Genomic DNA, 144,179 nt, shown 5'->3' with positions numbered 1-144,179 from the left:
AGTAGATATGGGAGACACTATCTTGTCTGCAATTCATTGCCAGGGCTCCAGGAAACCCGACAACTATATGAAGATAAATCACCGTCTATATGGGCACTACTGCAAAAGTAGCAGCTGTTGTAGTGGGAGATGTTAATCCTATGATAGGAATAAAATTGAATTTTGAGAAATTGTCTATATATACCAAGTTTAGAAAGAATTCGATTTCAATTTCTAAACTATCAAAGAATAGATATTCTGTCTATTTTGATAACAAACTTGTTATCAAGAAAAATAGGAAAATTATCTGTTCCGGTACATTAGTTGACAATTTATAAATCCAATAACTCCCACGATGCAATAAATAACACATCTTCTAACTTTAAGAGAAAGCAACCTTCGGAAATGAACCAATTATATTTTTGGCATCTAAGGCTAGGTTATATTAACTTGAGTAGGTTTCATTGGTAATCAATGAATCTCTTGGGTTCATTGATAGTGGAAATCTTTCCAACCCGAGAGTCTTACTTGGAAGGAAAAATAATCGAGAAGCTTTTAAGTCTATGGGATATGGAGCCAAAGATATAATGGAATTTGTTCATTCTGATTTGTGTGGTCCTATGACTATCCAGATAAGAGGTAGTTTCGAATAGTTTGTCTATTTTATAGACAATTATTTGAGACACAGATAGATTTACTTGATACACCGCAAGTCTAAGTGCTTGATGAGTTCAAAGAGTACGAGGCTGATGTGGAGAAATGTCAAAGTAAAATATCGAGACACTACGGTGAGATCGTAGTAGCAAATACCTCTTGGGAGAATTTAGGAGTCACTTATCAAAAGTTGGGATTCAATCTCAACTAACTGCACTTGGTACATCTCAATAGAATGGTGTAGTAGAAAGAAGGTATAAGGCTCTTCTGGAATAATTAGAATAATGATGAGTTATTACCAAATTCATTTTAAGGATATACACTGAAAATGGAAGTGGACATAGTACCTTCTAAGTCAGAACTCTCTACTCCCACAGAATTGCAGAATGGGTATAAGCTTAGTCTGAAGCATATTCGGATTTGGGTAGTCTAGCACGTGAGAGACACTGAAAAGTTGGACATGAGTTCACTTGTTTGTGAGTTATCTTTGAAAAATGAAAAGACGTTTGTAGTCCTTAAAATCGGAAGGTCATTGTTGACACCAATGCCCGATTTTAGAAAAGGACTATACTATGAACCATAAGCCCATAAGTAAATTTGTTCTTAAGAAAATAATAAAGGATATGTCTAATCTAGTACCAACTGTACAAGATGAAATAACACAATAAACTGCAACACGCATTACAATTGATACACAAACAATGCCTCGTCGTAGTGGGAGGGTTGTGAGGCAACTTGAGAGATTCATGTTTTTGGGAGAATCTTCGGACTTGATCCCGAGTAAATATGAACCTGATCCCCAGACATATGACGAAGAACTCCAAGATAAAGATGCAGCATCTTTGCAAAAAGCAATGAATATAGAATTACAATATATGTATTCTAATAAAGTCTGGGAGCTTGTAGAATCACCAAATGGTGTAAAAGTCATTAAGTGAAAATAAGTCAACAATAGGAAAAGAGGGACAGACAGGAAGATAGAAACTTTCAAAGCAAAGCTTGTTGGAAAAAGGAAACTTTTTACCGGTAGCCATGCTTAAGTCTATCCGGATTCTTTTATCTATTATGAGATTTGGCAAGTGGATGACAAGACAGCTTTCCTTTATAGAAGTCTTGAAGAATGCATGCATATAAAGCAACCAGAGAGGTTCATTGCAAAGGGCAAAGAGCATCTAGTATGTAAGCTCAATCAGTTTATGGACTGAAGTAAAGCTTCAAGGTCTTGGAACATTCGATTTAATCCGGACCTATGGATTTATTTAATAATCGAATGAGTCTTGTGTATACAAGAAGTGTGATGGAAACGTGGTGGTATTTCTTGTACTATACGTAGATAACATTTTTGGTAGATGGAAACAATATCAAAGGGTTGTCAGAAGTAAGGGTATGGTTGTCCAAACAATTTGATATGAAGAACTTAGCAGAATGTGCACACATTCTTGGGATCAAAGACATAAGGGATCACAAGAAAAGAATGTTGTGCTTATCCCAAGCTTCATACAATCCTTACTTGTTTAGCATGCAGAACTCCAAGAAATGTTTCTTACCTTTTAGGCATGGAGTACCTTTATCTAAAGAGATGTCTTTGAAGACATCAAAGGAAATAAAGGACATGAAGGCAGTTCCTTATGCTTCGGCTGTAGAAAGTCTAATGTATGCAATGCTGTGTACGGGACTAGATATCTATTTTGGCGTGGGCATGGTTAGCAGATATCAAAATAACTCTGAACAAGGACATTGGTCTGTGGTAAAGCATATATTGAAGTACCTTAGAAGCACTAGAGATTATATGCTAGCTTACAAGGCAGATAATTTGGTCCCTGCAGGTTGCATGGATTTTGACCTCCAATCAGATAGGGATAATAGTAAGTCGACCTCGGGGTTTTGTGCTTACATTAGGAGGTAAATTCATAACTATGGAAGAATGATAAGCAAAAGTGTTTTTTCGGACTCAACCATAATAGTTGAGTAAGTGGTAGCCTCTAAGGCAGTCATAGAAGCTAAATGACTCAGTAACCTCAAGATGGACTTAGATATGATTTCTGGTTTTTCCAAAGATTATTACAATTTATTGTAATAATGGTGGTACAGTAGCAAACTCGAAGAAACCATGAGTCTATAAGGCAAGTAAACACAAAAGAGCATAAGTACCACCCAATACGAGAAATCGTATAAACGAGGAGAAGTTGTTGCCGCCTAGATTAAATCAAATGATGGCCTATAGATCTTTTCTCTAAGGCCCTTAAGGCAAGAGCTTTTGATGGGCATGTTGAATGGTTGGGAATCAGATGTATGGCAGCATTTATGGCAGCATAGTCTTTTAGTATAAGTGGGAGATTGTTGGAGTGTATACTAAAAGCCTAGCTTTTGTATAAACATTTATAAGAATCACATTGGTCAAGTGTCTATATTTATATATACCAAATGTAGATGTTCAATTAATTTATATTGTAGATAATATAGTGTGTGGTGTCACACACAGAAGATCGTGTTATTGATTTTTTATAAATTAAAAACAGTAGCTCACGACCAAGATGGAAAGGAACAAACCATTGGAAGGTCGTAGTGTAATTAGGTATTAGTTTATCTTACTATATAATTACACTAGTACACTTAGAGTGTATTGAGCAGGACCATTTAGGGGTCATTTCTTTTATTATAACTTTATAAAGGAACAAAGACTTCAATTATTATGGAAGTGTGTGCTCTTAATCCTAATATAATAACAAGCACATATATTTGATATTTATTTCTTTAATTTATCAATGGGTGAGATTTAGTTTGTTAAATCAATAAGCCCAATAAGTTGGGAAATGATATCACTTATAGTGTGTGTTGTTGATTATAGAAGGAAACTGTGTCCTAGTGAACTAAGTTGATAATGTCCCCAAGAGGAGCTCATAAGGATTGTCATGTTAAACCCTGCAGGTGGACTTAGTCCGACATGATGATAAGGTTGAGTGGTACTACTCTTGGACTAAGATATTAATTAAATGAGTTGTCAGTAACTCACTTAATTAGTGGACATTCGACATCTTAAACACAGGGAGACTAACACACTCATAATAAGGAGCCCAAAAATGTAATTTGAGATTGGTGCGGTAGTTCAATAATAGTTCTTTAGTGAAATGAATTATTATTGATGGAATTAAGTTGTGTGTTCGGGGCGAACACGGGAAGCTTAATTTCATCAGGAGACCAAAATCAATTCCTCCTCTCGGTCCCTATCATAGCCTCTTGTATATAGAGATTTATACCCATCACATACCCACCTTCTTACCCAACCTATAGGGCCTCGGCCAAGCTAACTTGGAACCCAAGCTAGGGCCGGCCAAGACCCAAAGGTTGAGCCAAGTTGGTGGCCGCCCAATGCTTGGAGTCCAAGCATGATATGGCCACATCATATTAAAAATGATTTTATTTATAAATTTTCTTATGTGGATTCCATAGTTTTAAAAGAGAGTTTAAAATTTAAATCTTTCCTTTTATAGCTTTCTACAAAAGATTAAGAAAAGATTTGAAATCTTTACTTATTTGTAGATTGAAAGGTAGATTTTAATTTTTGAGAAAACATTCCTTTTTTAACCATGTTCATGATTTAAAAGAGAGTTTAAAAATTAAATATTTTCTTTTATAAGTTTCTACAAAAGATTAAGAAAAGATTTGATATCTTTCCATATTTGTAGATTGAAAGGAGATTTTAATTTTTAGAGATAACTATCCTTTTTGGAAATCATCCACATGTTTAAAAGAAAGATTTTAATTTATAAAATTTCCTTTTTATAATCCACCATGAAGGGAAAATTTATTGGAAATTTTTTTAAAAAATTTCCGGAAACAAATTAGGAAGTTTTAATTTTTGTTTTAATTAAAACTCTCCTTGTTTTGGGGAAATAAGTGGCCGACCATTGAAATTGAAAAAAGGAATTTAATTTTAATTAATTAAAATTTTCTTTTTTATGGAAAAAGAATTAAGGAAGTTTTTATTTAAATTTTCTTATTTGCCAAGACCAAGGATTATAAAAGAAGGGGTAGAGGTGCCTTCGTGGTGAACAGTTATTCTTATTCTTCCTCTCTTTTTCTTCCTTGGGGTGGCCGGCCCTATTAGTTTTCTCTTCTTCCTTTTCTTTCTTCTTCATTGGCCGGATCTTGTAAACTCATGGATCTTGAAGATGGCCGGATTTAAGCATGGAAAAGAAGGAGAGAAAGGAAGCATCCCTTGGAGCTTGGTGGTGGTGACCGAACCACATCTATTTTGGAATATTTGTGATGGCCGAATCTAGCTTGGAGAAGAAGGAGCTTGGTGGTTCTCATCTTGGAAGATCGTTGCTCACACAACGTCCGAGATAAGAAGAGAAATACAGTAGAAGATCAAGAGGTTATTTTTGCTTACAAAGAAAGGTATAACTAGTAATTGTTTTCCGCATCATACTAGTTTTCTTTGTATAGTTATTTATGGAAATACCAAACACAAGAGGCATATGATTCTAGAGTTTCCGAAATAGTTTTTTTTTCGAGTTTGTGTTTTCTTCTTTTTCGAATTTGTGATTCGATTGTTCTTTTTGGTTAACCTAGAGTTATTTAAGGAAATAAATATTAGCTTTCCTTAAAAGGCTTTGCCTAGGCGGTGGTGGTTGCTCCCATATCCAAGAAGGTCATGCGCCTCGCCATGTAGTCTTGGAAGCCAATTTTAGAAATTAATATTTATGGAATTAATAACTTAGGTAGATTTGAATCAATAGTGTTAAGTTCTGCTTGCGATTCAAATCTAAACCATTAAGAACAGATAAGTTAAATTTGGAATCAATGATGTTAAGTTTCGTCTGCGATACCTAATTTAACTTCTAAAGAACACAATAGGTTATTTAAGGAAAGGTTCGACACTTGTACAAAAAAATTTTGTACAGTGGAACCGGTACGTTTTCCTAGGACTAACAAATAGTAAATAAATATCATATTCCAATTATAATTTAATTAGGCCTTTAATTAAACGATACTCCCATTGAATTATAGAACTTTTGTAGAATCAGGTCAGGGATGTGGTCAAACCACACTTACTTGATTCTAACCAACTAACTATAATTTTGTGGGACAAGATCCATATCATAGAACGCCTTGAGTTAGCTTTGGCTAAATCACCCAAGAGTTAGTATGATTGGTAGGTAACTAATTACTAATTACATCTCTATGCAACTCTTATTTATAGGATCAAGATCCGCATGTATATTAAAACTTGAGTTATCTTTAGCTAAATCGCCCAAGATTTAATATAAATGTGTTTTTGTCCTATCTTCCAACTATAGGATAATGCCTACAGTTAAATCCGATTGAACTAATTATTTTCAATCTAATTGAGTTTGTCGTCACCCATGCATTGATAGGCGGGACCAAGATTGTCCCTCCGCACCCTACCAAGATAATATGCGTTGCTCTGCTTTGGCAGATTCAACAACAACATGTGATCGAGGTAGTGATGGGTATCACGACATGGTAGGCATTTTGAGTTGACATGATCTAGATCTAATCTAATCGTTAATATGTATCATATACGCAATTTAGATCTAATCTAATCGTGGTGCATCATATATGCGATTTAGATCTAATCTAATCGTTAAGACACTAATTAATTACTCTACTCTAGCATACATCACATATACACACACAAGTAATTAATTAAATTGTGATTAGTCATGGCCCTACTACGGTCTTCTCAAGCCAATGAGAAGATCGGATGGTCAACCTAGGGTCAACAACTTCTCCAAGCTCCTCCCTTTGACCACCATGTGTTGCTCGCACCCTCCTCGTAACTCCTCCTCGAGTTGACCTTCCACCGCTTCAATTTTTGTACATTACAAATTTGAAACTCGAGTTACATTCGAGTCTAAACTATTTACAACAGGAATATAAAATAAAGGAAGGCACGACGCGCAGGTCGCGATCATATACAACACGCACAAACACACAAAATGGCACGCAGACCATATTATGAATTACAACACATTTTGTCCAATCTTATTGGGTATTTGGGCGGGCCATGACCATCACAAAAAATTATACATAATTCTAAATTATGTAATTTCCATAGTTTCTGTAATTTTACTACTAGTTTTTACGATTTTACGAGTCGCAAATTCCCGACGGTTCCGTATAGCGATTTTAATGCGCGATCGCTGGACAATGCCCCTTGCGAGGTTTGGGGCAGCGCCCCTTCTCGCGATATGAGCCTCACGAGTGTCCTATGATGATCTTACAGCACCTTGACCCGCTGTCCCAAAACATTTTGGGTGAGACCTTGCCGTTTCAGAAGGTGTTTCTCGAAAGGTGTTCAAACACTTCTTGCTTCGTTTCTACGAGAAAAATATCCATAAAATTCATAAAAATCATAAATTTATAGAAAATTATAGATCTGTAATTTTTCATAAGAATTAAAATAAAAATAAGTACATGTTCGCACATGGCTTTGATACTACTGTTGGGTCTTTCGGGGTGCAAAAATCGCATTTTACGTTGCGGAAACCCCGAAATCTCAAGCCACCGGATCCGTGCGAATATTAAAATTTTCATGTACGTGTTTTTTAATCCTAGATCTTTTTTAGATCTACATGTTTAGGAGTTTATACCTTTGATGTGAAGCCCTTCACTTATCCCGCTCGTCCAAGAAGATGCCGGATCTCAAGGGTGTCAAATGAACACCTCTCTATGTGTATCCACACGAACAATTAGGTGGAGAAGAAACCTTAGAGTGTGCTAGCACTCTTTGAGGGTTTCGGCCAAGGAGGAGGAGAGGGAGAGAAGAAGAAGCAAGGAGGAATAATGATGATTGATTATGAAAATAAGAGTAAAAAATAGCTTAAGTATTTTCATCTAATGAAAATATTTAATGCTCATTAACACCATTAATGAGCCTCATTAATGAGCCTTAATGAATATTCATTCTTCGTTAAATGGACATTTTGAAACTAATTCGAAATTTGAATCTAAAATTCAAATTGAATTCCATTTATCAATGAATTCAAAATTCAATGAATATCATCATTAAGCCTCACTTAAGTCTAACTCAAGTCTAGCCTCACTTGCGTCTAACTCAAGTCTAACTCAATCGAGTCTTACTCAATTAATCTAATTTGGATTACTCTTAATCCAATTCAGTTCATCACATGAACCTAATCCTCTTTGTTCATCATATGGACCGAATCTCCATCTAATTTTCCTTTGTGTGTGACCCTATAGGTTCTTGTAACGTTGACAATGCTCCTAAACTAATTTAGAAGTAATGAGCGGTCCTTGTGACTACTAATTGTTGAGATCCAACATAATCTTGTGACTACTAATTGTGACTCTTCACAATATATGATAATGTCCTTCTATCCTTGACATCTAGATTAATCAATGTGAGGCATAGACCATGTCATCCTCTAATCAATCTAAATCTTGAACTCCAAGTAGACTCATTCTAATCAAATGAGCTCAATATCTCATATTGACTCATTTGGGCATGACCATGCACTTAGTGGTCTCACTCTATCTAGAATAATGATGTCACTTCCATCTGTTGGTGCAATTTCCAGTAGGTCAAGGTTGACGTAGTTGACCAAGCGTAAACCTTGGTCATGGTTTCGATGTTTGACAATACAGAAAGACATGTAGACATGGACAATGCAGGTGCAGCTGTCCATGCGGAGAGATACTGATTAGGGTCTGATCAGGTTGGATGAAGAAGAATCAAGTAGGTCAAGGTTGACCGGATACATGACTGGGAAGTCCTAACTGGGATGTTAGGCAGTTCGTAAAGTCCTGGTGAGTGAAGCCAGGCAGTTCAGAAAGTCCTGGTGAGTGAAGCCACTCAGTCAGGAAATCCTGGTGAGTGAAGCCAGGTGAAAATCCTAGTGAGTGAAGCTAGGTGAAAGTGAAAGTCCTGGTGAGTGAAGCCAGCCAGTTGGAGAAAGTCCTGGTGAGTGAAGCTAGGCAGTTGGGAAGACCTGGTGAGTGAAGCCAGGCAGTGAGAAAGTCCTGGTGTGTGAAGCCAGGCAGTGGGAAAGTCCTGGTGAGTGAAGCCAGGCAGTAGGAAAGTCCTGGTGAGTGAAGCCAGGCAGTGGGAAAGTCCTGGTAAGTGAAGCCAGGCAGTTGGAAAGTCCTGGTGAGTGAAGCCGGGCAGATTGGAAATCCTAGTGAGTGAAGCTAGGTGAAAGTCCTGGTGAGTGAAGCCGGGCAAGGGAAAATCCAGATGGATCAAGGGTGATCGGACATCTGGTGTTGAGAAGGTCAAGTAGGTCAAGGGAGTGACCGGATACTTGGCACGAAGAGAAAAGTCCAAGTGGGTCAAAGGGATTGACCGGACACTTGGTGGGGAGTCTTAGCAGGTTAAGGGAGTGACCAGATGCTAGGCATGATGTACCAACAGGTCAAGGTTGACCGGATGTTGGTTCGAGAGACTCGGGACTTGGTGTTGAGGAAAACCAAGCTCTAGATCGATCGGTGGATCGATCCATTGATACCATGGATTCCTGATCGGTCAGCAGACCGATCCAGTGATACGGCTGATCGGTCTGCAGACCGATCAGTAACCACACAGTGAGCTTCTGTGTGTTATCTGATCGGACTGAAGACCGATCAGGAGGCCGATCAGAAGAAGGCAACAGAGCTGGGAAAGGACAGCTGATCGGTCTAGGGACCGATCAGCATAGAGCCTGATCGGTCCCCATGACCGATCAGCAGCACCCTGGACCGATCAGGGTGGAGCCTGATCGGTCCAGGCCTAGCCGTTGTGACTCAACGGCTAGGCTATTTCGGGCTTCTGTGTTCTGGCCTTTTTGCCTTGCAGGTTCGCAGGTTGACTCAGGATATCAGAGGTTATAAAAGGAGATCGAGGGTGACTCTCTCGATCTTCTTCTTCTTCCTCTCTGTTTCTTCTTGCTGCTGCAAGTTCTTCTGCGAGCTTTGCTGAGCTCTTCATTCCTGAAGCTTTTTGTGAGCTTCCACTCGGCTGGGACCAACTGATTAGTTGCTGTTGCTGTTGTGGTTGGATCCGAGAAGCTGCTGCTTCATCCAGTCGAAGAGAAGGCAAGTAAGCGAAGGTGTTTCATACATTTGTATTGTATTTTGCTTCTTGCTGCTTTCTACTCCTGTATTGCTTTTGCAAAACATTGTGGCGAGGTTTCTCCACCCAGAAGGAGTGTTACATTAGCCGATTCTCCGGGGTCTCATCCACCGACGGATTGATTGGATTCGTCCACCTTACTGACACGCCGAGGAGTAGGAGTTTTATCTCCGAACCTCGTTACATCGACGAGTTTGAGGTTTGCTATTCTCCGCTTTCGTTTCTATTCATTTTATTTCCGCTGCGCTAACCCTAATCGTAGAAAGAAACGGAAGATTTGGGGTCGGCAATTCACACCCCCCTCTAGCCGCGATCATCGATCATATCAAGTGGTATCAGAGCGAGGTCGCTCTTCGTTGGATCAACACCCGGGGGAGCACGAGCTAGAGAATGGAGTTATTTGGAGAAGACGTCACGATTCCACCCTTCTACGATCGCGACGACTTCGCATTTTGGAAGGTAAGGATGAAGTACTTTCTTATGACTAACCTAGTTCATTGGAGTTGTGTGCAAGTAGGGTTTACCCATCCGGTGGATAAAGACGGAAAAACCCTAGAGAAGAAAAAGTGGACGAAGGAGCAAATCCACCAATCCACAATCAACGATGAGGTAACGAAAACTCTTGAATTTTCATTACCTAATGACATTTTGTGTAAGGTAGGTGGATATAACAATGCCAAGGAGTTGTGGAACAACTTGGCCAAGCTCCATGAGGGAAGCTCCATTTCAAGTCATGAAGAGGAGTCAAGTGAGCCAAGTAGCTCACATCATGGAGGAGTGGATTTAGAAGTTGAGGGCCACTCAACATCTAAAGAAGAAGAAGAGGAGAGTTCTTCTTCAAGTTCGGAGCAAGAAGAAGAAGCTTCTACCTCAGGAAGGAATGAAGAAGAAAGTCTTCATCCATCCTCAACCCTAGGTAACTCAAGCATTTCAATTTCAAATAAATTACACATAATGTGCTTTGAGTGTAGGGAGTATGGACATTACAAGAGTAAGTGTCGAAGGAGGATTAGGAAGACTCCACCGGCACCAAAAGTCAAGGAAGCCAGAGTCCCGATATGCAAGGGCAAGGAGCACGTGGTGTGCTTCCAATGCAAGCGAAGGGGACACTATAGGAGCCAATGTCCGAGGGGGAGGCAACCTCACAAGGACAAGAAGACGAGGGCATCGATAGGGGGAGCTAAGGCAAACCCTAAGGTAATCTCTAAGGCACATTATTGCAATAATAATAAGACACATGCTAGTAGCCTTATTGCTATTGTTAATAATGGTAAGCATGATAACATTAGAAATATATACACATGCTTAGGTGCCAAACATGTGAGCCTAGATAAGGATAACACTAGGAAAGCCAACCCTAGAATTAACTCATCTATGGTTAGGGAGAACCTAGGTAGAAATCCCAAATCAACTAGACACTTGCCTAGGAATACCTCAAAGAAAAATGAAAAATGAAAAATTGAGGTATTAGAGAAGGAGAATCAAGTCTTGAGGTCAAGACTTGATACTTTGGAAAAGGCTCTTAAGAACTTGGAGAAGTCATCTCTAGGGTTTAAGGGTCAAAAACCAATGTCCAAGGACAAGAAAGGTTTGGGTCACAAACCTAAGTCCCAAGTGGTCAAGCCCACTTATCACAATGTTCCATTCGATTATGGAACAAAATCTAGGGCTAGGAAGACCATCACCAAGGTCACAAGGGGAGTCACCCCTAGAGTTGATCTTGATGAGTCCCAAATGACCAAGGCCTCAAAGCCTAGGAGGGTCATTAGAAGGGTTGCTAGGGAAGTCATCCCTAGTGAATATTTAGTGAACCAAATGAGCTCCAATAGGTATTGGGTTCCTAGGAGCGTGATTTCATCATGCTAGATTAGTTAGGGTGTGCCAACCTTACTTGAATAGGTAGTTAACCTAATCATGGCAAAAGGTGGCACTTTAGGATTTTTCAAGGTATAATCAAGCCTTGAAAATGAAATTAAGAATTATTCCTAAGGTGATTAGAATGTGCCAATCAAATTTGAGGAGTTTTCTAGAGTCAATCTAATTGGCACATAGTGATATAAAAATCTTTGGTATAAGATGCTAGGTCTATTACACTTAGGAATATAGAACCTATGGCAAAATTATCAAAATTATCAAAAATGAAAACTAAGGCTAGAATTAGGTATTTTCTATACCTCTATGTGCTATTTGCCATATATTGTTTGCCATATGCCATGTCATGACATCATATTTATTTTATGATCATTTAAAATGTCATGATAATGCTTAGGTTAGTTAAATGTCATGCTTTATTTAAGTTTCATACTTTATGCCATGACATCATGACATTGGCACATGTTTCCATTTATAATACAATTATATGCCATGTCATCATCTTGTGCATTAATGATCAATGAAATTAATTTAAGGACTAAAACACAATTTGATATGGAGATCAAATTGTTATTTAGAAAAATGCACGAGAACTTAGATCAAGCTAACCTAAACCCATATCTCACATCAAAATTGACTTGGATGTGTTTGATACACCTTAGATGTGTGTGAGATATTAGGATTTTGAGTTAAGATCAAGGTGCATAGTTCTTGTACCTAGATGAGCCTAATTCTAATTGGGGATCATAGGAAAAGCTTGTGTACAAGTCATGTACATTTAGCCCTAAGATTGTGGTCCCAAATTAAAGGGTTTAAAATCATTTTAAAATTGATTTGAAAAACCTTGATGAAGCTTTTCTAGTGATAGCATTCATCATTGAGCAAAGTGATACAAAGAGTGATTAACTTTGAGCTATTTCAAAGACTTTTGAACTTTGTATCAAGGTTTGAAAAAGGAAGGTATTTTCATAGAAAACTATTTTTCCATGATAGTATATGTTATGAGGAATGTATCCTCAAAAGTTTACAATTTATGAAATTTTCTGTGATTTTCTAGAGGTTTCTGAATTTCGGGAGAAGAAAAATTCAGAAATCAGAAATCAGAGGTTGTGGACCGATCAGGAGGTTCCCTGATCGGTCCAGGTCTGTGTGGATCGGTCACTAGGACCGATCCAGGAGAGTGTGGATCGGTCTGGTGACCGATCCAGTGAAGGTTGATCGGTCTGGTGACCGATCAGGGCGTGCCAAGTTGCTGAAATTCGACTGGTTGTCTGAAATTTCAGCTCGGGAATTGGTGTTTTTAGGATTTTGAAGGTTTGAAACTCTCCAAGACATTGTTGGTGCAATGGTCAAGGGGGAGTTGACCTTTAGGGGGAATTTTACCTATTAGTCAAGGGGAGTTGACTTTTAGGGGGAGTTTTTACTCCTAAAGACTTGAGTGATATGGGATTATCACTAAGTTAAATTGTTGGACCTTAGTATCAAGGGGGAAATTAAGAGTTTCAATGAAAGGTATGGGACTTTCATTAGGAAGAAACTCTTGACCTTGATTCACTCTTTTTGATGTGTGTCAAAAAGGGAGAGAATGGATAACATCTAGAGAATGTTCAAGGAAGAACATTGGAGTTAGTGGGATAGTTTGTTGATCACGACGAGTGAAGTTGTGAACAACAATAACTTACTCTACAGGGGGAGAGTTTGTTGATGTGTGCCAATAGGGGGAGAATGAAGGGGTTAAGTTAGGCCTTCATTATCTAAGAAGGAGGTTGCCTTCTTAGAAGGAAAATGTAAGGTTGTAACTTATGTTTCATTACCTAGTGGCATGAACAAAGTTGAGGCTATTGGATTAGCCTAACTTAAAGGTATTGTCAAACATCAAAAAGGGGGAGATTGTTGGTGCAATTTCCAGTAGGTCAAGGTTGACCTAGTTGACCAAGCGTAAACCTTGGTCATGGTTTCGATGTTTGACAATACAGAAAGACATGTAGACATGGACAATGCAGGTGCAGCTGTCCATGCAGAGAGATACTAATCAGGGTCTGATCAGGTTGGATGAAGAAGAATCAAGTAGGTCAAGGTTGACCGGATACTTAACTGGAAAGTCCTAACTGGGATGTTAGGCAGTTCGTAAAGTCCTGGTGAGTGAAGCCAGGCATTTCGAAAAGTTCTGGTGAGTGAAGTCAGGCAGTAAGGAAATCCTGGTGAGTGACGCCAGGTGAAAATCCTAGTGAGTGAAGCAAGGTGAAAGTGAAAGTCCTGGTGAGTGAAGCCAGGAAGTTGGAGAAAGTCCTGGTGAGTGAAGCTAGGCAGTTGGGAAGACTTGGTGAGTGAAGCCAGGCAGTGAGAAAGTCCTGGTATGTGAAGCCAGGCAGTGGGAAAGTCCTGGTGAGTGAAGTCAGGCAGTGGGAAAGTCCTGGTGAGTGAAGCCAGGCAGTGGGAAAGTCCTGGTAAGTGAAGCCAGGCAGTTGGAAAGTCCTGGTGAGTGAAGCCGGGCAGATTGGAAATCCTGGTGAGTGAAGCCAGGTGAAAATCCTAGTGAGTGAAGCTAGGTGAAAGTCCTGGTGAGTGAAGCCGGGCAAGGGAAAATCCAGATGGATCAAGGCTGATCGGACATCTGGTGTTGAGAAGGTCAAGTAGGTCAAGGGAGTGACCGGATACTTGGCACGAAGAGAAAAGCCCAAGTGGGTCAAAGGGATTGACCGGACACTTGGTGGGGAGTCTTAGCAGGTTAAGGGAGTGACCAGATGCTAGGCATGATGTGCCAACAGGTCAAGGTTGACCGGATGTTGGTTCGAGAGACTTGGGACTTGGTGTTGAGGAAAACCAAGCTCTGGATCGATCAGTAGATCGATCCATTGATACCATGGATTCCTGATCGGTCAGCAGACCGATCCAGTGATACAGCTGATCGGTTTGCAGACCGATCAGTAACCACACAGTGAGCTTCTGTGTGTTATCTGATCGGACTGAGAAAGAACAGCTGATCGGTCTAGGGACCGATCAGCATAGAGCCTGATCGGTCCCCATGACCGATCAACAGCACCCTGGACCAATCAGAGTGGAGCCTAATCGGTCCAGGCCTAGCCGTTGTGACTCAACGGCTAGGCTATTTCGGCCTTCTGTGTTCTGGCCTTTTTGCCTTGCAGGTTCGCAGGTTGACTCAGGATATCAGAGGTTATAAAAGGAGATCGAGGGCGACTCTCTCGATCTTCTTCTTCTTCCTCTCTGTTTCTTCTTGTTGCTGCAAGTTCTTCTGCGAGCTTTGCTGAGCTCTTCGTTCATGAAGCTTTTTGTGAGCTTCCACTCGGCTGGGACCAACTGATCAGTTGCTGTTGCTGTTGTGGTTGGATCCGAGAAGCTGCTGCTTCATCCAGTCGAAGAGAAGGCAAGTAAGCGAAGGTGTTTCATACATTTGTATTGTATTTTGCTTCTTGCTGCTTTCTACTCCTGTATTGCTTTTGCAAAACATTGTGGCGAGGTTTCTCCACCCAGAAGGAGTGTTACATTAGCCGGTTCTCCGGGGTCTCATCCACCGACGGATTGATTGGATTCGTCCACCTTACGGACACGCCGAGGAGTAGGAGTTTTATCTCCGAACCTCGTTACATCGACGAGTTTGAGGTTTGCTATTCTCCGCTTTCGTTTCTATTCATTTTATTTCCGCTGCGCTAACCCTAATCGTAGAAAGAAACGGAAGATTTGGCGTCGGCTATTCACACCCCCCTCTCTAGCCGCAATCATCGATCCTAACACCATCATATAGGAGGGATAGATCCCATCTACATCACTCATATCTCTCCGCATAATTTGTTACATACCCAGTAATCGCCTTTATAGTCCACCCAATTACGGGTGACGTTTGACGAAGCCAAAGTATGCAACTCCTTATGTAGGGAACCATGGTGACTTCAGGTCAAAGGACTAGTTGTCATACTAATAGCCACATGAGAAAGTATATGACACTCATATAAAGATCCATGATACTTTCTCATGGTGGGTCATTCAGTATACATTCTCCAATGCATATCCATGTGTCAACTTGATATCTCTATATCCATGACTTGTGAGATCAAGTCATAGTTAACCTACATGCTAGTCTCATCGCATTAACATTCTCCCTGAATGTTAATACTTGACTAGGAATGATTAAGATTAGCGTTCCCTATATCATCTCACTATTGATTCAACCAATCGTTTGATATTGGTAAGAACCTTCTACTCAAGGACGCTATTATACTTAGTTATTTGGCACCAACACAAGTAAGTATAATAACCAAAACAAAAGCCTTTATATATATAGGAATATGATACAATGAGTCCATACAATAATCATCATATGATTGGCTCTAGGGCTCTAACTAACAAAATTAACTATGGGTCTAGTTGAAACTTTAAGATACCATAAAAATTAAATAATAAATGATCTTGGATGAAAAATCTTATAGGATTTTTCTAGAATTTGTAGAAATTTTTCAGGATTTAAACGGAGTCAGTATGACCCGCTTTGAGGGGATGGATTCAGGGTACAGTGGAGATCGGTTTGTAATACCCAATTAAAATGAGAATTGATTGAGGATTTAATTTAGGTGTAATTAATTTAAACCCTAAGTTTTCTTTCTTTTTCCCTTTTCTTTTCTCCAGACTTCTTCTCCTCCACGAATTCGTCGGTTCATTTCCCCTCCTCCCCGGCAACACCTCTCTGCTCGATCCCTTCGTCCCCGACGCCAACGCCATAAGGAAGCTGATCGCCGACAAGTGAGCAATCTTTCTCCATCTGGCGGTTGTCTTCTTCTTGAGTTGTTACCTCATATGGATAGATCTTCGAGCAAAAGGGGGAGAAGGCCAAACCCTAGCATCAATCTTCTCTCGCGATCGATCCACCGTCGATTGTCAAATTCGAGCGGGCTGGCGGCGATTTGGATCAAGGAGGTCCAGTGCTTCTTCCTCACCAGATCTTGGATAGAGGGGTTCAACATCGTCTTTGTCTCCATTCAACGGGGGCCAATTCATCGCCGGAGAATCCCCCCCCCCGGCCCGACCTGTTGACTTTCGCTCGCAATCCCGATCTTTGGAGTCAAATCTGGATTATCGCCGGAGCTGATTCATATCCACCACCATTGTCATCACACTAGCCGTCATGAGGCCAATGATTTGTGGCTTTCTCCTCACTGTAGGTTTGGCTTGAGCTCTCTCTCCCCCGTGCATTACCTTCCTTCTCTCCGGATCATATTGCTTGATGCCACTGCCACTAACAACACCTCACAGCCCAGTCGATCCCTTTCCACCTCTCTGTTTTGTTCGAGTGCCAGTTCCAGGGGGTGAACATTCAAGGTATTCTCACCTAGATCTTTAGGGATTCATGGAAGTAGTGTGGTGAGTTTTCTTTGATTTCTTTTCTCTGATTTAGATTAATGAAAGACATATGTGCTGTGGATTTTGTTGAATCGAGCATGCATTCATCAGCGCATTCTATTGTTGGGGATTCAGTGGGAGAAGAGGTGGTTATTATAGGTACTTCATCACGTTTACTGATGACTTCAGTAGATATGTTTATGTGTACTTGATGACACATAAGTCAGAATCCTTTGAAGAGTTCAAAGAATTCAAGAATGAAGTACAGACCAGCTTGGCAAGAGTATTAAGATACTTCGATCAGATCGAGGTGGAGAATACCTTAGCCATAAGTTTCGTGACTACCTAGCTGAGTGTGGGATTCTATCCCAACTCACTCCTCCTGGAACACCATAGTGGAATGGTGTGTCCAAAAGGAGGAATCGTACCTTGTTAGATATGGTACGGTCTATGATGAGTCACACAGATCTTCTAACATTCCTTTGGGGCTATGCTCTAGACACGGCAGTTTTTATACTCAACCGAGTTCCATCCAAGGCCGTGATAAAGACACCATATAGGATATGGACTGGGAGAGATGCCCAGGTGTCTTTCATGAGCATTTGGGGTTGTGAGGATAACGTTCGACTTCAAGTCTCAGACAAGTTAGGACCCAAATCCGACAAGTGCTATTTTATTGGATATCCCAAGGAAACTAAGGGATATTACTTCTACATTCCCAGTCAGCACAAGGTAGTTGTGGCAAAGACTGGGGTCTTTCTAGAAAGGGACTTTGTTTCTAGAAAGACTAGTGGGAGCGTGTTCGATCTTGAAGAAGTTCAAGATGTGAACAATAGCACTGATGCCTCGATGGAAATTGAACTGGAACCACAAAGTGTTGTGGATGATGTTGTTCCACAAGAAGTTGAGGAACAACAACCAGTTCATGTAGACATACCTCTTCGCAGGTCTGATAGGGTACGTCGTCAGCATGAGAGATACTCATTTCTCTTGTCTGACCATGATGACATTGTGCTCATAGAGGATGAGCCTACCACCTATCAGGAAGCTGTAATGAGACCATATTCCGAGAGATGGCTAAAGGCCATGAGATCCGAGATGGAATCCATGTACACCAACCAAGTTTGGACTTTGGTTGATCCACCTGAAGGGGTAAAACCCATAGGGTGCAAGTGGGTCTTTAAGAGAAAGACTGACATGGATGGACTTATTTATAAGGGTCGCTTGGTAGCTAAAGGTTTCAAGCAGATTCATGGTATTGACTATGATGAGACCTTTTCTCCAGTAGCGATGTTTAAGTCCATTCGGATCATGCTTGCTATTGCAGCCTACCATGACTATGAGATATGGCAGATGGATGTCAAAACCGTGTTTCTGAATGGAAACCTGCTCGAGGATGTGTACATGACACAACCTGAGGGTTTTGAAGATCCACATCATACTAGCAGAGTATGCAAGCTGCATAGGTCCATTTATGGACTAAAGCAAGCTTCTCGGAGCTGGAATCTTCGATTCGATGATGCAATCAAACAGTTTGATTCATCAAGAACGAAGATGGGCCTTGTATCTACAAGAAGGTTGTAGGGGATGTAGTTGTCTTCCTCATATTGTATGTGGATGACATACTACTCATTGGGAAGGACATCCCTATGCTTCAGTCTGTCAAGACCTGGCTAGGGAGTTGCTTCTCAATGAAGGACTTAGGTGAGACATCCCGTATTCTAGGGATACAGATCTATAGAGATCGATCTAAGAGATTGCTTGGCCTAAGTCAGAGTACATACATTGACAAGGTACTCCTTCGGTTTGCCATGCAGAACTCCAAGAAGGGATTTCTGCCGATGTCACATGGCGTGAGTCTTTCGAAGACTCAAGGTCCCTCTTCTAGAGAGGAGAGAGACCGCATGGATCAGATCCCTTATGCCTTAGCCATAGGATCGATCATGTACGCCATGCTATGTACTCGACCTGATGTCTCGTACGCTTTGAGCATGACAAGCAGATACCAGTCAGATCCAGGTGAAAGTCACTGGATAGCGGTCAAGAATATTCTTAAGTACCTAAGAAGGACTAAAGAATATTTCTTGATATATGGAGTTGATGATGAGCAAGCTGTAAAGGGTTACAGTGATGCTAGCTTCCAGACCGACCAGGATGACTATAGATCGCAGTCGGGGTTCGTATTTTGCATTAATGGTGGAGCTGGAAGAGTTCGAAGCAGGATACAGTAGGTGATTCTACAACAGAAGCCGAGTACTTTGCTGCATCAGAGGCAGCAAAGGAGGCAGTTTGGATCTACAAGTTCATCACTGATCTTGGGGTGGTTCCTAGCATTGCTGACCCCATTGAGCTCTATTGTGATAACAATGGAGCTATAGCACAGGCGAAGGAACCTCGCTCACACCAGCGGACCAAACACATACTACGGTGCTTCCATCTCATTCGAGAGATCATCGAGAGAGGAGATGTGAAGATTTGTAGAGTACCTACAGAGGCTAACATCGCAGATCCCTTGACCAAGGCTTTGGCACAGAAGAAGCATGATGGTCACACTAGGCTATTTGGGCTTAGAGCCTACACTGATTGGCACTAGTGCTAGTGGGAGATTGTTAGCTAGAGCCCTAGAGCCAATCATTTGATGATTGTATTTTGGACTTATTGTATCATATTCTATATAAATAAAGACATTGGGATTTTGGTTATTATACTTGTATTGGTGCCAAATAAACTAAGTATAATAATGTCCTTGAGTAGACGGTTCTCACCTATATCAATCGGTTAGTTGAACCGATAGTGAGATGATATAGGGAACACTACTCTTAATCATTCCTAGTCGAGTATTAACATTCAGGGACAATGTTAATGCAATAAGACTAGCATGTAGGTCAACTCGATGACTTGATCTCACAAGTCATGGATATAGAGATATCAAGTTGACATATGGGTATACATTAGAGAATGTATACTGAATGACCCGCCATGAGAAAGTATCATGGATCATTATATGAGTGTCATATACTTTCTCATGTGGCTATTAGTATGACTACTAGTCCTTAGACCTGAAGTCACCATAGATCTCTACATAAGGAGTTATGTACTTTAGTTTCGTCAAACGTCACCCGTAACTGGGTGGACTATAAAGGCGATTACTGGGTATATAACAAATTATGCAGAGGGATGTGAGTGATGTAGATGGGATCTATCCCTCTTATATGACGGGAGAGATATCGGTATTCTTGATAGAGTGAGACTACGAAGTGCATGGCCATGCCCAAATGAGTTAATATAGGATATTGAGCTCATTTGATTTAGTGAGTCTACTTGGAGTTCAAGATTTAGATTGGTCAGAGGATGACACGGTCTATGCCTCACATTGATCAATCTAGATGTCTAGGATAGAAGGACACTTGTCATATTTTGTGAGGAGTCACAATTAGTTGTCACAAGGTGATGTCGGATCTCGACATTCTTGTAACTTGGGTAGTAATGATGTGTTGCTAGATACTGCTCATTACTTATGCTCATAAATGGGTTTAGGGCATTGCCAACGTTACAATAACCTATAGGGTTACACACTAAGGACAATTAGATGGAGATTAGGTTCATATGATGAACCAAGAGGATTATATTCATTTGATGAATCTAATTGGATTAAAAGTAATCCTAATTGGGCTAACTTGAGTTGGACTCAAGTTGATTCATGTGTTCAATGAGTCTAATTTAGATTATGACTCATTGAATCAATTTAATTTAATGAATTAGATTCATTATATATTAAATTGGCTTGAATCAAATGGTTAGATTAGATCAACCATGGAAGAGATTTGGTCAAGTTTGACTTGACTTGAGAGGAAGATTAAAAGTCTAGTTTGACTTGACTTTATGCCACCTCATTGGTGAGTTGGCATTGATGTGGACTAATGATGTTACTCCACATCATCATGGTTGCCACCTCATGGGAGTTACTAGTGAGTGCCACCTCATGGAGGTTACATTCTCTCCTTGATGACAACTTAATGCATTAATGAGGGGAGTTACACATGAGAAAGGTGGCCGGCCACATTTTGAATGGGGTGTGAATTGATTTTCATAATTCATTCAAGTGTGGAATTTTGCATCTTCTTCCTCTCAAGCTCTCCCTCTCCTCCTTCCTTGGCCGAACCACATAGGTGCTAGCACACCTTGGTTTTTGGTCACATTCACCTAGTGTGTTCGTGTGGATACGTGTAGAGAGTTGTCTACATTGACAACTTCGAGATCCGGCGTACTGAGGACGAGCGGGATACGCAAAAGGGCACGCAACAAGGGTAAAGATCTTCATCATGTAGATCTAGAAGTTTTTGTAACTTGTACTCGTATGTTTTCGAATTTTTCTTCGCACGAGATCCGTTGGCTAGGGTAATTCGGGGTTTCGCATGACCCAGCCTTCTTTTTAACAAACCCACCGGAGCCCCCATGGTGAGTGACTTTGGCGGATAAGTCCCTTGTCGAGCAACTCCCGTAGCTGTTTTTGAAGTTCCTCCAATTCGGCCGGCGCCATACGGTAAGGTGCTTTACAGATCGGCCTTGTACCAGGAACTAATTCAATCTCGAACTCAATTTCCCGGTCAGGTGCTAACCCTGGTAGTTCATCTGGAAATACCTCTGGGTAATTGCATACGACTTTGACATCTTCTGGCTTCAGTTCCCTTTCCTGATTTATATCAATTACATTCGCTAGAAACCCAGTGCATCCACTGTCTAACATCTTCTGTGCCTTTAAAGCTGATAAAAACTTTTTAACTTCTTTCTTGTTTTCTCCAATGAATTTGAAGGTTGGTTCCGCTTTAGGCCGGAAAATTACTCTTTTTTTTCCGCACTCTATCGAAGCTCCGTATTTACTCAGGAAATTCATGCCCAGTATAATATCATAATCCTGCATGTTCAGCACTATCAGATAACAGTAGAGTTCTCTGTCTGCAATTCTGACGGGTGCGGCTCGCAGTATATGTGTGGATGTCATCACATCTCCCGATGGTAACGTCGTTAAAAATTTGCAGTCTAAGGTTTGTGGTGGCATGTTTATCTTTCCCGTGAAAGGTGTAGAAATAAACGAGTGTGTTGCCCCAGTGTCAAACAACACAGTAGCATACTGATTAAAGACAATTATCTGACCTGTGACGACCGTGCAAGCATTGGTCGCATCCTCCTTGTGATGGAGAAAATCCTGGCATCCGTCGCTACAGGCGGAGCTTCCAATCTCCCTTGGCTTATCTGCGGGCCTTCTATTGCAGCTTGCATCATGTGTAGCTGTGGAAGTACACCTTTGTTCAGAAACTGCGGAGGGATCGGTGTCTGGAACTGAGTAGGACAATTCCGAGCCATATGTCCTTCCATCCCACAGTTGTAGCATCTGTTTGTACCTATACGGCATACCCCCGGGTGCTTCTTTCGCAAGTAATACATTGAGGGAACATGAGTTGCTTGCTGGCTGGACCACTCTTGGAATCACTCCATTGCTTCCTCTTGCCACTGTGATTTACTTTCCAGCTGGTTCGGTTACTTTATGATTTCTGTCCCCCTGACTGAGTCTAATTCTTGCCCTCATTCATTGCCTTCTGATAGTGTTCTGTGATTAGGGCGCTGGTGATAAATTCTTCGGCAGTCTGCGGTCTATTAACTCCGCTGGCCACGTTCAGGGCTATCTCAGGTTTGAGCATCTTCAGCATCAGTCTGACTCTTTCTCTCTATGTACTGACCAACTCTGGGCACAGGCGTGCTAAACGGTTGAATTTCTTAACAGCTTCATTGACGGATAGATCACCTTGCCGGAACTCGGTGAATTCATCGTAGTGTTTATTTGTGACTCGCATATGGAAAAATTCTTCGAAAAATTCTGTCTCGAAGTCTGTCCACGTCATCTGATTTACTTGTCTTTTTGCCTTTACTCTGTCCCACCACATTCTGGCATCTCCAGTAAGGCAGAATGATGCACATTTAACTTTCTCGTGTTCAGGCCAATCCAGTAACTCTACTATGCTCTCCACCATCTTGAACCAGGCCTGTGCATCCCACGGTTCACAGTTTCCGGAGAAAGTCTCTGGCTTCAGTCTCTGCCACTATATCAGATATGCCTCTTGACGAACCACTAGAGCTGGGCCTACCGGTGGGGCAGGTGCCGGTGGTACTGGAACAGCTGTAGGTATTACTGGTACTACATTCTGGTGTCCTGGCGGGGTAACAGGATTCCCTTGTTGATTCAGCAGAGCAGTGATCATTTGCTGCTGTTCCGTAACTTGACGCTGGAGCTCAGTAACTACATGCATCAGATCAGGTGGAGGTGTTGTTTCCTCTGCTCTGGTATTACGTCTTCTAGCCATCCTTATCTTCATTAATGACAATAGAGCTAGCGTAAGTTATTATCATTCCTAACCAGACTAACGAAAGGTTAATGTCATTTCTATCTATTTGTAAATTTGTTGTGTTATCATCCCTAACCTACCATCATGCAACCTAAACTAAAACTGTGACTTAAAAGAATAAAGTAAGCATGTATACTACTAAAGCATCATATATAAAATGAATAAACTGAGCATAAGCAAAATAAATAAACTGTGCATAAGCATCATAATTAAAATAAATAAATAAACTGAGCATAAACATCATAAATAAATAAACTGAGCATAAGCATCATAAAAGAAATATACTAAGCATAAAAAAAATATATAATTTCTTACTTGGAGCGGCAGAAAGAGACTCGATGTGTGTGCAGTGGGAAGGCTAACTTGGCTCTGATACCAATCTGTAACGCTCGCCCTCTCTGCTACTCAAAGGGACGGGGCTACTGGCTTACTTAACTATTCCAGGATACATACATATTCAAAATTTCTTTCTTATAACATAAAGCAGCGGAAATGTCATAAAGTTATACTGGAATGTAACAAAAATACAATGGTTCATGTCAAACATAACAAAACATTATAGCAGGTCTTATTTGTCTTAGCCGAGCCACTGCCACACACACTTCCTTGCCTCTCCTGCAGCTCCCTTAGGTCATCAATCCCTTGCCTTTATCTGTGGTACAAGGAAGTAAGCTATGAGCACACGAGCTCAGTAAGATTCTTTCCTACTCACAAAATCCGTATCTCAACCATAATCATACAAGTATATCCTCAATGAAAACATAATCATCAATATGTGAGCATAGTTTCTTATTGTAACATATCCTTATGAATCATGTTTCTAACATATCATAAACAAAGGAATCATATGATGTGAATCATGAGAAGCATAACATATCATCAGATTACATGGAACATAGAAAGAAACATATCATATATAAATGGGTGCATGATGCAAAATGTCCTTTTAAAACATATGCCATGTCGAGTGCAAGATGTCTTTATACATATCTTTTAATACTTGAACATAATATCATCATCATGAGGGCCCGGCTTGTACCACATACATACATAAATACGCGCAATCCCTAGGACAGGGTAGCTAGCCCCGAACCTACTAGGGATCTAGACCCGTTCATAGTTCGTTGGTCTAGGGGCGTACTAAGGAGCCCATCCCTTTTTACTAGACCCGTTCATAGTCCGTCGGTCTAGGGGCGCTTATGGAGCCCACCCTTGGTACAAGCCATACAAAGTAAAGTACATGTCATGCATATCATAAAATTGTCATATCATATCATCATTAATGTCATGCTCTTGTCTTAACATGAAGAGTGCTCTTAATCCCAACTTAAGGGAAGCAACTCTTTGCCATTTTCTTATCATATCATAAGGCATACATTCTTGGCACATGGCCATCATATAAAACCATTATCATGCTTGGTTCATAAGCTTACATAGATGAGCATGCAACATATTGACAACATACATGCTTGAGTACATAGTCATCATAAGAATCATATCATGCATAATTCATAACATACATAATCAACATGTTACTGATCTTATCATAAAACATGCGTACTTAAACATAAAACATATCATAAGGGTCATCATCATGCATAATTCATGAGTATCCTTAATTAAGTACATGAATTATCGTAGGCAACCATAATCATACATGGAAAACATATACTAGCATCTCTTAGTTCATATTCTAGTATGTGAGACACCTAGTAAGGTCATGATTGGGTCTCTAACCCTAGTTATATATGGTGGCCGAGAGTCACCATGCTAAGTTTAAGTTACAACTACATATAAGCATGTGAACTTTAAATCAATTTCATGTCATAAGCTAATAAGAATGTCATGAGCATAGGTAGTAGGTTCTAAGCTTCTTAACCCCTTTTAACTTAGTTGTGGCCGAACCCCTAAGAGTATTAAGTTCTACATAAGCATAAAATAGCAACTACCTTCATATCATATCACAAGGAAAATTCATGGCTTGCTAAGTTTAAGTTTAAACTTTCTTGAATCCTAGGTTATATTCATGGCCGAGAGTTCATAACAAAAGAATACTCCTAAGCAACATACAACATGAATACTTAGCAAATTTCATAACATATCATAAGAAGTCTATGAACATACTAAATTAGGTTTTGAGTTTCATGAACCCTAACACCTTATCATAGCCGAAACATCATATAACAAGGAGTAAACTTCTAAGCAACATATGAACACAAATACTTAGCCAAATTGATAACATATCATAAGGAAGTCCATGAGCATGCTAGATTGGGTTTTGAGCTTTATGAAACCCTAAAATCTTATCATGGCCGAAACTTCATAAGCCAAGAATACAAACTTCTAAACAACATGTAACATGAACACCTAGCTAATTCCATCATATATCATAAAGAAGTCTATGAGCATACTAAATTAGGTTTGGAGCTTCATGAACCCTAAGGACTCATCATGGCCGAAACTTCATCAAGTAGGAAATGAACTTCTAAGCAACATATAAGTATAAGTTTCTATCCCATTTTATAACATATCATAAAGAAGCCTATGAGCATACTAACTTAGGTTTTGAGCTTCATGAACCCTAAAAAGTTATCATGGCCGAAACATCATGCAACAAGAAGTAGACTTCTAAGTAACCTTTTAACACGAATACCTAGCCAATTTGTTAACATATCACAAGGAAGCCTATGAACATACTAAATTAAGTTTGGAGCTTTATCAAACCCTAAATCTCTATCATGGCCGAAACTTCATAAACTAATAAGTAAACTTATGAGCAACATGTAAACATAAATCTCTTAGTTAATTTCATAACATATCACATGGAGGTCTATAAACATACTAATTTAGGTTTTGAGTTTCATGAACCCTAATATTTCCATCATGGCCGAAACTTTCTCAAGCAAGAACATAACTTCTAAACAACATATGAACATGAATCTCTATCCAATTTCATAACACATCATAAATAAATCCATTAGCATGTTAGATTAAGTTTTAGGCCTCATGAACTCTAAATCTTCATCATGGCCGAAACTTATAAAAGGAAAAGAAGGTCAATAAACATCTTAACAAGAAGATCAAGCTTAACATCACACACATAATTTCTTTTCTAACTAAATTCCTACTAAGATTCATGAGCATGGTTTCTTCTCTTCTTTTTATTTTTATTTCCAAGAGTTCTAATCTTTCAAAAACCGTAAGCAACTTGTACCACAGGTAAGGGAATACTTACATCCTTATGTGCTTAAGGAAAAGGGATCTTGCTTGTGGAGCCTTCCTAGAGAGGAGTCTTCTTTGTTTTTGGATTTCGGCAAAGAGAGGTGGGGGAGGGTTCTTGGTCACGGTGAGGAGGAGGGATGAGGAAGAGGAGAAAATGAGTTTTCCTCTTAAATTTTCCTTTTATTCATCATGAGGGAAGGAAGGGAAAATGTTTTTTTCCTTCTCCTTTCTTTTATTTCTCCTTAAAGAAAAGAGGAAGCAAGAATCCTCTTTTCTTTTGAGAGGGAGAAGGCAACTCTAACTTCTCTTTCTCAATGAAAAAGCTCTTCTCTTACTCTTAACTATATTGTTACTTCTCTCTTTAATAATAACTTCTCTTGGTCTATTGGTTAACACGTGCCTATATCTAGTAAGAGATCCAAGGTTCAAGCCTTGGTCATCTCTCTTTTTGGTTCTATTTTATTTTTATTATTTTTGCAATTTCCACATAAGGCCTATTTTTTTTATTCATGATAAAAATATCTAAAATCTTACTAAGTACTCTATGAGTGTTACACTTAAACCCACATATGAGCATATGTAATTAGCGGTATCTAGCAACACATCATTACTACCCAAGTTACAAGAATGTTGAGATCCAACATCACCTTGTGACTACTAATTGTGACTCCTCACAATATATGACAAGTGTCCTTCTATCCTAGACATCTAGATTGATCAATGTGAGGCATAGACCGTGTCATCCTCTAATCAATCTAAATCTTGAACTCCAAGTAGACTAACTAAATCAAATGAGCTCAATATCTCATATTGACTCATTTGGGCATGGCCATGCACTTCGTGGTCTCACTCTATCAAGAATATCGATTTCGCTCCCATCATATAGGAGGGATAGATCCCATCTACATCACTCATATCCCTCTGCATAATTCGTTATATACCCAGTAATCACCTTTATAGTCCACCCAGTTACGGGTGACGTTTGACGAAACCAAAGTACATAACTCCTTATGTAGGGATCCATGGTGACTTCAGGTCCAAGGACTAGTAGTCATACTAATAGCCACATGAGAAAGTATATGACACTCATATAACGATCCATGATACTTTCTCATGGCGGGTCATTCAGTATACATTCTCCAATGCATACCCATGTGCCAACATGATATCTCTATATCCACGACTTGTGAGATCAAGTCATCGAATTGACCTACATGCTAGTTTTATTGCATTAACATTGTCCCTAAATGTTAATACTCGACTAGGAATGATTAAGAGTAGTGTTCCCTATATCATCTCACTATCAGTTCAACTAATCGATTGATATAGGTGAGAACCTTCTACTCAAGGACGCTATTATACTTAGTTTATTTGGCGTCAATACAAGTAAGTATAATAACCAAAAACAAATACCTTTCAATTATATAAGAATATGATACAACAAGTCCATAATACAATCATCAAATGATTGTCTCTAGGGCTCTAACTAACAGAACAGGTGTCATGAGTGGGTTTGTTGCAGATGTTGGGTTCTTCGGGCCGCGAAAACCACTTTTTCGCGTCGCGGAAACCCCGAGTCACCCAAAGCCATGGATCTCGTGCAAAGATTCGTAAACAAAATTATCGAAAAACCTTTTCTTGTACGAGTTTGTAAAAACTTTAGATCGACACTAAAGTTAAGATCATTACCCTTGTAGCGAAGCCCTTCGCGTTCCCGCTTGTCCAAAATGTCGCCGGATCTCTTGTTGTCACGGTAGACAACCTCTATATGTATCCACACGGACACAATTAGAAGGAGATGACCAAAACACAAGGTGTGCTAGCACCAATGGAGTGTTCGGCCAAGGAATGGGAGAAGGAGAAGAGATAGCACCCAAGGGAGAAGAAGAGTGAATGAAATCAATGAGACGAAATTCAAACAACCCCTTAGCCATCAAGTGGCCGGCCACTCTAGGAGGTGTAACCCCCACATTAATTCCAATTAATGTGGAGACCATTAAGAGTTGTAACCCACATGAGGTGGCACTCTAGGATGATGTGGATCAACACTATTGGTCCACATCTTGCCACCTCACTAAATGACATGGCAACAAGTGTAACCTCCTCATTTAATGTGGGTCGGCCACATTAAATGCTATGGAGGCTTGTAACCTCCATGAGGTGGCACACATTGATGATGTGGAGCAATCCTATTGGTCCACATCTTGCCAACTCACTAGTGATGTGGCAAAAAGTCAAGTCAAACATGACTTTTTCTCTTCCTCTCAAATCAAGTCAAACTTGATCAAATCTCTCTCATGGTTGATATAATCCAACCATATGATTCAAGTCAACTTAATATAATGAATCTAATTCATTAAATTAAGTTGATTTAATGAGTCATAATCTAAATTAGACTCATTGAATACATGAATCAACTTGAGTCCAACTCAATTAGCCCAATTTGGATTACTCTTAATCCAATATGATTCATCAAATGAATCTAATCCTCTTGGTTCATCATATGAACCAAATCTCCATCTAATTGTCCTTAGTGTGTGACCCTATAGGTTCTTGTAACGTTGGCAATGCCCTAAACCCATTTAAGAGCATAAGTAATGAGCGGTATCTAGCAACACATCATTACTACCCAAGTTACAAGAATGTCGAGATCCGACATCACCTTGTGACTACCAATTGTGACTCCTCACAAAATATGTGACATTGTCCTTCTATCATAGACATCTAGGTTGATCAATATGAGGCATAGACCGTGTCATCCTCTAATCAATCTAAATCTTGAACTCCAAGTAGACTCACTCGATCAAATGAGCTCAACATCTCATGTTGACTCATTTGGGCATGGCCATGCACTTAGTGGTCTCACTCTATCAAGAATACCGATGTCACTCCCGTCATATGGGAGGGATAGATCCCATCTACATCACTCACATCCCTCTACATAATTCGTTATATACCCAGTAATCGCCTTTATAGTTCACCCAGTTACGGGTGACGTTTGACGAAACCAAAGTACATAACTCCTTATGTAGGGATCCCTGGTGACTTCAGGTCAAAGGACTAATAGTCATACTAATAGCCACATGAGAAAGTATATGACACTCATATAACGATCTATGATACTTTCTCATGGCGGGTCATTCAGTATACATTCTCTAATGCATACCCATGTGTCAGCTTGATATCTCTATATCCATGACTTGTGAGATCAAGTCATCGAGCTGACCTACATGCTAGTCTTATTGTATTAACATTGTCCCTGAATGTTAATACTCGACTAGGAATGATTTAGAGTAGTGTTCCCTATATCATCTCACTATCGATTCAACCAATCGATTGATATAGGTAAGAACCTTCTACTCTAGGACGTTACTATACTTATTTTATCTTGCACTAATACTAATAAGCATAATAACCAAAAACCAAATGCCTTAATATATATACATGAATATGATATACATGAGTCTATACAATCATCAAATGATTGGCTCTAGGGCTCTTACTAACAGCAGATTCGGCGAGTTTACTGATCCTTGTACCATGTGTCATTTTCAGATTGGGTATGTGTTTATCATTTTGTCAGTTGTAGTATGTGCAGTTTTTAGTATGTCAGTTATGACCGTTATAGTATGTGAGATAGACTGATACTGGTTGTTGTGTTTCTTGGATATGTTAGTATGATCATGTTCTTTATTCTCTACTGAGACTGTGTACATTGATCTCCATGTTTATTTTTGGACCATGCACTATTCTGTCTATTACCCGCTAAGTTACCTATACTCACCACCGCAATTGTACCTTTATCTTTTCAGGTAGCAGGTAGATGGTTGGTGTGTCGCTTGGAGTATCCTATCTGCCGGGTCCTATGTCACATCCGAAGACTGTTTCAGGTTTTGTATATGTTTTATTTGTATTTGGTATTTGCTGTATTTGGTGTGTTTTTGTATTTATTGTTGTGGTTGTTGTACAAAGCCTAGCCGGCTAGTAGTGTGCTAATTTGTGTTGTATTGGGCTTTCTGTTATCATTTTTTTCGCTGTGTTTATTTTTAATGCAGTTGAGTGGACTGCTCATTCTATATATATAAATGTGTAGTTGTGTTTTATTATGTTCCAGTCGAGTGGGTAGAATATAAACTGTGTGGTTGAGTATATATTCCAGTCGCATGTGGCTGATGTATATTTTGTATGTATTTATGCTTTAGTTTATCACCGGTACAGGGAAGATGCTGCCGGATTTTTGTCTGGCAGAGACTCTTCTAGGGCCGTGACAATTAGTTGTATCAGAGCATGTTTACGATGCCTATTTTACGTGTTTTGGGATTTCGTGTTTCGATTTTCTTGACGTGACTTTTCGAGTTTTGGGACCAGGCAGCAGCAGGGCATCTCCAGGCTATTGGAGGTATGTTTTCAGATAGTTATCATGCATTCCTGTTGGTATATGTATTATTATCCATGATAGTTTTGTTATGACATGTGTTAGTATCCTTTTGTTAGTACTTGTCTAGTTGATTGTAGCATGCATTTCATGTGTTGGGTCAATCACTGATCACGGTTGACCCTACTGGAGATCAAGGATTACAGTCTCAGGGGATTTGTCATATCATACTACCTGTAGTTTTAATGTCTGCTACTACTAGTTGGTTGAGAGTTAGAGTCATATACCGGCCTTTGTTATTATTAGCTGGGTAGTGGAGGGTATCTGTATACTCATGTTGACTCAGTTAGTAGAGTACCGGTTTACTCCTGTTGTTCGGTCAGTTTAGGATTGATTTACCTGGTTGACTTGGGTAGTTGTGTATTGATTTACCTTAGCTAGGTTCATCAGTGGATGATTTATTATTCTTATTAGATTAGTTAGTAGATGATCGACTTATTTTGTTGGTTCGACTAGTAGGGAGCCAACAAACTCTATGTTATAGGGTTTCTGATCATTGGGTTACTCGTACTTGGTTAGATATTTTGGGAGACATATTTGAGTACATGACTTGTACTATCATGGAAAGAACTGATTTAGCCATATACCATTGTCGGTTTAGCCAGTCTATAGAGGATTGATGTATCATATTCCATGGGGACTTTGATCATGGATTGTCTATACTTGGTTGGATGACGTAGAAGGTACATTCAGATAGGATACCCCACGGTGTGAAAAAGTGTAAAGCTAGTTGCTTAACACTTATGAGAAACAGTCATTATTAGGGTATACAACTTAGAGAGTAAATTTGGGCATATGATTTGTACTGATGTGAGAGAACTAAAGTTAGCTGCTTAACCTTTACGTGACCCGGTACCACGTGAAGGAAGAAGCAGAGAATACTTTTTGGAGATCAGGTCATCACTTAGTGATTTCCTTGAGGTGTTTGGAGAGAGAGTAGTTCTCTACTTCTTTCGTTAGCATGATGGATTTTAAGGCGATGACTAGTACACTCGTCTAACGTTGCTCCTGGGAGACCCTGACTCCTGGACCTATCGGATGTTAGTTAGATATCCTTGATGTACCTAGTGATCAAGGACCTATAATGATACGAAGGAAGTGGTATTAGTTGAGTAATACCTAGGAGTTTCGACCGTAACTAGGTATGGTTTCAGATGATGATCTCGATGGGTAGAGCGTCGATTGACAGATATTTTGATCAGCTATTTAGTTACAGTGTCCCTCTATCTTTGAGTTCATTGCTCGATACTAGAGGTTATTGAACCTCAAATGGAGCAATCACAGTAAGATGGGGTACAAGACAATGGTTAGACGACTCATCTAACATTGTCTCTATCAAGTAACTCAAGACCTTGACCACATGATCATTTTACCATGTCTTGTAGTCTATATTTCATATTAGAGGGTTTGACCTTTTATCGATATTTGTCGAAGGACATATATAGGATAAGTATGAGAGTGGTGGAGATATCTTCTTGATGGGTAGACTTTCAGTCAGAAGGTTCTGTGAATCTTTGACTTGGGATTGGCCTTCTTTTACTATGAATATTCAAGTATCTAAGAGGATGGGATGATGAGATTGGGCAGACTTTTTGGATACATCTAGTTATTGGCAGTGAGTGTTAAAGGTTGGATGATTTCCTTTTTCGCTATCATTGTACATAAAGTCATCAGGTTTGATTGATGTTGAGGATGATTTTTTATTTATGGATATTGGGAGATCAGGTGTGATAATATGTTATTTGTTGATGATCTATTAGTGTATATTTGACTTGATGATCTATCATTTAGTGTTTGATGTTGATAGTGACATGGAGTGTAATATGTTTGGGATATATATGGATTTGTTGATTTGTAGTTGGGGATCAGACTTAAGGTTGAGTGAGCCTGTTGTACGTACATTATGAGTCCTTGGTTTTTTTAGGGTCTTTCGGGTCGCAACAACTGCTTTTTGCGTTGCGGAAACCTCGAAATCTCATGCCACCGGATCCGTGCGAATACTAAATTTTTCATGTACGTATTTTCTAATCCTAGATCTACTTTAGATCTACAGGTTTAGGAGTTAATACCTTTGATGCGAAGTCCTTCACTTATCCTGCTCGTCCAAGAAGATGCCAAATCTCAAGGGTGTCAAGTGGACACCCCTCTATGTGTATCCACACGAACAATTAGGTGGAGAGGAAACCTTAGAGTGTGCTAGCACTCTTTGAGGATTTCGGCCAAGGAGGAGGAGTGTAACGCCCACCCTTCTTACCCAACCAAAGGCGGCGCTACGTTCTTATACTACTTACGTACATGCTTTAGTTATAACAGCGGAAGAATAAAAACTTTAAAGAATTTAATTTATTAAGCATGATATCACATATTCTGATTAGTTCGAATGTGCATATATTGATCATATAACTAAAAATATTAATTTGTCCGAATCGTTCTTGCCGAGCCACCACCACACACATCACTATCTGCTCCTCCTGCTGCTCCGTTGTACATCCAGCTTTCTCTTTTATCTGCGGTACAAGGAAAGTAAGCTATGAGCACTCATGGCTCAGTAAGTTCCTTTCCTACTCACTAAAACCGAGAATCATCGTATATCAAGAATGGATCAACATATCATCGTCTCAACTAATCATAACATAACATATCATTCTATTCAAACATATCATGCATATTTCTTATTCACATATCATTTCATAGAAGCATGAATATCATATCATAAAACAAATAAATCACAAGCATGAGACATACAAGGGCATCATATTCATATCATAATATCACATGACATTATATCATATCATCATATAATTCAAGCACATATGAATGTAGGCAATGCATCGTGAATTTGAAAACTTATACTTAATAGTACTTGAAATTAATATCATCATCATTTGGGATCCCGGTTTGTACCACATACATAATGCGTAGGTCCAAGGTAGCAAGTCTTGAGCCCTACCATGCATACATACTAGACCCGAGTCTTACTCCATCGACCTAGGGCACTCAAAGGCCCATTACTGACGAGGCCCGAGTCTTACTCCATCGACCCCGGGGCGTTTACGGAGCCCACCCTTGGTACAAACCATAAAATAACTTATCATGCATAACTATCATATCATGTCCTTAACAATCTTTCATGCATTTATTCTTTTCATTTCTTTTCATTATGTATAGCATTTTCTATGCTATCACATATCATAACATAACTTCATTTCTTTTCATTATGTATAGCATTTTCTATGCTATCACATATCATAACATAACTTCATTTCTTTTCATTATGTATAGCATTTTCTATGCTATAACACATCATGGCATATTTCATAATATAACTTCATTATGCATATCATTTCGTAACTAAAGCAATCATGCATTCCAACTTATTATCATATCATTTTCATACAGCATGGCATAGACATATTTAATTTTTGTTCTAGGGTTTCTAGGGCATCTATCCCTTCATGGCCGAACACATAATGATTCATTTAGGTCATACAAACATGTATCACATTCACACATTATCAAGTTTTCATAAGAAGTACTTTTAACCCCTTAGGTTTCATTTCCAAGGCCTCTAGGTCCTTCAAACCTTACTTGGCCGAAATTCATAGAATATAAACTTCCTTTAAGTGGCCTAAAGCATGGGAAACCTAAGTAAATTTCATAGCAAGATTTACTAAGAACATCATACACAAGGTTGGATCATAAACAAGCTAGGACTCTTGTGATCTTACATGTCATAAATCATGTAACTAATTTTCTACATTCCAATTAAACATGAGAGCATTAATCATCTTTCATAACATAATATCACAGAGGTCATTGAGCATATTAGAATTTTGTTTAAGCTTCTCTAAACTATCACCTTACCATGGCCGAAATATTAAGAGTAAGGTTCATGAGTTTCTTTCAACATACAAGTATACAACTCTTAAGAACTTTATATCATGTCATATAAGCATAGTTATTTTAAATTCAAGGTCCTCCTAACCCTAAATTCTTTCTTGGCCGAAACATGAGAGTGGGGTTCTTTTGGTTCCAATCAACTTCCAAGCAAGAAAACCATAGGAAGGTCCTTAGCATTTCATAGAGGGAAACTTGCACTAGTTTGGTTAGACAATAATTTTCCTAACCTATTTACAATATTTTTGATTGAAATTCTAGGGTTACATACACCTCTGATCATGCATCATATATGTATACAAACATAGGGGAAAACTTTCTTTCAAGGCATAGAAAAAGAATCCGAAAATCACATGAAAGCCTTGTACCGCAGGTGAGGGGAAGCTTACCTTCTTTGCTTAAGTTTCCTAGAGTTGAGAACTTGCTTGTGGACCTTTCTTCCTTGCTTGCTTTGCTCGGCACCAATGGAGGAAGAAGTGGCTAGGTCTTTTGGTGGAGAGGAGGAGGAAGAAGAGGAGGCTTCTTCCTCTTGTGTTGCTCGGCAACAAAAAGAAAGAAAGAAGGGGGAGAGTTGTTGCTCTCGGCAACAAGAGGAAAGAGGGAGGGAGAGTGCTCGGCACAAATGGAGGAGAGGAGGAGAGTGAGTTGAGGATGAAGCCCCCCCCTCCATGCCTATTTATACTAAAGTGAGGGGAGGAAAACTTGACTTGATTCATCCTCCTCATTTACTTCTCCTCTTAATGAGAAAGAATATGCTAGAGAAATGCTTCTTGAGTTTCTCTCTTTTCTTTCTCTTAATTTCTCTCCTTTCTTTCCTTTAATTATAATTCCCATCTCTCCTTTTACAATATTCACTCCTATCACACTTGGTTAACACATGCATGCATCCACAAGAGAACCAAGGATCAAATCCTTCTCCTAACATATTTTTGTACAAAATAATTCATGTATATGCATTATGCATAAATATTTCATACATGCATATATAATATATCATATCTCTTTTGTTTACATTAATTCCTTGCATTATAAATCATGTATAGAACTTTATATTCTCAACTTTATTTTCTTTCATAAAGTTTTTAATCATCTAAATCCTTCCCATCGTAACATTCAACGTAGACTATCTACACATTCTTTTCATTACATTCGTACTCTCATTGCCCTTACTTTATCTAGGTTTTCTAGGGGTGTTACAAACTCCCCTACTTATTGAAAGTTCGCCCCCGAACTTAGAATAACAATTTCTGCTCAGATTCCTTCTTATGTTATAGCCTAAGGTTCTTGTATCTAGGCTACCATTCATGCATCCTAGAATATCACCTACTTATCATCATGCACCATTTTCTAGGGTATAACTTAAGGTATCCTTCCTAGGCTACCATTCATGCATCCTAGAGTATCATACTATTTTTAACATATACTTGTCATCATGCACCCTTCTCTAGGGTATAGCTTAAGGTATCCTTCCTAGGCTATTATTCATGTATCCTAGTCATACTAATTTTTGCATATAAATAAATTAAGCAACTGTACTTACTTGGAGCGACAGGAAGGAGCAGATAGTGATGTGTGTGGTGGTGGCTCGGCAAGAACGATTCGGACAAATTAATATTTTTAGTTATATGATCAATATATGCACATTCGAACTAATCAGAATATGTGATATCATGCTTAATAAATTAAATTCTTTAAAATTTTTATTCTTCCGCTGTTATAACTAAAGCATGTACGTAAGTAGTATAAGAACGTAGCGCCGCCTTTGGTTGGGTAAGAAGGGTGGGCGTTACAAGGAGAGGGAGAGAAGAAGAAGCAAGGAGGAATAATAATGATCGATTATCAAAATAAGAGTAAAAAAATGGCTTAAGTATTTTCATCTAATGAAAATACTTAATGCTCATTAACACCATTAATGAGCCTCATTAATGAGCCTTAATGAATATTTAATGAATATTCATTCTTCATTAAATGGTCATTTTGAAACTCATTCGAAATTTGAATCTAAAATTCAAATTGAATTCCATTTATCATTGAATTCAAAATTCAATGAATATCATCATTAAGCCTCACTTGAGTCTAACTCAAGTCTAGCCTCACTTGAGTCTAACTCAAGTCTAGCCTCACTTGAGTCTAGCTCAAGTCTAACTCAATCGAGTCTTACTCAATTAATCTAATTTGGATTACTCTTAATCTAATTTGGTTCATCACATGAACCTAATTTCCATCTAATTGTCCTTTGTGTGTGACCCTATTGGTTCTTGTAACGTTGGCAATGCTCCTAAACTCATTTAGAAGCATAAGTAATGAGCGGCGTCTAGCAACACATCATTACTACCCAAGTTACAAGAATGTTGAGATCCAACATCACCTTGTGACTACTAATTGTGACTCTTCACAATATATGACAATGTCCTTCTATCCTTGACATCTAAATTGATCAATGTGAGGCATAGACCGTGTCATCCTCTAATCAATCTAAATCTTGAACTCCAAGTAGACTCACTCTAATCAAATGAGCTCAATATCTCATATTGACTCATTTGGGCATAACCATACACTTAGTGGTCTCACTCTATCAAGAATCATGATGTCACTCGCGTCATATAGGAGGGATAGATCCCATCTACATCACTCACATCCCTCCGCATAATTTGTTACATACCCAGTAATCGCCTTTATAGTCCACCCAGTTACGGGTGAAGTTTGACAAAGCCAAAGTATGCAACTCCTTATGTAGGTAACCATGGTGACTTCAGGTCCAAGGACTAGTAGTCATACTAATAGCCACATGAGAAAGTATATGTGTAAAATACCGGAAAATAGAGAATAATGATAAGGGGATTTTCTGAAATTTTTCGGAGCTCGTATGGACGAGTTAACGGGGATAAAAATGGGGCCCGGGAAAGCCTATTTAGGTCACCCCGTTTTAGCGAGGAAATGTTTATTTTTAAAATTCTTTTTCTTTGCTATTTATTTTTCTTTATTTTCTTTTCTTTTTATTCCTTCGTTTCCTTCCTTCCCCGCCGAAGCCCTCTCGTGCCCTAACCGTCAGCGATTCCTCCTCTCCCTCACGTGCATAAGGTCGAGACCTAGAGAAGTCGACATTTCTCTTCTCCCTCTCCTCAGCCGAGCGATTCATTGCCCTAGGTGCCGACGCCACCAACGTCGTCTCTTCTTTCTACGAACACCGACACCGACCGCCACAACCGACGCCAACCCTCGGTCCGCCGGCATCTGAGCCCTAGCGCCACTGCCGTCGCCACAGCCTACGCCGCAGCGGCTTCCTCTGCCCTTGCCACATCACGCCGCCCCTCTTTCCCTCTTCCGCCGACACCATCGTGCCCCAGCTTCTGCGGCGTCTCCTCACCCGATCCTCACCTTCTTCTCGCCGTCAGTGCCTTACCTGGTTTGTTTGGCGCCACTGGATCAAGTAGGAGCCACCACTGATCGCCGGAGTTGAAGGGTTATCCAAAATTCAAGGGTTCTGCCGAGCCACCTATTTTGACCTAATGCCACTACTACCTTCTGTGCCGCTTGCTGCCACCGTAGAGGTAATGATTTCGGATTAGGGTACTTAGTTTGGAAAGGAAAATTTGTTGAATAGGGTTTCTTTGTCCAGCAACTGTTTACCTTGAATTGCATTAGCCGGTAGCCCTATTCTAACGACAACCCTTAGCTGTGAATTGAGGTAAGGTTTAGGGTTTTGATCTTCGTGGTGTATGATTTCTAGTTGTGTTAGCAATAATTGTTAACTTAGGTCTAGAATTAATCAAATGGTGTAATTAGGGTTAATGAAACTAACCCTAGATGGTCGGTGGATTAGAAATTTGTTTATAATTAACATACCTAAACTGTATGATTTACTACAGGACTTTGATGCGAGACGAGCCTCTCGATGTCGAGTTTGGACCAGATACGATCCTTTCTATTGGAAGCGGGTACTTTGACTTTATGTCATTTGATACGCATAATAATGTTTTTAATAAATAGCAATGATTGTGTTTCTTATTTGCTTCGGTTGATTACTACCCGATCTATTACATGCTTGTTTGTTTATTTGTTATGCATATCATGTTAGTACTTATCTGATTATACATGCTTATAGGGGTAGTGACACAATCATGCTATATGTTATGTTCAGGACCTAGGGTTTTTGATACCTTATCTGATCTGTGTACCTTTGATTTGGTTCGTTGTCCTATGATACACATTTTACATATATATGGATATTGCTATGTTGCTCAGTATTTTGTCATGCTTAGTGTCATGCCTCATTCGCATGATTACATGCTGCGCAATAGTCTGCTCTATTATTGTTGAGCACATCGCCAGTTTCATCACTGTCGGTGCTCCGTTGGTCCGCTCATGGGTAGCGTGATCCAGCGTGGTAGCACGTCAGTTTTCTCGGTGGTGCTCCATTGGGACACTCATGGGTAGTGTACTGCAGCGTGGTAGCACGTCGAGATCCCTTCCCTTCATTGTGCACCGGGAGATGAGAGCATTGCGCTCCCCCACTTATGATTTGGGGTAAGAGGATAGGTGTACTCCAACAGCATCCCGTCCACTCGGTCACTCATCAGGAGCAGTGATGGCAGAGTGCACAGTTGTCACAGCCCTACTCACTCGGTCTCACCATTGTGTGTGAGATGGCTGATTGGCATCAGGGGTGACCATGACATTTGCATCATATGCATGATGCATTTATTACTTGTGTTTGCTGCATTTACTTGCTGCATTTATATGGATGCATATGATTGACATGCATACATAATTTATGACACTCTCGGTCTGACGACCCTGTTGTACTTATACCTTGGTCATGGTTAGTACAGTTTTCTCCTATTTGTTTCAGTTGTATTTATCATTCTTGTATTAGGAGACTGTACGCATGATTAGTGTTGGTTGTTATTTTCTTTATTATGCATATCAGTTGATACCCGCTGAGTGTTGGACTCACACCCTCCTCCGTTGCTATTTTTAGATTGATGCTATCCGGAGAGCTCCAGTCGCTAGTCCCCTGAAGACCCTAGATGTTTTTATGGACTCGATGTATTTGATATGTTTAGGGTGTTGGACCATATTTCATTGTCTTCATTGACGATGTTGTGATCTCTTCCTGATTCGAGGTGGATCACGTACATTATCTTCACATAGTTCTAGAGATGTTTCTATGTGAACGTCTATATGTAAAGTTCAGTGGTGAGTATTGTGATTGTCTTCTGTGAGATTTCTGGGACGCGTTGTCTTTAGTAGAGAGATATTAGTGGTTTCATGGGAGTTAGAGGCTGCTATTAGTTAGGAGTAGTCGTAGTCTATACAGGAGACTCGCAGCTTCCTTGATCTGGATGGATATTATCGGAGATTGGTTGAGGGTTTTCTCTAGCATTGTTTTATCGTTGACTGGGCTATTTAGGAGGGGTATGGAATTTTCCTAGATAGATGCTTACGAGATCAGTTTCAGGGGTTGAAACGAAAAGTTGTTATCTGCACCGTCTTAGTTGTGCTTTCTAGTGTACACGGATTTGTATTCTACACAGATGTATTGTACTTGGGCTTAGGTGCAGCTCTGATATATCATGAGCGGAGGAGTCTTGTGCCCACATTTGGAATTCTCGTGTAATGAGAATGGGATTCTTATTTTTGTGGAATATTGTGTGTGTTTCTGAGTCATTTTTATCCAAGAGAAGTTACTGCAGGAAACACATAGATCTGGATTTGCGAGACATTCGGGTGACACCTGATGTCTGGAGACTTGGAGCATTCTTATTGGTGGAACGATATGAAGAAAAACATCGCAGATTTAGTAGTTTGAGGTCTAGCATGTCAGCAAGAGAAGGTTGAACATCAGATGTTAGTAGGATTGTCTCCGTTGATTTGGATACTAGAGTGGAGTTGGGAGCATGTTATGATAGATTTTGTTGTGGGATTACCTAGGGTATGGAGGAGATATGATATGATTTGGGTAATTATTATTTGGTTGACTACTTTTCTATGGATTTATAGAACGGATTCTTTTGGATCAAGTAGTATACTGTAAAGAGATTACTGGACCTCATGGTATATCTCTAAGTGTGGTATTGGATGGAGATCAGTGATTTCACACCATGGCTTTGACTGTTGTTATAGTAGACTTTGGATTAGGAACTTCGCTTTAGTATAGATTTTACCCGCATACTGATGGATAGTTTGAGCGTCCTATAGAGATGTTGGAGGATCTGATGATAGTGGATTTTGGACTTCAGAGGTAGTTGATTATTCCACAGTTTGCTAGGTAGCAGGATGTATGACAGAGTCAACATAGGGTTGGATATGTTCATGATATTTGGATGGAGTGGTATATGAGTATATTTCTTGGTGGTTACCCTTGGATGAGGATCCCTAAGTTGACCGGTAAATTTGGAGACCAAATTTTTATTAGTAGGGGAGAATGTAAGATACCATAAATATTAAATAATAAATATTCTTGGATGAAAAATCTTATTGGACTTTTCTAGAATTTTAAAAAAAAATTCAGAATTTAAACGGAGTCCGTATGACCCGCTTTGAGAGATGGATTCGGGGTACAGTGGAGATCGGTTTGGAATACCCAATTAAAATGGGAATTGGTTAAGGATTTAATTTAGGTTTAATTAATTTAAACCCTAAGTTTTATTTCTTTTCTCCCGACTTCTTCTCCTCCACGAATTCTTCGGTTCATTTCCCCTCCCCCCCTCCCCCGGACATCATCCGATCACATAGGAAGTTGTGCAGTAAGTGAGCATTATTTCTCCATCCGGTGGTTGTCTTCTTCTTTGAGTTGTCGCCTGCACAGGAAGATCTTCGGCAAAAGGGGGAGCCAAGCCCTAGCATCGATCTTCTCTCACGGTCGATCCACCATCGGTTGTCAAATTCGAGCGAGGTGGCGGCGATTTGGATCAAGGAGGTCCAGCGCTTCTTCCTCACTAGATCTTGGACAAAGGGGTTCAACATCGTCTTTGTCTCCCTTCACCGGGGGCCAATTCGTCGCCCCCCCCCCCCCCCCCCCCCACCCACTTGATGACTTTCGCTCGCAATCCCGGTCTTTGGAGTCAAATCTGGATTATCGCTGGAGCTGATTCATATCCACCACCGTCGTCATCGTACTAGATGTCATGAGGCCAATGATTTGTGGCTTTCTCCTTACTGTAGGTATGGCTTGAGATCTCTCTCCCCCATGCATTACCTTCCTTCTCTCCCGATCATATTGCTTGACGTCACTGCCACTAATAGCACCTCACAGCCCAATCGATCCCTTTCCACCTCTCTGTTCTGTTCGAGTGTCAGTTCCTGTGGTGAACATTCAAGGTATTCTCACCTAGGTCTTTAGGGATTCATGGAAGTAGTGTGGTGAGTTTTCTTTGATTTCTTTTCTCTGACTCAGATTAATGAAAGACATACGTGCTATGGATTTTGTTGAATCGAGCAGTGGTTCATCAGCGCATTCTATTGTTGGGGATTCAGTGGGAGAAGAGGTGGCTATTATTGGAGGTAAGTTGTTAGTTAAATGCTATGAATTAAGAATTAGAGTTGAATTCTTGGTTGTGGTTGTATTGATATTGAATTGGGGCATTTGGATTGAAAGGGGAGCAGTTTTACCTACTTAAATGTAGCAATACCAGTAGTGGTTTTCTCTGGTTATGAAGCATCAAATGATGAGTTATACTTGGGTGAGTGTTAGGGAAATTTATGAATAAACCTAATCTATTTAGGATGTGGTATGGTTAATGTTAATTTGGGTAAAAATTCATAACCATGTTTGATTAGAGTTAGTCTAATTTGGTGGGTGAGTTATTTAGTTATTTATTTTCAATTTAATTAGCTAAATACACTATGTGATCGTAGGACTTGGGTTCGGGACGAGCGTCTCGACATGGGATTGATTTATCAGGGTCGACCGATTTAAGGCGGGTATTTCTTCCTTGGCTCTATGTAGAATTTTATTGAGCTTAGTGCATGATTTTATGTGATGGATTAGGCTGTTGTACCTTATATCGTGTTTGTTTGTTACTTTCCTGCTTGATACTTATGCTTGATCTTTGAGGTTTTCTAGTTATATCATATACAGTCTCTACTCTTGATATCTACTTTGCTATGTTCACACGTGTAGAGTACGCATTGTAGGGATTGTCGGGTTGTTTGTATTATCATGCTGATTGTGCATATGACGGGGATTGTACGTAGGATGGTATCTGTTATAGGAGTCATCATGTTGACCTTACATTTACATGTTGTATGTACGCACGTATTTGTTATGTACTTTTGGAGGAGTTGTGTTGATTGTTTTTTGTGGTTTATACACATATCTGATGTGTTTTTACTGGAGGATATATGTTGATTGTACATGTGGGGTTGTGTATGTGTGTCTAGTAGGGTTATTGGAGATTTTTGGTTGACTATACATGTGTAGTTGTATATGTTGGTGCGGGTAGCACTAACGGTCTAACCCAGGTTTTGATGAATGACAAATAGGTTAAGTTAGTTGTGTTGTTGTCTGACACTTTAATCGAGTGTGCAGGAGAAGTCCAGACAGGTCGACGGGCTGACCAGATGTCTGGCACGAAGTCCAGCTAGGTCGACGGGCTGACCGGATAGCTGGCTAGAAGTTCAAGCGGGTCGACGGGCTAACCGGACGCTTGGCGAGAAGTCCAGCTAGGTCGACGGGCTGACCGGATAGCTGGCGAGAAGTCCAAGCCGGTCGACGGGCTGACCGGACGCTTGGCAAGAAGTCCAGACGGGTCGACGGGCTGACCGGACGTCTGGCAGGTAAGTAAGGTAAGTCACTGGAGGGGAGTGACTGCGAGGACGCGTTCCCGGGAAGGGAACATTAGGCGTCGATCCGGCTTAGATCCATTTCGGATATCTAAGTCGAGATCGTGACTAGATTCCAGTCTCAGAAAGACGGAATCTAAGTCATACTCTTGATGCTAATTTTTATTACTTAGCGTATCTGTAAAAATGTGCTAACAAACTGTGCTGCAGGATTTATTTGCCTCGGACTAACACTGTTTTGCAGGTAGGGAACAGTGAGGGTCCGGGCGCCCGGAATGGCTCCGGGCGCCCGGAAGTCCGGGCGCCTGGAAGGGATCCAGGCGCCCGGAGGCAAATTTTATCCCAGGACGACGTTGACACTTGGAGCATGCTGGTTGGGAGTGTTACGTCACACTCCAGGCGCCCGGAAGGGATCCAGGCGCCCGGAGCAGCATATAAAAGAAGCCCCAGGCAGGAGCTTCAACACATCAGTCTTCTGAGAACTCTGAGTCCAATCACTCTGCTGCTCTGCGCTCCAACAACGTTCACAAAGCTCCGACGACTCACTCCGGCTCTCCTTTTAATTCATTGTTTGTCGGTTAGCTTTGTTTTCTTTCTTTTCATTAGCAATATTTGTACGTAAATTGTAATTATCCGAATTGCTAGTGAATTGCCCAACGAAGGTACTCAAGGAGTACGGGCCTTCGAGTAGGAGTCGTCACAGGCTCCGAACGAAGTAAAAATCAACCGTGTTCATTTCTTTACTTCCTTACTTTTCCGCTGCGTTTTAACTCGAGATTTTCGAATCGATATTCACCCCCCCCTCTATCGAATCTAACGGTCTTACAAGTGGTATCAGAGCTGGTACCGCTTTGATTTGGTGCAACCACCAATCAGACAGGGGGTGAAATCATTTTTTTTACAATTCCAAACTGATATTATTATCTTTTTGGAAGATTTTTTTCGTTGCATTTAAAATCTAAATTGGTACAACACCAACTTAGAGTTTCTATTTTCTCCCGCACTGCTAATCCAAGACGAAGTCTTGGGATTTTTTTCCAGTTAATTTAGTGTGTGCAGGATAAGATGTCTCAACAAGAAGGCTTCAGCACAGTACGTCCTCCCCTATTCAACGGGGATGACTTTTCATACTGGAAAAGAAGAATGGAGGTCTACATGAAGACAGACTACGACCAATGGATGAGCGTCACAAGGGCTTACAAAATTCCAGTAGACAACTCCGGGAATATAGTAGACCCTGAAGACTGGACAAATGATATAAAGAAAAAGGCATCAATTGAAAACAAAGCCATCAATACTCTACACTGCGGACTAACACGAGAAGAACTGAACCGAGTCGGACCGCATCAAAACGCTAAGGAGCTTTGGGATAAACTGATCGAGCTGCACGAAGGAACAAGCGATGCGAAGGTAACAAAAAGAGATTTGCTGTTAAATAAAATTTTTAATATAAAAATGCAGGAAGGAGAAACGGCAAGTCAGCTCCACGCGAGGGTCAAAGATATCCTCAACGGTCTCCACGCGATTGGCCACCAAATGGAGAACCGAGACTTAATCAGGTACGTGTTAAATGCTTTTCCGCGAAACAATTTGTGGGCATCAATCGTAGATGCCTACAAAATTTCAAAAAATTTATCTAAATTAAAATTAGATGAACTCTTTTGTGAATTAGAACTGCATGAGCAAACTAACGTCGGGGTCGAGAAAGGTGTAGCTTTATTTGTAGGTTCCTCTAAAGAAAAGAAGAACAAGCCCGAATCTGAAGAAGATTCCGATCAAAACTCTGAAGACGAAGAACACCTGGTGAACCTGGTAAGGAAAATGTTCACCAGGAAAAAGAGAAGCTTCAGCAAACAGGATCTTCAGAAGATCAGGTCGCCAGCTGACTCAAGAAATGTCACATGTTTCGGATGTAACAAAAAGGGGCACTACAAGAACGAATGCCCAAGATTGAAACTTGACAAACCAAAGTCAACAAAGAAGAAAGCCCTCAAAGCAACATGGGACGATTCCTCCTCAGACGAATCGGAGGGAGAAAGGCAAAAGCACCAAAGTCATCTCGCGCTGATGACTCACGAAGCTGAAACGGAAGACGAATCAGAGGAATCGGAAGACGGGTCCGAACGCGAATCGAGCCACGAGTCCGCACTCGTTTCCGAAGGTTCCGAAGAGGTATACCTAAACTTAAATCGTAAATTCTTTAGAATTATCTCGTGTTTAAATAAAAAATTAGTTAAATTGGAAAATAAAAATAAATCGCTTCTTGAGGAAAATCAAAACCTCAAGGAACAATTAAAAAATTCGAATCCAACTCAAGATCGAACACTTGAGGAGGAGAATTTATCATTAAAAAATGAAATTAATAAGTTGAAAGAATTGTTGGAAAAATTCACAACAAGATCTAAAAATTTAGATTTAATTCTAAATAACCAAAAGACATGCTATAATAAAACCGGACTTGGATATAAGTCAAACTCAAACAAAACCTTTAAATCATTATTAATCCAACACAAAGCAACTAAACAAGCTTGGGTCCCGAAAGCGTGCTTAACCATGCATGTAGGACTTAATCAATTCTATATACCTAAAGATAAAATATATTATATAAACTTGAATAAATCAGATCAAAAACTAAAATATAAATCTAAATTAAAATCAAAATTCAAAACTCAACAAAATTTAGATTATCACCAAGTTGATTATTACTATAAAAAGAATCGACACAAACCCAAAATCTAAATTAATGGCCAATAATTCAGGGGGAGGCTTCAGAATAGCTGGCACCTCCAAAACTAACCTACCCGACAGGGTAACCCAAAACAAACTAACCCGGTAGGGTAATTAGGATTAGTTAAAGAGAGACCAAGTTTAACTTGACTCATGATACTGGTGAAGTTTTTGGATGATAGTACGTTAGGGAAGCTTGGGCATCGCATGTCTAGAAAGATATGGCTTCGATCTGGTGCATTTGGCCAAGTGGAACTGACCGAAGCTACCCTTAAACGAATCCTAACCAGTTAGACCAAGATTTAGTACTAAGTTCCGTGGATAGGACTATTCGGAAAACTTCGAAAGGTTGGTTACTTCTAATGATGTCCTTGTGACTCACCAAGCTTAGAAGTTTATCCGAAGAATGCCTATTTGTGGAAACCAAAGCTAAGTCTGAATCTAACACAAGTTAAAACAAAACTCTGTAATCAAACTAATTTCATCTCACAAAATCATAGGATTCCTTGATTGATAATATAAATCGGGTGAGATGAATAAAACTTAAATTAATTTCAAAATTTTAAAACTTAAATTAATTTCAAAATTTTAATTTTAAAACTTAAACTAATTTCAAAATTTTAATTTTAAAACTTAAATTTCAAATTTTCAATTTTAAACTTAAAATCTTAATTTTAAAACTTAAATTAATTTCAAAATTTTAAAACTTAAATTAATTTCAAAATCTTAATTTTAAAACTTAAATTAATTTCAAAATTGTAAAACTTAAATTAATTTCAATTTTAAACTTAAAAATTAATTTCAAAATTTCAATTTTAAAACTTAAATTAATTTCAAAATTTAAATTTTAAACTTAAATTAATTTCAAAATTTTAATTTTAAAACTTAAATTAATTTCAAAATAGTAAAACTTAAATTAATTTCAATTTTAAAACTTAAATTAATTTCAAAATTTCAATTTTAAAACTTAAATTAATTTCAATTTTAAACTTAAAAATTAATTTCAAAATTTCAATTGTAAAACTTAAAATAATTTCAAAATCTTAATTTTAAAACTTAAACTAATTTCAAAATTTCAATTTTAAACTTAAAAATTAATTTCAAAATTTCAATTTTAAAACTTAAATTAATTTCAAAATCTTAATTTTAAAACTTAAACTAATTTCAAAATTTCAATTTTAAACTTAAAAATTAATTTCAAAATTTCAATTTTAAAACTTAAATTAATTTCAAAATTTCAATTTTAAAACTTAAACTAATTTCAAAATTTCAATTTTAAAACATAAATTAATTTCAAAATTTTAAAACTTAAATTAATTTAAACTTAAAACTTAACTTCAAAGATAAAACAAAAAAAACAACCCCGGGCGCCCGGAAGGAATCCGGGCGCCCGGAATCCCCTATAAATAAGGGGCAGCAGGCGCCCCCAACCTCTGCCCCACTCATTCTCACTTTTGCCAAGGTTCACTTTGAACCTCAGTGCGAAAGTACTCTAAATCAAAATTTTCTTGCGGTGAAGACGCTGTTGCGATTCAACCGAGGTCGTCAAATCTATATTATTTTTCGATGGCTCCTCGGTAAAACATTCTTCCCCTCTCTAAAATTTTTTTTCTTCTAAATTTTGTTTAATATTCTTTATATACAGTAGGAAACGAACAAATACTGGTGCTGGACCCTCCAATGCTAGTACAGACCCTAGGTTTCCCACAGACGAACTTAGGATTAAATTTGAGTCCACCAATTATAAGGCCATTAGGACTACCTGCATAGATAGAGCGTTCTTCCTTAGGTCATGTCCCTCTGCTTTAGAGGTTATAGGCCACTATAACTTAAGGAACCTTGTCGAATGTACTAGTCCAATAAACATAAGTCTATGTGCCGAATTTTGCAATAACCTAGTAAAAGTAGACGATTTCACCTATACCACTAGGGCAGCAGGCACTGATATCGTATTTTCCCCTACGACTATCCGAGAGTTTTTAGAGTTGCGTCCATCTACTTGCTCCTTTTTGTGCTATCCTCCGAGGGATCTTCCGTTCGACGATCCCTACTCACATATTACTCTCGATACGATGTATTCGTATTTTTTTGAGGGAGAGAGAGATCCCACTGTGACACAGTTTAGATTAGTAGAACTTAGAGTCCAGGACTACGCTCTTTATAGGGTTGTAGTTCTTTGCATTTTACCACTGACTACTCGGGACATCGCTGTGATGCGCCCATTCCATTCATTCTTACTTTATGCCCTGATTCATAGGTTAGAGATTGACATTAGCCTACATATCTTCTCCACCATCATTTACTCAGCCGGATTCGTGACTGACAGTCGAGTCCATATACCATTTGGTCACATTTTGACAGCCTATATGTCCTCGTTGCACATTGATGTCACTAGAGGAGACGTTGCCCATATGACCGAGTTCGATGTTATATCCTCTCGGAACTTTTCCCTAGCCGGCATCCACATAGATAGAGATGACGGGACTATGTCTTGGCGGAGGGGGGCACAGCACCAGCCCGATCCAGACGCACAGATGGATGAGTTCATGCTCGCACTATTTCCGGAGGAAGCCGCACCGGCTCCACCACCACCCCCAGCTCGAGCACCACGACACACTGAGGTTGTCGAGTTACGAGCTGCCGGAGACACCCGACACACTGAGCTGATAGCACTTCTTCGATCCTTGAGATCTGGTCCACCCCCTGCATCATCTCAGTAGCTTTAGTGATGACCTACTTCTGTAGCTACACTACTTGTAAAATATTTTGGATTTATCTAGTGGCACTTCAAACTTACATTGCATATGTTCTATCTTAATAGACTAGGATCTTTCAAAAATACCTTCAAAAATGATTTTACCAACTTATAGGCTAAAATTGCTTGTTTTTCAAACTTTCCATTTTTAGACTTTCAAAAACAGTTTTGGCCTTAGACTAGTTTTACATCTTTAGAAAGCATGTACCCATAGCACTAGTTTTTAAGCATCTCCCCACCACCCTATGGCTACCTTGCTTGTATTTGACAAACATAGATAGGGGTAAGATGCATAGGCCAACTGTCTAGATTTAAGATACTTATTTCAGTGCATCAACATAAGTCTGGACGTTAAATACAATTCAGATATTAATCAGATTAAAGTTCATCACTCAAGTCAAACACTAACTGATTATAATTAACTTTATCTGACTAACCAGGTGAAAGCTACTATCTTCTGATAGTTAGTTAGTACCTAATTGGTTAGACAGCTGGTTAAAGTTATGTCAGGTTCAGGGGGAGGAATTAATTAAAAATTTTCCTTTATATAAAATATTTTAAATCTTGTTTGAAAAATGTTCTCCTAAAAATTTCTTAAACATACTTTTGAAAACTAACTCTTATAAAACTAAGTTGTTTTTAAGAATTGGGTTTTACTTTTTATTGAAAATTGATTCTGAAAATTAGATTTAACTTAGTTTTGAAAATTATGGAAATTAGATTTTTCAAAACTTAAGTTTACAAACTAAGCTTCTCAAAATCATTTTCCTTAATTTTGAAAATCAATTTTCAATATCAACTTGCTTAAAATTGTGAAAAAATTTTCAAAATTGTTTGTTTTAAATCACAAACTTTTTATCCTTTTTACTTAGTCTTTGAAAGGAATTATGACAAACTGAAATTTAATTTGCAAAAACTCAAGTGTTAAAAATTATGAAAGTTAGATTTTTTCAAACTTAAATCACTGTCAAAACTTAAGTTTTAAATTAAATCGTTTACAAACTTAGTGTTGAAAAATAAATTTTTCAAACTTAGTTTTGGAATTCTGGTTTTTGAAAACTTGTGTTTGAAAATGAAAACTTAGCTAGCTTTCTAAAAGCTAAAAGCTAATGCTTTAAACAAATTTTCAAAAGCTTAAACTCCCCCAAGTCAACTTGACTAATTTTTTTGCTGTTAAAAATTATACTTTTATCAATATCTTTGAATTTTTTTTAACCAAACTTTTTATTACTCTACACTATGCTTGTTTACCCCTGCTTACTTTTTTATGAATGCCAAAGGGGGAGAAGGGTTAGGTGGTTAAGTTAGCTAAACCAATTTGAAAACACAAACTAACTTTAAAACCACACAAATGCATGTTGTTTCGTACATATGCTTTCACTAACTTAACCAGGTTGTCATTCCATCAAAAAGGGGGAGATTGTTGGTGCGGGTAGCACTAACGGTCTAACCCAGGTTTTGATGAATGACAAATAGGTTAAGTTAGTTGTGTTGTTGTCTGACACTTTGATCGAGTGTGCAGGAGAAGTCCAGACAGGTCGACGGGCTGACCAGATGTCTGGCACGAAGTCCAGCTAGGTCGACGGGCTGACCGGATAGCTGGCGAGAAGTCCAAGCGGGTCGACGGGCTGACCGGACGCTTGGCGAGAAGTCCAGCTAGGTCGACGGGCTGACCGGATAGCTGGCGAGAAGTCCAAGCGGGTCGACGGGCTGACCGGACGCTTGGCAAGAAGTCCAGACGGGTCGAAGGGCTGACCGGACGTCTGGCAGGTAAGTAAGGTAAGTCACTGGAGGGGAGTGACTGCGAGGACGCGTTCCCGGGAAGGGAACATTAGGCGTCGATCCGGCTTAGATCCATTTCGGATATCTAAGTCGAGATCGTGACTAGATTCCGGTCTCGGAAAGACGGAATCTAAGTCATACTCTTGATGCTAATTTTTATTACTTAGCGTATCTGTAAAAATGTGCTAACAAACTGTGCTGCAGGATTTATTTGCCTCGGACTAACACTGTTTTGCAGGTAGGGAACAGTGAGGGTCCGGGCGCCCGGAAGTCCGGGCGCCTGGAAGGGATCCAGGCGCCCGGAGGCAAATTTTATCCCAGGACGACGTTGACACTTGGAGCATGCTGGTTGGGAGTGTTACGTCACACTCCAGGCGCCCGGAGCAGCATATAAAAGAAGCCCCAGGCAGGAGCTTCAACACATCAGTCTTCTGAGAACTCTGAGTCCAATCACTCTGCTGCTCTGCGCTCCAACAACGTTCACAAAGCTCCGACGACTCACTCCGGCTCTCCTTTTAATTCATTGTTTGTCGGTTAGCTTTGTTTTCTTTCTTTTCATTAGCAATATTTGTACGTAAATTGTAATTATCCGAATTGCTAGTGAATTGCCCAACGAAGGTACTCAAGGAGTACGGACCTTCGAGTAGGAGTCGTCACAGGCTCCGAACGAAGTAAAAATCAACCGTGTTCATTTCTTTACTTCCTTACTTTTCCGCTGCGTTTTAACTCGAGATTTTCGAATCGATATTCACCCCCCCCCCCCTCTATCGAATCTAACGGTCTTACAGTATACATATGTTTGGTGGAATATATGGAGGTATCATGACGATTATACCCGTGTTATGGAGCACTTAGGTGGAGTTAGAGTTTGCATGGATGATGACGGTGTCCGTATCATGATTAATAGTCGTCAATATGCAATGAATGATGAACATGATATATATATATATATATATCATGTTCATCATTCATTGCATATTGACGACTATCATCTCCCTTGTAGTTGAGAGGGTTGTCAGTCTTTTATAGCTATCCATTCGACCACTGATGGAGAGTGGTAGCTTGGAGTGGAGCTAGTCCTATCGCACTTACTCAGCCGCTTAGTGATTTGTCAGCCTTAACCACTATGGAGTAGTGAGTCTTGAGGGTACAGTAGTCAGAGGGATAGAGATGTGAGTGATCAGGGACCCTTAGATATGTAGTTAGATAACTACTTATCTGACCGTCCGCTTCGGCCGCCTATAGCGGTGCATGTACTAGAGGCTAGTACGGTTTGTCATGGACCCAAGCCTCTCGTGTTAGTTAGAGCCCTAGAGCCAATCATTTGATGATTGTATGGACTCATGTATATCATATTCTTGTATATATATTAAGGCATTTGGTTTTTGGTTATTATGCTTATTTGTATTAGTGCCAGATAAAATAAGTATAGTAACGTCCTTGAGTAGAAGGTTCTTACCTATATCAATCGATTGGTTGAATCGATAGTGAGATGATATAGGGAACACTATTCTAAATCATTCCTAGTCGAGTATTAACATTCAGGGACAATGTTAATACAATAAGACTAGCATGTAGGTCAACTCGATGACTTGATCTCACAAGTCATGGATATAGAGATGTCAAGCTGACACATGGGTATACATTAGAGAATGTATACTGAATGACCCGCCATGAGAAAGTATCATGGATCATTATATGAGTGTCATATACTTTCTCATGTGGCTATTAGTATGACTATTAGTCCTTTGACCTGAAGTCACCATGGATCCCTATATAAGGAGTTATGTACTTTGGTTTCGTCAAACGTCACCTATAACAGGGTGGACTATAAAGACGATTACTGGGTATGTAACAAATTATGCAGAGGGATGTGAGTGATGTAGATGGGATCTATCCCTCCCATATGACGGGAGCGACATCAATATTCTTGATAGAGTTAGACCACGAAGTGCACGGCCATGCCCAAATGAGTCAACATTAGATGTTGAGCTCATTTGATCGAGTGAGTCTACTTGGAGTTCAAGATTTAGATTGATTAGAGGATGACAAGGTCTATACCTCATATTGATCAATCTAGATGTCTAGGATAGAAGGACAATGTCACATATTGTGAGGAGTCACAATTAGTAGTCACAAGATGATGCTGGATCTCGACATTTCTTGTAACTTGGGTAATAATGATGTGTTGCTAGATATTGCTCATTACTTATGCTCCTAAATGGGTTTAGGGCATTGCCAACGTTACAAGAACCTATAGGGTCACACACTTAGGACATTTAGATGGAGATTTGGTTCATATGATGAACCAAGATTAGATTCATTTGATGAATCAAATTGGATTAAGAGTAATCCAAATTGGGCTAATTGAGTTAGACTCAAGTTGATTCATGTATTTAACGAGTCTAATTTAGATTATGACTCATTAGATCAATTTAATTTAATGAATTAGATTCATTATATTAAGTTGGCTTGAATCAAATTGTTAGATTAGATCAACCATGAGAGAGATTGAGTCAAGTTTGACTTGACTAGAGAGGAAGAGGAAGAGTCAAGTTTGACTTGACTCTTTGCCACATCATGAGTGAGGTGGCAAGATGTGGACCAATAGTGTTGTTCCACATCATCTTGTTTTGCCACCTCATGGAGGTTACAAGCCTTCATTGCATTTAATGTGGGTTGGCCACATTAAATGAGTGGAGGTTACTCATTTGCCACATCATTGTGAGGTGGCAAGATGTGGACCAATGGTAATGGTCCACATCTTCATGATGTTCCACATCATAGGAGTTACACAACACCTCTTAATGGCTTCACATTAATTGTGATTAATGTGGAATGGGAGTTACACTCCATGGAGTGGCCGGCCACACAAAAGTGCTGACTAAAATTTGATTTTCATTCAAGGCATTACTCCTTTCTTCTTCTCTCAAGCTCTCCCTCTCCCTCTCCTCTTTGCTTGGCCGAATCTCACCAAGGTGCTAGCACACCTTTTGTGTGAGGTTTCTCCACCTACGTGTCCGTGTGGATACTTCTAGAGGACCGGCGCTTGACGGTCTTGAGATCCGGCAACTCCTTGGAAGAGCGGGAACGCGAAAGGGCACGCAACTGTAATACCCACTAAGTTTGTAAGATAAATATATGAATGTAGGATTTTGCCTTAGAAAAATAATTGGAAGTGAGTTGAACCAAAAAGGAAATAAAAAGAAATAAAAATAGGGAGAGGTCAAGGATTGAACCTTGAACCTCTTATATTATATTTCATAGAATTAATGGGTAATAACCAGTTGGGATAGGAATAATATGTTGAAAACAAAGGAGGGAAACTTATGATAAAGATGAGAGTAAAAGCTAGCCAAAAGGAAACAAGAAAAGAGCAAGAGAAAGGCAACTTGCCTTCCTCCCTTCCTCTCCCTCTTCCTCTTTGATTTTGCCGAAATGTTTAAAGAGGAATTAAGGGGATTCATTCCCCCTTATTTCACCATGAATGATGAGGATAAATAAATAAATAAAAATAAAAATAAAATAGAAAAAAAAGGCTAAGGGAGAAGGAAAGCAAAAACTAAGTTTGCTACCTCTTCCCCTTAACATAAAAGAGAATATGTAAAGGGAAAATTCTATTTTCTCTCATTTTTTTCTCATTCTCTCCTCTCCCTCACTGAAACCTCAGTTCCCCTCTCCTCCATTTTCGGCCCCAAGCCAAGGTTTTCTCCTAAGAAAACCTAAGATACAAGGAGGACTTAGCAAGGGAATCAAGGGAAAGGAACTAGAAGAAGAGGCTACTTCTTCTTCACCATACCTTAGATCCACAAGCGAAAAGGATGTAAGCTTCCCCTCACCTGTGGTACAAGGCTTTTATGTGCTTTTCAGATTTTATGAAGATTTTAAAACCTAGAAACAAGTTTGAGAAAATTCGGCCAAGAAGAGCTTTCAAAATCTAATGGTGTTTAAACTAGTCTTCACTATATGATAGATTTTTCTATGCTATGTAAAGGGGTTCTTCTTCATGCTTTTATACCTATATGATGCTTGATCAGAGGAGTAATGAACCCAAGAATTTCGGCCAAAAATATTCTTAAGAGGCTAGGGAAATTTATTGTTTTACCCAACTAGTACAAGGGTCTCCCTATGAAATATTAAGTATCATGTATTAGTTTTCTTCCTTAGAAGATATTTGAAACTAAAAGAAAACCCACTCATATGATTCGGTCAAGAAAGGGTTTAGGGTTAGGAAGACCTTTAAACTTAAATAACCATGCTCATGTGATAGAATACAAAGATCTTAAAGGATTTGTATGCTTGAATGTTGCTAGAATTTCATGAACTCCTTCTTAGGGTTTTTCGGCCATGATGAGATGGATAGTTTAGAAAAGCTTAAACAAAATTTTAATATGCCCAAGACCTCTGTGCTATTTAGATATGGAAGTTGTTTAATGCCCTCATGCTTAATTAGGGTGTAGAAAAATTAGTTGCATGACATATAATATGTATGACCACAAGGGGTCCTAGCTTATTCATGAACCAAATTGTATATATGTTTCTTAGTAACTTTTGCCATGAAACTTACATAGGTTTTTCATGCTTTAGGCCACTTAAGAACCTAGCTAAGGAATGGTAGGTCTCGGCCATGAGAAAAAAATAAAAGAAAAAGAGAAAAAGAAACCTAGAAAGCCTAAGACACAATCCATATGTATACTCATTATGCTTGTCCTTATACATGCTATGAAACTTGTATAAATTCTCATGCTTTTAGGCTATTTGAAGCAAGTTCATATTCTGTGAGTTTCGGCCAAGTAGGGTTTAAAAGACCTAGAGGCCTTAGAAATGAAACCAAATGTGTTAAAAGTACTTATTATGAAAATAGGATAATGTGTTGATTGTTTCACATGCTTGTATAATTTTTCCATGACCTAAATGAACCCTTGAATGCTTTGGTCATGAAGGAATAGATGCCCTAGAAACCCTAGGACTTAAATTAAATATGCTCATGTCACTCTACATGAAATATGATAAGTAGAAAGCCAAGGTTCAATTGCTATATGTTGTTTTATGACCTAAAATGATGCTAGGGTATGTTTCGGCCATAACTATTGTATGATGCCTTGTATGAATTTATACATAATATTAGTCCAAGTTCACATGCTTGTATGCTTGTTTGAAGCCCTAATGAGAACTTGTTAAATTTCGGCCATGACATATGTTAAGGGCTTGAAGAACTTAGGAACTAATTCAAATGTGTCAAATGTGTTTACCTTGTTCCTTGGTAAAAATGTTATAAATATGATTTAAAGTTGTCCATGCTTTTATGTCATATGGAACCTTGTTTTACACCTTAAGGTTTCAGCCATATGAAATTAGGGACTTGAGGAACTTAGAAACTAAGTTAATCATGTTTATAATGCTTCCTATGAAAATGTTATGATGATAATTTAGGTGCCACATGCTTGGATGTTGTGTTTAACCTAAATTGAGCCCTAAAGGGTTTTGGCCACAAGGGTTTAGGAAGCTTAAAACCAAGATAAATATGATATCATGTTTCCTATGATAGGATAATCACAAGATACACCCATATGCTTAATATGTATGCTTGTGATTTATGACTTATGATATGATATGCATGTTTTTATGATATGATGTGCTTTGTGCTAAAAATATGCATGCTTATGTTATGATATGTGGTTAAATTATGCATGTTTTAATGCTATGTTGAGTGCTTAAAATATGCATGCTTTTATGATAAGCTATGTGGATAAAATATGCATGCTTTTATGATAAGCTATGTGGATAAAATATGCATGCTTGATGATATGCTTTATGCTTAAGATATGCATGTTTTTATGATCTATGCCTAAGTGATGCATATTGTTATGACATGATGTATGCCTAAGAGATGCATACCTTTATGATATGATGTATGCCTAAGAGATGCATACCTTTATGATATGATGTATGCCTAAGTGATGCATACCTTTATGACATGATGTATGCCTAAGTGATGCATACTTTTATGATATGATGTATGCCTAAGTGATGCATACCTTTATGACATGATGTATGCCTAAGTGATGCATACCTTTATGATATGATGTATGCCTAAGTGATGCATACTTTTATGACATGATGTATGCCTAAGTGATGCATACTTTTATGATGTGTGCCTAAGTGATGTATGCTTTTATGATACATGATATGTATGACATGTACTTTACTTTATGTGTGAGTGGCTTGTACCAAGGGTGGGCTCCATAAGCGCCCCGGGGACTAAGGACCTCGTTAGGGATGGGCTCCTAAGTGCCCCTAGGACTAAGGGCCTAGTATGTTTGCCTCGTAGGGTTCAAGACTTGCTACCTTGGACCTACAAGGTTGCGCGCAATATGTAAGTGGTACATAGCCGGGATCCCCCTTATGTTGAGATTATTTTCAAGTATATATGTAAAAGAAAATGGTTTTAAAGATCATGAGACATACACATGTGTTTCGGATACATGTTTTCCAAAATCATATTGCATACACCTTATGATTATGCTATGTTTCATGTTATGCTCTTGATTATGATATGCCATGATAAGGTATGATTATGTTATGTTCATGCTATACCTTATAGACATGTTCGGCCATGGAATTGTTGATGCTTGATATATAGATTTCGGCCATAGATATGATGATGCCTTGATGTACATGTTTCGGCCATAGAATGATGCTTTGATATACATGTTTCGGCCATGCTTTGATATACCATATTACTTGTTTGGTATGCCATGTCTAGCTATGTTTTATGCAATGCACTATGTATATGTTTCGGCCATGGTGATGCTTGATATGCTATGACTAGTTGTGATTATATTATGATGCATGATATGCTTGAATAGAATGCTATGTTATGCCATGATTAGTTGAGATTATGACTTGTTGATGCATTCTTGATTATGTGCTGATTGTTGGTTTTAGTGAGTAGGAAAGGAACTTACTGAGCCATGAGTGCTCATAGCTTACTTTCCTTGTACCACAAATAAAGGAAAAAGCTGGATGAGTTAGAGGAGTAGCAGGAGGGACAACGAAGATGTGTGTGGCAGTGGCTAGTCAACCAAATAAATAAGAACCTGCTTAAAGTTTCTTTAAAGAACTGTGCATTGGTATTTTATGACTTGTGATACCTAAACATGTGTGGCTTGACATTATGGTTCCACTGGATTTGATGTTATGATTTTGATGTCATGTGATAGTATAGTTCAAAAGAAATTTAAAAGAAAAGTTTTATTAAAACTATAAAAATTATTTTAAGTCTTCCGCTGTTTTAAAAAGAAAAATTTATACGTAGAGTATCGTAGCCCCGTCCCATAAGGTAGCAGGGAGGGCGGGCGTTACAGGTTGGTATCAGAGCCAAGTTTATTGCCAGCTCACTACACACACATCAAGCCTCTTACCTGCCGCTCCAAGTAAGAATGTTTATGCTTAATTTACTTGTTATATGCTTATGTTTAATTTTCTTGTTACATGCGTATGTTTAGTTTCATGTTATATTGCCCATGCTTTATTTTCTTTACTACATTGCTTATGCTTCATTTCCTTATGTCATATTGTCTGTCATTCTATTCCTTATTTTTCCTTATGTTGTTTATGCTTTAGTTCATGTTTTACTTACTTATGTTTGATGCTTTATTCTATGCTTTTAGTTATAAATTGGTTTAGGATTACATATTGGTAGGTTAGGGATAATACCATAACAAATAGATAGAAACAAACCAGTACGTTAGATTGGCTAAAATCGATAACCACTTACACTAGTCTATTTCTTTTAGATAAACATGGTTAGGACACGCAATGCCCGAACCGGAGGAACAGTGACTCCACCAGATCTGACGCAGGTAGTCGCAGACCTCCAGCATCAGATCGCAGAACAACAACAGCTGATCACTACCTTAATGGGTCAGCAAGGCAACCCAGTTACCCCACCGGTGAATCCACTACCTGTTGTACCTACAGCCGCACCAGTGCCCCCGGCAGCCCCTACTCCGATGGTCCGACAAGAGGCCTATCTACTTCAGTGGCAAAGGCTTAAGCCGGAAGCATTCTCGGGAAACTGTGAACCATGGGATGCGCAAGCCTGGCTCAAAACCGTGGAGAACATAATGGAACTACTGGATTGGCCTGAACACGAGAAGGTCAAATGCGCGTCGTTCTGTCTTACCGGAGATGCCCGGATGTGGTGGGACAGAGTAAAGGCGAAAAGGCAAGTAAACCAAATGCAGTGGACAGATTTTGAGACAGAGTTCTTAGAGGAATTTTTCCATATGCAAGTGACCAACAAGCACTATGACGAGTTCACTGAGTTCCGGCAAGGTGATCTGTCAGTCAATGAAGCCGTCAAGAGGTTCAACCGCTTAGCTCGATTGTGCCCAGAACTGGTCCGTACTGAAAAAGAAAGGGTCCGGTTGATGTTAAAGATGCTCCGACCCGAGATAGCTCTGAACGTAGCCGGCGGAGTTAATAGACCGCAGACTGCAGAAGAGCTGGTCAGCAGCGCCCTGATTACCGAGCACTATCAGGAAGCAATGAATAAGGGCAAGAACCAAGCACTGACCGGAGGACAAAAATCGCACAGTACCAGAACTGACTGGAAAGGAAACTCAGGTGGAAAGAGGAAACAGTGGAATAAAACAAAAGGTGGTCCAGCCAATAAACAGACCAAGTACCCTCAGTGTGCCACATGTGGGAAGATGCATTCTGGAGTATGTCTTCTGAGCACCAAAAAGTGCTACAACTGCGGAGGGGAAGGTCATTTGGCGAGAAATTGCCCTACTCAGTCTCAGGCACTACCTTCGCAGAACTTCCAGAACAGGAGTGCCCCCGCACAGCTTCACCAGATGCAAGCTGCCATAGAAGGGACTTCAATCAGCCAAGGAAGATTGGAGGCCCCTCCCACTATGACCAATGCCAGAGTCTATTCCCTCGCTCAAGATGACGTGGCGAACACCTCTACTATCGTCACAGGTCAGATATCTAATTTCAGTTAGTATGTTAGAATTTTATTCAGTGCTGAAAGCGAACTAATAAGGGAATCCATCGAGAAACTGAAACATGTTTCATATCCATTAGTTGAAACCATGTCCGGACGACTCTCTACCCTCACCATAACACCGACGTTATTCGAGAACATGTTAGAGAAGCAAACCAGGGACCCGAGCCTTCAAAGAATTAAACAAGAGACCGCAGAAGGAAAGAATGACGGGTTCCGTATCACAGACGATGGAATATTATACCTCAGGGATCGATTATGTATTCCAAAGGATCCAGAGTTGCGAAAGAAGATACTGGAAGAAGCCCATACAACGCCTTATGCCATGCACCCGGGTTCCACTAAGATGTACCAGGACCTGAAAAAGAAATTTTGGTGGTCCGGTATGAAAAGAGAAGTGGCTCAGTACGTCAGTACTTGTCTGACGTGCCAAAGGGTAAAAGCTGAACACCAGAGACCCGGCGGATTATTACAACCTGTCCAAATTCCAGAATGGAAATGGGAAGAAATCTCCATGGATTTCATTTCAGGTTTAGCCAAGACGACAAACGGGTATGATGCTATATGGGTGATCGTGGACAGACTGACAAAGTCTGCACACTTTTTAGCGATCAAGATGACTTATTCAACTGAACAACTAGCTCAACTATATGTTAAGGAAATCGTCAGATTACATGGTATCCCTAAGACCATTATTTCTGATAGAGACGGACGTTTTGTCTCGCACTTTTGGGAGTGCGTTCAGAAGGCCCTCGGCACGAAGTTGTTGTTTAGCACAGCCTTCCACCCACAGACTGATGGGCAGACTAAAAGAGTAAATCAGATATTGGAAGATATGTTAAGAGCTTGTGCCCTGGACTTCAAGGGGAGCTGGTTCCGATATTTATACCTGGCAGAATTCGCCTACAATAATAGCTACCAAGCTACTATTGGAATGACACCTTACGAAGCTCTATATGGGAGGAAGTGTAGATCTCCTATATGTTGGTATGAAAGTGGTGAAAAGAAGGAAATGGGGTTCCGAACGGAACTTATTGATGACACCACCCGAGCTATACAAAAGATCCGTTAACGAATAGAAACTGCTCAGAGTCGGCAGAAGAATTACGCCGATAAACGGCGTAGGCCGCTAGAATTCAACATCGGAGACTTGGTATTCCTTAAAGTATCCCCCATGAAAGGGATAATGAGGTTCGGAAAGAGGAGCAAGTTAAGCCCACGATATGTAGGACCGTACCGAATTTTAGAGAGAGTGGGCCAAGTCGCATACAGACTAGAACTACCTCCAGGCATGGCAGCCATTCACAATGTGTTCCATGTATCGATGCTCAAGAAATGTACTCCCAGCACAGATCAAGTGATTGAGCCTCAGTCGGTACAGGTCCAGGAAGACCTGAGTTACGAAAGTAAACCCATCCAGATTCTGGACCGAGAAATCAAGAGATTAAGGAACAAAGAAATATCCTTAGTAAAGGTATTGTGGCGGAATCAACGATTCGAAGAAGCCACCTGGGAGTGCGAGGACGATATGAAACAAAAGTACCCGGAGCTATTTTAAAGTTTGAGGACGAACTTTTTATGAGGTACGGGGTACTGTAATACCCACTAAGTTTGTAAGATAAATATATGAATGTAGGATTTTGCCTTAGAAAAATAATTGGAAGTGAGTTGAACCAAAAAGGAAATAAAAAGAAATAAAAATAGGGAGAGGTCAAGGATTGAACCTTGAACCTCTTATATTATATTTCATAGAATTAATGGGTAATAACCAGTTGAGATAGGAATAATATGTTGATAACAAAGGAGGGAAACTTATGATAAAGATGAGAGTAAAAGCTAGCCAAAAGGAAACAAGAAAAGAGCAAGAGAAAGGCAACTTGCCTTCCTCCCTTCCTCTCCCTCTTCCTCTTTGATTTTGCCGAAATGTTTAAAGAGGAATTAAGGGGATTCATTCCCCCTTATTTCACCATGAATGATGAGGATAAATAAATAAATAAAAATAAAAATAAAATAGAAAAAAAAGGCTAAGGGAGAAGGAAAGCAAAAACTAAGTTTGCTACCTCTTCCCCTTAACATAAAAGAGAATATGTAAAGGGAAAATTCTATTTTCTCTCATTTTTCTCATTCTCTCCTCTCCCTCACTGAAACCTCAGTTCCCTCTCCTCCATTTTCGGCCCAAGCCAAGGTTTTCTCCTAAGAAAACCTAAGATACAAGGAGGACTTAGCAAGGGAATCAAGGGAAAGGAACTAGAAGAAGAGGCTACTTCTTCTTCACCATACCTTAGATCCACAAGCGAAAAGGATGTAAGCTTCCCCTCACCTGTGGTACAAGGCTTTTATGTGCTTTTCGGATTTTATGAAGATTTTAAAACCTAGAAACAAGTTTGAGAAAATTCGGCCAAGAAGAGCTTTCAAAATCTAATGGTGTTTAAACTAGTCTTCACTATATGATAGATTTTTCTATGCTATTTAAAGGGGTTCTTCTTCATGCTTTTATACCTATATGATGCTTGATCAGAGGAGTAATGAACCCAAGAATTTCGGCCAAAAATATTCTTAAGAGGCTAGGGAAATTTATTGTTTTACCCAACTAGTACAAGGGTCTCCCTATGAAATATTAAGTATCATGTATTAGTTTTCTTCCTTAGAAGATATTTGAAACTAAAAGAAAACCCACTCATATGATTCGGTCAAGAAAGGGTTTAGGGTTAGGAAGACCTTTAAACTTAAATAACCATGCTCATGTGATAGAATACAAAGATCTTAAAGGATTTGTATGCTTGAATGTTGCTAGAATTTCATGAACTCCTTCTTAGGGTTTTTCGGCCATGATGAGATGGATAGCTTAGAAAAGCTTAAACAAAATTTTAATATGCTCAAGACCTCTGTGATATTTACATATGGAAGTTGTTTAATGCCCTCATGCTTAATTAGGGTGTAGACAAATTAGTTGCATGACATATAATATGTATGACCACAAAGGGTCCTAGCATTCATGAACCAAATTGTATATATGTTTCTTAGTAACTTTTGCCATGAAACTTACATAGGTTTTTCATGCTTTAGGCCACTTAAGAACCTAGCTAAGGATTGGTAGGTCTCGGCCATGAGAAAAAAATAAAAGAAAAAGAGAAAAAGAAACCTAGAAAGCCTAAGACACAATCCATATGTATACTCATTATGCTTGTCCTTATACATGCTATGAAACTTGTATAAATTCTCATGCTTTTAGGCTATTTGAAGCAAGTTCATATTCTGTGAGTTTCAGCCAAGTAGGGTTTAAAAGACCTGGAGGCCTTAGAAATGAAACCAAATGTGTTAAAAGTACTTATTATGAAAATAGGATAATGTGTTGATTGTTTCACATACTTGTATAATTTTTCCATGACCTAAATGAACCCTTGAATGCTTCGGTCATGAAGGAATTGATGCCCTAGAAACCCTAGGACTTAAATTAAATATGCTCATGTCACTCTACATGAAATATGATAAGTAGAAAGCCAAGGTTCAATTGCTATATGTTGTTTTATGACCTAAAATGATGCTAGGGTATGTTTCTGCCATAACTATTGTATGATGCCTTGTATGAATTTATACATAATGTTAGTCAAAGTTCACATGCTTGTATGCATGTTTGAAGCCCTAATGAGAACTTGTTAAATTTCGGCCATGACATATGTTAAGGGCTTGAAGAACTTAGGAACTAATTCAAATGTGTCAAATGTGTTTACCTTGTTCCTTGGTAAAAATGTTATAAATATGATTTAAAGTTGTCCATGCTTTTATGTCATATGGAACCTTGTTTTACACCTTAAGGTTTCGGCCATATGAAATTAGGGACTTGAGGAACATAGAAACTAAGTTAATCATGTTTATAATGCTTCCTATGAAAATGTTATGATGATAATTTAGGGGCCACATGCTTGGATGTTGTGTTTAACCTAAATTGAGCCCTAAAGGGTTTAGGAAGCTTAAAACCAAGATAAACATGATATCATGTTTCCTATGATAGGATAATCACAAGATACACCCTTATGCTTAATATGTATGCTTGTGATTTATGACTTATGATATGATATGCATGCTTTTATGATATGATGTGCTTTGTGCTAAAAATATGCATGCTTATGTTATGATATGTGGTTAAATTATGCATGTTTTAATGCTATGTTGAGTGCTTAAAATATACATGCTTTTATGATAAGCTATGTGGATAAAATATGCATGCTTTTATGATAAGCTATGTGGATAAAATATGCATGCTTGATGATATGCTTTATGCTTAAGATATGCATGTTTTTATGATCTATGCCTAAGTGATGCATATTGTTATGACATGATGTATGCCTAAGAGATGCATACCTTTATGATACGATGTATGCCTAAGAGATGCATACCTTTATGATATGATGTATGCCTAAGTGATGCATACCTTTATGACATGATGTATGCCTAAGTGATGCAAACTTTTATGATATGATGTAAGCCTAAGTGATGCATACCTTTATGACATGATGTATGCCTAAGTGTTGCATACCTTTATGATATGATGTATGCCTAAGTGATGCATACTTTTATGACATGATGTATGCCTAAGTGATGCATACTTTTATGATGTGTGCCTAAGTGATGCATGCTTTTATGATACATGATATGTATGACATGTACTTTACTTTATGTGTGAGTGGCTTGTACCAAGGGTGGGCTCCATAAGCGCCCCGGGGAATAAGGACCTCGTTAGGTATGGGCTCCTAAGTGCCCCTAGGACTAAGGGCCTAGTATGTTTGCCTCGTAGGGTTCAAGACTTGCTACCTTGGACCTACAAGGTTGCGCGCAATATGTAAGTGGTACATAGCCGGGATCCCCCTTATGTTGAGATTATTTTCAAGTATATATGTAAAAGAAAATGGTTTTAAAGATCATGAGACATACACATGTGTTTCGGATACATGTTTTCCAAAATCATATTGCATACACCTTATGATTATGCTATGTTTCACGTTATGCTCTTGATTATGATATGCCATGATAAGGTATGATTATGTTATGTTCATGCTATACCTTATAGACATGTTCGGCCATGGAATTGTTGATGCTTGATATATAGATTTCGGCCATAGATATGATGATGCCTTGATGTACATGTTTCGGCCATAGAATGATGCTTTGATATACATGTTTCGGCCATTCTTTGATATACCATATTACTTGTTTGTTATGCCATGTCTAGCTATGTTTTATACAATGCACTATGTATATGTTTCGGCCATGGTGATACATGATATGCTATGACTAGTTGTGATTATATTATGATGCATGATATGCTTGAATAGAATGCTATGTTATGCCATGATTAGTTGAGATTATGACTTGTTGATGCATTCTTGATTATGTGCTGATTGTTGATTTTAGTGAGTAGGAAAGGAACTTACTGAGCCATGAGTGCTCATAGCTTACTTTCCTTGTACCAAAGATAATGGAAAAAGCTGGATGAGTTAGAGGAGCAGCAGGAGGGGCAACGAAGATTTGTGTGGCAGTGGCTAGGCAACCAAATAAATAAGAACCTGCTTAAAGTTTCTTTAAAGAACTATGCATTGGTATTTTATGACTTGTGATACCTAAACATGTGTGGCTTGACATTATGATTCCACTAGATTTGATGTTATAATTTTGATGCTATGTGATAGTATAATTTAAAAGAAATTTAAAAGAAAAGTTTTATTAAAACTATGAAAATTATTTTAAGTCTTCCGCTGTTTTAAAAAGAAAAATTTATACGTAGAGTATCGTAGCCCCGTCCCTTAGGGTAGCAGGGAGGGCGGGTTAGGGCATTGCCAACGTTACAAGAACCTATAGGGTCACACACTTAGGACATTTAGATGGAGATTTGGTTCATATGATGAACCAAGAGGATTAAATTCATTTGATGAATCAAATTGGATTAAGAGTAATCCAAATTGGGCTAATTGAGTTAGACTCAAGTTGATTCATGTATTTAATGAGTCTAATTTAGATTATGACTCATTAGATCAATTTAATTTAATGAATTAGATTCATTATATTAAGTTGGCTTGAATCAAATGGTTAGATTAGATCAACCATGAGAGAAATTGAGTCAAGTTTGACATGACTAGAGAGGAAGAGGAAGTGTCAAGTTTGACTTGACTCTTTACCACATCATGAGTGAGGTGGCAAGATGTGGACCAATAGTGATGTTCCACATCATCTTGTTTTGCCACCTCATGGTGGTTACAAGCCTTCATTGCATTTAATGTGGGTTGGCCACATTAAATGAGTGGAGGTTACTCATTTGCCACATCATTGTGAGGTGGCAAGATGTGGACCAATGGTAATGGTCCACATCTTCATGATGTGCCACATCATAGGAGTTACACAACACCTCTTAATGGCTTCACATTAATTGTGATTAATGTGGAATGGGAGTTACACTCCATGGAGTGGCCGGCCACACAAAAGTGGTGACTAAAATTTGATTTTCATTCAAGGCATTACTCCTTTCTTCTTCTCTCAAGCTCTCCCTCTCCTCTTTGCTTGGCCAAATCTCACCAAGGTGCTAGCACACCTTTTGTGTGAGGTTTCTCCACCTACGTTCCGTGTGGATACTTCTAGAGGACCGGCGCTTGACGGTCTTGAGATCCGGCAACTCCTTGGAAGAGCGGGAACGCGAAAGGGCACGCAACAAGGGTAAAGTTCTCAACACATAGATCTAGGAGTAGATCTAAAGATTTTAAAACTCGTATTTGTATTTCGTTCGGTTTTCCTTGCACGGATCTACGGCTTTGGGTGATTCGGAGTTTCCGCGATGCGAAAAGAGGTTTTCGCGGCCCGAAAAACCCAACATCTCGGCCATACAAGGGTCGTGGTGTCTAGAGAGGTGGCGGGGGTGACCATGGAGCTGTTAGTTAGAGCCATAGAGCCAATCATTTGATGATTGTATTATGGACTTGTTGTATCATATTATTATATAAATAAAGGCATTAGTTTTTGGTTATTAGACTTACATGTATTGGTGTCAAATAAACTAAGTATAATAGCGTCCTTGAGTAGAAGGTTCTCACCTATATCAATCGGTTAGTTGAACCGATAGTCAGATGATATAGGGAACACTACTCTTAATCATTCGTAGTCGAGTATTAACATTCAGGGACAATGTTAATGCAATAAGACTAGCATGTAGGTCAACTCGATGACTTGATCTCACAAGTCATGGATATAGAGATATCAAGTTGACACATGGGTATGCATTGGAGAATGTATACTGAATGACCCGCCATGAGAAAGTATCATGGATCGTTATATGAGTCTCATATACTTTCTCATGTGGCTATTAGTATGACTACTAGTCCTTAGACCTGAAGTCACCATGGATCCCTACATAAGGACTTATTTACTTTGGTTTCGTCAAACGTCACCCGTAACTGGGTGGACTATAAAGGCGATTACTGGGTATGTAACGAATTATGCAGAGGGATGTGAGTAATGTAGATGGGATCTATCCCTCCTATATGACGGGAGCGATATTGATATTCTTGATAGAGTGAGACCACGAAGTGTATGGCCATGCCCAAATGAGTCAATATGAGATATTGAGCTCATTTGATTTAGTGAGTCTACTAGGAGATCAAGATTTAGATTGGTCAGACGATGACACGGTTTATGCCTCACATTGATCAATCTAGATGTCTTGGATAGAAGGACACTTGTCATATATTGTGAGGAGTCACAATTAGTAGTCACAAGGTGATGTTGCATCTCAACATTCTTGTAACTTGGGTAGTAATGATGTATTGCTAGATACCGCTCATTACTTATGCTCCTAAATGGGTTTAGGGGGATTGCCAACGTTACAAGAACCTATAGGGTCATACACTAAGGACAATTAGATGGAGATTAGGTTCATATGATGAACCAAGAGGATTAGATTCATTTGATGAATCAAATTGGATTAAGAGTAATCCTAATTGGTCTAATTGAATTGGACTCAAGTTAATTCATGTGTTCAATGAGTCCAATTTAGATTATGACTCATTGAATCAATTTAATTAAATGAATTAGATTCATTATATTAAATTGGCTTGAATTAAATGGTTGGATTAGATCAACCATGAGAGAGATTAAGTCAAGTTTGACTTGACTTGAGAGGAAGATGAAGAGTCAAGTTTGCAAGTGTAACTCTCATCTTCTTCCTTGCTCCAATTCTTCTCTCCCTCTCCTCATCTTGCCGAACCCTACTAAGGTGCTTGCACACTTTAATTTGGTGATCTCCTTCTTGTGTTCGTGTGGATACTTCTAGAGGGTTGTCTACTTTTACAATCTTGAGATCCGGCACCATTGGATGAGCGGGATTCGCGAAAGGTGTTGGATCGAGACCGCGCTAGAGGGTGGTTGATTATCGTTCGTAAATCGTTCGAGTAATTAATAATAAACAGCGGAAAAAAACACAAACACAGAGACATAGGGAAGATTTACTTCGTTCGGAGCCTAAGGCGACTCCTACTCGAAGGCCCGCGATCTTTGATCGCTTCCGGTGGGCAACAACTATAAGCTCGATAGAAAATTATAGGTTGAAGTACAATAAACGACAGTAAATAATTAGACCGACGACAAAGAAATGAAGATTCGGAGCTCCTGGTCGTCGGGCACAAGTAGCAACACTTCAAAACGTTGTTTTGAGCAGCACGCAGCACTGGAATAACTTGAAACTTGATTGATTAAGGTGCTGGTCGAAACCCCCTTATAAAGGGTGTTCAAGGCGCCTTGAAGGCTGTTCAAGGCGCCTCCATGCTGCTTGGTCTTCCGAGTGGATCAAATCTGATCTGGTCGAACTTCATCCATTCAAGGCGCCTTATAGCCTTCTCAAGGCGCCTTCCAAGGTGCCTTATACTCCCATGAAGGCGCCTTCGATGAACTTTCGCAACCAGGTCATCCTTTGCACCCGAGGCGCCTCCAAGCTCCATGGAGGCGCCTCGGATACTGTTCATCCGAGGCAAATCATCGTTATTCTGTACCTACAAGATATGTTAGTCCCAAACAACATCCTGCAACACCAGGTTAGCACAAAATAACAACACAAATAATAAAGAATATTACGACAGTCTCAGGACTGTCCGGGTCTGACTTCAGATTTCCAACCGAAAACCCTAGGTCTACCCGACGCCTACTGTTCCCTCTACGGGGAATGCGTCCTCACCTACTCCACTCAGAAGATTTACCTGTTGCCAGTCGATCCTCCAGATCGACTGGACTTTTGCTCAGCACTCGATGCTTCCGGACTTTCTGCTGGACATTCGCTTTCCCGGCTAGTCCAGTCTTTCACCTGGTTCGCGACACCAGGACTTTCTACCTAGGGTTACCACCCCCTAGGACTTTTGCCTGAAGACATCGACCTACCAAGACTTTTCGCATAGGGTTACCACCCCCTATGACCTAGGATTACCACCTCCTAGGGTTTTTACCTTTGCCTAACCGCAGCTAGGACTTTCTTGAAATCCTCAAGTAGATTTGTTAGACTACAAAACATCTTAACTTTGAATTCTTTGCCATTATCAAAACACGAGTTTGATCGTCGGATGCTTCCCGCACCAACAAAAGGCACGCATCAATGGTAAAACTCATACTCTAATGTAGATCTAAAGTTTGTAAACTTGTACTCGTAATGTTTTCGAAGTTTTATTCTTCGCACGGATCCGGTAGTGGGGCTTTCGGGGTTTCCGCGATGGGAAAAAGCGGTTTTTGCGGTCCGAAAAACCCAACAGTGGTATCAGAGCCACGTGCGAAGACTTGTAAGAGTTTAAATTTAAGTTTTATGAGTAATTTAGATTCTGTAACATTCTGTAATTTTATGATTTTTAGAGTTTTTCTGGGAATTTTTCCCCTAGAAAACTTTTTGGGACAGCCAGCTAAGGCTCTGTAGGATCGCTTAGGGACACTTGCGATGGTTAGATAGCGGGTAGGGGCGCTGCCCCTGGCCCCGTAAGGGGATTCGTTCCGCGATTGCACCTGAAAACCGCTAAACGGGACAGCCGAGAATTTTTACTCGTAAAAATTGTAAAAATTGGTATTAAAATTATTGAAAATTATGGAAATTATATAATTTATAATTATGTATAATTTGTGATGGTCATGGCCCAAAAGACCCAATTGGATTAGAAATTGTGTTGTAATTCGTATTACGGCCTGCGCGCCATCATTTGTGTTGTGCGTGTTATACATTTGATTCGCGACCTGCGCGTCGTGCCTTTCTCTATTATATATTCTTGTTGTAAATTAGTTTATACTCGAATGTAACTCGAGTTTCAAAATTGTAATGTACAAAATTGGAGCCGTGGAAGGTCCACACGAGACGGAGTTACGAGGAGGGCGCGAGCAACACAAGGTGGTCAAAGGGAGGAGCTTGAGAAGTTGTTGACCCTAGGTTGACCATCCGATTTTCTCATTGGCTTGAGAAGATCGTAGTAGGGCCATGACTAATCATAAATAAATTTAATTAATTGCTTGTGTGTATGTGATGCATGATTAGTAGTTAATTAGTGTCTAACGATTAGATTAGATCTAAATCGTGTACATGATGCACCCTTTCTAGTAGATTAGATCTATCACGTATTTGATACACATCGACGATTAGATTAGATCTAAATCGCGTCAACTCTAATGCCTATCGTGCCGTGATACCTATCACTACCTCGATCACATGTGTTGTTGAATCTGCCAAAGCAGAGCAACACATATTATCTAGGTAGGGTACGGAGGGACAATCTTGGTCTCGCTTATCAACGCATGGGTGAATAAAAACTCAATTAGATTGAGTATTCCTAGTTAACTCGGTTGGATCGAGTACAACTATAGGCATTTTCCAATGGTTGGAAAGATAGGACATAAATCACATTTATATTAATTCTTCGGCGTATTAGCCAAAGCTAACTCAAGTTTTAATATAACTGCGGATAATGATCCTATAAACAAGAGTTGCATATAGATGTAATTGGTAAATCGTTACCTACCGATCATACTAAATCTTGGGCGTATTAGCCAAAGCTAACTTAAGGGTTAGTATGATGTGGATCTTGTCCCACATTAATTATAGAATTCAGTGGGAGCATCATTTAGTTAAAGGCCTAATTAAATGATTTAAAAGAATATGATATTTATTTTCTGCATTTTTCTGTTGTAGATAACTATAACGTCGAATACGAACACTTTCTCCCTGCGTTCTGTTCTTGAGAAGGACAAGCTCAACGGAGCAAATTTCCTGGACTGTTACAGGAACTTGAGAATAGTTCTCACCCAGGAACGTAAACTGTATGTTCTGGAGCAGCCCATTCCGGAGGCTCCTCCTACCAATGCCCCGCGAGCTGACAAAGATGCTTACAAGAAGCATCAAGAAGACGCATTAGATGTGTCATGTCTAATGCTCGCGACCATGAACTCTGAGCTTCAGAAGCAACATGAGTTGATGGGCGCTTACGATATGGTTGAACATCTTCGTCAAATGTATCAAGGACAAGCGAGGCATGAGAGATTTGAGATCTCAAGGGCATTATTTCAGTGCAAGATGTCAGATGGGGCTCCCGTAGGCCCATATATACTCAAAATGATTGGGTACATAAAAAACCTACAGAGGTTGGGATTCCCGATTGGCCAAGAGCTGGCCACTGACCTGATCTTGCAATCATTGCCGGATAGCTATAGTCAGTTTGTTCTAAACTACAATATGAACGAAATTGACAAGTCACAGCCCGAGCTGCTTAGCATGTTAAGAACTGCTGAGCTGAACCTTAAGAAGGCAAAGACCCACTCTGTTCTAATGGTTCAGAAACACAAGGGCAAGGGCAAGCCCAAAGGCAAAGGAAAGTCCCAAGCCAAGGGCAAAGGCAAGGCACTGAAGCCTAAAGGAGGGGTAGCCAAGGATGCTACCTGCTTCCATAGCGGTCAGACCGGGCACTAGAAGAGGAACTGCAAGGTGTACCTGGAAGATCTTAAGAAGAAGCGAAGTGAGACTTCCACTTCAGGTATATATGTTATAGAAGTCAATCTATCTATTTCTTCATCATGGGTATTAGATACCGGATGTGCTTCTCACATTTGTACTAATGTAAAGGCACTGAGAAATAGCAGGAAATTGGCGAAAGACGAAGTGGACCTTCATTTAGGCAATGGAGCACGGGTTGTTGCTGTTGCTAAGGGACTTATTTTCTATCTCTGCCCTCTAGGCTTGTATTAGAGTTGGATGATTGTTGTTATGTGCCTGCATTACCTAAGAACATAATTTCAGTTTCTTGTTTGGACAAGAAAGGTTTCTCTTTTATTATAAAGGGCAAATGTTGTTCTGTTTATTTAAAAGATATGTTCTATTGTAGTGCACCTCTGATGAACAGACTCTACATTCTAGATCTTGAAAGCCCTATCTATAACATAAATACCAAGAGGTTCAAGTCAAATGACTTGAACCAAACCTATCTTTGACACTGTCGCTTAGGTCATATAAATGACAAGCGCTTATCCCAACTCCATAAGGATGGTTTGCTGGACTCATTTGATTTTGAATCTTATGAGACGTGCGAGTCATGCCTACTAGGCAAGATGACCATGACTCCCTTTAGTGGGCACAACGAAAGAGCGACTGATTTGTTAGGACTCATACATAGAGATATATGTGGCCCTTTCAATGTCGCTGCTAGAGGCGATTATAGGTACTTCATTACATTTACTGATAACTTCAGTAGATATGGTTATGTGTACTTGATGACACATAAGTCAAAATCCTTTGAAAAGTTCAAAGAATTCAAGAATGTAGTACATAACCAGCTTGGTAAGAGTATTAAAATACTTCGATCAGATCGAGGTGGAGAATACCTTAGCCATGAGTTTCGTGACTATCTAGCTGAGTGTGGGATTCTATTCCAACTCACTCCTTCTGGAACACCACAGTGGAATGGTCTATCTGAAAGGAGGAATCGTACCCTATTAGATATGGTAAGATCTATGATGAGTCACACAGATCTTCCGACATTCCTTTGGGGCTATGCTCTAGACACAGTAGCTTTTATACTCAACCGAGTTCCATCCAAGGTCGTGATAAAGACACCATATAGGATATGGACTGGGAGAGATGCCCAGGTGTCATTCATGAGGATTTGGGGTTGTGAGGCTTACGTTAGATGTCAAGTATCAAACAAAATAGGACCCAAATCTAACAAGTGCTACTTTATAGGATATCCCAAGGAAACTAAGGGATATTACTTCTACATTCCCAGTCAGCACAATGTAGTTGTGGCAAAGACTAGGGTCTTTCTAGAAAGGGACTTTGTTTCTAGAAAGACTAGTGGGAGCACGTTTGATCTTGAAGAAGTTCAAGATGCGAACCATAGCACTAAAGCCTCGATGGAAGTTGAACTGGAACCACAAAGTGTTGTGGATGATGTTGTTCCACAAAGAGTTGAGGAACAACAACCAGTTCAAGTAGACATACCTCTTCGCAGGTCTCATAGGGTACGTCGTCAGCCTGAGAGATACTCATTTCTCTTATCTGACCATGATGATGTTGTGCTCATAGAGGATGAGCCTACCACCTATCAGGAAGATGTGATGAGATCAGATTTCGAGAAATGGCTAGAGGCCATGAGATCCGAGATGGAATCCATGTACACCAACCAAGTATGGACTTTGGTTGATCCACCTGAAGGGGTAAAACCAATTGGGTGTAAGTGGGTCTTTAAGAGAAAGACTGACATGGATGGACTTATCTATAAGGGTCGCTTGGTAGCTAAAGGTTTCAAGCAGATTCATGGTATTGACTATGATGAAACCTTTTATCCAGTAGCGATGTTTAAGTCCATTTGGATCATGCTTGCTATTGCAGCATACCATGACTATGAGATATGGCAGATGGATGTCAAAACCACATTTCTGAATGGAAACCTGCTCGAGCATGTGTACATGACACAACCTGAGGGTTTTGTAGATCCACAGCATACTAGTAGAGTATGCAAGCTGCATAGGTCCATTTATGGACTAAAGCAAGCTTCTTGGAGCTGGAATCTTCGATTTGATGATGCAATCAAACAATTTGGTTTCATCAAAAATGAAGATGAGCCTTGTGTCTACATGAAGATTGTAGGGGATATAGTTGTCTTCCTCATATTGTATGTGGATGACATACCACTCATTGGGAAGAACATCCCTTTGTTTCAGTCTGTCAAGACCTGGCTAGGGAGTTGCTTCTCAATGAAGGACTTAGGTGAGGCAACCCATATTCTAGGGATACAGATCTATAGAGATAGATTTAAGAGATTGCTTGACCTAAGTCAGAGTACATATATTGACAAGGTACTCCTACGGTTTGCCATGCAGAACTCCAAGAAGGGATTTCTGCCGATGTCACATGGCGTGAGTCTTTCGAAGACTCAAGGTCCCTCTTCTAGAGAGTTGAGAGACCGCATGGATCAGATCCCTTATGCCTCAGCCATAGGATCTGTCATGTACGCCATGCTATGTACTCGACCTGATGTCTCGTTTGCTTTGAGCATGATGAGCAGATACCCATCAGATCCAGGTGAAAGTCACTGGATAGCGGTCAAAAATATTCTTAAGTACTTAAGAATGAATAAAGAATATTTCTTGATATTGGAGGCAATGATGAGCTAGCTGTAAAGGGTTACAGTGATGCCAGCTTCCAGACCGATCAGGATGATTATCGATCGTAGTCAGGGTTCGTATTTTGCATAAATGGTGGTGCTGTGAGCTGGAAGAGTTCGAAGCAGGACACAGTAGCTGATTCTACGACAAAGGCCGAGTACATTGCTGCATCAAAGGCAGCAAAGGGGGCAGTTTGGATCCACAAGTTCATCAGTGAACATGCGGTGGTTCCCAGTATCGCTGACCCTATTGAGCTCTATTCTGACAACAATTGAGCTATAGCACTGGCGAAGGAACCTCGCTCACACCAGCGGACCAAACACATACTACGGCGCTTCCATCTCATTCGAGAGATTATCGAGAGAGGAGATGTGAAGATATGCAGAGTACCTACAGAGGCTAACATCGCAGATCCCTTAACCAAGGCTTTGCCACAGAGGAAGTATGATGGTCACTCTAGGTCATTGGGGCTTAGAGCCTACACTGATTGGCACTAGTGCTAGTGGGAGATTGTTAGTTAGAGCCCTAAAACCAATCATTTGATGATTGTATTATGGACTTGTTGTATCATATTCTTATATAAATAAAGACATTTGTTTTTGGTTATTATACTTACTTGTGTTGCTGCCAAATAAACTAAGTATAATAGCGTCCTTGAGTAGAAGATTCTCACCTATATCAATCGGTTAGTTGAACCGATAGTCAGATGATATAGGGAACACTACTCTTAATCATTCCTAGTCGAGTATTAACATTCAGGGACAATGTTAATGCAATAAGACTAGAAAGTAGGTCAACTCGATGACTTGATCTTACAAGTCATGGATATAGAGATATCAAGTTGGCACATGGGTATGCATTGGAGAATGTATATTGAATGACCCGCCATAAGAAAGTATCATGGATCGTTATATGAGTGTCATATACTTTCTCATGTGGCTATTAGTATGACTAATAGTCCTTGAACCTGAAGTCACCATGGATCCCTACATAAGGAGTTATGTACTTTGGTTTCGTCAAATGTCACCCGTAACTGGGTGGACTATGAAGGCGATTACTGGGTATGTAACGAATTATGCAGAGGGATGTGAGTGATGTAGATGGAATCTATCCCTCCTATGAGATGGGAGCGACATCGATATTCTTGATAGAGTGAGACCACGAAGTGCATGGCCATGCCCAAATGAGTCAATATGAGATATTGAGCTCATTTGATTTATTGAGTTTTACTTGGAGATCAAGATTTAGATTGGTCAGAGGATGACACGGTCTATGCCTCACATTGATCAATCTAGATGTCTTGGATAGAAGGACACTTGTCATATATTGTGAGGAGTCACAATTAGTAGTCACAAGGTGATGTTGCATCTCAACATTCTTGTAACTTGGGTAGTAATGATGTATTGCTAGATACCGCTCATTACTTATGCTCCTAAATGGGTTTAGGGGGATTGTCAACGTTATAAGAACCTATAGGGTCACACACTAAGGACAATTAGTTGGAGATTAGGTTCATATGATGAACCAAGAGGATTAGATTCATTTGATGAATCACATTGGATTAAGAGTAATCCTAATTGGGCTAATTGAGTTGGACTCAAGTTAATTCATGTGTTCAGTGAGTCTAATTTAGATTATAACTCATTGAATCAATTTAATTAAATGAATTAGATTCATTATATTAAATTGGCTTGAATTAAATGGTTGGATTAGATCAACCATGAGAGAGATTATGTCAAGTCTGACTTGACTTGAGAGGAAGATAAAGAGTCAAGTTGACTTGACTTTATGCCACCTCATTGGTGAGTTGGTGATGTGAACCCAACGAGAGAGATATCTCAAGAACCCACAACGAATTGAAAACAGAAAGAAGGAAGGTCTAAGTCGATAAGATGGATGAAAAGAAACCTCGACCCAATGCTTAGAAAAGCATGAACCTTGGTATAGAAGATGGAAGACGCCACAACCTTGGGATTGAGGTTGATAAGTCTTTGAACGCCACAAGGAGATGCCTTGATAAGTTCAAGTTCAATGAAGAACCAACAAGCGAGAGCCTCACCGTGTTTTAGATTGAAAAATATATCAAAGATACATGTGTGGTCGTCACCCCCTTTATTTATAGCTATAAGGTGACCAAAAAACCCTAAAAGGCCAAAAGAAAGCCCATTTAGTAAAGGCTCATATAGACTACTTAGCCATTTTAAGCATATGGCATTATTACAACCCAAATAAAGGTAAAAATGAGTCCAAATTGAACCAACATATCCATACTACGTAGAAATGAGACTTAAATACTAATTTAGCTCATCTAAGGCTCGAATTAGATTGACTAAGCCGGATGACTTGCTCTTGGTCAAACCTTCTTCAATAGTAGCTTTGGCCTTCACATCTTCAATTAGCACATTAAGTGCTTCCTTCATCTTTTTAGCCCTAGCCCTTGTAATTGGTCCTCCATTGATGCATAATGGATCATCATTAATATCTGGAGTGGATTGAGCATGACCCATATCACTAGCTTGTTGCGCAACTTGTCCTCTTTCATTTATTCCATCATTCCCCCTCTCCTCAAAAGGATTCGTCCTTGAATCTTGATCACCTACATCAAAAGGAGAAAGATCAGAAACATTAAATGTAGCACTCACATTATACTCACCTGGTAAGTCAAGCTTGTATGCATTATCATTGATTCGAGCAATGACTTGAAATGGACCATCTCCTCGTGGATGCAACTTAGTACAACGTTTAGCTGGAAATCTTTCCTTCCTCATATGAACCCAAACCCAATCTCCAGGTTCAAAGATCACTTTCTTTCGTCCCTTGTTGGCTTGCGCAGCATATTGTTCTGTCCTCTTTTCAATTTGCAATCGAACTTTCTCATGCAGTTGCCTCACAAACTCAGCTTTTCTGGTACCATCTAAACTGGCACGCTCAGAGATAGGCAAAGGCGATAAATCTAAAGAAGTTAAAGGTTTGAACCCATATACCACTTCAAAAGGAGAAACATTAGTAGTAGAATGCATAGATCTATTATAAGCAAATTCAACATGTGGTAAACAATCTTCCCAACCTTTTAAATTCTTTTGAATGATAGCTCTCAACAAAGTAGATAAAGTTTGATTTACTACCTCAGTTTGTCCATCTATTTGTGGATGACAAGTTGTGGAAAACAAAAGCTTTGTTCCTAACTTTCCCCACAATGTCTTCCAAAAGTAGCTTAGAAACTTTGCATCACGTCTGAAACTATGCTCCTCGGTACTCCATGAAGACGCACGATCTCCCTAAAAAATAGATCAGCAATATGGTTAGCATCATCTATTTTCCTACAAGGAATAAAATGAGTCATTTTAGAAAATCTGTCCACAACCACAAAAATAGAATCCATACCTCGTTTAGACCTTGGTAGTCCTAAAACAAAATCCATGGAAATATCAACCCAAGGTTCACTAGGAATTGGTAAAGGTGTATACAGTCCATGAGGTAAAGATCTAGATTTCGCTTGCCTACATGTAATACACTTCTCACAAAATTTAACTACATCCCGTTTCATTTGTGGCCAAAAGAAATGCTCTACTAACACTTCTAGAGTTTTTTTAACTCCAAAATGTCCCATTAGTCCCCCACCATGAGATTCTTGGATTAATAATTCCCTTAATGAACAATTAGGCACACACAACCTATTCACTCTAAAAAGAAACCCCCCATGTCTATAAAACTTCCCAAATGCAGTATGTTCACAAACATCAAACACATTTCCAAAGTCAGAATCATTAGAATATAAATCTTTAATGTATTCAAATCCTAACAATTTAGTGTTTAAAGTAGAGATCAAGGTATACCTTTGAGACAAAGCATCAGCAACAATGTTTTCCATACCTTGTTTATACTTGATCACATAAGGGAATGATTCAATGAATTCTACCCATTTTGCATGACGTCTATTCAACTTACTTTGGCTCTTCAAATGCTTCAATAATTCATGATCAGTGTGAATAACAAACTCTTTGGGCCACAAGTAATGCTGCCAAGTCTCTAAAGCCCTCACCAATGCATACATCTCCTTGTCATAAGTTCGATAGTTCAAAGCTGCTCCGCTGAGTTTCTCACTAAAATAAGCAAGGGGTCGACCTTCTTGTATTAGCACAGCTCCAATACCTATTCCTGATGCATCACACTCAGTTATCATTTTTGGTGTTGTCCATTCACGTATTGCCTTAACCTTTTCTTCATCAACCGCTATTCTTTTAGCACTAACAATATAACCAAGAAACTCTATCTGATTAGTGCAAAAAGAACATTTTTGAAGGTTAGCATATAATTTTTCATTTCTCAAAACAAGTAGAACTTTTTGTAAATGATTAAGATGTTCATCTAAATTTTTACTATAAATCAAGATGTCATCAAAATATACTACAACAAAGTCCCCATTATAAGCACGTAAAATATGGTTCATTAATCTCATGAAAGTACTAGGTGCGTTAGTTAGGCCAAATGGCATGACTAACCATTCATACAAACTATACCTAGTCTTAAAAGCAGTTTTCCATTTATCTCCCTCACGCATGCGAATTTGATGATAGCCAGACTTCAAATCAATTTTAGAGAAAATGCAAGAACCATGTAGTTCATCTAGCATATCATCTAATCTAGGAATAGGATGACGATACTTTACCGTAATCTTGTTGATAGCCCTACAATCAACGCACATTCTCCAAGTTCCATCCTTCTTAGGCACAAGCAAAACAGGAACTGAACAAGGACTCAAACTTTCTCAGACGTACCCTTTTCTCATCAATTCTTCAACTTGCTTTTGAAGCTCCTTCATCTCCATAGGATTGCTCCTATAGGCTGGTCGATTAGGGATAGCTGCTCCTGGGAAGAAGTCAATTTGGTGCTCTATTTCCCTAAGTGGTGGCAATCCATCAGGAACTTCTTCAGGAAAGACATCATCAAATTCCTGCAAAAGAGATTTAACAACACTAGGCAAAGAAGGGTTAAGATTGTTAGTGTTGAAATAAGCCTCCTTATACAAAAGTATAATCATCGGCAGTTGAGAATAAAAAGCTCTCTTAACCTCTCTTTCTTTTGCATAAAAGCTCCCTTTTTTACTCTCTAGATTTTTTTGTTTCTTTTTCATTCCTCTCGTCCTCACTTTTTCTTTTCTCACACTCCTTTTCTTTTCCATTTTTTTTTCTCTCACAATCTTTTCTTTTTTCAGTCTCATTTTTTATCCTCAATTGATCTTCATATACTTGCTTAGGAGTTAATGGTACAAGAGTTACAAGTTTACCATGCATCTTAAAAGAATATTTATTTGTGAACCCATCGTGTATGACCCTCCTATCAAATTGCCATGGTCTACCTAAAAGCAAATGACTTGCATGCATTGGTACTACATCACAAAGAACATCATCATGATACCTACCAATGGATAATGAAACCAATACTTGCTTAGTGACCTTAACCTCCCCGCAATCATTCAACCATTGTAGTTTATAAGGTCTAGGATGTTTAGTGGTTGGTAAGCATAATTTCTCAACCAAGATAGTACTAGCAACATTAGTGCAACTTCCTCCATCTATAATCATACTACATACCTTGTCTTTGATGTGGCAACGGGTATGAAATATGTTGTCTCGTTGTTCTTCATCTTCTTCCTTCACTTGCACATTTAGAGCACGCCTAGTGACAAGGGCTTCACCTTCAACGGCATACTCTTCTACATCACTTTCCATCAATGGTGGCAAGGCATTATCATCTTCAGACTCACTCTCAGTTTCAATATCACCATTTTCTTTCAAAAGCATACTTCTTTTGTTTGGACATTGTGAAGCGATATGTCCTCTTCCCAAACACTTAAAGCATTTAATATCTCTATTTCTTGAAGATTGGATAGGTTCTTTACCTTTAACCAATGGAGAATTAGCATCTTTATTCTTCAAAAACTCGGTCTTACTCTTTGATGCAACTTTATCATCTCTTTTGTTCCAACTAGATTTCCAAGTGGATGAATTAGAACTTTGACCATGTTTGATTGAACCCTTCCTTTTGAGTTGCCTTTCAACTTTCATGGACATATGCACCATATCTTCAAGCTCCACATAATGTTGCAACTCTACTATATTTGCAATTTCTGAATTCAAACCTTGTAAAAATCTTGCCATGGTTGCTTCTTGGTCCTCCTCCACATTGGCTCAAATCATGGCAATCTCCATCTCTTTGTGGTATTCCTCCACGGTCTTGGATCCTTGGGTTAGACTTTGTAGCCGTTGGTACAAATCTCGATAGTAATGTGATGGAATGAACCTCTTCCTCATAATTGATTTCATCTCTTCCCAAGTGCCGACGGGTCTCTCGTTATTTCTTCTCCTGCTTAGAATAACTTGATCCTACCAAATAATAGCATAATCAATAAATTCGACAGCAGTAAGTTTTACCTTCTTCTTTTCAGAGTAGTTGTGACAATCAAATACTAATTCCACTTTCTTTTCCCACTCCAAATATGCGTCTGGATCACTTTTGCCTTGAAAAGAAGGAATCTTCAATTTGATATTTCCCAAGTTTCGATCAACATAATCAGTCATCCTTCCCCTTCTACCACCAATTCTGATTACCAGATCTGCCACTAGAAACTCTATCATCAATGTCCTCAGAAATGCCATCATCATCATCGTTGTTGTCTTCACGGTTATATTGCCTTGAAATTCGTGTGGGAACTCTACTAGCTTGGCTATTTTGCAATTCAGTAATTACAGCATCTTGTCTCTCCAATCTGTCGAGGATTTGATTGAATCTGATTTCCATGCGTTCCAAGTGTTGTCTCAACGCACGTTGTTCAAGTGTTTCTCTAGGTCTTGCTTCTTCTCCACTTGTCGCCATTAATGCAATCTGTTGTCACTCAATCACTCAACTCGCTAATGTTAGCTCTTTAAGGAACTTAGAATTGTGGCAATTCCTTGTAAACGATCGTTGACTGATTGAAAATCCCAAAGGTATAGGATAAAAGAAAGGAAATGATAGAAGAATGCAAATTGCAGAGTTGAAAAATTAAATTAAGTTCAGAAAGGAAATTTGCTAGAATTGAATCTAGGCAAAACTTATGCGAATGCGGGACTAAGAGATAAAGATATTTGAAATAAGAATTGAAAAGGATCTTGCCAGAACTTAATTTAGGCAGGTGTAGAATTAAATCCAAGCAAACTTTAAAGGAAATGCGGAATAGGAAAGTGCAAGTATATTAGGGAAAACTTTAAAGAAATTGCGGAATTGGAAGGTGCAAATATACTAGGCAAATTATTAAAGAAAAATGCGAAATTGGAAAGTGTAAATATAATAGGCAAAACTTTAAAAGAAATGCAGTATTGGAAAGTACTAATATAGAAATAACAATTCCCTACACTCAACTTTTTTTTTATTTTTTTTTTGAATTTCGGCCCTTATTTTTTTGGTCGAAAAAATATTTTTTTTTTAAATTTCAGCATTTTTTTTTTACAATTTTTTTTTCTAAATGTCAACTCTCTTTTTTTTTACCGAAAATAATTTGCTAGCACCAAGACAAATAAAACTCACTAGGATTGAGATGATAATGATAAGCAGATAATTTTGAACAAATTGACAAAGTTTCAAGCACAAAGAGAAAAGGATAACCAAATCGATTTAGAAAAACTTAGCTCTGATACCAAATGATGTGAACCCAATGAGAGAGATATACCCATTGCTTAGAAAAGCATGAACCTTCGTATAGAAGATGGAAGACGCCATAACCTTGGGATTGAGGTTGATAAGTCTTCGAACGCCACAAGGAGATGCCTTGATAAGTTCAAGTTCAATGAAGAACCAACAAGCGAGAGCCTCACCGTGTTTTAGATTGAAAAATATATCAAAGATACATGTGTGGCCGTCACTCCCTTTATTTATAGCTATAAGGTGACCAAAAAATCCTAAAAGGCCAAAAGAAAGCCCATTTAGTAAAGGCCCATATAGACTACTTAGCCATTTTAAGCATATGGCATTATTACAACCCAAATAAAGGTAAAAATGAGTCCAAATTGAGCCAACATATCCATACTACGTAGATATGAGACTTAAATACTAATTTAGCTCATTTAAGGATCGAATTAGATTGACTAAGCCGGATAACTTGCTCTTGGTCAAACCTTCTTCAATAGTAGCTTTGGCCTTCACATCTTCAATTAGCACATTAAGTGCTTCCTTCATCTTTTTAGCCCTAGCCCTTGTAATTGGTCCTCCATTGATTCATAATGGATCATCATTAATATCTGGAGTGGATTGAGCATGACCCATATCACTAGCTTGTTGCGCAACTTGTCCTCTTTCATTTATTCCATCAGTTGGCATTGAGTGGGACAATGATGATGCTCCACATCATCATGGTTGCTTAAGTGGGATGCCACCTCATGGGAGTTACCAAGAGTTGTGACTCTTGGCATTCCATGGAGGTTACAACACCTCTTAATGTGGCCGGCCACATAAATTGCATGAATAAGTTTTCATTTTGCAAGTGTAACTCTCATCTTCTTCCTTGCTCCAATTCTTCTCTCCCTCTCCTCATCTTGTCGAACCCTACTAAGGTGCTAGCACACTTTAGTCTAGTGATCTCCTTCTTGTGTTCGTGTAGATACTTCTTGTAACACCCACAAAAGTTATAAGATAAGTATATAGGTGTTATTTGATTTAGAGCATAAAAGTAAGAAGAATCAAAAGAAAAAGAAATAAGAGAAATAAAAAGAAGAGGTGAAGGTTTGAACCTTGAACCTCTCACAAAGGATAGAAAAAAAATTATGTATGATAACCACTAGGATAATGAATAACATTTGAATGTAAAATGATGGGAATTGTAGTTAAAAGTGAGGATATAATTAAGTGAGGGAACAAGAGAAAATCAAGTAGCTTTCTTCCTCTTGTTTACCTCTTGGTTAAGAAAAGGAGTAAGCAAAAGACAAGTTGTCTTTTCTTTTTCTTTCTCTATTTTCGTGCGGATTAAAGAGAGTAAGGATGAGAAGAATTAAGGGAGATGAATGAGGACATATTCTCATTAGGAAAGAGTATATACATGAATTAAGGAGAAAGGGAAGCAAAGTTCATCTTTGTTTCTTCCACCCACTTAGCATAAAAAGGAAAGAAAGAAAAGGATTTCATTTTCTTCCTTCTTCCTCACCATTGCCGAAACTAGAGCTCTCCTCCCTCATCTCCACAAGCCAAGCTTAGGTTTTCTCCCTAAGAGAAAACTAAATTACAAGAAGGAGCCTTCAAGGTGTACCCTTCCAAGCAAGAGAAACCAAAAGGAGTGCTAAAAGAAGAAGCTCTCTTCTTCCTCTTCACCAAGGGTACCATTTCCTTAAGGATTAACAAGTGAACACTAGGTAAGCTTCCCCTCACCTGTGGTACAATAGCTCATATGGTTTTCCATGAATATAGATTGCTTAAAAACCTAGGGTTGCTTTATGGAAATTTCGGCCAAGACAAAAGGAAGAGTCTAAGAAATTTTTAAACTAGATATGCTTATTATTTTTCTTATGACATGTATCTTATGTAGGAGGTTAATCTAATGTTTTCATACTAGAATGATTAATTAGAACTTAGATCCATGAACCTTAGACTCTCGGCCAAGCATGAACAAGAGGACTAGGTAAGCTAAAGACTCAAACTAAACATGCTCCCTTGTTCTTGTGATATGTACCCTATGATAATGTTGTTGTTAACTTTTTCTCTTACTTGTATGTTGATTGACACTCCATTTTATGCTCATGAACATTCGGCCATGGAAGAACAAAAGGCCTAGGAGAGTTTTAAACCCAAAACTAAGCATGCTATGATTTTTCCTAATACAAGATATGAAGCTAAAATGTTATGCCATGATTGTATGTTGGTTTTGAATTCTATTTCATGATTATGAAGATTCGGCCATGTTTAGATTTGAGGCCTAGGAAAGTTTAAACCAAGTCTAAGATGCTCATGACCTTCTTGATGAAATGTTATGAAACTAGTTTGATGTTCCTATGGTTGCTTGCTACATAGAAATTTGGTTACATGTAACTTTCGGCCACACTGTTTTAAGGCTAGGATGCTTAGATTTTAAACTAAGTTTACTCATGTTGTTTCTTGTAATGATGCCATGAAAATTGTGTAGGGTTTCCATGCTTTTAAACTACATGAAAAACAATTCTATGCTTAACATGTTTCGGCCACTAATGGTCTAAAGGCCTAGGGAAACTTAGAACCCAACTTAGATATGCACATGATGTTTCTTGTGATAAGTGCTATGAAATGTGGTTGTGGTTTCCATGCACTTATGCCACTAGAAACCTAGTTTCCATGCTTAACATGTTTCGGCCACTATTGGTCTAAAGGCCTAGGGAAACTTAGAATCCAACTTAAATAGGATCATGATGTTTCTTGTGATAAATACTATGAAATGTGGTTGTGGTTTCCATGCTATTATGCCACTAAAAACCTAGTTTCCATGCTTAACATGTTTCGGCCACCTTAGTTTAATGGGCTTAGGAAGTTTGGAACTTGAACCAAATGTGCTTATGATGTTCCTCATGAAATGTGTAGGATATTGGCTTAAGGATCAACACTTTCATGCTACATGTAACCTAGAATAAGGCTTGCTAGGGTTTGGCCATGATAAGGTTAGAAGCCTAGGGAACTTAGAACCCAAACTAAACATGCTCAAGTTGTTCCTTATGAAATATGATATGATATGAGTTTAGGGTTTACATGTTTGCATGTTGCTTAGAACTTGATTGCTCTTCATGAACGTTTCGGCCATGAAAAGAATTAGAAACCTAGGAGGGCTTAAAAATTTAGGTTAACATGCTTATGATCTTTCTTATGATAAGATGTGAAGTTATCATGGGATTCTTATGTTTGTATGTTGCCTAGAGTTCATGTCCCTACTCTTGACTTTCGGTCATAATAGGTTTAGTGACCTAGATGTGCCTCATATGCTATGTTATGAATTAAGAGAGGTTATCTAATGATTCCATAAATGATTATGTCTTTCTATGATAGGTGATATGCTCATTTATGTTTACTTATGATACATGCATGATAATGTCCTTTGTGATGTGCTATGTGCCCAATTTTGCATGCTTTATAATAGGATAAATGACATGTTCATTATGTATGCTTATGATCCATGCATGTGTTGTGTGCCCAAATATGCATGCCTTATGATGTGATAAATGACATGTTCATTATGTACGCTTATGATTCATGCATGTGCTGTGTGCCCAAATATGCGTGTTTTATGATATGTTAAGAAACATGATATGCATGAAAGGATAAGAACTATGATACGTATGACATACTACTTTACTTTATGTATGGCTTGTACCAAGGGTGGGCTCCATAAGCGCCCCGGGGTCGATGGACTAAGAAACGGGCCTCGTTAGGGATGGGCTCCTAAGTGCCCCTAGGTCGATGGACTAAGAAACGGGACCTAGTATGTATCCCTTGTAGGGTTCAAGACTTGCTACCTTGGACCTACATAGGACGCACACATTTATGTATGTGGTACTAGCCGGGGCCCTAATCATGTTGAGATTATGTTTAAGTATGTATATTATAAGCTTTCAAAAGACATGTTGCATATGTTTCATGATACATAATTAGGAATTCACCTTGCATATACTTTATGATTATGACATGATATTTATGATGATGTTATGCTATATCAAGATACATTTGATGATCATGTTATATTATGCCATGATACTTAATGATGATTATGTTACGATATGCCATGATATGTTGCTTGATATGATTGATTTGTTTCCATGCATTATGACTTATGATTTTGATATGCTATGCGAATTTTTGTGAGTAGAAAAGGAACTTACTGAGCCATGAGTGCTCACAGCTTACTTTCTTGTACTACAGATAAAGGCAAGGAATGGATGTACTAGGGGAGCAGCAGGAGGGGGTAGAAGGATGTGTGTGGTAGTGACTTGGCTAAAGGGAAAGACCTTCTTTTGTTTAATAAGAAATATGCCATGTTTATGTTATTACATTATGACTCCATGACATTAGTTATGTGTTTAAGTATTACGACTCAAAAATTCATGTTAAGTATGCTATGTGGTTTTATATGTCCATGGTGATTTTAAAGTAAGGAAAAGTATTTAGATTCTCTAAGTAAGACTTCCGCTGTATTAAGTAAGTATGTATGTCCAAGTAACCCCCGTCGCCTTAGCAGGAGGGGCGGGGCGTTACAGTTTGATATCAGAGCCAAGTTTAGCCTTTCCACGACACACATGTCAAGCCTCCATCCTGCCGCTCCAAGTAAGATTCTATATGCTTAATTTAATTTTTTTGATGTTGTAATATTATGCATGTTTATTTATTCTTTGATTTAGTTTAGGTATGCATGATGGTAGGATAGGAATAGTAATGACCTTATGACTGTCGAATAGGAATAACAATAACTTGTTGCTATTTAATGAAGATAAGCATGGCTAGGAGACGCACTACCCGAGCGGACGAGACAGTAACTCCACCAGATCTGACTCAGGTAGTTACTGACCTCCAACGTCAGATCACGGAACAACAATAGTTGATCACGACTTTGATGGGTCAACAACGAACTCCTACCACCCCGCCAGTAATTCAGAACGCAGTGCCCGTCGTGCCAATAGTTGCACCAATACCACCGGTAGCCCCTGCCCCAGTGGTTCGACAGGAGACCTACTTGATACAGTGGCTGAGGCTGAAGCCGGAGAACTTCTCGGGTACTTGCGAGCCGTGGGATGCTCAGGCCTGGTTCAAGATAGTAGAAAGCACAGTGGAACTACTGGACTGGCTTGAACCAGAGAAGATCAAATGCGTATCCTTCTGCTTCTCCGGAGATGCAAGAATGTGGTGGGAAAGAGTTAAAGCTAAGAGACAAATTAATCTGATGAATTGGACGGACTTTGAGACAGAGTTCTTCGAAGAGTTCTTCCATACGCAAGTGACAAACCGACATTACGACGAGTTCATCGAGTTCCAGCAAGGTGACTTATCAGTGAACGAAGCAGTAAAGCGCTTCAACCGTCTAGCACGCCTTTGTCCCGAATTAGTGCGTACAGAAAGAGAAAGGGTCAGACTGATGCTGAAGATGCTTCGACCCGAGATAGCACTGAACGTGGCCGGCGGAGTTAATAGACCGCAGACTACAGAAGAATTAGTCAGCAGTGCACTGATTACGGAACATTATCAGAAAGCAATGAATGAGAATAAAGGTCAGACCCGAGCTGAAGGACAGAAATCCCAGAGTACCAAACCAGGCTGGAAAGGAACTTCTACCGGAAAAAGAAAGCAGTGGGACAATGCAAAAAGTGTGTCAGTGAATAAGCAACCGAGATACCCCCAGTGTTCTATTTGTGGGAAGCTGCATTCCGGGATGTGTCACAAAGGTACAAGAAAATGCTATAAATGCGGACAGGAAGGACATTTGGCCAGAGACTGTCCTACTCAGTCCCAGGCACCATTCCAGCAGAATAATCAGAACAAGAGTGCCCCTTCACAGCTACACCAGATGCAGACTATTATAGAAGGGACTCCGATCAGCCAAGGGAGATTGGAAGCCCCGCCAGCGACGACAAATGCTAGGGTTTTCGCGATCACTAGTGAAGATGTGGCGAACGCCTCTACTGTCGTTACAGGTCAGCCGCCTATCTCTAGCCAACATGCTAAAGTTTTATTTAATACTGAAGGCAAACCAGTAGTCGAATCTATCGGGAAACCGAGAAACATTTCGTGTCATGGGGTCGAGACTATGTTCGGGCGACTCTCCACCCTGACCATAGCACCCACCCTATTCGACAATATATTAGAGAAGCAAACCAGTGACCAAAGCCTCCAAAGGATTAAACAAGAGATCATAGAAGGAAAGAATGATGGATTTCGTACCGCGGACAGCGGAATATTATACCTTAGAGATCGATTATGTATTCCCGAGGACCCCGAGTTGCGAAGGAAGATATTAGAAGAAGCTCATTCAACGCCCTATGCAATGCATCCGGGATCCACCAAAATGTACCAGGATTTGAAAAAGAAATTCTGGTGGTCCGGTATGAAAAGAGATGTGGCTTAGTACATCAGTGCCTGCCTGACCTGTCAGAGGGTTAAAGCAGAACACCAGAGGCCTGGAGGATTACTGCAGCCTGTCCAAATTCCGGAATGGAAATGGGAGGATATCTCTATGGACTTTATTTCAGGATTACCCAAGACAACAAACGGCTATGATGCTATATGGGTAATCGTGGATAGACTAACCAAATCAGCCCACTTTCTGGCAATTAAGATGACTCATTCAATTGAGCAACTGGCTCAATTATATGTCAAGGAAATTATTAGACTACATGGGATCCCTAAGACCGTCATCTCTGACAGAGATGGTCGTTTTGTCTCACATTTTTGGGAATGTGTTCAGAGGGCTCTTGGCACAAAGCAATTATTCAGTACTGCTTTCCACCCTCAAACCGACGGACAGACAGAGAGGGTGAACCAAGTGCTAGAAGACATGCTACGGGCTTGTGCCTTGGACTTCAAAGGAAGCTGGTGCCGATATTTATGCTTAGCAGAATTCGCTTACAACAATAGCTACCAGGCTACTATTCGGATGGCACCCTACGAGGCTCTGTATGGTAGGAAATGCAGATCACCTATATGTTGGTATGAAGGCGGGGAAAAGAAAGAGATGGGATTTCAAACAGAGCTTATCAATAACACCACCCGTGTTATACAGAATATCCTCCAAAGAATAGAAACTGCTCAGAGTCGACAGAAGAATTATGCGGATAAGCGACGAAGGCCATTGAAGTTCAGTGTCGGAGACTCAGTATTCCTCAAGGTAGCTCCTATGAAGGGAGTAATGAGGTTCGGTAAGAAGGGAAAGCTAAGCCTGCGCTATGTGGGACCATACCAGGTTCTGAAAAGAATCGGCAAGGTAGCGTATGAAATAGAGCTGCCTCAAGAGATGTCAGCCATTCACAACGTGTTCCACGTTTCGATGCTAAAGAAATGTATTCCGAACACGGGCCAAGTGATCGAACCCCAAACAGTACAAGTGCAAGAGGAACTAACCTACGAAAGCCGACTAATTCAGATATTGGATCGAGACATCAAAAGACTAAGGAACAAAGAAGTACCCTTAGTAAAGGTCCTATGGCAAAATCAACAGTACGAAGAAGCCACGTGGGAACGAGAAGATGATATGAAACAAATTATCCGGAGCTATTTTAAGTTCGAGAACGAACTTTCTTTGAGGTATGGGGTACTGTAACACCCACAAAAGTTATAAGATAAGTATATAGGTGTTATTTGCTTTAGAGCATAAAAGTAAGAAGAATCAAAAGAAAAAGAAATAAGAGAAATAAAAAGAAGAGGTGAAGGTTTGAACCTTGAACCTCTCACAAAGGATAGAAATAAAATTATGTATGATAACATCAAGGATAATGAATAACATATGAATGGAAAATGATGGGAATTGTAGTTAAAAGTGAGGATATAATTAAGTGAGGGAACAAGAAAAAATCAAGTAGCTTTCTTCCTCTTGTTTACCTCTTGGTTAAGAAAAGGAGTAAGCAAAAGACAAGTTGTCTTTTCATTTTCTTTCTCTATTTTCGTGAGGATTAAAGAGAGTAAGGATGAGAAGAATTAAGGGAGATGAATGAGGACATATTCTCATTAGGAAAGAGTATATACATGAATTAAGGAGAAAGGGAAGCAAAGTTCATCTTTGTTTCTTCCACCCACTTAGCATAAAAAGGAAAGAAAGAAAAGGATTTCATTTTCTTCCTTCTTCCTCACCATTGCAGAAACTAGAGCTCTCCTCCCTCATCTCCACAAGCCAAGCTTAGGTTTTCTCCCTAAGAGAAAACTAAATTACAAGAAGGAGCCTTCAAGGAGTACCCTTCCAAGCAAGAGAAACCAAAAGGAGTGCTAAAAGAAGAAGCTCTCTTCTTCCTCTTCACCAAGGGTACCATTTCCTTAAGGATTAAAAAGTGAACACTAGGTAAGCTTCCCCTCACCTATGGTACAATAGCTCATATGGTTTTCCATGAAGATAGATTGCTTAAAAACCTAGGGTTGCTTTATGGAAATTTCGGCCAAGACAAAAGGAAGAGTCTAAGAAATTTTTAAACTAGATATGCTTATTATTTTTCTTATGACATGTATCTTATGTAGGAGGTTAATCTAATGTTTTCATACTAGAATGATTAATAAGAACTTAGATCCATGAACCTTAGACTCTTGGCCAAGCATGAACAAGAGGACTAGGTAAGCGAAAGACTCAAACTAAACATGCTCTCTTGTTCTTGTGTTATGTACCCTATGATAATGTTGTTGTTAACTTTTTCTCTTACTTGTATGTTGATTGACACTCCATTTTTTGCTCATGAACATTCGGCCATGGAAGAATAAAAGGCCTAGGAGAGCTTTAAACCTAAAACTAAGCATGCTATGATTTTTCCTAAGACAAGATATGAAGCTAAAATGTTATGCCATGATTGTATGTTGGTTTTGAATTCTATTTCATGATTATGAAGATTCGGCCATGTTGAGATTTGAGGCCTAGGAAAGTTTAAACCAAGTCTAAGATGCTCATGACCTTCTTGATGAAATGTTATGAAACTAGTTTGATGTTCCTATGGTAGCTTGTTACATAGAAATTTGGTTACATGTAACTTTCGGCCACACTAAGTTTTAAGGCTAGGATGCTTAGATTTTAAACTAAGTTTACTCATGTTGTTTCTTGTAATGATGCCATGAAAATTGTGTAGGGTTTCCATGCTTTTAAACTACATGAAAAACAATTCTATGCTTAACATGTTTCGGCCACTAATGGTCTAAAGGCCTAGGGAAACTTAGAACCCAACTTAGATATGCACATGATGTTTCTTGTGATAAGTGCTATGAAATGTGGTTGTGGTTTCCATGCTCTTATGCCACTAGAAACCTAGTTTCCATGCTTAACATGTTTCGGCCACTATTGGTCTAAAGGCCTAGGGAAACTTAGAATCCAACTTAAATAGGCTCATGATGTTTCTTGTGATAAATACTATGAAATGTGGTTGTGGTTTCCATGCTCTTATGCCACTAGAAACCTAGTTTCCATGCTTAACATGTTTCGGCCACCTTAGTTTAATGGGCTTAGGAAGTTTGGAACTTGAACCAAATGTGCTTATGATGTTCCTCATGAAATGTGTAGGATATTGGCTTAAGGATCAACACTTTCATGCTACATGTAACCTAGAATAAGGCTTGCTAGGGTTCGACCATGATAAGGTTAGAAGCCTAGGGAACTTAGAACCCAAACTAAACATGCTCAAGTTGTTCCTTATAAAATATGATATGATATGAGTGTAGGGTTTACATGTTTGCATGTTGCTTAGAACTTGATTACTCTTCATGAAGGTTTCGGCCATGAAAAGAATTAGAAACCTAGGAGGGCTTAAAAATTTAGGTTAACATGCTTATGATCTTTCTTATGATAGGATGTGAAGTTATCATGGGATTCTTATGTTTGTATGTTGCCTAGAGTTCATGTCCCTACTCTTGACTTTCGGCCATAATAGGTTTAGTGACCTAGATGTGCCTCATATGCTATGTTATGAATTAAGAGAGGTTATTTAATGATTCCATGAATGACTATGTCTTTCTATGATAGGTGATATGCTCATTTATGTTTACTTATGATCCATGCATGATAATGTCCTTTGTGATGTGCTATGTGCCCAATTTTGCATGCTTTATGATAGGAGAAATGACATGTTCCTTATGTATGCTTATGATCCATGCATGTGCTGTGTGCCCAAATATGCATGCCTTATGATGTGATAAATGACATGTTCATTATGTACGCTTATGATTCATGCGTGTGCTGTGTGCCCAAATATGCATGTTTTATGATATGTTAAGAAACATGATATTCATGAAAGGATAAGAACTATGATACGTATGACATGCTACTTTACTTTATGTATGGCTTGTACCAAGGGTGGGCTCCATAAGCACCCCGGGGTCGATGGACTAAGAAACGGGCCTCGTAAGGGATGGGCTCCTAAGTGCCCTTAGGTCGATGGACTAAGAAACGGGCCTAGTATGTATGCCTTGTAGGGTTCAAGACTTGCTACCTTGGACCTACATAGGACGCGCGCATTTATGTATGTGGTACAAGCCGAGGCCCTAATCATGTTGAGATTATGTTTCAGTATGTATATTATAAGCTTTCAAAAGACATGTTGCATATGTTTCATGATACATGATTAGGAATTTACCTTGCATATACTTTATGATTATGCCATGGTATTTATGATGATGTTATGCTATATCAGGATACATTTGATGATCATGTTATATTATGCCATGATACTTTATGATGATTATGTTACGATATGCCATGATATGTTGCTTGATATGATAGATTTGTTTCCATGCATTATGACTTATGATTTTGATATGCTATGCGAATTTTTGTGAGTAGGAAAGGAACTTACTGAGCCATGAGTACTCACAGCTTACTTTCTTGTACCACAGATAAAGGCAAGGAATGGATGTACTAGGGGAGCAGCAGGAGGGGCTAGAAGGATGTGTGTGGTAGTGGCTTGGCTAATGAGAAAGTCCTGCTTTTGTTTAATAAGAAATATGCCATGTTTATGTTATTACATTATGACTCCATGACATTAGTTATGTGTTTAAGTATTATGACTCAAAAATTCATGTTAAGAATGCTATGTGGTTTTATATGTCCATGGTGATTTTAAAGTAAGGAAAAGTATTTAGATTCTCTAAGTAAGACTTCTGTTGTATTAAGTAAATATGTATGTCCAAGTAACCCCCGTCGCCTTAGCAGGAGGGGCGGGGTGTTACACTTCTAGAGGGTTGTCTACTTTGACAATCTTGAGATCCGGCACAATTTGACGAGCGGAATTCGCGAAAGGCACGCATCAAGGGTAAAACTCATACTCTAATGTAGATCTAGAGTTTGTAAACTCGTACTCGTAATGTTTTCGAAGTTTTATTCTTCGTACGGATCTGGTGGCGGGGCTTTCGGGGTTTCCGCGACGCGAAAGAGGTTTCGCGGGTGACCAAGGAGCATGCATACGCATTTTTGCATATGATGCGCGGTGCATCTTTGGAGATATATTTGCATACATGCCTAGTAGATAATAGATGCTTGTGATTGTGGTTGTTGCACTTGTTTGAGATATGTTTGTTGCATATGGTTGTTATTTTGCATACATGTCATTTATTTTACATGTATATGCAGTTGTATTTATATTGCACAGGTGTCATGAGTGGGTTTGTTACAGATTCGGTGAGTCTACTAATCCTTGTACTGTGTCATTTCCAGATTGGGTATATGTTTATCATTTTGTCAATTGTAATATGTGCAGTTTTTGGTATGTTAGTTATGACCGTTATACTATGTGAGATAGACTGATACTGGTAGTTATGTTTCTTGGATATGTTAATATGATCATGTTCTTTATTCTCTGAGGCTGTATACTTTAATCTCCATGTTTATTAATGGACCATGCACTATTCTGTCTATTACCCGCTGAGTTACCTATACTCACCACCGCAGTTGTACCTTTATGTTTTCAGGTAGCAGGTAGATGGTTGGTGTGTCGCTTGGAGTATCCTGTCTGCCGGGTCCTATGTCACATTCGAAGACTGTTACGGGTTTTGTATATATTTTATTTGTATTTGGTATTTGCTGTATTTGATGTGTTGTTGTATTTGTTGTTGTGGTTGTTGTATAAAGCCTAGCCGGCTAGCAGTGTGTTAATTTGTGTTGTATTGGGCTTTCCGTTATCGTTTTTCCACTGTATTGATTTTTAATGCATCGAGTGGGCTGTTCATTGTATATATATATAACTGTGTGGTTGTGTTTTATTATATTCCAGCCGAGTGGGCTGAATATAAACTACGTGGTTGTGTACAGCTGCATGTGGTTGATGTATATTTTGTATGTATTTATGCTTCAGATTATCACCGGTACAGGGGAGATACTGCCAGATTTTTGTCTGGTAGAGACTCCTCTAGGGGCGTGACAGAAACTTTCTGCTTCAATTTGAGGTTGCACAATGGGAGATAAAAATCTTGCAGAAAAAGGGTGTAGAAAAATTTCTCATGGGCCTGCTTGACATGTTAGTGCTCATGGATATTCAAGGAAAAAAATTATAAAAAGAATCAAAGACAAGTAATAAAATGCAATATGGAAAGCAAGAAAGAAAATGCAGAATTTAAATTTTAAACAAGAAAGTGCATAATGAAAACAAGAAAGAAAAGACAAAAGGAAAAAGAAAAATATCTAGAATAATTCATATGCTGATAAACTAATGTGCTTATAAGTTCTTGTTATTCTTGAGGCCTTTACGACGTTTGATCTTCACATACACAAGAACAATATTGCAAGATATGTTTAAAAAAAAAAAGAAGAAAGAAACTAAATCAAAAGAAAAACAGAGAAAAGTTAGACTAGAATGTTAGAAATAAAAAATGCAGAATTAAAATTGCAACAAAAAGAATTGACAAGAAGTAGAAAGTTATACAAGAAAAAAATTATAAAACCTGAATTCTAAAGATCAGTTACAACTATGCTAATGAAAATAAAAGTAAGTCATGTTTAGTCTAACTCAATTGACAATATCTAATGTTATAGCGCAGTCCCCGACATCGGCACCAAAAACTTGTTGATGTTTCGCAAGTGTACGGAAATGTCGTAAATAATAATAAAAGATATCGTATCCACAGGGACTGGAATATGCACTAAAGATGTATCAATGCGAATTAGCCAAACAACTATTCAATTAGTTTTCAAAAGCTAAGTTTGACTATAAAATGCAAACAAGAAATGAAAGAATAAGAAACAAGAATAAGGGTGACGATAAAGGGAATGTACTAGGAGTTTTAGTTTCTTTGTAAGGATTGTTCCATGTAAATGATCTACCTAATATTTGTAACACCCATAGGATACCTAGCAATTTTATGAATTTTTCCATGATTAAAATAGAATTTATGTAGATTTTTCAAAAATAAAAAGGAAATAGAACCAAAAAGATGTATAACCAAGGTTTGAATCTTGAACCTCTTGGTAAGTGATTTAAAGTGATAACCAGTAGCCCCAGCAGGGGTGTGCTATTAGGAAAAGAAGGGAGATTGTAGTTAAGGTGAAGGCCCCTTCACTTAGAATGAGAAGTTTGAGTTTCCTTCTTCCTTCCCAATGAGAAGATGGTTTTGCCTTCTTCCTTCATTTTGGCATAAATAAGAGAAAGGAAGGGAAAAGTTCATTTTGTCTTCTCTCTATTTCCTCCTCTCTTCTTCCACCGAATTCCCAATCATTTTCCTTCATTTGCCGAAACGAAGCTAAAGGGGATCTTCTTCTTAGGCAAACTTCTCAAACAAGGGTATTTTTCTTAGTGAAAGGATGTAAGTATTACCTCACCTGCAGTACAAGTAGGTCTCGTATGCTTTATGTTTAAAGGTTGTTTGAAAAACCTAGGAATTTGTCTTGCAAGTTTCGGCCAAGATAAGTGATCCTGTCTGAAAGCTGAGTCGGACGAAGGCTGGTCGCGACGGCCTGGTTGTTGACGGAAAGTCGTGGGTGATCCGGCTCCCACGGGCGGCTGATGATGCTGCAGGCCCCTGCACACACTCAGACGATCCCCCCCTCCCTCATGTTAGAGACCAGAAGCCAGGAAAAAAGTCCCCGGGTCAGGCCCTCCGACGCTCAAGTCAGGTCCTTTTTCCCTAGAAAAACGCAAAGAGATGCAAAAAATGACTAAAAGTGAAAAGTTGTGGAAAAAAGTGACCAGAGAGAGAGTCCCCGCGTACGAAGAATCCTCCCCCTTTTTATGCACCCGCCTCGCTTCTAGAACCTGCAACTATGTCAGAAAGCGTTAGACGTTGGGCTTTGTCGTGTAGTCTCGGACACTTGTCGTGCTGCTATTGGTTGTGAAAGCATCTTCTTGTTTAGGAACCTCCACCTTTACACATGGGTTTTGTCTTGTAATGAACGACATTTGTCAGGCTGCTATTGGTTATGAGGATATCTTTTCATTTAGAAACCCCCGCCTTCGCACAGATCGCTGGTATGTAATGATTACCCCTTGACGGACAATTGTGATTCTCTGACTTCCGCACGGCTTAGTTCATCCGATCTATTGTGGCCTGCATCTGCGTCGCATCCTCTGATCAGATCCAGCCTCTAAGTGTCACCTGCCAGTCGGGCTGACTCCGAACAGCTCTGTCGATCCCGGTCTGTAGCCTGTACCTTGTATTTCCTAGCACTCGACCATAGGCCTATAAATCGAGCTGCCTTTAAACAGATCTACAGATCCCGACCTGTACCCTGCACTTTGTATTTCCTGGCCCTCGACCGTAGGCTTGTAGTGTTAGTTAGAGCCCTAGAGCCAATCATTTGATGATTGTATGGACTCATTGTATCATATTCTTGTATATCAATAAAGGCATTTGTTTGGTTATTATACTTATTTGTATTAGTGCCAAATAGACTAAGTATAATAGTATCCTTGAGTAGAAGGTTCATACCTATATCAATCGATTAGTTGAATCGATAGTGAGATGATATATGAAGGCAATGATGAGCTAGCTGTAAAGGGTTACAGTGATGCTAGCTTCCAGACCGACCAGGATGACTATAGATCGTAGTCGGGGTTCGTATTTTGCATTAATGGTGGTGCTGTCAGCTGGAAGAGTTCGAAGCAGGATACAGTAGGTGATTCTACAACAGAAGCCGAGTACATTGCTGCATCAGAGGCAGCAAAGGAGGCAGTTTGGATCCGCAAGTTCATCACTGAACTTCGGGTGGTTCCTAGCATCGCTGACCCAGTTGAGCTCTATTGTGACAACAATGGAGCTATAGCACAGGCGAAGGAACCTCGCTCACACCAGCGGACCAAGCACATACTACGACGCTTCCATCTCATTCGAGAGATTATCGATAGAGGAGATGTGAAGATTTGCAGAGTACCTACAGAGGCTAACATCGCAGATCCCTTGACCAAGGCTTTGGCACAGAGAAAGCATGATGGTCACACTAGGTCATTAGGCCTTAGAGCCTATACTGATTGGCACTAGTGCTAGTGGGAGATTGTTAGTTAGAGCCCTAGAGCCAATCATTTAATGATTGTATGGACTCATGTATATCATATTTTTGTATATTAATAAAGGCATTGGTTTTTGGTTATTATGCTTATTTGTATTAGTGTCAGATAAAATAAGTATAGTAACGTCCTTGAGTAGAAGGTTCATACCTATATCAATCGATTAGTTGAATCGATAGTGAGATGATATAGGGAACACTACTCTAAATCATTCCTAGTCGAGTATTAACATTCAGGGACAATGTTAATGCAATAAGACTAGCATGTAGGTCAGCTCGATGACTTGATCTCACAAGTCATGGATATAGAGATATCAAGCTGACACATGGGTATACATTGGAGAATGTATACTGAATGGCCCACCATGAGAAAGTATCATGGATCGTTATATGAGTGTCATATACTTTCTCATGTGGCTATTAGTATGACTATTAGTCCTTAGACCTGAAGTCACCATGGATCCCTACATAAGGAGTTATGTACTTTAGTTTCGTCAAACGTCACCCGTAACTGGGTGGACTATAAAGGCGATTACTGGGTATATAACAAATTATGCAGAGGGATGTGAGTGATGTAGATGGGATCTATCCCTCCTATATGACGGGAGAGACATCAATATTCTTGATAGAGTGAGACCACGAAGTGTATGACCATACCCAAATGAGTCAATATGAGATATTGAGCTCATTTGATTGAGTGAGTCTACTCGGAGTTCAAGATTTAGATTGGTCAGAGGATGACACGGTCTATGCCTCACATTGATCAATCTAGATGTCTAGGATAGAAGGACACTTGTCACATATTGTGAGGAGTCACAATTAGTAGTCACAAGGTGATGCTGGATCTCAACATTTCTTGTAACTTGGGTAGCAATGATGTATTGCTAGATGCCGCTCATTGCTTATGTTTCTAAAAGAGTTTATAACATTGCCAACGTTACAAGAACCTATTGGGCCACACTAAATGATGAGATATTTTCATTTGGTGAAATTGAATGGTGTTCAATGCTTCTTCTTCCTTGGGTGCTTCTCCCTCTCTCTAGCTTGCTGATGGTCGTGGCTTTATGGTGGAGAAGAAGTGAGAGTTGATTCTAAGCAACTAGGTGGTGTGAAGGTCACAAAAGGAGAGTAACTAGAGGAGTATGTGAGTTCCTTTTTCCCTTCTCTCCTTTCTCACCTTTTAGATCCAATCCGAGAGCCCTAGAAAGTGCAAGCACACTTGTGGGTTCTCTTCTCCATCTTTGAGTGGTAGAAGACCACTCCTTGTTCGTGTGGATACCGCTAGAGGACCGTTCGCTTGACGGTCTCGAGATCTGGCTACCTTTGGACGTTGCGGGATTGCGAAGGGCACACATCAAGGGTAAATGTTTTTCCCTCGTAGATCTTAGAGTCGATCGTGTTTTAAACTCGTACTCGCATTTTTCGAAAGTTTTACCTTGCACGAGATCCGTGGCTTAGGCGATTCGGGGTTTCCGCGATGCGAAAAGCGGTTTTCGCTCCCAAATCGAAACATGGATATCATTAGAGGAGTGTCTACGTTGACACTCTCGAGATCCAGCGTACCGTTGGACGAGCGGGAACGCGAAAGGGCACGCTTCATGGTATATTCTTAACACATTGATCTAGGAGTAGATCTAGATATTTTGAAACTCGTACTCATAATTTTCGTTCAGTTTTCCTTGCACTGATCTACAGCTTTGGGTGATTCGGGGTTTCCGCGACGCGAAAAGCGGTTTTCGCCGCCCGAAAAACCCAACAGTGGTATCAGAGCCACGTGCAAGGCTTGTACGAGTTTGTTTTTATTTTTATGAAAAATAAAAAACTTCTGTGATTTTCTGTAAAAATTAGTTTTTTATGATTTTATGGGTAATTTTTCCGTAGAAGCGAAGCACAAGTGTCTCGGCACTTGTAGGCTTCGGCTACCAGATAGATCTTTCAAAACCGGCTTCGTTTCGCCCCAAATCCGTTTGGGACAGCGGGCTTGGGTGCCAGTAGATCGCAAAGGAGCAACTCATGATGGTTAGATCGTGGGTAGGGGTACTGCCCCTAACCCCGCAAGGGGATTTGCTCCGCGATCGCACCCGAAATCGCTTAAAACGAACCCGCCGGGAAGATTTTTCCGAAACGGCAATGTCTCGGCCCAAATCGTTTTGGGACAGCGGGTTTAGGCGCAGTTGGATCGCAAAAAAACCCTCGCGATGGTTAGATCGCGGGTAGGGGCGCTGCCCCTGGGCCCCGAAAGGGGATCCGTTCCACGATTGCGCCCGAAACCGCTAAACGGGACCGCCGGGAAATTTTACTCGTAAAAATTGTAAAAAAAATTATTTTAAAATTATAGAAGATTATGAAAATATATAATTTTGAATTATATATTAATTTTGTGATAGTCATGGCCCAAAAACCCAATATGATTGGATTGTATTGTAATTCATAATACGGCCTGCGTGCCGTTATGTGTTTGCGCGTGTTGTATGTTTTTATTTTTCCGCGACCTGCGCGTCGTGCCTTTCTCTTATATTCTTGTTGTAAATTAGATTTAGACTTGAATGTAACTCGAGTTTCAAATTGTAATGTACAAATTGGAGCGGTGGAGGTCCACACGAGACGGTGTTCCGAGGCGGGCACGAGCAACACAAGGTGGTCAAAGGGAGGAGCTTGGTGAAGCTGTTGACCCTAGGTTGACCAATCGGTCTTCTCATTGGCTTGAGAAGATCGTAGTAGGGCCATGACTAAATCATAAATATGTTAATTAATTGCTTGTGTATGTGATGCATGTTTAATAAGTAATTAATTAATTAGTGCCTTACGATTAGATTAGATTTAAGTCGTGCACATGATGCACCCTTGCGATTAGATTAGATCTAAGTCATGCACAAGATGCATTCTTTTCGATTAGATTAGATCTCGATCGAACCAACTCTAAATGCCTAACCGTGCCGTGATACCTATCACTACCTCGATCACATGTATTGTTGAATCTGCCAAAGCAGAGCAATACATATTATCTTGGTAGGGTACGGAGGGACAATCTTGGTCCCGCCTATCAACGCATGGGTGAATACAAGCTCAATTAGATTGAGTATTCCTAGTTACTCGGTTGGATCGAGTCAACTATAGGCATTATTCCAACGGTTGGAAAAGATAGATCAAAATCACATCTATATTAACTCTCAGGCGTATTAGCCAAAGCTAACTCGAGTTTTAATATAAATGCGGATATTGATTTTATAAACAAGAGTTGTATAGAGATATAATTGGTAATCGTTACCTACCGATCATACTAAGCCTTGGGCGTATTAGCCAAAGCTAACTCAAGGGTTAGTATGATGTGGATCTTGTCCCACAAGAATTATAGAATTCAGTGGGAGCATCATTTAATTAAAGGCCTAATTAAATGGTTTTAAAGAATATGATATTTATTTCTACAAATTTTCTGTTGTAGATAACCATGGCGTCAAATACGAACATTTTCTCTCTGCGATCTGTCCTTGAGAAGGACAAGCTCAACGGAGCAAATTTCCTAGACTGGTACAGGAACCTGAGAATAGTTCTCACCCAAGAACGTAAACTGTACGTTCTGGAGCAGCCCATTCCGGAGGCTCCTCCTGCCATTGCCAAGCGAGCAGACCGAGATGCTTACAAGAAGCATCAAGATGATGCATTAGATGTGTCTTGGCTTATGCTCGCAACCATGAACTCTGAGCTTCAGAAGCAACATGAGTTGATGAGCGCTTACGATATGGTTGAACATCTTTGTCACCTATATCAAGGACAAGCAAGGCACTGGAAGAGGAACTCCAAAGAATACCTGGAAGATCTTAAGAAGAAGAGAAATAAGATTTCTACTTCAGGTATAAATGTTATAGAAGTCAACCTCTCTATTTCTTCATCGTGGGTATTAGATACCGGATGTGCTTCGCACATTTGTACTAATGTACAAGCGCTGAGGAATAACAGGGCATTGACGAAGGGTGAGATAGACCTACGAGTAGGCAATGGAGCACGAGTTGCTGCTATTGCTGTAGGAACTTATCATCTATCTCTTCCCTCTGGGCTTGTACTAGAATTAGATGATTGTTGTTATGTGCCTGCCTTGACTAAGAATATAATTTCCGTTTCTTGTTTGGACAAGAAAGAATTTTCGTTTATAATAAAGAACAAATATTGTTCCGTCTATTTAAATGATATGTTCTATTGTAGTGCACCTCTGATAAACGGACTCTATATTCTAGATCTAGAGAGCCCTATCTATAACGTAAATACCAAGAGGTTCAAGTCAAATGACATGAAACAAACATACCTCTGGCACTGTCGCTTAGATCATATAAATGACAAGCGCTTATCCCAGCTCCATAAGGATGGTTTGCTGGACTCATTTGATTTTGAATCGTATGAGATATGCGAGTCATGCCTACGAGGCAAGATGACCAAGACTCCCTTTAGTGGGCACAGCGAGAGAGCAACTAATTTGTTAGGACTCATACATAGTGATGTATGTGGCCCTTTCAATGTTGCTGCTAGAGGCGGTTATAGATACTTCATCACATTTACTGATGACTTCAATAGATATGGTTATGTGTACTTGATGACACATAAGTCTGAATCCTTTGAAAAGTTCAAAGAATTCAAGAATGAAGTACAGAACCAGCTTGGCAAGAGTATTAAGATACTTCGATCAGATCGAGGTGGTGAATACTTAAGCCATGAGTTTCGTGACTATTTAGCTGAGTGTGGGATTCTATCCCAACTCACTCCTCCTGGAACACCACAGTGGAATGGTGTATCCGAAAGGAGGAATCGTACCTTATTAGATATGGTATGGTCTATGATGAGTCACACAGATCTTCCGACATATCTATGGGGATATGCTCTAGACACGGCAGCTTTCATACTCAACCGAGTTCCATCAAAGGCCGTGATAAAGACACCATATAGGATATGAACTGGGAGAGATGCCCAGGTGTCTTTCATGAGGATTTGGGGTTGTGAGGCTTACGTTAGACGTCAAGTCTCAGACAAATTAGGACCCAAATCCGACAAGTGCTATTTCATAGGATATCCCAAGGAAACTAAGGGATATTACTTCTACATTCCCAGTCAGCACAAGGTAGTTGTGGCAAAGACTGGGGTCTTTCTAGAAAGGGACTTTGTTTCAAGAAAGACTAGTGGGAGCGCGTTCGATCTTGAAGAAGTTCAAGATGCGAACAATAGCACTGATACCTCCATGGAAATTGAACTGGAACCACAAAGTGTTGTGGATGATGTTCCACAAGGAGTTGAGGAACAACAACCAGTTCAAGTAGACATTCCTCTTCGCAGGTCTGATAGGGTGCGTCGTCAGCCTGAGAGATACTCATTTCTCTTGTCTGACCACAATGACGTTATGCTCATAGAGGATGAGCCTACCACCTATCAGGAAGCTGTGATGAGACCAGATTCCGAGAAATGGCTAGAGGCCATGAGATCCGAAATGGAATCCATGTACACCAACCAAGTATGGACTTTGGTTGATCCACCTGAAGGGGTAAAACCCATTGGGTGTAAGTGGGTCTTTAAGAGAAAGACTGACATGGATGGACTTATCTATAAGGGTCGCTTAGTAGCTAAAGGTTTCAAGCAGATTCATGGTATTGACTATGATGAAACCTTTTCTCCAGTAGCGATGTTGAAGTCCATTCGGATCATGCTTGCTATTGCAGCCTACCATAACTATGAGATATGGCAGATGGATGTCAAAACCGCGTTTCTGAATGGAAACCTACTCGAGGATGTGTACATGACACAACCTGAGGGTTTTGTAGATCCACAGCATACTAGTAGAGTATGCAAGCTGCATAGGTCCATTTATGGATTAAAGCAAGCTTCTCGGAGCTGGAATCTTCGATTCGATGATGCGATCAAACAATTTAGTTTCATCAAGAACGAAGATGAGCCTTGTATCTACAAGAAGGTTGTAGGGGACATAGTTGTCTTCCTCATATTGTATGTGGATGACATACTACTCATTGGGAAGGACATCCCTATGCTTCAGTTTGTCAAGACCTGGCTAGGGAGTTGCTTCTCAATGAAGGACTTAGGTGAGGCATCCCGCATTCTAGGGATTCAGATCTATAGAGATAGATCTAAGAGATTGCTTGGCCTAAGTCAGAGTACATACATTGATAAGGTACTCCTTCGGTTTGCCATGCAGAACTCCAAGAAGGGATTTCTGCCGATGTCACATGGCGTGAGTCTTTCGAAGACTCAAAGTCCCTCTTCTAGAGAGGAGAGAGACCGCATGGATCAGATCCCTTATGCCTCAGCCATAGGATCGATCATGTACGCCATGCTATGTACTTGACCTGATGTCTCGTATGCTTTGAGCATGACGAGCAGATACCAGTCTGATCCAGGTGAAAGTCACTAGATAGCGGTCAAGAATATTCTTAAGTACTAAAGAAGGACTAAAGAATATTTCTTGATGTATGGAGGCAATGATGAGCTAGCTGTAAAGGGTTACAGTGATGCTAGATTCCAGACCGACCAGGATGACTATAGATCGCAGTCGGGGTTCGTATTTTGCATTAATAGTGGTGTTGTCAGCTGGAAGAGTTCGAAGCAGGATACAGTAGCTGATTCTACAACAAAAGCCGAGTACATTGCTGCATCAGAGGCAGCAAAGGAGGCAGTTTGGATCCGTAATTTCATCACTGAACTTGGGGTGGTTCCTAGCATCGCTGACCCAGTTGAGCTCTATTGTGACAACAATGGAGCTATAGCACAGGCGAAGGAACCTCGCTCACACCAGCGGACCAAGCACATACTACGGCGCTTCCATCTCATTCGGGAGATTATCGATAGAGGAGATGTGAAGATTTGCAGAGTACCTACAGAGGCTAACATTGCAGATCCCTTGACCAAGACTTTAGCACAGAGAAAGCATGATGGTCACACTAGGTCATTAGGCCTTAGAGACTATACTGATTGGCACTAGTGCTAGTGGGAGATTGTGATTTAGAGCCCTAAAGCCAATCATTTGATGATTGTATGGACTCATGTATATCATATTTTTGTATATTAATAAAGGCATTGGTTTTTGGTTATTATGCTTATTTGTATTAGTGTTAGATAAAATAAGTATAGTAACGTCCTTGAGTAGAAGGTTCATACCTATATCAATCGATTAGTTGAATCGATAGTGAGATGATATAGGAAACACTACTCTAAATTATTCCTAGTCGAGTATTAACATTCAGGGACAATGTTAATACAATAAGACTAGCATGTAGGTCAGCTCGATGACTTGATCTCACAAGTCATGGATATAGAGATATCAAGCTGACACATGGGTATGCATTAGAGAATGTATACTGAATGACCCGCCATGAGAAAGTATCATGGATCGTTATATGAGTGTCATATACTTTCTCATGTGGCTATTAGTATGACTATTAGTCCTTAGACCTGAAGTCACCATGGATCCCTACATAATGAGTTATGTACTTTAGTTTCGTCAAACGTCACCCGTAACTGGGTGGACTATAAAGGCGATTACTGGGTATATAACAAATTATGCAGAGTGATGTGAGTGATGTAGATGGGATCTATCCCTCCTATATGACGGGAGAGACATCGATATTCTTGATAGAGTGAGACCACGAAGTATATGGTCATACCCAAATGAGTCAATATGAGATATTGAGCTCATTTGATTGAGTGAGTCTACTCGGAGTTCAAGATTTAGATTGGTCAGAGGATGACACGGTCTATGCCTCACATTGATCAATCTAGATGTCTAGTATAGAAGGACACTTGTCACATATTGTGAGGAGTCACAATTAGTAGTCACAAGGTGATGTTGGATCTCAACATTTCTTGTAACTTGGGTAGCAATGATGTATTGCTAGATGCCGCTCATTGCTTATGTTTCTAAAAGAGTTTATAACATTGCCAACGTTACAAGAACCTATTGGGCCACACTAAGTGATGAGATGTTTTCATTTGGTGAAATTGAATGGTGTTCAATGCTTCTTCTTCCTTGGGTGCTTCTCCCTCTCTCTAGCTTGCTGATGGTCGTGGCTTTATGGTGGAGAAGAAGTGAGAGTTGATTCTAAGCAACTAGGTGGTGTGAAGGTCACAAAAGGAGAGTAACTAGAGGAGTGTGTGAGTTCCTTTTTCCCTTCTCTCCTTTCTCACCTTTTAGATCCAATCCGAGAGCTCTAGAAAGTGCTAGCACACTTGTGGGTTCTCTTCTCCATCTTTGAGTGGTAGAAGACCACTCCTTGTTCGTGTGGATACCGCTAGAGGACCGTTCGCTTGACGGTCTCAAGATCTCGCTACCTTTGGACGTTGCGGGATTGCGAAGGGCACGCATCAAGGGTAAATGTTTTTCCCTCGTAGATCTAAGAGTCGATCGTGTTTTAAACTCGTACTCGCATTTTTCGAAAGTTTTACCTTGCACGAGATCCGTGGCTTGGGCGATTCGGGGTTTCCGCGATGCGAAAAGCGGTTTTCGCGGCCCGAAAAACCCAACATGGATATCATTAGAGGAGTGTCTACGTTGACACTCTCGAGATTCGGCGTACCGTTGGACGAGCGGGAACGCGAAAGGGCACGCTTCAAGGTATATTCTTAACACATAGAACTAGGAGTAGATCTAGATATTTTGAAACTCGTACTCGTAATTTTCGTTCTATTTTCCTTGCACTAATCTACGGCTTTGGGTGATTCGGGGTTTCCGCGACGCGAAAAGCGATTTTCGCGGCCCGAAAAACCCAACAGTGGTATCAGAGCCATGTGCAAGGCTTGTATGAGTTTGATTTTTGGTTTTATGAAAACTAAAGTTTCTGTAATTTTCTGTGAAATTATGATTTTTATAGTTTTTATGGGTAATTTTTCCGTAGAAGCGAAGCACAAGTGTCTCGTCACTTGTAGGCTTCGGCTACCGGAAAGATTTTTCCAAAATGGTTTCGTTTTGCCCCAAATCCGTTTGGGACAGCGGGCTTGGGTGCCATTAGATCGCAAAGGAGCAACTCACGATGGTTAGATCGTGGGTAGGGGTACTGCCCCTAACCCCGCAAGGGGATTTGCTCCGCGATTGCACCCGAAATCGCTAAAAAACGAACCTGCCGGGAAGTTTTTTCCGAAACGGCAATGTCTCGACCCATATCGTTTTGGGACAGCGAGTTTGGGCGCTGTTGGATCACAAAGGAAGCCTCGCGATGGTTAGATCGCGGGTAGGGGCGCTGCCCTTGGCTCCGCAAGGGGATCCGTTCCACGATTGCTCCTGAAACCGCTAAACGGGACCGCTGGGAAATTTTACTCGTAAAAATTATTAAAATTATTTTTATATAAAAAAATATATAATTTTTAATTATATATTAATTTTGTGATAGTCATGGCCCAAAAACCCAATATGATTGGATTGTATTGTAATTCATAATACGGTCTACGTGCCTTTATGTGTTTGCGCGTGTTGTATGTTTTTATTTTTCCGCGACCTGCGCGTCGTGCCTTTCTCTTATATTCTTGTTGTAAATTAGATTTAGACTCGAATGTAACTCGAGTTTCAAATTGTAATATACAAATTGGAGCGGTGGAGGGTCCACACGAGACGGAGTTCCGAGGCGGGCACGAGCAACACAAGGTGGTCAAAGGGAGGAGCTTGGAGAAGCTGTTGACCCTAGGTTGACCATTCGATCTTCTCATTGGCTTGAGAAGATCGTAGTAGGGCCATGACTAAATCACAAATATATTAATTAGTTAATTGCTTATGTATATGATGCATGTTTAATAAGTAATTAATTAATTAGTGCCTTACAATTAGATTAGATCTAAGTCGTGCACATGATGCACCCTTGCGATTAGATTAGATCTAAGTCATGCACAAGATGCATCCTTTTTCGATTAGATTAGATCTCGATCGAACCAACTCTAAATGCCTAACCGTGCCGTGATACGTATCACTACCTCGATCACATGTATTGTTGAATATGCCAAAGCAGAGCAATACATATTATCTTGGTAGGGTACGGAGGGACAATCTTGGTCCCTCCTATCAACGCATGGGTGAATACAAACTTAATTAGATTGAGTATTCCTAGTTACTCGGTTGGATCGAGTCAACTATAGGCATTCTTCCAACGGTTGGAAAAGATAGGTCAAAATCACATCTATATTAACTCTCGGGCGTATTAGCCAAAGCTAACTCGAGTTTTAATATAAATGCGGATATTGATTTTATAAACAAGAGTTGCATAGAGATGTAATTGGTAATCGTTACCTACCGATCATACTAAGCCTTGGGCGTATTAGCCAAAGCTAACTCAAGGGTTAGTATGATGTGGATCTTGTCCCACAAGAATTATAGAATTCAGTGGGAGCATCATTTAATTAAAGGCCTAATTAAATGATTTTAAAAGAATATGATATTTATTTCTGCAAATTTTCTGTTGTAGATAACCATGACGTCGAATACGAACTCTTTCTCCCTGCGTTCTGTCCTTAAGAAGGATAAGCTCAACGGAGCAAGTTTCCTAGACTGGTATAGGAACCTGAGAATAGTTCTCACTCAGGAACGTAAACTGTACGTTCTGGAGCGGCCCATTCCGGAGGCTCCTCCTGCCACTGCCACGCGAGCAGACCGAGATGTTTACAAGAAGCATCAAGATGACGCATTAGATGTGTCCTGTCTTATGCTCGCAACCATGAACTCTGAGCTTCAGAAGCAACATTAGTTGATTAGTGCTTACGATATGGTTGCACATCTTCGTCAACTATATCAAGGACAAGCAGGGCACTGGAAGAGGAACTTCACAGGATACCTGGAAGATCTTAAGATGAAGAGAAATAAGGTTTCTACTTCAGGTATAAATGTTATAGAAGTCAACCTCTCTATTTATTCGTCGTGGGTATTAGATACCGGATGTGCTTCGCACATTTGTACTAATGTACAAGTACTGAGAAATAGCAGAGCATTGACAAGGGCGAGATAGACCTACGAGTAGGCAATGGAGCACGGGTTGCTGCTGTTGCTGTAGGGACTTATTTTCTATCTCTGCCCTCTGGCTTATACTAGAGTTAGACGATTGTTGTTATGTGCCTGCATTGACTAAGAACATTATATCAGTTTCTTGTTTGGACAAGAAAGGATTCTCGTTTATAATAAAGAACAAATGTTGTTCTGTCTATTTAAACGATATGTTCTATTGTAGTGCATCTCTGATGAACGGACTCTATATTCTAGACCTTGAGAGCTCTATCTATAACGTTAGTACCAAGAGGTTAAAATCGAACGATATGAACCACACCTATCTCTGGCAATGTCGCTTAGGTCATATAAATGACAAGCGCTTATCCCAGCTCCATAAGGATGGTTTGCTGGACTCATTTGATTTTGAATCATATGAGGTATGCGAGTCATGCCTACGAGGCGAGATGACCAAGACTCCCTTTAGTGGGCACAGCGAGAGAGCAACTGATTTGTTAGGACTCATACATAGTGATATATGTGGCCCTTTTAATGTTGCTGCTAGAGGCGGTTATAGGTACTTCATCACATTTACTGATGATTTCAGTAGATATGGTTATGTGTACTTGATGACACATAAGTCTGAATCCTTTGAAAAGTTCAAAGGATTCAAGAATGAAGTACAGAACTAGCTTGGCAAGAGTATTAAGATACTTCGATCCGATCGAGGTGGAGAATACCTTAGCCATGAGTTCCGTGACTATCTAGCAGAGTGTGGGATTCTATCCCAACTCACTCCTCCTGGAACACCACAGTGGAATGGTGTATCCGAACGGAGGAATCGTACCTTATTAGATATGGTACGATCTATTATGAGTCACACAGATCTTCCGACATATCTATGGGATATGCTCTAGACACGGCAGCTTTCATTCTCAACCGAGTTCCATCCAAGGCCGTGATAAAGATACCATATAGGATATGGACTGGGAGAGATGCCCAGGTGTCTTTTATGAGAATTTGGGGTTGTGAGGCTTACGTTCGACGTCAAGTCTCAGACAAATTTGGACCCAAATCCGACAAGTGCTACTTTATTGGATATCCCAAGGAAACTAAGGGATATTACTTCTACATTCCCAGTCAGCACAAGGTAGTTGTGGCAAAGACTGGGGTCTTTCTAGAAAGGGACCTTGTTTCTAGAAAGACTAGTGGGAGCGCGTTCGATCTTGAAGAAGATCAAGATACGAACAAAAGCACTGATGCCTCGATGGGAATTGAACTGGAACCACAAAGTGTTGTGGATGATGTTGTTCAACAAAGAGTTGAGGAACAACAACCAGTTCAAGTAGACGTACCTTTTCGCAGGTCTGATAGGGTACGTCGGCAGCCTGAGAGATACTCATTTCTCTTGTCTGACCATGATGATGTTGTGCTCATAGAAGATGAGCCTACCACCTATCAGGAAGCAGTGATGAGACCAGATTCCGAGAAATGGCTAGAGGCCATGAGATCCGAAATGGAATCCATGTACACCAACCAAGTATGGACTTTGGTTGATCCACCTGAAGGGGTAAAACCCATTGGGTGTAAGTGGGTCTTTAAGAGAAAGACCGACATGGATGGACTTATCTATAAGGGTTGCTTGGTAGCTAAAGGTTTCAAGCAGATTCATGGTATTGACTATGATGAAACCATTTCTCCTGTAGCGATGTTTAAGTCCATTTGGATCATGCTTGCTATTGCAGCCTACCATGACTATGAGATATGGCAGATGGATGTCAAAACCGCGTTTCTGAATGGAAACCTACTCGAGGATGTGTACATGACACAACCTGAGGGTTTTGTAGATCCAAAGCATACTAGCAGAGTATGCAAGCTGCATAGGTCCATTTATGGACTAAAGCAAGCTTCTCGGAGCTGGAATCTTCGTTTTGATGATGCAATCAAACAGTTTGGTTTCATCAAGAACGAAGATGAGCCTTGTGTCTACAAGAAGGTTGTAGGGGATATAGTTGTCTTCCTCATATTGTATGTGGATGACATACTACTCATTGGGAAGGACATCCCTATGCTTCAGTCTGTCAAGACCTGGCTAGGGAGTTGCTTCTCAATGAAGGACTTAGGTGAGACATCCCGCATTCTAGGGATACAGATCTATAGAGATAGATCTAAGAGATTGCTGGGCCTAAGTCAGAGTACATACGTTGACAAGGTACTCCTTCGGTTTGCCATGCAGAACTCCAAGAAGGGATTTCTGCCGATGTCACATGGCGTGAGTCTTTCGAAGACTCAAGGTCCCTCTTCTAGAAAGGAGAGAGACCGCATGGATCAGATCCCTTATGTCTCAGCCATAGGATCGATCATGTATGCTATGCTATGTACTCGACCTGATGTCTCGTATGCTTTGAGCATGACGAGCAGGTACTAGTCAGATCCAGGTGAAAGTCACTGGATAGCGGTCAAGAATATTCTTAAGTACTTACGAAGGACTAAAGAATATTTCTTGATATATGGAGGAAATGATGAGCTAACTATAATGGGTTACAGTGATGCCAGCTTCCAGACCGATCAGGATGATTACCGATCGCAGTCAGGGTTCGTGTTTTGCTTAAATGGTTGTGCTGTGAGCTGGAAGAGTTCGAAGCAGGACACAGTAGCTGATTCTACAACAGAGGCCGAGTATATTGCTGCATCAGAAGCAACAAAGGAGGCAGTTTGGATCCGCAAGTTCATCACTGAACTTGGGGTGGTTCCTAGCATCGCTGACCCAGTTGAGCTCTATTGTGACAACACTGGAGCTATAGCACCGGCGAAGGAACCTCGCTCACACCAGCGGACCAAGCACATACTACGGCGCTTCCATCTCATTCGAGAGATTATCGATAAAGGAGATGTAAAGATTTGCAGAGTACCTACAGAGGCTAACATCGCAGATCCCTTGACCAAGGCTTTGGCACAGAGGAAGCATGATGGTCACACTAGGTCATTAGGCCTTAGAGCCTATATTGATTGGCACTAGTGCTAGTGGGAGATTGTTAGTTAGAGCCCTAGAGCCAATCATTTGATGATTGTATGGACTCATTGTATCATATTCTTGTATATCAATAAAGGCATTTGTTTGGTTATTATACTTATTTATATTAGTGCCAAATAACTAAGTATAATAGCGTCCTTGAGTAGAAGGTTCATACCTATATCAATCGATTAGTTGAATCGATAGTGAGATGATATAGGGAACACTACTCTAAATCATTCCTAGTCGAGTATTAACATTCAGGGACAATGTTAATGCAATAAGACTAGAATGTAGGTCAGCTCGATGACTTGATCTCACAAGTCATGGATATAGAGATATCAAGCTGACACATGGTTATACATTGGAGAATGAATACTGAATGACCCGCCATGAGAAAGTATCATGGATCGTTATATGAGTGTCACATACTTTCTTATGTGGCTATTAGTATGACTATTAGTCCTTAGACCTGAAGTCACCATGGATCCCTACATTAGGAGTTATGTAATTTGGTTTCGTCAAACGTCACCCGTAATTGGGTGGACTATAAAGGCGATTACTGGGTATGTAACGAATTATGCAGAGGGATGTGAGTGATGTAGATGGGATCTATCCCTCCTATAAGACAGGAGTGACATCGATATTCTTGATAGAGTAAGACCACGAAGTGTATGGCCATACCCAAATGAGTCAATATGAGATATTGAGCTCATTTGATTGAGTGAGTCTACTTGGAGTTCAAGATTTAGATTGGTCAGAGGATGACATGGTCTATGCCTCACATTGATCAATCTAGATGTCTAGGATAGAAGGACACTTGTCATATATTGTGAGGAGTCACAATTAGTAGTCACAAGGTGATGTTGGATCTCAACATTTCTTGTAACTTGGGTAGCAATGATCTCATTCATTTCATCTCCTTCCTCTAGCCATTCTCTTCTCCCTTTTCCTCCTTCTTGGCCGAGAGTTTCAAGCAAGGTGAAGAGGAATGTATTAAGGTCCAAAGAAAAGGGTGAAGTGAAGGTCACAAAGGAGGATACCTAGAGGAGTATGTGAGATTCCTTTCATTTCTCTCCTTTCTCCCTTTTTCAAATCCTACCCGAGAGCTCTAGAAAGTGCTAGCACACTTGGGGCTCTCTTCTCCATCCTTTGAGTGTGAGAGACACTCCTTGTTCGTGTGGATATCATTAGAGGAGTGTCTACGTTGACACTCTCGAGATCCGGTGTATCGTTGGACGAGCGGGAACGCGAAAGGGCACGCTTCATGGTATATTCTTAACACATAGATCTAGGAGTAGATCTAGATATTTTGAAACTCGTACTCGTAATTTTCATTCGGTTTTCCTTGCACGGATCTACGGCTTTGGCTGATTCGGGGTTTCCGCGACGCGAAAAGCGGTTTTCGCGGCCCGAAAAACCCAACACGTAGATCGAGCTGTCTCTAAACAGCTCTACAGATCTCGACCTGTACCCTGCACTTTGTATTTCCTGGCCCTCAACCGTAGGCCTGTAGATCGAGCTGCCTTTAAACAGCTCTACCGATCCCAACCTATACCCTGCACTTTGTATTTCCTGGCCCTCGACCGTAGTCCTGTAGATCGAGCTGTCTCTACAGAGCTCTGTCGATCCCGACCTATACCCTGTGTTCCGCCTGTCGTCTCCCTTTGTCTTTCAACTACTTTGCCCCCTTGATCGACAAGTCTGCCTAACCTCTGACTACCCCATAGGCTTGACTTTGACTGCCTAGTCAGCTTTGATTATTGACTGCCAAGTCACCCTGACTATTGACTGCCACATCATCTTGACTTTTGACCGCTATATGGCCTTGTCCCTTCTCACCCTTTCCTTTTGGGCCCCTCCATTGCCAGCCGTATCACAAGCCTCCCCCACAAGTCTAGTCGAAGGAGGACGACAGTCTGACTGACTAGACTGTAGGATCCAAAAGAATTTAGATATCTCCACAATAGCATGATATTGTCCACTTTGGGCCTAAGCCCTCATGGTTTTGCTCTTGGGCTCTCCCCAAAAGGCCTCATTCCAATGGAGATATCTTTTCTCTTATAAACCCATGATCTTTCCCATGTGTTTCCAATATGGGACTATGTTTGCAACCTTGCAACCCCAACAATCCCCCCCTCAAACAAAGGACCATAGGCTTCTCACGTCTGATCCTCGACCCACCAGGTCTTCCTGCCCCTCGGTCCACCCGACCTACTAGGACTTCCTTGCCTAGCCGCAACTAGGACTTCCTGCCTGGTGTCTGGTCCTCTTGATCCGAACATAGGAGCCCCCACTTTCTTTGTGTTGAGGTCAATATTGTACCCACATGGTTCAATCAGACCATAGCTCTTGTGCACAGTCGGCGGTTAAACCTTCTGGCAGTCAGGGCTCTGATACCAATTGTAGGATCCAAAAGAATTTAGATATCTCCACAATAGCATGATATTGTCCACTTTGGGCCTAAGCCCTCATGGTTTTGCTCTTGGGCTCTCCCCAAAAGGCCTCATTCCAATGGAGATATCTTTTCTCTTATAAACCCATGATCTTTCCCATGTGTTTCCAATATGGGACTATGTTTGCAACCTTGCAACCCCAACATAGACCTCAGCACATCTCTAAGATCTCAGCATATCTTTGTGACCTCAGCATATCTCTGTGTCTTACCATACCTTCTGCGCCCTCTGCTTCCTGCCTCACGTACCAACCTTTGTGTCCCGTCGCCTGAGATACCTTGTCTCCTTAATTGCTCTACCAGTTGCTTAGGGTACCGTGCCCATGTAGTTGCTTTGACTTGGGTACCCACCCTCTTTTTAAAGAGCCTGACAGTGACTTCTTTATTCTATCCTTCTTCTTTCACGCTTTCCTACTTTCTTTTGATAACCCACGTTCCACCAGTTTCTTCCCCACGCGATGCATTCTCCTTCTTCTGATGAGGTTGATCAACCCTCCTCCCAAATGCAGCGAGATCAACTCACCTTACGCCTTACCGAGAAGGAACATGAACTGGAACGTATGTCCCGGGATCGGGCCCGTCAGCTGGCCGCCCTGCATGATATGGATGCCCTGTATCGTCTTGCAAAATCTCGTGTGCATGTGGAAAAGGCGATGAAGGAGGAATACCAGTCTAGCCTGCAACACCAACTTAGCCTCCAAGAACATTTGCAACGAGAGCACGAGACGGAGATATCTCTCCTTCGCGCGTGCCTTAACGCCAAGCAAGACACGATCACTCAGCAACAAGCAGTCATCACATCCTTACATGCGGAGCTAGCTCGAGCTTTGAACGCCCTAGAGGCTCTGAGTCCCCAGACAGTTCTTCACATGACAGTGCTCACGCTCCATAACCAATCCTTTCCCCGAGTTAAAGCTAGTCCGGGTTATAGTTGTCTCAGTGGATCCTGACCCGCGGGACATTCCTTCTTGTAGCCTCAGCTGTATCGCCCACTTATCGAGCTATGCTGCTATACTTGTATATTTGTCCTTTTCCAACGTAGTCTTTCCTGATTGATTTTCATCTAGCAAGCATTCTTAGAAACTGGCCCGTATGTAAGAGACAAGAGTTGCATCATGACTGATTTTTATGAATTTTGGATAATCAAACCAGTATAATACTTGAAAATTAAAACTGTAATGAATGGGCAAAACCTGATTTCACAATTAATATTGATGCTTTATGGGTATGGTGGATGACCTCCCGTATTCGGTACCTTGCATATTTGCTGCATATTTGCAATTTGCATAAAGGAGCTAAAACAAGATCAGATGTAGTTGACCTAATTATTTGAAGACGCTCTGCGCAGCGTGAGGCATATCAGTCTGAAAGGTCGTTAGGCGTGGGCGCCGGGCTCACTTTTGATTCTTGCAGGGGAGCCGACCCGAAAGGTTGTTGGGCGTGAGAACAGAGCTCACTTATAACTCGCACTGAGGCGAGAGTCTGGGACAACCAACCTAAAAGGTCGTTGGGCGTGGGCACAGGGCTCACTTTTAATTCTCGCATGGGAGCCGACCTGAAAGGTCATTGGTCGTGAGAACAGGGCTCACTTATAACTCGCACTGAGGCGAGAGTCTGGGACAACCGACCTAAAAGGTCGTTGGGCGTGGGCACAGGGCTCACTTTTAATTCTCGCATGGGAGCCGACCTGAAAGGTCGTTGGTCGTGAGAACAGGGCTCACTTATAACTCGCACTGAGGCGAGAGTCTGGGGCTACCGACCTAAAAGGTCATTGGGCGTGGGCACAGGGCTCACTTTTAATTCTCGCATGGGAGCCGACCCGAAAGGTCGTTGGGCGTGAGAACAGAGATCACTTATAACTCGCACTGAGGCGAGAGTCTGGGACAACCGACCTAAAAGGTCGTTGGGCGTGGGCACAGGGCTCACTTTTAATTCTCGCATGAGAGCCAACCAGAAAGGTCGTTGGTCGTGAGAACAGGGCTCACTTATAACTCGCACTGAGGCGAGAGTCTGGGGCTACTCCGGTTCGAGACCGGTGGCGACGGTGCTGGTCTGGGACCAGGTATGATACTCCGGTCCGAGATCGGTGGCGATGGTGCTGGTCTGAAACCAGTTGGACCCCAAACGGCAAAGGTATAGATGAATTGCTCTTTTCCGCTTTCATCCATCTTGCCTATGCCGACCTAATTGCTTTTGTTGATCTGGTCGTTATTGCTAGCCTTGGGCTTACTCATCTGCACCACTTTTCTCCCTGCAATCGCATTATGTATGGTATAGGATTAGGAATAAAGAAGGGAGCACATAAACCTTACTCGACCCTTGGGTCATAGTGCCCTCGTAGTTTGCGATGACCCCGCAGCTCTCGCGATGCGCTTGGTTAGATGATCTGATCAGGAGATACCTACGCAGAACTACTTACTCGGATGATCCGAGCAAGCAACACCCCCACAGGCCTGCTCGCTACTTCTCTGATCTGACACTCACTCCTGCTGACCTGCCCTGTCTCATTCTTGGCCCTTTTGAATTGCCTGGATTCTGCATCTTTATGAAACTTCTCGCTTAGACTCGGGCCTTTCATGAAGAATGCATCATTTTTAGGCCACGCCCCTTCATGATTGCCTTGCCATGTCAATCCTTAATGCACTGCTTCTCGCGACGACACCTGTTCGAAGCCTTTACTGCTCACGCCTCCTGACGCCAGCTTCTGACCCTTTTTCGCACCCTTCGGCGCTTACTTCCTATCAGACGGCGCTGGGGCGTATTACCCAAAAAGATACGCTCGACTCTCAGTGTTTCCTAGGAATGAATGGGCTTTATAAACCCTAAAGGCAGTCCGCCGTCTTCACTTTGACGCTTCGCTATCCTCTTCCTCTCGTTCGTGGTCGTTTCTGGTAGTACAACTTCTCGTCTTCCTGCTTGCGCCCGACCTGTAACCCCTCTTATCTTCGACCCCCTCACTTGCTTACTCCTCGTAACCATGGATGGTAAGGAAATCTTCTGGTATTCATGCTATATCTCTGATTTAGACCATCATGACCTGTCTTTACTGCAATCCCACATGAAGCTAGATTCCTCGTATGAGCTTCGTCTCCCTTCGCCAAATGAACACCCTTCTTCTCCTCCCGAAGGTTTTGTCACTATCTTTAGGGATCAAATCTTAGGCGGCCTTCACTTTCCTTTACATACTTTCTTCTCCGAGTTGTGTCAGTATTGCGCCATCGGTATTTCTCAGTTTACCCCCAATGTATTCCAAGCCGTCTGCGGAGTCATCATCTTGTGCCGCATTTATCAAATTCCCTTGACCGCTCAACTATTCCATCATTTCTATTCCTTCAGGCGGGCTGAGCTGGGGGTGTTCAATGTACAGGCCAAGCCGGGCTATAAATTTTTTGATGACTTACCTTCTTCTAATAAAGGCTGGAGATCTCGGTTTTTCTTTCTTAAGCCCCCCGTCCCCTTAGCTGGGCCTTCCCAATGGCGTTCCATCCTTCCTTCAGACTTCCCTTCACATGTTCATGAACCTACCTGCTCCACAGCCTCGGACAAGCTGACCGGTGTGGTTGTTCGCTTGTCTGTGCTAATGCAAGAAGGCATTCTGTGCGCTTTTGGTCTTAGCCCTGTTTCAACAGAAATCGGAGCTCCTTTTGGTAAGTTGCTACTTTTTATATGTCGTTCTTTGCTAACTGAGGTACTTTTTCCTCTTATTTTTGTAGTGGCTGCCATTCTCCGTTCTTTTGCCAGTCAGTAAAAACCATCTATGGCCGTTCTGCAAGCTCTGAACGAAGAGTTAACACAAGGCCTATCTTCTGATCCCGCTGCTTCCGTCGGTCTGCAGCCTTTCGAACCCCAAACCTCAGATGCGGTAGCCACCTCGACACTTATTGAACCACCTGCCCCCAGCCCCGCAGACTCAGCCCTACTCCGAGTCTCTGATCGACCTGCAACTGAGTTATCGCCAGTAGGACAAGTGCCCTCTCCCCCTCCTACTATAAAGCTGCGTCTTGCGCGCAAGGGTAAAAGAGTGGCATCGGTCACTGCGACTTCTCCTCCACCCCCTCGCCGTCAACGTGTAGTTGGTATCTCTTCTCCTTCTAGGTCCTCGGATACAAGCTTGGCCCAGGAGAAGGCCTCTGATCTGGGAATTGCAGACCTGTCATTGGACATGACAACTCCAGTACCAATCCAGAGCTTATTACCTGCCCCGCCTTCGTCCTCTGGCGATCGGCCCCAGGGCTCGATGACTCCCTCAGCTTCTCCTCTTCTTATGCCTACAAGCTCAGCCACACCGACCCAGGAACTGCCTTCCACGGAGCTAGCTTTCGAGGCTTCCTGGAGACTTCCCTCAGAGACTGATCCGGCTTATGCACCCGCTGCCGCCCTACCTTCTATCCTTGGTAGGGTTGATTTCTATGGGGACTTGGCCACCTCCTGGCAATCAGCCAATCGTCAATTCTGGGAGAGCAGTTCCTCTTTGGAGGGGTTTGATCAAATTGCCCGTTCCTTGGTAGCGGTAAGCTCCTTTTCTTCTCCTGGGTATTCATTCATTTCTGTAACCCCCTTTCCCTTCCTATGGCCATTTACAGACCTGTTCCGTGAGTTTGAGTGTCGTTCAACAAGCGGCCGAGCTTCAGCGAGAGAATGCGGTGCTCAAGGCCCGTCTTCGGGAACTAGAGCCTCCTGTGGCTTCCTCAGCTCCTCCTGAGCCTTCACTTAGAAATTTGGATGCCTATCTGCATGCCGCTGGGAATCTGCGGCCTCTGCCCGAGCCATCTCCCATGCCGCCTTCGATAAGCTACAAAAGTTGGAGGCGGCCTTAAAGACGAGTGAATCCTCATTGGCTTCTGAAGCGGAGCGCCATCGAGCGGCAGTTTCTGAACTGAAAAATAAAGAGGCAGAGCTGCTTTCCCGATCAGCTGAGTTGACACTGTTACGGCAAAGTCAGGAGCTCCTGCTAATGGGACTGGTCGATGCCCAGGCTCTGGCTCTTGCTTCCGCTGCCCGGGAGGCAACCATGCAGACTCAATGGGAAACTTGCCAAGCCACTCTTCAGTCTTTGCAAGAAGATCTCTTGAAGGCACAGGAAGCAACATCTCAGGGCCAGAGCGACTTATCCGTGGCCCGTGCTGAGGCTGCCGAGAACAAAAATAGCTTGGAAGTGTACCAGGGTGGCTGAAAGCCTACAGACTGGCCTATATCCGCTCTTCCTTATTCCTTTGAAAGCTAGGGAGCTGGATGATCTTGCTGCTATGTCACGGGGCCGCACGCGGGGTCAGACAGGCATTCGAGCAAGGTTTTCTACGCTCGGCACCTCCTCCCACTTTTCTGGACACAGCTCGCTTATCTAGGGAATTGCCGCAGGAAACTTTTCCTTCCTTTGAAGCGGATGATGGACTTTTCCCCCTGGAGGCTCCTCCCCTTTCGGCCGACCAGACTTCCATTGATATTTCTGCCCAGGGTCTTCCTGCTACTGTTCCTGAAGCGTCTGCTGATCTTGCATCTTCCTCCATAGTGTTGGCCGAACCCGTGCTCCTTCCGTTAGTATCCAATGACCCTGCACCCTCGTCCCCGGATGTTGCGTAATCGGAAACATGCTGTAATGTTAACATTTATGCGCTGATGCTGAATCTCTCATGACTGTACTTATCTGTGTGGTCATGTTGAACTTTTGATGACTATACTTATCCGCCCTTATATCTGGATGGTCATACTGCTTCCCCTCCATGTATCCTTAGCTTGCCTCTTTTCTTAGTAGGTCATCCACGGCTTTAGCTGATCTCTATTAATCAGCTCGCCCTTGCTTATTTTGCTTTGCTATGTCGCTCTTCTTCCAATAATTGCTTTTATACTGAGCCCGGCGAGAGCTAGATTTTACTTTTTATCTCTGATGCATGTCCATGAAGCCCGCTGATTTGATCTACCTACCTTTCTAATAGCCCTTCTGTACACTTTTGTCCTGTTTGGAGCGATCACTTTATGAGGCGCCTCGTATCTCGAGCCCCTGCCTTTCCTATAATGCCCCTTGGTTATACTCTCGAGGATCATCACAAGGCGTTCCCTGTCTATCTCTGCCCCTGTATAACCGTCCATTGTCAACTTACGAAAATGTCCTTCCTCCGCAATACCTATAAGTATCTTCATACTCTCTTCCTTCTGTTATGATTCGCCATCACCACGGAGCACTTAGACGTCGCCGCCGCAGACTGACTTCCCCTGAGACTTTGCCGAGATCCTTCCTTTTCTCCAGGCCTCTTCTTTTCGCTTGTTCTTTCTCCTTCCTGAGGTAATCTCTTTTGTAATGACCTCTTCTTCTTGGTTCTCCCTGTTAGCGGAGCACTTCCCGGACGCTTCGACTTTTGCTGAGTTGGATTGGGATGACCTACGGTATACTTATGAAATCCCTACTAGCTTTCGCCCCATCATCCCTACTGGTGTGAACCTATACTTCGATCCCCTGCCTGGTTCTTGTACTTTCTTCACTGAACAATTTGTATCTGACCTTCATCTACCCCCACATCCTTTTTTATCTGGAGTGTGCCGCTACTTTAAGATCCCCCTAGGTCAATTGACTTCCAATTCCATAAAGATTTTGTGTGGCTTCGTAATACTCTGCGAAGTTTGTGAGGTTTCCTGGTCAGCTCCCCATTTTCACTGCTTCTTCGCTCTTGCTCGGCACGCTGACAGTCTTTTTTATTTCCAAGCTCACAGTCACACTGCTTTCTTCTCTCCTCTTCCTCCTCCCAGTGCTAACTGGAGGAAAAAGTTCTTTTTTCTCCGGTTTTCAGAGGAAACAAGCTGGCCTATGCATTGGCAATCTGAGCTGCCTCTACCTCCGGCACTGGAAGAATTCCATATGGATCTCCCCTTTACTATGGCTGCAACCCAGATGGAGGATTGGCACTTGAATCTAACAAGACTGCTATCTGAAGACCTACTTTCTTATTTCAGGCTGAGCCCCTCTTCTCCTGAAACACCGCACTCCTTAGGTAAGTTCGTGCTGAGCCCCCCCTTTCGATCATTTTCTCTGTTAGAATGACCTTTCGTGTTGGTGCCTATAGCTGAGGTTTTGTATCGCGCATCAGTGGTTTTGCCTTTGCCCCTCAGTGATCTGGAAATACTGCGGTGCGGTCGGGTAATCTTGGAGAGGAGGCTACTCCCTCATCTTGGATCCACCTCATTTAGGGCAGCGACTCAGCCTACTTCCAACCCCGCCTCACACAACGCTTCTCCTTCACCTGCCGCCCCGAGCCGAGGTCGGGGTCGTGATCAAGCCGACCGTCTGGCCAGACGCGTCTTCCGAGGAGCCTCCCAGGCCTCTAGACGTGCTCGGGCAGCCCTTCATTACGTAGGTCGCGGCTAATCCGGTTGGGACGCCACAGACAGGGGTGCTTCAGCCTTTTTGTTAGTTAGAGCCCTAGAGCCAATCATTTGATGATTGTACGGACTGATTGTATCATATTCTTGTATATTAATAAAGGCATTTGTTTGGTTATTATACTTATTTATATTAGTGCCAAATAGACTAAGTATAATAGCGTCCTTGAGTAGAAGGTTCATACCTATATCAATCGATTAGTTGAATCGATAGTGAGATGATATAGGGAACACTACTTTAAATCATTCTTAATCGAGTATTAACATTCAGGGATAATGTTAATGGAATAAGATTAGCATGTGGGTCAGTTCGATGACTTGATCTCACAAGTCATGGATATAGAGATATCAAGCTGACACATGGGTATACATTGGAGAATGTATACTGAATGACCCGTCATGAGAAAGTATCATGGATCGTTATATGAGTGTCATATACTTTCTCATGTGGCTATTAGTATGACTATTAGTCCTTAGACCTGAAGTCACCATGGATCCCTACATAAGGAGTTATGTACTTTGGTTTCGTCAAACGTCACGCTTAACAGGGTGGACTATAAAGGCGATTACTGGGTATATAACGAATTATGTAGAGGGATGTGAGTGATGTAGATGGGATCTATCCCTCCCATATGACGGGAGCGACATCGGTATTCTTGATAGAGTGAGACCACTAAGTGCATGACCATGCCCAAATGAGTCAACATTAGATGTTGAGCTCATTTGATCGAGTGAGTCTACTTAGAGTTCAAGATTTAGATTGATTAGAGGATGACACGGTCTATGCCTCATATTGATCAATCTAGATGTCTAGGATAGAAGGACAATGTCACATATTGTGAGGAGTCACAATTAGTAGTCACAAGGTGATGTCGGATCTCGACATTCTTGTAACTTGGGTAGTAATGATGTGTTGCTAGATACCGCTCATTACTTATGCTCCTAAATAGGTTTAGGGCATTGCCAACGTTACAAGAACCTATAGGGTCACACACTTAGGACAATTAAATGGAGATTAGGTTCATATGATGAACCAAGAGGATTAGATTCATTTGATGAATCAAATTGGATCAAGAGTAATCCTAATTGGGCTAACTTGAGTTTGACTCTAGTTGATTCATGTGTTCAATGAGTCTAATTTAGTTTTTGACGCAATGAATCAATTTAATTAAATGAATTAGATTCATTATATTAAGTTGGCTTGAATCAAATGGTTGGATTCGATTAACCATGGAAGAGATTTGGTCAATTTTGACTTGACTTGAGAGGAAGAATAAAAGTCAAGTTTGACTTGACTTTATGCCACCTCATTGGTGAGTTGGCATTGAAGTGGACCAATGATGTTACTCCACATCATCATGGGTGCCACCTCATGGAAGTTACAAAGCCTTTTTCTTAATAACTTCACATTAATTGCATTTAATGGGGAGTTACACAAAGGAGAAGTGGGCGGCCACTTTTGAAGGTGAATTGTTTTTCCATTCATTCATTCAAGTGTATTTTTCTTCCTTCTTCCTCAAGCTCTCCCTCTCCCTCTCCTCTTTGCTTGGCCGAATCTCACTAAGGTGCTAGCACACCTTTGTGTGAGGTTTTTCTCCACCTACGTGTCCGTGTGGATACTTCTAGAGGACCGACACTTGACGGTCTAGAGATCCGGCAACACCTTGGACGAGCGGGATAAGCGAAAGGCACGCAACAAGGGTAAAGTTCTTAACATGTAGATCTAGGAGTAGATTTAAAAGGTTTTTCAAACTAGTACTCGTAATTTTCATTCGGTTTTCCTTGCACGGATCCGTTGGCCTTGGGTGATTCGGGGTTTCCACGACGCGAAAAGCGGTTTTCGCGGCCCGAAAAACCCAACAGTGGTATCAGAGCCACGTGCAAGGGTTGTATGAGTTTGATTTTTGGTTTTATGAAAACTAAAGTTTCTGTAATTTTCTGTAAAATTATGATTTTATAGTTTTTATGGGTAATTTTTCCGTAGAAGCGAAGCACAAGTGTCTCGGCACTTGTAGGCTTCGGCTACCGGAAAGATTTTCCCAAAACGGCTTCGTTTTACCCCAAATCCGTTTGGGACAGCGGGCTTGGGTGCCATTAGATCGCAAAGGAGCAACTCACGATGGTTAGATCGTGGGTAGGGGTACTGTCCCTAACCCCGCAAGGGGATTTGCTCCGCGATCGCACCCGAAATCGCTAAAAACGAACCCGCCGGGAAGATTTTCCAGAAATGGCAATGTCTCGGCCCAAATCATTTTGGGACAGCGGGTTTTAGGCGCTGTTGGATCGCAAAGGAACCCTCGCGATGGTTAGATCGCGGGTAGGGGCGCTGCCCCTGGCCCCGCAAGGGGATCCGTTCCGTGATTGCGCCCGAAACCGCTAAACGGGACCGCCGGGAAATTTTACTCATAAAAAATTGTAAAATTATTTTTAAAATTATAGAAAATTATGAAAATATATAATTTTGAATTATATATTAATTTTGTGATAGTCATGGCCCAAAAACCCAATATGATTGGATTGTGTTGTAATTCATAATACGACCTGCGTGCCGTTATGTATTTGCGAGTGTTGTATTATATTCGCGACCTGCGCGTCGTGCCTTCTCTTATATTCTAGTTATAAATTAGATTTAGACTCGAATGTAACTCGAGTTTCAAATTGTAATGTACAAATTGGAGCGGTGGAGGGTCCACACGAGACGGAGTTCCGAGGCGGGCACGAGCAACACAAGGTGGTCAAAGTGAGGAGCTTGGAGAAGCTGTTGACCCTAGGTTGACCAATCGATCTTCTCATTGGCTTGAGAAGATCGTAGTAGGGCCATGACTAAATCACAAATAGATTAATTAATTGCTTGTGTATGTGATGCATATTTAATAAGTAGTTAATTAATTAGTGCCTTACGATTAGATTAGATCTAAGTCGTGCACATGATGCACCCTTGCGATTAGATTAGATCTAAGTCGTGCACAAGATGCATCCTTTTCGATTAGATTAGATCTCGATCGAACCAACTCTAAATGCCTAACCGTGTCGTGATACCTATCACTAGCTCAATCACATGTATTGTTGAATCTGCCAAAGCAGAGCAATACATATTATCTTGGTAGGGTACGGAAGGACAATCTTGGTCCCGCCTATCAACGCATGGGTGAATACAAACTCAATTAGATTGAGTATTCCTAGTTACTCGGTTGGATCGAGTCAGCTATAGGGATTCTTCCAATAGTTGGAAAGGTAGGACAAAATCACGTTTATATTAACTCTCGGGCGTATTAGCCAAAGCTAACTCGAGTTTTAATATAAATATGGATCTTTATCCTATAAACAAGAGTTGCATAGAGATGTAATTGGTAATCGTTACCTACCGATCATACTAAGCCTTGGGCGTATTAGCCAAAGCTAACTCAAGGGTTAGTATGATGTGGATCTTGTCCCACATGAATTATAGTATTCAGTGGAAGCATCATTTAGTTAAAGGCCTAATTAAATGATTTTTAAAAAGAATATGATATTTATTTCTGCAAATTTTCTGTTGTAGATAACCATGACATCGAACACGAATTCCTTCTCCCTGCGATCTGTCCTTGAGAAGGACAAGCTCAACGGACCGAATTTCCTGGACTGGTACAGGAACTTGAGAATAGTTCTCACCCAGGAACGTAAACTGTACGTTCTGGAGCAGCCCATTCCGGAGGCTCCTCCTGCCAATGCCCCACGAGCAGACAAAGATGCTTACAAGAAGCATCAAGACGACGCATTAGATGTGTCCTGTCTAATGCTCGCGACCATGAACTCTGAGCTTCAGAAGCAACACGAGTTGATGGGCGCTTACGATATGGTTGAGCATCTTCGCCAACTATATCAAGGACAAGCGAGGCATGGGAGATTTGAGATCTCTAAGGCACTGTTTCAGTGCAAGATGTCAGACGGGGCTCCTGTAGGTCCTTATGTACTCAAGATGATTGGGTACATAGAGAACCTACAAAGACTGGGGTTCCCACTTGGCCAAGAGCTGGCCACTGACTTGATCTTGCAGTCCTTGACGGATAGCTATAGTCAATTCGTTCTCAACTATAACATGAACGAGATTGACAAGCCACTGCCCGAGCTACTTAGTATGTTACGAACTGCTGAGATTAACCTTAAGAAGGTTAAGCCCATTCTGATGGTCCAGAAGCACAAGAGCAAGGGCAAGCCCAAAGGTAAGGGAAAGTCCCAAACCAAGGGCAAAGGCAAGGCACTGAAGCCTAAAGGAGAGGTCGCCAAGGATGCTACCTGCTTCCACTACGGTCAGACCGGACACTGGAAGAGGAACTGCAAGGTATACTTGGAGGATCTTAAGAAGAAGCGAAGTGAGACTTCCACTTCAGGTATATATGTTATAGAAGTCAATCTATCTATTTCTACTTCATGGGTATTAGATACTGTTGGGTTTTTCGGGCCGCGAAAATCGCTTTTCGCGTCGCAGAAACCCCGAATCACCCAAAGCCGTAGATCCGTGCAAGGAAAAATTTCGAAAACACGAGTACGAGTTTAATACTACGATCTACAGTAGATCTACAAAGGAAAAACGATTTTACCTTCGAAGCGTGCCCTCGCAAATCCCGCTCGTCCAACGGTACGCCGGATCTCGAGAGTGTCAACGTAGACACTCCTCTAATGATATCCACACGAACAAGGAGTGCTCTCTAGCACTCAAGGATGGAGAAGAGAGACCTCAAGTGTGCTAGCACTCTCTCTAGAGCTCTCGGATGGAAAGGGAAGAAGAAAGGAAAGCAAAGAAGAGAATACAATACACTCCTCTAATGATATTACCTTTCTTCTTGGACTTCTTGGATTAACTCAACCACCTTCTTCTCTCTTGGAAGTTCACGGCAAGAGCAGCAAGGAGAGAAAGAATACTAGGAAGAAGATGAGAGAATAACCACACATCAATTTCCACAAAACAAAAACCCCCATTCCATTAGTGTGGCCGGCCATACAATGTAACCCCCCCATTAATGTGGCCGACCACATTAAAACCAAGGGGAGAGTGTAACCCCCATGAGGTGGCATGTCTCATGAGGTGGAGGTGATGTGGCCAAGATGAGTCATCCTTATGATATGGCAATACATCAAGTCAAACATGATGTTTCAACTTCTACTTGGTCAAGTCAAACTTGACCAATTATCTTCCTTGTTGAGTTAAATCCAACCTTTGATTCAAGTCAATTTTAATTTAATGAATCTCAATTCATTAATATAAATTAACTTAATGAATCAAATCTAAATTAGACTCATTCAATAATTGAATCTAATTGAGTCTAACTAAATAAGTCTAATTTGAATCCAATCTTTGGTGCATCATATGAACTTAATCCAATTGGTTCATTATATGAACCAAATCTCCATCCACATGTTCTTTGTGTGTGACCCAATAGGTTCTTGTAACGTTGGCAATGCCCCTAAACTCATTTAGAAGCATAAGTAATGAGCGGTATCTAGCAATACATCATTACTACCCAAGTTAAAAGAATGTTGAGATCCAACATCACCTTGTGACTACTAATTGTGACTCCTCACAATATATGACAAGTGTCCTTCTATCCTAGACATCTAGATTGATCAATGTGAGGCATAGACCGTGTCATCCTCTGACCAATCTAAATCTTGAACTCTAAGTAGACTCACTCAATCAAATGAGCTCAATATCTCATATTGACTCATTTGAGTATGGCCATACACTTCGTGGTCTTACTCTATCAAGAATATCGATGTCGCTCCCGTCATATGGGAGGGATAGATCCCATCTACATCACTCACATCCCTCTGCATAATTCGTTACATACCTAGGAATCGCCTTTATAGTCCACCCAGTTATGGGTGACGTTTGACGAAACCAAAGTATATAACTCCTTATGTTGGGATCCATGGTGACTTCAGGTCTAAGGACTAATAGTCATACTAATAGCCACATGAGAAAGTATATGACACTCATATAACGATCCATGATACTTTCTCATGGCGGGTCATTCAGTATACATTCTCTAATGCATACCCATGTGTCAGCTTGATATCTCTATATCCATGACTTGTGAGATCAAGTCATCGAGCTGACCTACATGCTAGTCTTATTGTATTAACATTGTCCCTGAATGTTAATACTCGACTAGGAATGATTTAGAGTAGTATTCCCTATATCATCTCTCTATCGATTCAACTAATCGATTGATATAGATATGAACCTTCTACTCAAGGACGCTATTATACTTAGTCTATTTGGCACTAATACAAATAAGTATAATAACCAAACAAATGCCTTTATTAATATACAAGAATATGATACAATGAGTCCATACAATCATCAAATGATTGGCTCTAGGGCTCTAACTAACAGATACAGGATGTGCTTCTCACATTTGTACTGATGTGCTGGCGCTGAGAAATAGCAGAGCATTGGCAAAGGGCGAGGTGGACCTACGAGTAGGCAATGGAGCACGGGTTGCTGCTGTTGCTGTAGGAACTTATCAGCTATCTCTGCCCTCTGGGCTTGTACTAGATTTAGATGATTGTTGTTATGTGCCTACTCTTACTAAGAACATAGTTTCAGTTTCTTGTTTAGACAAGAAAGGATACTCTTTTATAATAAAAGACAAATGTTGTTCTGTTTATTTAAAAGATATGTTCTATTGTAGTGCACCACTAATAAACGGACTCTATATTCTAGACCTTGAGAGCCCTATCTATAACATTAGTACCAAGAGGTTTAAGTCAAATGACTTGAACCAAACCTACCTCTGCCACTGTCGCTTAGGTCATATAAATGACAAGCGCTAATCCTAGCTCCATAAGGATGGTTTGCTGGACTCATTTGATTTTGAATCATATGAGATATGCGAGTCATGCCTACGAGGCAAGATGACCAAGACTCCCTTTAGTGGGCACAGCGAGAGAGCGACTGATTTGTTAGGACTCATACATAGTAATGTATGTGGCCCTTTCAATGTCGCTGCTAGAGGCGGTTATAGGTACTTCATCACGTTTACTGATGACTTCGGTAGATATGGTTATGTGTACTTGATGACACATAAGTCTGAATCCTTTGAAAAGTTCAAAGGATTCAAGAATGAAGTACAGAACTAGCTTGGCAAGAGTATTAAGATACTTCGATCCGATCGAGGAGGAGAATACCTTAGCCATGAGTGCCGTGACTATCTAGCTGAGTGTGGGATTCTATCCCAACTCACTCCTCCTGGAACACCACAGTGGAATGGTGTATCCGAACGGAGGAATCGTACCTTATTAGATATGGTACGATCTATTATGAGTCACACAGATCTTCCGACATATCTATGGGATATGCTCTAGACACGGCAGCTTTCATTCTCAACCGAGTTCCATCCAAGGCCGTGATAAAGACACCATATAGGATATGGACTGGGAGAGATGCCCAGGTGTCTTTTATGAGAATTTGGGGTTGTGAGGCTTACGTTCGACGTCAAGTCTCAGACAAATTTGGACCCAAATCCGACAAGTGCTATTTCATTGGATATCCCAAGGAAACTAAGGGATATTACTTCTACATTCTCAGTCAGCACAAGGTAGTTGTGGCAAAGACTGGGGTCTTTCTAGAAAGGGACTTTGTTTCTAGAAATACTAGTGGGAGCGCGTTCGATCTTGAAGAAGTTCAAGATGCGAACAATAGCACAGATGCCTCGATGGAAATTGAACTGGAACCAGAAAGTGTTGTGGATGATGTTCCACAAAGAGTTGAGGAACAACAACCAGTTCAAGTAGACATACCTCTTCGCAGGTCTAGTAGGGTACGTCGTCAGCCTGAGAGATACTCATTTCTCTTGTTTGACCATGATGACATTGTGCTCATAGAGGATGAGCCTACCACCTATCAGGAAGCTATGATGAGACCAGATTCTGAGAAATGGCTAGAAGCCATGAGATCCGAAATGGAATCCATGTACACCAACCAAGTATGGACTTTGGTTGATCCACCTGAAGGGGTAAAACCCATTGGGTGTAAGTGGGTCTTTAAGAGAAAGACTGACATGGATGGACTTATTTATAAGGGTCGCTTGGTAGCTAAAGGTTTCAAGCAGATTCATGGTATTGACTATGACGAAACTTTTTCTCCAGTAGGGATGTTTAAGTCCATTCGGATCATGCTTGCTATTGCAGCCTTCCATGACTATGAGATATGGCAGATGGATGTCAAAACCGTGTTTCTGAATGGAAACCTACTCGAGGATGTGTACATGACACAACCTGAGGGTTTTGTAGATCCACAGCATACTAGCAGAGTATGCAAGCTGCATAGGTCCATTTATGGACTAAAGCAAGCTTCTCAGAGCTGGAATTTTAGTTTCGATGATGCAATCAAATAGTTTGGTTTCATCAAGAACGAAGATGAGCCTTGTGTCTACAAGAAGGTTGTAGGGGATATAGTTGTCTTCCTCATATTATATGTGGATGACATACTACTCATTGGGAAGGACATCCCTATGCTTCAGTCTGTCAAGAGCTGGCTAAGGAGTTGCTTCTCAATGAAGGACTTAGGTGAGGCATCCCGCATTCTAGGGATTCAGATCTATAGAGATAGATCTAAGAGATTGCTTGGCCTAAGTCAGAGTACATACATTGACAAGGTACTCCTTCGGTTTGCCATGCAGAACTCCAAGAAGGGATTTCTGCCGATGTCACATGGCGTGAGTCTTTCGAAGACTCAAAGTCCCTCTTCTAGAGAGGAGAGAGACCACATGGATCAGATCCCTTATGCCTCAGCCATAGGATCGATCATGTACGCCATGCTATGTACTCGACCAGATGTCTCGTATGCTTTGAGCATGACGAGCAGATACCAGTCAGATCTAGGTGAAAGTCACTGGATAGCGGTCAAGAATATTCTTAAGTACTTAAGAAGGACTAAAGAATATTTCTTGATATATGGAGGCAATGATGAGCTAGCTGTAAAGGGTTACAATGATGCTAGCTTCCAGACCGAACAGGATGACTATAGATCGCAGTCGGGGTTCGTATTTTACATTAATGGTGGTGCTGTCAGCTGGAAGAGTTCAAAGTAGGACACAGTAGCTCATTCTACAACAGAGGCCGAGTATATTGCTACATCAGAGGCAGCAAAGGAGGCAGGTTGGATCCGCAAGTTCATCACTGAACTTGGGGTGGTTCCTAGCATCGCTGACCCAGTTGAGCTCTATTGTGACAACAATGGAGCTATAGCATAGGCGAAGGAACCTCGCTCATACCAGCGGACCAAGCATATACTACGGCGCTTCCATCTCATTCGAGAGATTATCGATAGAGGAGATGTGAAGATTTGCAGAGTACCTACGGAGGCTAACATCGCAGATCCCTTGACCAAGGCTTTGGCACAGAGGAAGCATGATGGTCACACTAGGTCATTAGGCCTTAGAGCCTATACTGATTGGCACTAGTGCTAGTGGGAGATTGTTAGTTAAAGCCCTAGAGCAAATCATTTGAAGATTGTATGGACTCATTGTATCATATTCTTGTATTTTAATAAAGGCATTTGTTTGGTTATTATACTTATTTATATTAGTGCCAAATAGACTAAGTATAATGGCGTCCTTGAGTAGAAGGTTCATACCTATATCAATCGATTAGTTGAATCGATAGTGAGATGATATAGGGAACACTACTCTAAATCATTCCTAGTCGAGTATTAACATTCAGGGACAATGTTAATGCAATAAGGCTAGCATGTAGGTCAGTTCGATGACTTGATCTCACAAGTCATGGATATAGAGATATCAAGATGACACATGGGTATGCATTAGAGAATGTATACTGAATGACCCGCCATGAGAAAGTATCATGGATCGTTATATGAGTGTCATATACTTTCTCATGTGGCTATTAGTATGACTATTAGTCCTTAGACCTGAAGTCACCATGGATCCCTACATAAGGAGTTATGTAATTTGGTTTCGTCAAACGTCACCCGTAACTGGGTGGACTATAAAGGCGATTCCTGGGTATGTAACGAATTATGCAGAGGGATGTGAGTGATGTAGATGGGATCTATCCCTCCCATATGACGGGAGCGACATCGATATTCTTGATAGAGTAAGACCATGAAGTGTATGGCCATACCCAAATGAGTCAATATGAGATATTGAGCTCATTTGATTGAGTGAGTCTACTTGGAGTTCAATATTTAGATTGGTCAGAGGCTGACACGGTCTATGCCTCACATTGATCAATCTAGATGTCTAGGATAGAAGGACAATGTCACATATTGCGAGGAGTCACAATTAGTAGTCACAAGGTGATGTCGGATCTCGACATTCTTGTAACTTGGGTAGTAATGATATGTTGCTAGATACCGCTCATTACTTATGCTCCTAAATGGGTTTAGGGCATTGCCAACGTTACAAGAACCTATAGGGTCACACACATAGGACAATTGAATGGAGATTAGGTTCATATGATGAACCAAGAGGATTAGATTCATTTGATGAATCAAATTGGATTAAGAGTAATCCTAATTGGGCTAACTTGAGTTTGACTCAAGTTGATTCATGTGTTCAATGTGTCTAATTTAGTTTTTGGCTCATTGAATCAATTTAATTAAATGAATTAGATTCATTATTAAGTTGGCTTGAATCAAATGGTTGGATTCGATCAACCATAGAAGAGATTTGGTCAATTTTGACTTGACTTGAGAGGAAGATTAAAAGCCAAGTTTGACTTGACTTTAAGCCACCTCATTGGTGAGTTGGCATTGAAGTGGACCAATGATATTACTTCACATCATCATGGGTGCCACCTCATTGAAGTTACAAAGCCTTTTTCTTAATAACTTCACATTAATTGCATTTAATGGGGAGTTACACAAAGGAGAAGTTGCCGGCCACTTTTGAAGGTGATTTGAATTTTTCCATTCATTCATTCAAGTGTATTTTTCTTCCTTCTTCCTCAAGCTCTCCCTCTCCCTCTCCTCTTTGCTTTGCCGAATCTCACTAAGGTGCTAGCACACCTTTGTGTGAGGTTTTTCTCCACCTACGTGTCCGTGTGGATACTTCTAGAGGACCGACACTTGACGGTCTAGAGATCCGGGCTACACCTTGGACGAGCGGGATAAGCGAAAGGCACGCAACAAGAGTAAAGTTTGTAACATGTAGGTCTAGGAGTAGATCTAAAAGGTTTTTCAAACTCGTACTCATAATTTTCATTCGGTTTTCCTTGCACGGATCCGTTGGCCTTGGGTGATTCGGGGTTTCCGCGACGCGAAAAGCGGTTTTCGTGGCCCGAAGAACCCAACACTATTCACAGGGTCAGCCTTTCTCTGATAATTCTGACTCTGACAACCAGCCCCTGCTTCACAGACGGCGTCGAAGACCAGGTCTGACTTCATAAACACTTGATCCTGTTCTTTTTACTATCATATTGCTCCCCGCTGCCACCGTGGCTGGCTCTAACACCGCTCCCCTCTCCATTTTTGTTTTATTTATCTGTTAGCCTCTCCCAACTCTTACAGGGGAAGACCAGTGACATTCCGCTCTGCCCCTACCCCTGCTGAGGAAACCAGCTCAAGCGAGCGTCATGACACAGTGCCAACTGAGCACATTCCCGGGCCACCTCCTGCTCCTCCTGGTTCTGCCGCCGGCCCTTCTCGACCTTCCTCCTCCGACCACTATCGTTACAAAACCACTATCCCTTCAGAAGCTGCTTTAGTTCGGCGACATGACGTCCCCATGAGCCTTCTGATGATGAAAGGCTATCTCGGCAGTTTATGGGCAGAGAGCATGAGTCAAATGGATAGCGCACCGCCATTAGTCCAGATGGATAGGTTCTCGAAGTCCTGGGCTAAAGTAAGTACTCCTTACCTTACACTTGTTATTAGTTTGCCTTAACTGAAGATTATATCTTCCATCCAGACTCATGCAGAATCTTTAGTTCTGAACCAATCTTTCCACAACCTCCATTATCAAAGCAAAGAACTCCGAGAGAGAGTCTCTGAATTAGAGCTGTAACTGAATGACCCAGCCCAAGCTAGTTATGCATTGCGAGCAGAAATCCAAGCCTTAACCAATTAGACCAACCGGCAGAAAAGGTCCCTGATACAGGTCAAAGATGAGCTCCAAGCTTTGAAGGAGGAAAGAGATGCATCTGAGGCAGGGTATCAGCAACAACTAGCCCACCAGGCTCAGGAAATACAGTCTAAGGATACCCTTCTGCAGGAGAGGAACAATAAATTGGAGGTTCAGGCAGCTCAGTTGGAAACTCAAGGAGCTGAGCTGAGGGCTCTGAGGGCAGAACTATCCTAGTCTTGGGCGGCTTTGACGGGAGTATCTACTGGCCTGGCGGTCTATCAAGAAAGAGAGAATGATCGTTGCCTGCGAAGTCGAATGTCCTATCTGAGCTCTCCTGAATTTTTATCCCAGGCTGGGACACGCTTTTCTGCGACCATACCCTACACGGCGGCTGGAGTTATCTGACAACTTCACGCACAGAACATCTTGAACTCCATCCCTCCCGCAGACTTCTTGGATCAAGACAAGATCATTCAAGACTTTCCGGATGAGATCTTTGCCCCTTTTAAATGATCTGTACCAACTGCTTAAACTGATGAATTTTTACATGTACATACGTATCTTTGAGTTTTTACTTGACTATCCTACTACCTTCGGGCCCTTCGCCTGACCTGGCTTACACCAACAGAGTCAGCCCCCTCAAACCCGATAAGGCCGTAGGTAGTTAGCACTCCAAGGTCGGTCTAGCTTCCTTCCTTGAGTATCCTGCAAATAATAGGCCCCTGATGCCAATTTCTTGATAACTTTGTATGGTCTGTCCCATTGAGGCGCCAACTTTGTCACTTCCCCTAAGGGTTTCACCTGCTTCCATACTAGGTCTCCTTCTCCGAAGAATCGGGGGATCACCCTTCTATTATAGTTTTGTCTCATCCTCTGTCTATAGGCTTCCAACCTGACTGCTGTTTGTTCACGAATTTCGCTGATGAAATCTAGTTCGGCCAACTGCCGCTCTGTGTTCCCTTCGTCATACATCATTCTTCTGACGGATAGTATCCCTACCTCCAGAGGTACCACTGCTTCATTGCCATATACTAAATAGAAAGGTGTCAGACCTGTACTTTCCCGGGGTGTCGTACGATAAGCCCACAAAATGCTCGGCAGCTCATCCACCCAATTGCCTCCCGTGTGATCCAGCTTGACTTTGAGCCCTCGCACTATTTCTTGATTGACTACCTCTGTCTGACCATTGCTTTGAGGATGAGTCACTGAAGTAAAAGCCTGAGCTATGCCGAACCCCTTGCACCAATTTTGTATCTTGCGTCCTTGGAATTGTCTGCCATTGTCCGACACTGAATTATGAGGCAAGCCGAATCTGCAAAAGATATTCTTCCACAAGAACTGGATCGCCGCATCTTCAGTAATTCTGGCCAGAGCTTCCACCTCTACCCACATGGAGAAGTAATCTACTGCTACCAACAAAAAGCGTCTTTGCCCTGTAGCCATCAGGAAAGGTCCCACAATATCCATACCCCATTGGTCAAATGGACAAGACACGATAGAAGTTCTCAGCAGCTCTGTGGGTCGGTGCGTCAAGTTCTGATACTTCTGGCATGACAAACAAGTATTCACCAGCTTCTATGCATCCTTTTGCAGGGTAGGCCAGAAATACCCGGCCAATAGTACTTTCCGAGCCAGCGTTCTCCCGCCTGCATGATTGCCACAACACCCCAAATGTATCACCCGCAAGGCCTAATCTGCTTCTTCCATATTCAAGTACTTGAGCAGAGGACTGGAGAAAGACCTATTGTACAGTTGATCTCCAATCATAACATAAGAATGGGCCTGTCTCCTGAGCATACGCGCTTCCTCTAAGTTGGTTGGTACAATTCCTTGCTGGAGGAAATTTATTATGGCCGTCCTCCAATCAATTACTCCTCCCAGGTTATTTTGTAGATCTATCTGAGTTATAAGGACGGTCTGTGCTATAGATCTGTCAAGTACCCAAGTGGTCAGGGAGCTGGCCATTTTAGCTAATTCATCCGCTCTTTCATTTTCAGCCCTGGAAATCTTAGTGACTGTGACTTCTTTAAAATCATTCCTCATCTTCTCATAGGCTTCCTTGTAAACTTGCATCTTTTCGTTGTTTACCTCAAAATGTCCGGTCACCTGTTGAGTTACTAGCTGTGAATCTGAATATATTACGACTCGGCTTGCCCCCACATGCCGAGCTGCTTGTAGACCTGCTAATAGGGCTTCATATTCTGCCTCATTGTTGGTAGCTCTGAAATTTAGTCATACAGCCAGCTGCATAATGTCTCCCTGCGGAGATATTAGAAGTGCACCTACACCACTTCCATGATGGGTAGCCGACCCGTCTACATAAACTTTCCAAACCTCCTCCGAATCCGCTTGATAAACCTCTGTCAAGAAATCCGCCAGAGCCTGTGCTTTGTTTGCGGTTCAGGGATGATACTGTATATCATATTCCCCTAGCTCGGTTGCCCATTTGATAAGCCGACCTACTACTTCCACCTTCATGAGAGCTCAACCCATTGTACTGTTTGTCAGGACGATAATAGGATGCGCCAAAAAATACGGTCGGAGGCGCCGAGCCATGAGAACAAGTCCGTAAACCAACTTCTACAGGGCTGTGTACCGAGACTAGCACGGCCCCCACGGCCTCGGGGGTGGCTGATAAATAGACCCAAAGGGGTTCTCCAACAATAGGTTTGAACAGCGATGGTAAAGATTCCAGGTATTGCTTTAACTCCTCGAAGGCCTATGTGCACTCTTCCGTCCACTGAAACTTAGCTGCTTTCCTCAGCACTTTGAAGAAGGGTGCGGCTCGATCTGCAAATCTGGAGATGAATCTGGACAGCGCCGTTATCAAGCCTACTAACTTCTACGTTTCCTTCAGATTCTAAGGGATCTGCATGTTTCGGAGTGCTTGAACCTTCTCAGGATTAGATTCTATCCCTCGTTCAGTCACCAGATATCCCAGAAACTTCCCTCCTTTGGCCCCGAACAGACATTTCAGAGGATTTAGCTTTACACCATATTGTCTCAGAGTCCCACAGGTTTCTTCTACATCTCTTATTAGATTGGACGCCAGGGGGGACTTGATTAAGATGTCGTCAACATAGACTTCAACGTTCCGCCCGATCTGACTCCGAAAGATTTTGTCCATCATCCTTTGGTAGGTGGCCCCAGCATTCCTAAGTCCAAATGGCATGACCGTATAGCAGAAAGTACCATCAGCCGTTATGAAGCTAACCTTCTCCTAATCCTTCCTAGCTAAGGGTATCTGATGATATCCTTGATAAGCGTCCATCATGCATATCCTCTCACAGCCAGCAGTTGAATCCACCATCTGATCGATCCGCGGGAGAGGATAACAGTCTTTGGGGGTGGCTTTATTGAGGTCGCGGAAGTCTATGCACACCCTCCACTTGTTGTTAGGCTTCTTTACTAATACAACGTTAGAAAGCCAGGACGGGAATTGCACCTCCCGAACATGTCCCGCCTTCTTGAGCTGATCCACTTCAGCTTGGATAATTTTATTCTGGTCGGCAAAGAAATTTCTCTTCTTCTGCTTGACTGTCTTGGCTTCAGGTATTAAATGCAGCTTGTGCTCAGCTATCTCTGGTTTGACTCCGGACAGTTCTTCCGGGGACCAAGCAAAAACGTCCCTATTACGGATCAGACACTGTATCAGCTCCGACTTAAGCTCCGGTGGTAAGTCACTAGCAATACGAGTGATGCTCTCTGCTCTGTCAGTATGCAATTGAATCTCTTCCCAAGGGATAGGCTCCTCGGCAATAGGCAGAAGCTCCTCTTGGATAGCGTGCACACCACCATCCTGAGTCCTCCTGCTCTTGCGTGCCTCCACCCGGACCATATCAATGTAGCAACTACGAGACACCTTCTGCTCTCCCTTGACTTCTCTGACCCGCTCGCCGACCGGGAACTTAATCTTTTGGTGAAAAGTGGAGACAACAGCCCTGAACTCATGCAGAGCTGGCCTTCCCAAGATGACATTGTAGGAGGAAGGAGAATCTACCACTATAAAGGTGCTTCTCCTGGTGCGCACCAGTGGCTCAGTGCCCATGGATATGGCCAGCTTAATCTGACTCATGGGCTTGACTTCGTTACCTGTGAACCCGTATAAAGAAGTGGTTACGGGTTGGAGCTCAGCGGCATCAATCTGCATCTCCTCGAACGCAGCTCTAAACAAAATATTGACCGAGCTCCCGGTATCCACAAAGACCCGAGCCACTCGGCTGTTAGCAATAACAGCCTTGATTATGAGAGCATCGTCGTGGGGTAGTTCCAGACCCTCCAAGTCTTGCGGCCCAAAGCTAATAATAGGGCCAGATGCCTGCTCGTGGCTGCACCCCACAACTCCCACATATAACCGCCGCCCATGTGACTTACGGGCTCGGCTTGAGTCCCCGTCGATGGGCCCTCCTGAAATCATGCCGATCTCTCATACAGCAGCGTTACCCCGATTTTCCAGCTCCCCAACATCTCTTCGGTCTTCCACGGGACCAGCTTGGTTAGAAGGACTGGCTAGGTCGGGCCGGGTCTGACGAGCACGTCCGGCTGCGTCCCGTTCTTCCTCCATTCTCTGTACTTGGGGCGCTAACTCCGGGGGAGGCAAACCCTGCTCTGTAGCTCGCCTGGAGTCACGAGCGAATTGGAAGCAGTTACTGAGATCATGCGTCCTGGACCGATGATATGTGCAATATGGTACTCCCTTTGGTCCAGGTCTGGGCGCGTGTATGGCAGCAACTCGCGGAGCTGGTCTGACTCCCTGAGCGGGCTGAGGGGCAGGCCTGGGTTGAACGCGCTGAAGAGGCTGAGCTGGCTGTGGTGCTCTCCTTTCAGGTCGGTTGCCAGGAGCCACTATCTTTTCGGCCTTCCTCCACCATATCATCAAAACTTCGGGCAGGGTTTTTGATGAGGTCCCTGAAGAATTCCCCTTCTAGCAATCCGTGGGAGAAGGTGCTCATCAGTATTTCTGAGGTGGCGGAGGGGACGTCATTGGCCACCTGACTGAACCGATTGATATAGCTTCGCAGAGACTCGGTCGGACCCTGTTTAAGAGAGAAAAGACAGTGGTCGATTTTTTGATACTTACGACTGCTGGCGAAATGACATAAGAAGGCCGTTTTGAAATCCAATAAGCGATTGATGGACTCTGGGGGCAATCCATCGAACCACTTCTGCGCCGAACCCGACAGGGTATGTAGGAATACTCGGCATTTGATAGCATCACTGTATTGATACAACATAGCCGCGTTCTTGAACTTTCGCAGATTCTCTTCCGGATCTTTGCTTCCATCATATTCTCCGATGTTCGGGGCTCGATAACCCCTTGGTAGGTTTTCCCTCAAGATCTGAGCCGAGAAGGGTACCTTGTCATCCGGATCTTCGGGCAGATCTTTGGCAGAGATTATAGCTTTTCCCTTTCCTGAATCCCTGGGTGGATGTAGAGAGCTTTCCGCCACCGACGCCTGCGGCTCTTCTTTCTTCGGACTATGCTCGCGAGGTCCAGGTTGATGATAGTTGCAGCGAGGCTCTCGGAATGAAGTACGAGGGAGTTCTTCTGGCTGCTTCCTCTTTGAGCCCCTGTCGGAGACAGGAGTTGGTTCTTTGGACGCTTCAGGCGCTAGGCGAGGTCGTGAAACTGTTCCTTGTTTTTCAAAGGCGGCTCGCTTTTTGACCTCCTTGAAGAGCTCGTACTCCCCCGCAGTCATGGTGACATTAATCCTCCTGCTGGAACTTCGACCAGAGTCCTCCATCTTCACGCTTCGGATCAGGCTGTTGTGTTTCCCACAGACGGTGCCAAATTTGATCCTGTCCAAAAGCTGAGTCGGACGAAGGCTGGTCGCGACGGCCTGGTTGTTGACAGAAAGTCGTGGGTGATCCGGCTTCCACGGGCGGCTGACGATGCTGTAGGCCCCTGCACACACTCAGACGAACACCCCCCCTCACGTTAGAGACCAGAACCTAGGGAAAAAGTCCCCGGGTCAGGCCCTCCGACGCTCAAGTCAGGTCCTTTTTCCCCAGAAAAATGAAAAGAGATGCAAAAAACGACTGAAAGTGAAAAGTTGTGGAAAAAAGTGACCAGAGAGAGCGTCCCCGCGTACGAAGAATCCTCCCCCTTTTTATGCACCCTCCTCGCTTCTAGAACCTGCAACTATGTCAGAAAGCGTTAGACGCTGGGCTTTGTCGTGTAGTCCCAGACACCTGTCGTGCTGCTATTAATTGTGAAAGCATCTTCTTGTTTAGGAACCTCCGCCTTTACACATGGGTTTTGTCTTGTAATGAAGAACATCTGTCAGGCTGCTATTGGTTATGAGGACATCTTTTCGTTTAGAAACCTCCGCCTTCGCACAGATCGCTGGTATGTAATGATTACCCCGTGACAGACAATTGTGATTCTCCGACTTCCACACGGCTTAGTTCATCCAATCTATTGTGGCCTACATCTGCCTCGCATCCTCCGATCAGATCCAGCCTCTAAGCGTCACCTACCAGTCGGGCTGACTCCGAACAACTCTGTCGATCCTGGTCTGTACCCGTAGGCCTGTAGATCGAGCTGCCTTTAAACAGCTCTGCAGATCCCGACCTGTACCCTGCACTTTGTATTTCCTGGCCCTCGACCGTAGGCCTGTAGATCGAGCTGTCTCTAAACAGCTCTGCAGATCCTGACCTGTACCCTGCACTTTGTATTTCCTGGCCCTCGACCGTAGGCCTGTAGATCGAGCTGCCTTTAAACAGCTCTGCCGATCCCGACCTATACACTACACTTTGTATTTCCTGACCCTCGACCGTAGGCCTGTAGATCGAGCTGTCTCTACACAGCTCTGCCGATCCCGACCTGTACCCTGTGTTCCGCCTGTCGTCTCCCTTTGTCTTTCAACTACTTTGCCTCCTAGATCGACAAGTCTGCCTGACCTCTGACTACCCCATAGGCTTGACTTTGACTGCCTAGTCAGCTTTGACTATTGACTGCCAAGTCACCCTGACTATTGACTGCCACATCATCTTGACTTTTGACCGCTATATGGCCTTGACCCTTCTCACCCTTTCCTTTTGGGCCCCTCCATTGCTAGCCGTATCAATAAGGATTTGTGGTTACCTATGGTTGTTAAGTTTTCATGCTTCATGTTGTATTAAAAAGTTTAGAACCTTACCTTTAGGTTTCGACCAAGATTGAATATAAGGTCTAGAGCAAAGTTTTGAAATCTAACCATGCTTGTTTATGCTTCTTCATGATGTATGATCTCTTATATGTTGTTAGTTTAAGTTTTCATGCTACATGTTGTATTAAAAAGTTTAGAACCTTACCTTTAGGTTTCGGCCAAGATTGAATATAAGGCTTTGAGCAATGTTTTGAAATCTAACCATGCTTGTTTATGCTTCTTCATGATGTATAATCTCTTAGATGTTGTTAGATTAAGTTTTCATGCTACATGTTGTATTAAAAAGTTTAGAACCTTACCTTTAAGATTCGGCCAAGAATGGATGAAAGGCTTTGGGAAAAGTTTTGAAACCTAACTATGCTTGTTTATGCTTCCTCATGATGTATGATCTTTGATATATGGTTAGTTTAAGTTTTCATGCTTCATGTTATGAAAAAAAAAACCTAGAACCCTACCCTTTAAGTTTCGGCCAAGAATGGATGAAAGGCTTAAGGAAAAGTTTGAAACCTAACTATGCTTGTTTATGCTTCCTCATGATGTATGATCTTTGATATATGGTTAGTTTAAGTTTTCATGCTTCATGTTGTGTAAAAAAAAAAACCTAGAACCCTACCCTTTAGGTTTCGGCCAAGAATGGATGAAAGGCTTAGGGAAAAGTTTTGAAACCTAACTATGCTCGTTTATGTTTCCTCATGATGTATGATCTTATATATATATTGTTAGTTTAAGTTCCATGCCTTATGTTTCATTTAAAATTTAGAATCATGCTTCTAGAAGTTTCGGCCAAGGGTTGAACATTAGGGTTAGAACCTCAATTATGCCTATTAGGAGTCTCTCTTGCTATACTAAGTATGGTATGAAAGTTTCATGCTTTAAGTTGATAGAAGAAAACTAGAATCATGCTTACAAGTTTCGGCCAAGTATGATTTAGGGTTTGTAGGAAAATCAAAACCCCAACCATGCATGATAATGACTCCTTATGATGTGATTGTTGGTTGCTACTCGGAAAACCTATAGGTTCCACTGTACAAAAATTTTGTACAAAGGTCTGAACCTTTTCCTAGCTACCATGTGTTCTTTTAAATTAAATTTTGGATCGCCTGCGGAACTTAACACGTTTGATCCAAAACTTAATCTATTTGTTCTTTTAGGTTTTGACTTGGATCTCCTGCGGAACTTAACACGTTCGACCCAAGTCTCCTTAAGTTATTAATTCCATTAAATATTAATTTCCATAAAAGGTTCCCAGTACTGACGTGGCGAGGCACATGGCCTTCTTGGATATGGGAGCAACCACCACCGACTAGACAAAACCTTTAATAGAAAGCTAATATTTAATTTCCTAAAATAACTTTAGGTTAACCAAAGAGAACAATCAAATCACAAGGAAAAGAAAGAAACAAAAGAACACAACTTCGAAAAAACATATTCGAAATACTAGAACGTAAGCCTCTTGTATTTGGTATTATTTCCATAAATAACTAGCATGATGCGGAAATAGAAATTACTAGTTATACCTTGTAGAAAAAACCTCATGATCTTCTACCGTATTCCTCTTCTAACCTCGGACGTTGTGTGGGCAATGATCTTCCAAGATGAGAAACCACCAACCACCTTCTTCTCCTCCAAGCAAGGTTCGGCCACAAAAGAAAAGCTTTACCAAGGAGAAAAATCAAAATACTAACCAAGCTCCAAGAGATGCTAGCTTTCTCTCCTTCTTCTTCTTCTTCTCCGAGTAGTATCCGGCCACCACAAGAACTCCAAGGGAAAGGGAGAGGTTCGGCCACCACAAGAGGAAGAGAAGGAGATGATGGCCGGCCACACCAAGGAACAAAAGAGGGAGAGGAATAATAGATGTTGTGTCTTGTGAAGGCACCCTCACCCCTTCTTTTATATTCCTTGGCCTAGGTAAATTAGGAAATTTAATTACAATAAATTTTCCTTAATTTCCTTGACATGATTTAATTGAGAAAAATAAAATAATATTTCCCCAATTAAACAATGATGGTCGGCCAAATCAATAGGAAGCAAATTGGACAAGTTTCAATCAACAATTAAAACTTTCCTTATTTGTTTCGGAAATTTTAAAAATAAAATTTCTCTTTAAAATCTCTTCATGGTTAATAAAAGGAAATATCTATAATTTTAATTTTATTAACATGTGAATAATTTTAAAGAGAAAATAAAACATCTCTCCAATCTACAAATAAGGAAAGAGATCTAATCTCTTTCTTTAATCTTTTGTAAATCTTTTACAAGAGAGATATTTTAATTTTAATTCTCTTTTAAATTAAATCTTCCACATAATAATAAACATTAAAATTAAATTTTCTTTTTAATTAATTATGGCCGGCCCTACTAGCTTGGGTTCAAGCTAGGGCCGGCCACCTTAAACCCAAGCTTAGGCCGGCCCTAGCTTGGTTCCCAAGCTAGCTTGGCTGGCCCCCTTTAGGTGGGTATAGAAGGTGGGTATATGTGGGTATAGTACTCTATAAATAAGAGGCTACGATAGGGACCGAGAGGAGGAATTGGTTTTGGTCTCCGATAAAATTAAGCATCCCATGTCCCGAACACACAACTTAATTTTATCAATGATAATTCATTCCACTAGAGAACTATCATTGAACTACCGCACCAATCCCAAATTACATTTTTGGGCTCCTTCTTATTATGAGTGTGTTAGTCTCCCTGTGTTTAAGATATCGAATGTCCACTAATTAAGTGAGTTACTGACAACTCATTTAATTAATATCTAAGTCCAAGAGTAGTACCACTCAACCTTATTATCATGTCGGACTAAGTCCACCTGCAGGGTTTAACATGACAATCTTTATGAGCTCCTCTTGAGGACATTATCAACCTAGTATCACTAGGACACAGTTTCCTTCTATAATCAACAACATACACTATGAGTGATACCATTTCCCAATTTATCGGGTTTATTGATTCATCGAACTAAATCTCACCCATTGATAAATTAAAGAAATAAATATCAAACATATGTGCTTGTTATTATATTAGGATTAAGAGCACACACTTCCATAATAACTGAGGTCTTTGTTCCTTTATAAAGTCAGTATAAAAGGAACGACCTCAAATGGTCCTACTCAATACACTCTGAGTGTACTAGTGTAATTATATAGTCAAGATAAACTAATACCTAATTACACTACGACCTTCTAATGGTTTTTTCCTTTCCATTCTGGTCGTGAGCTACTGTTTATAATTTATAAGGTACTGATAACATCATCTTCTGTATGTGACACCACATACTATGTTATCTACAATATAAATTAAATGAACAACTACAAACAAATGTAGATAATTAGACCAAATGTGATTCTTTATTCATAATGAATGTTTACAAAGCTTAGGCTTTCAGTATATACTCCAACAATCTCC

This window comes from Zingiber officinale, chromosome 9A (assembly GCF_018446385.1).
Source record: "Zingiber officinale cultivar Zhangliang chromosome 9A, Zo_v1.1, whole genome shotgun sequence".
Taxonomy (NCBI): Eukaryota; Viridiplantae; Streptophyta; class Magnoliopsida; order Zingiberales; family Zingiberaceae; genus Zingiber; species Zingiber officinale.
This window is presented reverse-complemented; position numbering follows the sequence as displayed.